The sequence below is a fragment of the Eurytemora carolleeae genome, unplaced genomic scaffold, assembly GCF_000591075.1.
Source record: "Eurytemora carolleeae unplaced genomic scaffold, Eaff_2.0 scaffold165, whole genome shotgun sequence".
In the NCBI taxonomy this organism is placed as follows: domain Eukaryota; kingdom Metazoa; phylum Arthropoda; class Copepoda; order Calanoida; family Temoridae; genus Eurytemora; species Eurytemora carolleeae.
Window position 1 is genome coordinate 100,864 of NW_019396076.1, and position 104,383 is coordinate 205,246.

At 32.2% G+C, this 104,383-nt stretch overlaps 5 protein-coding genes and 1 long non-coding RNA gene across 13 annotated transcripts; 2 read left to right on the plus strand and 4 right to left on the minus strand.

The window, feature by feature from the left end:
• The first annotated feature begins 7,973 nt into the window (after window positions 1-7,973).
• On the plus strand, window positions 7,974-35,039 carry LOC111714668 (transmembrane protease serine 9). Of its 5 annotated transcripts, none has more exons than XM_023489821.1 (23): window positions 7,974-8,057; window positions 9,746-9,780; window positions 10,433-10,513; window positions 10,915-10,967; window positions 11,637-11,683; window positions 13,349-13,455; window positions 14,046-14,165; window positions 15,954-16,073; window positions 16,737-16,815; window positions 17,960-18,009; window positions 19,711-19,829; window positions 20,550-20,613; window positions 21,758-21,835; window positions 26,053-26,105; window positions 26,398-26,447; window positions 26,665-26,771; window positions 28,655-28,774; window positions 29,542-29,655; window positions 31,515-31,587; window positions 32,439-32,488; window positions 33,135-33,256; window positions 33,534-33,871; window positions 34,910-35,039. In XM_023489821.1, the coding sequence occupies exons 1-23, from the start codon at window positions 8,018-8,020 to the stop codon at window positions 34,996-34,998; spliced, it is 2,109 nt and encodes a 702-aa protein (XP_023345589.1). In that variant the 5' UTR covers window positions 7,974-8,017; the 3' UTR covers window positions 34,999-35,039. The 5 variants fall into 5 exon arrangements, with proteins under 5 accessions (XP_023345589.1, XP_023345604.1, XP_023345598.1 ...); XM_023489836.1 differs by having other exon boundaries at window positions 32,448-32,488; XM_023489830.1 differs by having other exon boundaries at window positions 20,553-20,613.
• Window positions 35,040-36,736: 1,697 nt separating this feature from the next.
• Window positions 36,737-46,165, plus strand: LOC111714608 (chymotrypsin-2). 4 transcript variants are annotated; one of them, XM_023489752.1, is made up of 12 exons: window positions 36,737-36,813; window positions 37,638-37,672; window positions 37,937-38,035; window positions 38,519-38,568; window positions 38,726-38,775; window positions 40,388-40,494; window positions 41,605-41,724; window positions 42,928-43,038; window positions 43,239-43,311; window positions 43,715-43,764; window positions 45,027-45,145; window positions 45,965-46,165. In XM_023489752.1, exons 1-12 carry the CDS (start codon window positions 36,792-36,794, stop codon window positions 46,113-46,115), a joined length of 987 nt encoding a protein of 328 aa, XP_023345520.1. In that variant the 5' UTR covers window positions 36,737-36,791; the 3' UTR covers window positions 46,116-46,165. The 4 variants fall into 4 exon arrangements, with proteins under 4 accessions (XP_023345520.1, XP_023345529.1, XP_023345541.1 ...); XM_023489761.1 differs by having other exon boundaries at window positions 36,778-36,813; window positions 37,616-37,672; XM_023489773.1 differs by having other exon boundaries at window positions 36,784-36,813; window positions 37,621-37,672.
• Window positions 46,166-60,977: 14,812 nt separating this feature from the next.
• LOC111714633 (uncharacterized) lies at window positions 60,978-68,651 on the minus strand. Its single transcript, XM_023489781.1, has 4 exons — window positions 67,952-68,651; window positions 64,327-64,403; window positions 62,767-62,888; window positions 60,978-61,494 (listed from the first exon to the last, which is right to left on the minus strand). Exons 1-4 carry the CDS (start codon window positions 68,553-68,555, stop codon window positions 61,173-61,175), a joined length of 1,125 nt encoding a protein of 374 aa, XP_023345549.1. The 5' UTR covers window positions 68,556-68,651; the 3' UTR covers window positions 60,978-61,172.
• A 306-nt stretch (window positions 68,652-68,957) lies between these two features.
• LOC111714640 (uncharacterized) lies at window positions 68,958-82,110 on the minus strand. The gene is made up of 14 exons (XM_023489794.1): window positions 81,953-82,110; window positions 81,114-81,214; window positions 81,019-81,059; window positions 79,173-79,285; window positions 78,913-78,963; window positions 75,952-76,039; window positions 75,593-75,662; window positions 75,362-75,412; window positions 74,287-74,383; window positions 73,164-73,242; window positions 72,672-72,715; window positions 72,001-72,108; window positions 71,249-71,334; window positions 68,958-69,251 (listed from the first exon to the last, which is right to left on the minus strand). The coding sequence occupies exons 1-13, from the start codon at window positions 82,021-82,023 to the stop codon at window positions 71,256-71,258; spliced, it is 993 nt and encodes a 330-aa protein (XP_023345562.1). The 5' UTR covers window positions 82,024-82,110; the 3' UTR covers window positions 68,958-69,251; window positions 71,249-71,255.
• Window positions 82,111-89,786: 7,676 nt separating this feature from the next.
• LOC111714650 (uncharacterized) lies at window positions 89,787-91,221 on the minus strand. Its single transcript, XR_002768028.1, has 3 exons — window positions 91,139-91,221; window positions 90,384-90,447; window positions 89,787-89,840 (listed from the first exon to the last, which is right to left on the minus strand). It is a non-coding gene; the product is annotated as an uncharacterized LOC111714650 (long non-coding RNA).
• A 6,697-nt stretch (window positions 91,222-97,918) lies between these two features.
• LOC111714505 (stromal membrane-associated protein 1) lies at window positions 97,919-104,374 on the minus strand. The gene is made up of 11 exons (XM_023489639.1): window positions 104,286-104,374; window positions 103,846-103,918; window positions 103,582-103,643; window positions 102,608-102,675; window positions 102,166-102,238; window positions 101,213-101,343; window positions 100,898-101,079; window positions 100,191-100,312; window positions 99,674-99,812; window positions 99,081-99,391; window positions 97,919-98,982 (listed from the first exon to the last, which is right to left on the minus strand). The coding sequence occupies exons 1-11, from the start codon at window positions 104,340-104,342 to the stop codon at window positions 98,809-98,811; spliced, it is 1,392 nt and encodes a 463-aa protein (XP_023345407.1). The 5' UTR covers window positions 104,343-104,374; the 3' UTR covers window positions 97,919-98,808.
• Between the last annotated feature and the right edge of the window lie 9 nt (window positions 104,375-104,383).

The window sequence follows — 104,383 nt, forward strand, 5'->3', positions numbered from 1 at the left end:
TTATAAAGAATTTCAGGATAAACTTGCCTTGTTTCATGCAGAACTAGTGTTTTGAAGCCAAACTTGTCTCAAGTGAGAAAAAAATGTTAGTTATAGTAAAACAGATGCCGAATTTAAAGAATTTAAACCCCGTCGCTAAACCGCCAAAAACCAGTTCAAATTTTGCGCCAACTCAAATCTCGGAACACTGAATACAATTTCAAGTGAAACCAACCTTGTTTGAGCCGCGTCTCAAATTTGAGTGCGGCTCAAATTCTTTAAATTTGGCCACAGCTCTTGCACATTTATTTTAAAATCTTAAAATTTTCTTATTACCAACCTCTTACAACAGAATTTAGTCTTTGAGACAAACTAATTTCAATATCTTTGCAACCTGATGGTGCTAAACTTTGATATTTCAAAAAATTTGATCTGACAAAATTTATAGTTTGAAATATCTACGATCTACGACATTAGGATGCAAAAATATAGGGATTAGAAAATCAGAGTTTGCGGAAAAGACATAATTCCTTTAGAAGTTTTGCAATGTCGACTTGTTTTTAATACCTTGCAACATTTGATATCAATAGACCTCTAAAGAGAGGTATTTGATTATACATAAACCAAGATATGTCAAGATACTGAAGAGAGGTATTAGATTATACATAAACCAAGATATGTCAAGATACTGAAGAGAGGTATTTGATTATACATAAACCAAGATATGTCAAGATACTGAAAAGAGGTATTAGATTATACATAAACCCAGATATGTACAAATACTGAAGAGAGGTATTAGATTATACATAAACCAAGATATGTCAAGATACTGAAGAGAGGTATTTGATTATACATAAATCAAGATATGTCAAGATACTGAAGAGAGGTATTTGATTATACATAAACCCAGATATGTCAAGATGCTGAAAAGAGGTATTAAATTATACATAAACCAAGATATGTCCAAATACTGAAGAGAGGTATTAGATTATACATAAACCAAGATATGTCAAGATACTGAAGAGAGGTATTTGATTATACATAAACCAAGATATGTTCAGATAACATAAACCAAGATATGTCAAGATACTGAAGAGAGGTATTTGATTATACGTAAACCAAGATATGTCAAGATACTTAAGAGTGAACACGTTTACACAATTGGGAACTGCAGAGTTTGGGGGCTGGCAAGGTGTACATACTATTTAGATATCAACTTGGAATTAAGGGCATCGACATAATTAGAATTCTAGTCCATAGATTTGTTAGGTTTGTCAGGGTAGGTTGACTCATTTTTTTGGATGACATATAAAGAAAATAGGAGAAAAAATAACAAGATGATTGGACCTAGAGTTTTACATTAACTCACAATATTGGAATTTCCGTAAATGAAATGTATGCGTGTATTAATACAATTTTAACATTTGAATAATATAGAAAGTACCAAAAAGTAAGTAAAAAAGACTATTTTTTGTGTAAAATTATGACTATTATTGCTTGGGAGGCTTCCTGTTATAATTCGTATAATAATTTAATTTTCTAATTAGAAGTTACAATCTCAAATTAAAAAATAGTAGTGTATTAGTGATATGTGTAATCAGATGTAAGTAATTAATCACTTTAAATAAAACAAAGTCATCATTGTCATCATGATATTATGTGTTGGTCTACAATTATCATCAACATTTGGAATATAAATTATAAACATGTTTATACATTATTATCAAAGTTTCAGGGAATAAAGCAGTTTGACCAAACAAATTAAATTTTATGTTTACAATTATTAGTTCGGAAATTGTTAAGCAATGCAAAAATGAGTGTTTGCTCCGAATATCTAGAAGGAAAAAAAACGTGATCAAGAAACATACGAGATCTGATCAATATTTGATCAAGAAACATACGATATCTGATCAATATTTGATCATGAAACATACGAGATCTGATCAATATGTTTCGCTAACATTTTTTATGGTACTTCTAGTTGTCTCTGCTCGTCAATTTTTCACTTTTTCTAATACCGGATACATTTGTGGTCAGGTTGACACCAACCAGAATATTGTTGTGATAGGTTGACACCAACCAGAATATTGTTGTGATATAAGGACTGTGGTCAGGTTGACACCAACCAGAATATTGTTGTGATATAAGGACTGTGGTCAGGTTGACACCAACCAGAATATTGTTGTGATATAAGGACTGTGGTCAGGTTGACACCAACCAGAATATTGTTGTGATATAAGGACTGTGGTCAGGTTGACACCAACCAGAATATTGTTGTGATGTAAGGACTGATCTCCCAAAGGTGGATTAGCTTCGTTGTCACAGCAAAGGAATATCTACAATATTAAATAGAAAAAATGGAGGCTCTGTACGCCAAAAAAGATAATTAAACCATGCAAAAAGCAAACAGAAATCTGAAACACGATTGAGAATGCATTTTTAAACGATTTTAGTTGTGATTTAATGTGGTTAAAAACGTAAAAATGAATATTTAAAAGATTATGACATATTTCGGCGGAAAAAGACCATAAAGACCCAGAAATGAATTTTTTTTTTAATTTCTAACATCAATTGCAAGGCTTCTATAAATATACTTGCCAGACAGTTTAATATGTGCTTTTATATTGTAAACAAACCTTCTGACATAGGACCAGGGAGATGAAATTGATCATGGATCTCAAATGTAAATCAAAACCAGTTAAATCATTAAAAGCCCGTCCTTTGCATTCAATACTTAATCTCCCTTTTCTATTGAATCCTCTTAGTGAAAACAATTTTGTATCAAACATTGGAAATTTTAGCGGATTAAATGTCCTTAGTTTAAACATTCAAAGCTTGTCATCAAAATTTGAGGAATTGAAAATATTTTGTGATAGAATAAAAAATTCAGGAGGTATTGTATCAGTTTTAGTTTTACAAGAAATATGGGATGTCTCTTTACCTAACTTGTTCTATATCAAAGATTTCGAACTATTTACAAATACACAAAAAACATCAAAAGCGGTAGGGGTTGCAATATATTGTAAAAAAAAACTTGAATCCAAAATTGATACCTGGCTTAGTTAGACAAAATACTTTCACTTTTAAGTCGATTGCAATAGAAATACAACTTATAAACGTCTCAGTTATAATTGGATCTGATTACTGATCTAACAAATATTTCAGTATCAATAATGCATCAAATCACTTTAAACCATTATTTCTTAGAGATTTGCAATAACAGCAATTGTAAATCCTATATTTTCTCAGACACTAACATAGATCTTCTTAAGCAAAACAATGATGTCAATGAGTATAATATGCATATATTATCTTCAAGCTTTTTCCCTTTAAACTTCTCGGCCTCACAATTTGTAAATATACAAAGTTTTGTACTTCTAGACCATATTATAACCAATGATAATCCAAAAGATGCATTTTCCTAAATATCCAATCGATTTCAGACCAAAATTCAATATTTCTGCCAATTATTCTTGATTTAAAACACAACGAAAATTCATTTCAAAATCTCAAAAGGAACATGAATGATGATAAACTACAGAGATAGCGGCAACAGAATTTAATTTAACATTTTTCATGAATTTTGAAAAACATTTTCCTTTACAAAAAATAAAAATACCCCTAAACCAATTCATGACAACTACTTTCATTGAGAGCGCAAAAACTATTATTATATACTTGTGAGCTGAACAAAAGGAAAAGTTACTCGAAGCGGGATGTACTTAGGCAGAGGATAGGTAATTCGAAGAATGACAAATCCAAAGGCAATTAGGTTAGGGAAACACTCTCTTCTACCAGACACACATAGATGAGAACTTCTTGAAAATGTTTATTCGGTAACGAAGTTTCCTACAAAATACAAATTGTTATTGGCGTACATGCATGTAAATAATAATTGTTAATAAATGGGTATTGTTGTGAATCGAACAATTGGTTTAGAAACATGTACCATTGAGAATTGAACAAAGATTTAAAAGGTATAGGAATTCTAGGTTTTGTAGGTTTAGGAAACTCTAGGTTTAGCAGGTTTAGCATTCATATTTTATTACTGTTGCGTATCGATAAATAAAGGGTTTAGAAAGGCACTGTTGTATACCAATAATAATTGTTAATAAAATGTAACTATTTGATTGACGAACAAATGTGAATAATAATTGTTAATAAATGTAACTATTTTATTACAACTAATTAAATGTTTATTGAAACTGATAAATAGGAATTTTAAAGGAAAGGTTCTGTTGTGAATCGACCAAGAAATATTTTAAGGTACCGATGGGAATTAATAAATGAAATATTTTAAATGGGTACTATTGTGAATCAAACATGGACTTACGATCTAGAAAACTGTGGTACGGCGAAAAGTTGTTTGTACTGAAGTCTAAAGCAATTTAATTCTTCTGAAATGAATATTTATTTGGTTAAAATAAGTTCACTGTTTATATGTAAATGATTCACTGAAAATTGTGTTTAAATAGGTTCTTTTTAATGCACTTTAAGTTTTACTAGATCCATGAGGTTATTTATGTAAAATCCTTGGCAAGGTTTGGTTTGGCGGATGGCCGGAGTACGGAGTATTCAACGGAGATACAATCTGTCGGAGACGACCTTTGAAACAGGGTTACATTAGGGATATGGTTCACAATACTATTTTTCAGCAAACTAAAAAGCCTGAATTCATGAAGATAAGATCAAGTTAAGTACATATTAATTAGACCTTAAGTCTAATTAAATGATATGTGGTGGTGTTTGAAATGTTTATTGATAAAAACTTGACTGAATATATGGAGCATTATTCATTATTATTAATTGCTGTAGGGGGATTTGGGGAGCTGCTCAACTGCTGGCGTTGATGAATATTTAGAACACTGAGCTGTAAGGAGCAGAACTGTTGAAGGCTGCTTCTGTAGGGAGCTGCTAGGAGCTGGTATAGATGAATCCTAGAACCCTGAGCTTCTCTGGTGCAGAACTGTTGAAGGCTGCTTCTGTAGGGAGCTGCTAGGAGCTGGTATAGATGAATTCTAGAACCCTGAGCTTCTCTGGTGCAGAACTGTTGAAAGCTGCTTCTGTAGGGAGCTGCTAAAAACTCATTAAAATGGAATCAGGGATTTGTATAGCTGATTTCAGAGTATCAATAAAATCCCCTTTTTGATAGTACAGAGTTGGTTTGGAACTCCGGAGCTGCTCAAGGGTTGGCTACAACTGATCATATAATCTTTTCAAGATTCCAAAGTTAGATTTTAAGGCGTCGTAGTCTTAACCTTGAGCCTATACTTAAAAATACACACAGTGCTTACAGGATGTTCACAAAAAATACAAACATATAAATACATTTTAACTATTCATAAAAGCACAAATATCAATTCTTAAAGAATCTGTTACATTCGTTTGTGATTTTTACAAAAAAAGGAGTTTTAGTTTATGTGAACACCCAACAGAGTTTCCATATACAGAAATAATTGATTCCAACCATGTTCTAACATTCTTTGTTAAAAATACGTACTTTGAACTCCATTACAATGCAGAAACATTTATAATAAAAAGATGAGATAAGCCAAGAAGGTCTATTTTAGTTAATTAATAGGTTGCCAAAAACCAAATCCTAAGAAGATGTGGGAAAGATTAAAAAACATTACAAAGATGGGAAACAAGCCTAACCAGAGTTCAATGAAAATTGATTTTATTAAGAAGAAAACTTAATAATCTCAGATCAAGTTTTAATTGCTAATAAGTTCAATAAATATTTTTCATCTATTGGCCAATGTAAAGCAGAAGCTATTCCTAAAATAGGAAAAGATTTTTCAGAATTTCTTCCACCTCCCTTCATGCATTCCTTTGCTTATTTTCCAACTGATCCAGTAGAAATAATGGAAGAATTAGAAATGTCCAGAACTATTCCTATTTATAAAAAAGATAAAAAAGACGACTTATCTAATTTTTGTCCAATTGGATTAATCAATGAATTTTCTAAAAATATTTGAAAAATTCATTTCTCAACAATAATAACTTTTTAAAAACAATTCGATTTGGTTTTTTGCCAGGACATAATGTTATGCAAGCAATTACTAAGCTTTTAAACTATATTTTCTGCGCACTAAATAATAATAAATCTGTTTTACTTGTCATGTTAGATATTTCTAAAGCTTACAACTGTATTGATTACAAGATACTTCTAAAAAAGCTTGAAAACGCAGGAATCAGGGGCAACACATTACAATCTTAGTTACGCGGCAGGGGGCAAAAAATCGATATAAATGGTACCATCTCGAAATATTAGAGATGGGTTTTGTTCAAAGATCAAGTCTAAGCTGTTTGCTGTTTATTATCTATGTAAATGACTTTTCCCAATCTAACAAACTTTTCAGTGTAGCCTTTGCCTACGACACAAATGTGGGATCAAAATTTAAAAACTTGAATACTCTAGCAGACACAATAAAGAATTAGAAAAAGTAACATGTCTAATAAACTTACTATTAACTTTGAGAAAACTGATGCCATTTTATTTTCAAATTCTCTAAATGGAAAAACTTCTGTCCTAATATTTTCTTTAAACTAGGAGAAACTACACGAAAAATTGGACGCATAAAAGAAACTGATTCAGTTAGATTCTTGGGAATATTGCTGGTTACTAAATTGAACTTCAATGACTATTTTAATGAAATATACAAGCGGCTAACTTTTCACCTTATGCTATGAAAAAAAAATAAAAAACTTCTGAAGCTTTAACACTATGAAACTTCTTTATTACTCCTTTTTTCACTCTCATTTAAAATTTAGTTCAACATTTTTAATGCTAAATTCAGACAAAAATATTAAGATAGAATCATTGCAAAAGAAAGCTATTTGTCTATTGTTGGGGTTACCTAGAATAAGTCACACAGCGGGAGCTTTTTGGGATTTGAACATACTCCCTTTCAGAAAATTAGGAATTTTTAATGTAATAAAATTTTTATTTCAATTTAAAGAAAACATTTAAAAAAAATTTCAAATCATCAAAAATATCAAAAACGCAAATCTTAGAAACAGAAATGATTTTCATATTCCTAGAGTAAAATCTATTAAAATTGGACTGCTTCATCCTCACAATTTCCCTAAAATATGGAATGAAAATAATAAAAAACACTTTTTAAAGCTTTCAAATATAAATATTTTTCGAATTTTAAATAGAATTTAATTGAAGATTTTCATAAGCAGAACAAATGTATAAATTCTAACACATGCTATGTTTGCAAAAGAATCGAAGAAAGCAAAGACGATTTTACAAAGAACAGACTGAAAAAATTAAAAAGAGTAAAAGATATAATCAAACATAACGGATGTAAAAAATTGGCACGAATTAAAAAGATGCTTAAAAATGTTAGTTCATCGTGGAAAAATACTAACAATCCACCATTCATTTAAATATAGTTTAAACATTAAATATGTAACTTTCCTTTTCCTTTCCTTTTCCTTTTATTTATATTTTTTATATTTTTTTAGAATGGGGGGAAATACTCCCACGACCTCTATTTTTGGAGGTTTTCAAATATTTTTAATGTTTTTTATTTTTCATAAATAAATGATTACTTACTTTAAAAAAACCTCCATGAATTCTAAGTAAACTGTAAAGGATGGATAACTCTAGTTTCATGTTCCATCTATTGTTCTATATGTGCAGTATGTATTCTTCTCTTGCGTATATAATTACATATAAATACATATATATATATATATGTATATGTTTGCATATTTATATACATATACAAAAATATACAGTGCGGCTTATAAAACTGTGGAATGAGAAGACGACATTTTTGCAGTCTTTTATGTAATTGATTTAAAGCAATTAGTTTTAACAGTAGCTTGTACAATGTACAGTGTACAAATACACTATTTCATGTTCTTTGCACAGTTCAGCAGCAACCTTGAATCTAACGGTCGTCTTCCCATTCTACAGTTATATGGGTCTGCACTGCATAGTTCATTGTTATTAATATGTATCTATATTTTGCAGATATAAATGTAAATAATGTGATGAAACTAAATTAAAGAATTCCACAAAATGAGGTCAATACGACCAACGGAGCTATTTTTCGTCGTAGGTAAGTAAAACATATTTTTTGAGACTCCAACATTTTATCAGTCATTTTTTTCACTAAAACCTTGTTTTTTTGTTAGGAAAGAATAATAGAGTTGATTGTTTAACAGTTTAGAATTCATTCATTTTTCTTGAAAAGTAGTACAAAGTTATTTAGAACTTATTAATAAATCTTTACTCGACAACCCCCATACCCGCCCAACAAAACAAAAAATAATAATCAAACAGTTCAGAAAAACAAAATTTTTATCTTGCTCCTAACAAATGTTTTCAAATTTTAACGAAACTATGTCAGTCCTTTGACAAAATAAAATTGCGTCAAACCTTTTTATTAAAGAAAAAAATCTTTAGAATCTTTAAAATCAAATTTAATTTAGAATTCTTTTCTTCGAATTTTGATTGTTGATTTTTTAGTTTTATCTTGGCTTAATTAAGTTTAAAAATGTTCTTACTTTTAACTAGATTATATCTAAAGGTTTACGGTTAATTTTATCTTCGAGTTATTGTGAGTTTTGTAATGATTCATGTCTTTTTTAGATAACTGGGATTTTAGGGCGCTTCGCGTCCATCTTCTATTTCAACTTTTAATTGTGGCTTTATCACTGAGCATCTTTGCGGATTTCATAACATTCTTTCGCCCATTTTCAAAATTTTACAAAAATAAAAAACTTTTAAACACAAATTTTTAAAATTTTGATCATTCATAAACCTTCTCTGGGGTCCCACACAAAATTTGGGCCCGATTGGTTCAGCCGTTTTGACGTTTAATGGATACAAACAAAAAATCAGACAGACAGACAAGCTAAATTTATATATAGATTTCTTATTACATATTCAAACATGCGTAATCCCACATGAATTATTATGCTTGTAATGTTAACTGGATATATATTTTTATTAATATTTAACACCTTGTAGGTCTATCTTAAAAGGAAACTTAATGGTTACTGAAAACAAATCTCCTTACCATAGGATATCAAATTGTTAAAAATATTAAAAATTTAAATTTCATAAAATTTTATGTAATTTTGTGAAATTTTATGTATTTTATTTATGCATTTTATATAACTTTATGTAAGTTTTCATTGGATGTTATCAAAACTTTTTATTACAAGATAATACCAACCGATATTTTAATAAAATGTAATCATGTTTTTATCCTGTCCTTCGTTTTGGTATTAGTGAACACTTCCTTTAGCGTCATCACCAGGGCACTTAACCTCGCCCTTTTACCTAAAGTTATATTTTTATATTTTTTCTTTTAAAAATTAAGAATTATTATTATTATTATTTTCATCCCTTTTCATCAACATTACCGACCTATGATTCCCCCAACAAAGGGACAATTAGGTGAAAAATTCGCGCATTTTCATCTCAAAAGATAATAAAGTTGTGTACAAATACTTTTTGGGAAGTTAAAAATTTACTGAACCACTGGTTCCCTCGACCAAGTTTGCCTACAAAACATCCAGAGCACAGCAAAATTGGTCGAGGGAACCACTTTTAAACTTAAATTCCCTGTATATTAGTTGTAAATAATTATCATTATTATTATCTTTATTATTATTATTATTATCATTATTATTATTATTATTATTATTATCATTATTTTCATTATTATTATTATTATGTATATTATTATTATTATTATTATTATCATCATTATTTTCATTTTAATTATTATTGTTTCAGGATTTATTTGTGAAACTGGTTTAGTCTGGACCCAGGTATACAGGGTGTCAAAACAAGGGTGATTGGGGTTTTTAGCTCAAAGTACATAAATTTCTTTCCTGATGGAAGTATCTTTTCCAACAATTATTATTCGAACCCTTGTTTCTGTCAAAATGAGAGTCTAAATTACAGGTTGTTCTCCTAATGATGAAAACAAAAGCTAAAATGATCAGTGAATTATTTTTGTTCAAAAGTTTTATCACTACTACACAAAATTAGCAGATTTTTTTGGTTTAAGGGGCTAAAAGCATATTTTCAAGTGATCCTACATGCAAAGATGGCAATGCCCAATTTACAACGGTATCCTTGAAACTTTTATCTGATCAATAATGTGGAAGAAACAAGGTTTAAAAGTACTTGTTAATTCTGATCATTTCTTCATGTTTTCCTGCAGCATAAATGCGCAAGTCATTTTTGTAAAAAAAAACACCATTGATTATAATTGGTCTTCAAAGTTTATATATAATTTCAGACAAAGCTTTTTTGTGAATGTATATTTATATAGTTTATAGACAAATTTGGTAATTCAGTACATCAAGATGAGAACAAGACCTTATCGCTCTTTTTAGAGATACCTGTTGTAGTTGAATCCAAAGAATTGATTTTTTTGATTAAATTTATATTTCTGAATTAACAAAGCATCTGTAGGAGTGTGGCAGGATTCAGTCAACGGAAAAGAATAAGATTGTCGGAGGAACAGATACAGCTGAAGGAGAGTTCCCATGGATGGTAAGAGAAACATTTAGAGGATGGGTCAATATTTTTATTTTTTTGGGATATATGCCCCTTAAGATTCTAAGAAAAGAAAATGATGAAAAATTTATTGAAATGGCAAGCGGAGAACATTTTAAATAAAAAATAAAAATGAAAGTAACTTGTTAAACTGAAAACGATCATAACCCAGAAAACCATGAACTAATCTGCCTTATATTATAATTGGGGATTTCTGAAGAACCATGGGAATGTTCTTTGCTTTGTTTATAAGGTCTAAGTTAAATATTAAATAAGTTGAATCTTATTAAAAAAACTTTGCTTCCAAGCAAAGCTGAGTTCCAAACTATTGTTACATAAAATAGTGAATAGTTTAAAATCTTCTTTTTAATTTGAATCTATGCTCCCTACTGTTTAAGACAATGCTTGAAGTACATAATACATTTTTATGCGGAGGAACCATATTAGACAGGTAGATAATAAACTCATATACACAATTATAAACATTTCAGAGCGCTTCGCGCACATATTCTATTTCAATTGTGTCTCTATCTGTAAGCATCTTCTCTTTGTATATTATAAAGCAATAACAAAAAAGTTCGCGGATTTAATAATATTATTTTGTGGATTTTTAAAACTTTTACAAAAATCGTAAAAATTTGTAAATTTACATAAACATTCACTGGGGTCATGTCAGTTGCCTCAAAAATATTGGGCCCGATCGTTTCGGCTGTTTTGACGTTTATAAGATACAAACGGACAAACAAACCAGAACATAGCAATTATTTTGGGGATGATTGTGGGGCCGGATCAAAATATCAGGCGTGTACCGGCGTAACGCAGACGGCTAAATAGGGACAGTTCAGGTCCAAATATTGTAAGTTTGTGGTTTGGTATAGTCGGACCGGTTCTCATTTTAAATGAAAAGTGACGTGATGTAGTGTTTGTGAGCAGAATATGTAAAACCTTCCAACAAAAACTTCTTGTATTTTTAATCCGACTCCAATTTTCTAATACCAAATCGTTGCAACCAAGAGTCGTAGATCTAGGAATCCTGAAATATCAAAGGTTGACAACATTATGGTGCGAAGAAGATTTGAGTTTTTGGCAAAGACAATCCAAACATGCTTTCTTTCTATAGGACACATATTCTAACAGCTGCTCATTGTTTAATATTGAAAGATGGAGGTGAGTAGATACACTTTAAAAATTTGTTCTAAATTATTACTGAGAGGGAATGCCGCTGCAATTTCAAGATATCTTCCATGTGATAAATATTTTCTGGAAATCACAGATTTTCTGTCGTTTTTTCCTCTGTCAGACAAAGAATGTTCGGGATTTATGAGAAATTTGTGTGGAAGAAAGACTTCCACAGTGGACGGTTGGAAGGGAGGAAGGCCAACCACAACAATTTCTCGTCCGAGCCACATTCTCCTCATTTTCTCGTCACCTCGAAATCCTCGTCCTTTCAATATTATTTTTTAAAGTGTCTAATCCTTCCAGATAAAACTATTATTTAAGAATCAAGCCACGTTAGGGCATAAATGAAATATAAAATTTTTGTAAATCGAAAAAGAAAGTTTCAATTAAATTAAAGATTTCAAGTTTAATGTCTTTAAAAATGTTCACCTTTTTTACGCGCATTTTCAGATATTCCTGTAGAATGCCACAAATAATTCCAAGTTTATAGAACTTCAATCTTTTTTTTTAACTATAGTGAAAACCATAAACTTTTCCGGGTGGTTCAATGGGGAAAATTATAGGCAGAGGTATGCCGAATATTTTGCTATTTATATTATATCACGAAGGTTAGCCATCACGGAGACAGAAGAGATTTAAGTTTTACCTAAATAAAGTTTGACATCATTCTGATGGGTTTGAAGATTCCAACATGATATAATCATTGCAATGCTTTAGTCAATCCATATTTTACGACCTAACGTCGCCAGAATTTTAAAAAATAGTTTTATCTTCAAGAATTGGAAACTTTTTAGCACAAAATAATCGAAGGACGAGGATTCCGAGGTGGCTCGAACGAGAAAATGAGGATAAAGTGGCTCGGACGAGAAATTGTTGTGGCTGGCCTTCCTCCCCTCACTGATGTTAGAGGCTTAAGTTGTGAATTTAACATTAAGCTTCTTAAATGGAGCTAGGGTCATTTGAAATTGCATCAAAATTCCCTTTTAAGGGATTGTTAATTAATTTTAAAGATGGTATAAGCACAATTATAAATTACTAGCCTTAGAGGGCGCTTCGCGCCCATCTTCTAAATTAATTGTGAACATGTTCTCTTCGGAGACATCGAAAAACAAAACAAAAATAATTCGCGGATTTTCACAAAAAATTTCGTGGATTTTCAAAATGTTAAAAAATTAATGAAGATCGAATTTTGATGGAGACAAATATTTGAAATTTTGATCATTCATAAACCTTCCCTGGGGTCCCTAGATGTCCCATAAAAAATTTGGGCCCGATCGGTTCAGCCGTTTTGACGTTTATTGGATACAAACAGAAAGACAGACAAACAGACAAACAGACAAGCCAAATTTATATATAGATGAATTGATTCTAAAATTTATATTACGAAAGGAGTTGAGTCTTTGACACAAACTCGGATTGTCTAATACCTATATCTCTGCAACCAAATGTCGTAGACCTTAGATATTTCAAACTATGAATTATGTTGCATCAAATTATCTTAGTTTGAAATATAAAAAGTCTACAACATCAGGTTCCATAGATATAAGGATCAGAAAGTTTGAGTTTGTGGCAAATACTCAATTCCTTTCCATTCCAACTTAATAGAATTTGATTTCATAAAAAGTATTTTATTGAATTTAAAAAAGTATTTAGAAATTATCCCTGCCCAATATCTATCAGTTCATACTGGAAGACATTTTCTTTTAAACGGAGGAATTCAAACTATTGTCAAAAAAATAAATGTTCACAATGCATATGATGTAAGTGTAAATATTATTCTTACAAATTCTAAAAAAGGAAATGAATTTTTGCCACAAATTCTAATTTTGTAATCCTTATATCTTTGCAACTCAATATCGGAGACCTTATATATTTTAATTAGATCAAATAGTAAAAGTTTGAAATATATTACAATATTAAACAAATTATAAATATTTACACAATTAGGTAGCAAACATAGAGATTAGAAAATTTTTGTGTTTGTGTCAAAAACTCAGTTCCTTTCATTTAATTTCATTCCTCTTTGCTACTATCCTGTATTGGTCATACCCTAGATACATGGAACATAAAATAAAAAAATTGGCGTTAATGGCTAATTGCGGTAATGTACAATGTTTGATCTCAATACACAAGTTCACCTCAGCAAACAAATCCCCTTCGTACAATTTAAAAATATTTTTCTCTTTACAATGGCAGATTTCTAAAAACATTTATTATACGTTCATTAGATACAAACAGAACAAACAAACAAACAAACAATAATAGAGAAGTTGATTTTTAATTATCGAGAAATATTTCCAAACAATTATGAATTGCTTCTACCAGGTTCCAAAACCTAACTTTATGCTAGATGCAAACCAATGTGAATGACATTGCAATCCTGGAGCTTACAGTCCCTTTAAATTTCACTGATACAACGGCACCAATCTGTCTACCCAAACCATCCTTAGAACTAGAATATAATACCTTGGTTAGTTTATTTACATTCTAAAACTTGTTCTGTGAGATTTTTTTATCCAGGTAGTTGAAATTGTTTGTAATTTTTGTATCCAAGTAGTTGGAATTGTTTGTAATTATTGTATCCATATAGTTAGTAAAAATTGTATCCAGTTAGTATCCAGGTTGTTGGAATTGTTTGTAATTATTGTATCCAGAGATGAGATTTTAAAATCTTAAACCCGAGTAAAACACAAACTTGGGCTTAGATAGAACCCAAGTCAGGATTGATTCTGATTCGACCAATGAGAGACCAACCATCTTGGGTTTTTCTTTCTTTAAGGCTCGAGTCTTCAGCAGCTGATGATCGTGAATTTCGTAAAATCTTTATTATATGTACATTTAAAATCTCGGGAATCATTTTTGGTGTCAAAATTTATTAAATATATAAAAATAAACATACTATGAAAATTATGTCTCTACATAAAGTTTTTATTTCCGAAATTTACATCTCCTTGGTCAAATCAGAACCAATTCTGACTTGGGTTCTATCTAAGCCCGAGTTTGAGTTTTACTCGGGTTTAATTTTTTAAAATCTCATCTCTGGTTGTTAGAATTGTTTGTAATTATTGTATCCATGAAGTTGGAATTGTTTGTAATTAATGTATCCATGAAGTTGTAATTGTTTGATGAATATTGTATCCAGATAGATGGAATTGTTTGAAGAATATTGTATCCAGGCAGTTGGAATTGTTTGATGAATATTGTATCCAGATAGATGGAATTGTTTGATGAATATTGTATCCAGGTAGATGGAATTGTTTGATGAATATTGTATCCAGATAGATGGAGTTGTTTGATGAATATTGCAACCAGATAGATGGAGTTGTTTGATGAATATTACATCCAGATAGATGGAGTTGTTTGATGAATATTATATCCAGATAGATGGAATTGTTGGATGGATATCGTATCCAGGTAATTGAAATTGTTCGATGAATATTGTATCAAGGTAGTTGGAATTTTTTGATGAATATTGTATCCAGGTAGTTGGAATTGTTGGATGAATATATTGTATCCAGGTAGTTGGAATTGTTTGATGAATATTGTATCCAGATAGATGGAGTTGTTTGATGAATATTGTATCCAGATAGATGGAATTGTTTGATGGATATTGTTTCCAGATAGATGGAATTGTTTGGTGAATATTGTATCCAGATTGATGGAATTGTTTGATGAATATTGTATCCAGGTAGTTGGAATTGTTTGATGAATATTGTATCCAGATTGATGGAATTGTTTGGTGAATATTGTATCCAGGTAGTTGGAATTGTTTGATGAATATTGTATCCAGATTGATGGAATTGTTTGGTGAATATTGTATTTAGATAGATGGAGTTGTTTGATGAATCCAGGTAGTTGGAATTGTTTGATGAATATTGTATCCAGATTGATGGAATTGTTTGGTGATTATTGTATTTAGATAGATGGAGTTGCTTGATGAATATTGTATCCAGATAGATGGAATTGTTTGATGGATATTGTTTTCAGATAGATGGAATTGTTTGGTGAATATTGTATCCAGATTGATAGAATTGTTTGATGGATATTTAATTCAGATAGATGGAATTGTTTGTAATTATTGTATTCAGGTAGTTGGAATTGTTTGATGAATATTGTATCCAGATAGATGGAATTGTTTGATGAATATTGTATCCAGATTGATGGAATTGTTTGATGAATATTGTATCCAGATAGATGGAGTTGTTTGATGAATATTGTATCCAGATAGATGGAGTTGTTTGATGGATATTGTATCCAGGTAGTTGCGGCTGGTTGGGGCCGGCTTCAAGATAATGGGAATATTAGTACTTCTTTGCAAAAAGTGAATTTAAATATATTTTCTCAAAAAGCATGCATCAATATGTATGAGGGATATAAGGTAAATTTTAACTTAAATCTGGTTTGATTTTTATATTTTGAATAACAAAGTTTTGAAGCTTTTCATTTAATGTGACTGTAGTTGTAGTTTCAGAAGAACCTGATTTACATAGTCAATTCAGAACTATAACTCATTTTTGCTCATACGAGTGTTGAAATGGTACCGTTGTAAATCCGACATGCCAATCTTTGACTAATGACTTTCAATTATGCCTACAGCCCCTTTAAGTTGTCTCTCAACTGTCATGTTTGTTTAGTGGACGACTCACAAGCTTGATCTAGAAACTTATCTGTGAAATGTTTCTTCTAGGCCGTGTTGGGTATCCAGAACCCTGTTCTAGAAACTAATCTGTGAAATGTTTCTTCTAAGACGTGTTGGGTATCCAGAACCCTGATCTAGAAACTAATCTGTGAAATGTTTCTTCTAGGACGTGTTGGGTATCCATAACTCTGTTCTAGAAACTAATCTGTGAAATGTTTCTTCTAAGACGTGTTGGGTATCCAGAACCCTGATCTAGAAACTAATCTGTGAAATGTTTCTTCTAGGACGTGTTGGGTATCCATAACTCTGTTCTAGAAACTTATCTGTGAAATGTTTCTTCGGGGCCGTATTGGGTATCCAGAACCCTGTTCTAGAAACTTATCTGTGAAATGTTTCTTCTAGGCCGTGTTGGGTATCCAGAACCCTGTTCTAAAAACTAATCTGTGCACCTTAAACACTGATGGACGGGATGCCTGCCAAGGTAAAGGGTTACCTACAAAGGATTAGACTAAACAGACGACTTTACGTTTTTTCAATATTTTTCTTTTAATCTTGGTTTTCTGCATGTTCATGTCATTGCTAGGTGTCAAATTACAGTCTAAAGATTGTCATATTAAAATAGTTCTTGGTCGTCACTAGTATTATCCTTTGTGAGTAACTCAGTAGAGTACCCAGTAGATTAACCTGCAGTAGAGTAACCCAGTAGAGTAACCCAGTAGAGTAACCTGCAGTAGAGTAACCCAGTAGAGTAACCCAGCAGAGTAACCCAGTAAATTAACCTGCAGTAGAGTAACCCAGTAGATTAACCTGCAGTAGAGTAACCCAGTAGAGTAACCCAGTAGAGTAACCCAGCGGAGTAACCCAGTAGATTAACCTGCAGTAGAGTAACCTGCAGTAGAGTAACTTGCAGTAGAGTAACCTGCAGTAGAGTAACTAGATCTGCAAAAGACTCCACGTTAACCGTTTAATAGTTAATGTTAAACCCAAGGGGGACGGTTATATCAAGTTCTCTTTTCGAACCTATAATGTAGAATTTAAAGTTGAACAGAAATATTTATAATTCAACTATGGTCAAATATACTCTCTTTAAATGCGTGTAAATCCACGAAATTAAGCCCTTTAAGCAATATTATGAATAGAATCGTCTCATAATGACTCTGCTTCTCTTTAACATTTTTTTCGTAATGTTGAAATTAAAAAAATTCCTGCTTGGTATTTTCCCAAGGGCAATTTCCCAAGGACGATTTCTCAAGTGACAATTTCCCAAGCGGCACTTCCCAAATGTTAGGGTTAGGTCGTCTGGGGCATCGCAGGCTGCCATGGGGGCTAAACGTAGCGGCTAGGATGGGCTATGGGGCCAAGCGCTGCCGCTAGAACAGGATTGCAACCGATTGCTGTGGCTAGGGAATACTTCGGAATCGGATTCGGAAGTAGCCACTTGGGAAAAATCCTTTGGGAAAGTACCTTACATCGAAACATAATGATTTTCTCTTATGATAATGTATATTGTATGAAGTGTATAGGGTTGAAGTTTCAAACTTTAGATCTTAACTCACAGTTTCAAATATAAAAACTCAGGTTTCAAAGATATAAAGGATTCAAACATTAGAACTCATATTGTGTAGGAGACTCTGGGGGTCCTCTTCTGTTGGAGCAAAATGGAAAATATGTTCAGGTTTGTCAATTGTATATGTACAGTGTACACTTATGTACAGTATCTATATATATATATTCAGGTTTGTCAATTGTATGTACAGTATCTATATATATTCAGGTTTGTCAAGTATATGTACAGTATCTATATATATATATTCGAGTTTGTCAATTGTATATGTACAGTGTACACTTATGTACAGTATCTATATATAAATATTCAGGTTTGTCAAGTATATGTACAGTATCTATATATATATATATTTAGGTTTGTCAAGTATATGTACAGTATATATATATATATATTCAGGTTTGTCAATTGTATATGTACAGTATCTATATATATATATATATTCAGGTTTGTCAATTGTATATGTACAGTATCTATATATATATATATATTCAGGTTTGTCAATTGTATATGTACAGTATCTATATATATATATTCAGGTTTGTCAATTGTATATGTACAGTATCTATATATTTTTATATATATTCAGGTTTGTCAATTGTATATGTACAGTATCTATATATATATATATATATATATACAGGTTTGTCAAGTAAATGTACAATGTGCATTTTACTTATATAAAAACCAAGCTTGCAGGGGGGCTTGGCGCCCATTTTCTAACAAAAATTTTAGTTCTTAACTCTTGCTTTTCAAGCTTATATTTTTAAAACAATTAGAGTATCCATACCCAACCAGTACAAGGGGCTAAGGGTAAGACGATAAAGACGATCTGATTTTAAAATTTGACGGTTCCGAGGTTAAATTAAATCTTCTGTCTTGAGTATGGCTTATTCAATGATTAGACAAAAAAGGAACAAGCTTACAGTTGCAGGGAATCAAAAATATAATATATACAATATATATAACATAATTCTGTACAACAGTCTCTTAAATCATTCTTGACAATACGATCCATAAACATTCATATAAATCGTACTAAGTAAAAAAAAAACAAGAATCTACCTTTCCATCTTGAGCTCCAGGCCTTGTACCCTTGCAAGGATGGTAGACTTGATAATACGATCCCACATACTAGTCTGCAAAAGTCCACAAGTCAAGTCAAAACTAGACAAAATATACTAGACAAAACGCGCCAAAACTAGTTGAAAAAGTACGCAGCATTTAAACCCAAAACTGATTGTCTTCAACATAATCACAAAATTATACCTAAGCTGGGAAATATAAAGATGAAACTGATCACACTAGATTCTCAAACCAATCATACATATTCTGAAAATTAACCCGTGTCAAATATCAAGCAATCATACCATATTAGCCCGGTGTAACTCTCTCCATTCAACCAATTGGAGACGTCCACACAACTGGGCCCTGAACCTTCACATATAGCGAATGAATTATTGGTCCCTGGACTAAAACAAGGGGATATATATTATCACTCAACACTATATAATGTATGTATGTTAGCTTTTTAACCCTAAATCCTCATTTTTCATCATCTTCCAATAAAAACAATTTTTTTCAGTTTTTTCTCTTTAGGCTTGGTGATTTTAAATGTAGAAATGTTAAAAATTTTATCCAGGACAAACTTTTAAATTTTAACCGTCCATAAACCTTCCCAGAGGTTGTGTGAATTTCCACAAAAAAATAGGCCCGATTGGTTTAGCTATTATATTTAAAGTATTATTCTCAGTTAGGATGTTTGTATGTCCGATCCAAACTCAGGAATCGATGTGATGTTTAATGTTTCAGGTTGGAGTGACCTCCTGGGGAGTAGGATGTGCTAACCCTAAATATCCTGGAATCTGGACAAATGTTCCAAAATATGTTCCTTGGATTGAGCAAATCACCCGATTCAACCAAAATGACAGGTTAAAGGAAAGTGATGATATAAGAAGTGTGGCTAAACGCCTTAACGCCCCATCCTGATCAAAAGTGACGTTTAGCATTTCAGTTTTACAGTACATAGCTTTTACTACAGAGCGTCCCATATTATATTAGATTATCTCCAATCTTTAACGCCAAAGTACGCACATTATACTCGAAAATTCTAGCATTTACTGCAAAAAAAATTCTATTCGCCTTATTAAATTTTTCAAAATGATTGATTCTTCTTAAATTTTCTGATTTGTCCCCCAAATCGTAATTTAGACCCATTGACGCGGTCTAATTTGATGTGGGACACCCTGTATGTTAAGTACTGTTTTAAGGCAAAAACGGATTTTAATATATTGTTTGTATCAAACTTTTGAAAGCAAACAAATTTTCCTCGTCAAAGTGTTCTCACTCTGCAGAAAGGTGTTTGTGTATCCGTATCAAAGAAATGGATATTTCTAATTGATTCTAAACTCTAATTAGATTCTTAACAGATTTTTGAGTTGAAATTTTTATAAATTTTTTTTACAAATTCTATCAAAATTTTACAATTTTTGATCAAATCAATAATTTCGAAAAATCGAACAGAACGATAACATTTTTCAACAATGTAGTTTTAAAATGTATTTTTACAGTTCATATTATTTTTAAATAGCTCTATAATTCATGTTAATGTCAAACATTTTGAATATATCATCGTTATCACATATTTTAAGAAGATTGTCTCCTCCCCCCAGCGTATTCTTTCCACCTCAAAAAAAATCTCCATATATATTCCAGGTATGTTATCAGAAGAAACTCTAACATTATATTCGAATTATCGAACTTACCGAACAAAAATTTCGAAATTGCAAACACTTCGTTCGAAGTTATTGGATTTCTCGTATTGTTAGTAGTATATAAATATCCCTAACAGTCTGTTAATCATTTCATGCTAAATGTTTATAAATGTAAAATGCCTTTACTAAAAACTGTTTTTACAAGGTGTCTCTATTAAAATGGAAATTCAATGACGACTTTTATATCGTCTTCGATCCATGCGGCATTTTTTCGTTAACACAACTATTGAAGTGATCCGGCTTAAACATCTAATATTGAAAACGCCTGGTCTTAATATTTTCAAAATGTGGACTACCATTTTTGTATCTTCAAAATTGACGGAGATATTGCGGAAACGAACTAAGTTTTTGCAAACAAACTGAAATTTGCTAACCCCCATATCTATGCAACCTGATGGTAAACCTTTAATATTTCAAACTTAGGCTTTTTGATCTATCAGAATTCAGAGTTTGAAATATTAATTATCTACGAAATCGGGTTGCTAAGATATAGCGATTATACTGTACAAACAGAATGTGTGGCAAAAACTCAGTTCCTTTGTACAAATTTCAATTTTCTTTATAAATCAAAAGTGTCTAATATCTAATATCTTCGTTAATTTTTAAGTTACCAGAAAGGCAGACCACTTTATGGAAAGCTCGTCAGACAAACAGTCTCGTTTTTTACTTTCTTTGTCATGCATTAAACATCGTTTTATTATATTATTCTACTATGATGTGAGCCTAGTAGGTACAATGTCAATATATGGGGGGGTCGTCATTAAGACATTTTACTCTTAAATGCCGTTCTAGCCTTCAAATTGTACTCGGAATGTATTCGGTCCCTTTTCCTAAAACTCGAACACTTTTATCGTTTTTTAGGTTTATAAATCCTCAATTCTCTCATTGAAAATGTGCAATTTATCATATTCTGTTGTATAAAAAGTAAAAATAAAATCATAATTTAAATTTTTTTTTAAATCTTTGAAAAGGAGACAGAGCACATTTACGAAGGTTAAAACGGCATTTTAAAGAAAAAAAATGTTGTGTTCTGGAAACATATCCCCTCCTCGCCCCATAATTAGATTGTTCTTTTTGTTTTTTAGAATTGTGAAATTGCTACTTTTCGACAGCAACGAATAATTGGAGGATTAAAAGCTAATCCTGAAGAATTCCCATGGATGGTAAGTAACAGGATTCCTAGCAGGGGCTGTGAGGGATGCCCCTTCGCCCAAATAAATTCTGCATACGCCCTCGCGCTGTCTTCTACTGCATACTGATGATCATCGTTTTGAGGCCGGTTTTTTAAACATTTAAAGTTTCGAGGCCCGTTTTTAAGCATTTAAAGTTTCGAGGCCCGTTTTCAAACATTTAAAGTTATGCGGCCGGTTTTTAAACATTTAAAGTTTTGAAGCCTGTTTTTAAACATCTAAAGTTTTGAGGCCGGTTTTTAAACATTTAAAGTTTTGAAGCCTGTTTTCAAACATTTAAAGTTATGCGGCCGGTTTTTAAACATTTAAAGTTTTGAAGCCTGTTTTTAAACATCTAAAGTTTTGAGGCCGGTTTTTAAACATTTAAAGTTTTGAAGCCTGTTTTTAAACATCTAAAGTTTTGAGGCCCGTTTTTAAACATTTAAAGATTCGAGACCCGTTTTTAAACATTTAAAATTTCGAGGCCCGTTTTCAAAAATTTAACGTTATGAGGCCGGTTTTTAAACATTTAAAGTTTCGAGGTCCGTTTTTAAACATTTAAAGTTTCGAGGCCCGTTTTTAAACACTTAAAGTTTTGAGGCCCGTTTTTAAACATTTAAAGTTTCGAGGCCCGTTTTTAAACATTTAAAGTTTCGAGGCCCGTTTTCAAACATTTAAAGTTATGAGGCCGGTTTTTAAACATTTAAAGTTTCGAGGTCCGATTTTAAACATTTAAAGTTATGAGGCCCGTTATTAAACATTTAAAGTTTCGAGGCCCGTTTTTAAACATTTAAAGTTTTGAGGCCCGTTTTAAAACATTTAAAGTTTCGAGGCCCGTTTTTAAGCATTTAAAGTTTTGAGGCCCGTTTTTAAACATTTAAAGTTTCGAGGCCCGTTTTTAAACATTTAAAGTTTTGAGGCCCGTTTTTAAACATTTAAAGTTTCGAGGCCCGTTTTTAAACATTTAAAATTATGAGGCCCGTTTTAAAACATTTAAAGTTTCGAGGCCCTTTTTAAACATTTAAAGTTTTGAGGCCCGTTTTTAAACATTTAAAGTTTCGAGGCCCGTTTTTATGCATTTAAAGTTTTGAGGCCCGTTTTTTAACATTTAAAGTTTCGAGGCCCGTTTTTAAACATTTAAAGTTTTGAGGCCCGTTTTTAAACATTTAAAGTTTCGAGGCCCGTTTTTAAGAATTTAAAGTTTTGAGGCCCGTTTTTAAACATTTAAAGTTTCGAGGCCCGTTTTTAAGCATTTAAAGTTTTGAGGCCCGTTTTTAAACATTTAAAGTTTCGAGGCCCGTTTTTAAGCATTTAATGTTTTGAGGCCCGTTTTGAAACATTTAAAGTTTCAAGGCCTGTTTTTAAACATTTAAAGTTTCGAGGCCCGTTTTTAAACATTTAAAGTTTTGAGGCCCATTTTTAAAAGTTCAACATTTTCAGACTATTTAGAGGCTTCACAAAATCTGAATTGTGAATCCTGTACTGAAATTGCTTTTATTACATTTTGCAAAACTTTTATTCTGACCAAAGATATTAACTATGACGATTTTTCAAAACGATGAGATGATTTATGGCAATATCTTTAATCAGAGAACAAATTCGCATAATGTAATTAAAGCAAAGCATATTGAGAATACAATTTTGAAAATTAGTTGATAACTCACATTTTTGTGAAACAATTTTAAAGTAAAAAAGTGTCTCAAAACGGTCCATAAAACGATAAACTACTACTGCACATACACGTATCATGTTTTTAAAACTGAAAGCAATTCTTTTTGATGATAATTATTGAAATTTGAAATTTTACTTTTAAGAGCATAAAAAGACATATTATCAGTAGAAAGTAAAATTCGTTAACCAACTTAAATTCCTTGATTTTTTCTGTCAAATATTTAGAATTTTTTAAAGTAAACTATTTTTAGTCGATTAATCTATACGAATTTTTGGAAATGTTTAACTTTATAATACTTGTACTTTATATTGTACTTTATCTTGTACTTTATCTTGTACTTTATCTGTACTTTATCTTGTACTTTATCTTATACTTTATATTATACTTTATCTTGTACTTTATCTTATACTTTATCTTGTACTTTATCTTGTAATTTATCTTGTACTTTATATTGTACTTTATCTTGTACTGTATCTTGTACTTTATCTGTACTTTATCTTGTACTTTATCTTATACGTTATATTATACTTTATCTTGTACTTTATCTTATACTTTATCTTGTACTTTATCTTGTACTTTATCTTGTACTTTATCTTGTACTTTATCTTGTACTTTATCTTGTACTTTATCTTGTACTTTATCTTGTACTTTATCTTGTACTTTATCTTGTACTTTATCTTGTACTTTATCTTGTACTTTATCTTGTACTTTATCTTGTACTTTATCTTGTACTTTATCTTGTACTTTATCTTGTACTTTATCTTGTACTTTATCTTGTACTTTATCTTGTACTTTATCTTGTACTTTATCTTGTACTTTATCTTGTACTTTATCTTGTACTTTATCTTGTACTTTATCTTGTACTTTATCTTGTACTTTATCTTGTACTTTATCTTGTACTTTATCTTGTACTTTATCTTGTACTTTATCTTGTACTTTATCTTGTACTTTATCTTGTACTTTATCTTGTACTTTATCTTGTACTTTATCTTGTACTTTATCTTGTACTTTATCTTGTACTTTATCTTGTACTTTATCTTGTACTTTATCTTGTACTTTATCTTGTACTTTATCTTGTACTTTATCTTGTACTTTATCTTGTACTTTATCTTGTACTTTATCTTGTACTTTATCTTGTACTTTATCTTGTACTTTATCTTGTACTTTATCTTGTACTTTATCTTGTACTTTATCTTGTACTTTATCTTGTACTTTATCTTGTACTTTATCTTGTACTTTATCTTATACTTTATCTTGTACTTTATCTTGTACTTTATCGTAATTGTTTACTTATAATCTCATAAAGGTTTTTAATCCAAGTATTTATATTAAATATTAAACAGAAATTACAACTTAATATAAAATAGTCCAAGCATATCTTATAAGCCCCTGGACCAATTTGCCTCAAATTTTTATTAAGGTCACAATAATGTTCTAAATTGAGTGGGCTGACTTTCAGAGGGAAAACTTATTTATATCGGTATACTCAGTTTGATTTTCAAAAAGTTTTTTTTAAATTGTTTTTTATTAGAAGGGGAGAAGGCTTTCGACATTTTCTATCAGATTCAACTAAATTATCTTGTGCTCGCAATTTTAAATATTTGGCAGTTGTTGTTATAATGGATTTAAATCTTGTCATTTTAGGTTCTTATACTTGTTAAATCTTGTTATTTTAGGTTCTCATACTTGTTAAATCTTGTTAATTTAGGTTCTCATTCTTGTTAAATCTTGTTTTTTTAGGTTCTCATACTTGTTAAATCTTGTTATTTTAGGTTCACATTCTTGTTAAATCTTGTTAATTTAGGTTCTCATTCTTGTTAAATCTTGTCAGTTTAGGTTCTCATTCTTGTTAAATCTTGTCATTTTAGATTCTCATTCTTGTAAAATCTTGTTATTTTAGGTTCTCATTCTTGTTAAATCTTGTTATTTTAGGTTCTCATTCTTGTAAAATCTTGTAATTTTAGGTTCTCATTCTTGTTAAATCTTGTTATTTTAGGTTCTCATTCTTGTAAAATCTTGTTATTTTAGTTTCTCATTCTTGTTAAATCTTGTTAGTTTAGGTTCTCATTCTTGTTAAATCTTGTTATTTTAGGTTCTTATTCTTGTTAAACCTTGTTAATTTAGGTTCTCATTCTTGTTAAATCTTGTCAGTTTAGGTTCTCATTCTTGTTAAATCTTGTTATTTTAGGTTCTCATTCTTGTTAAATCTTGTTATTTTAGGTTCTCATTCTTGTTAAATCTTGTTATTTTGATTCTCAATCTTGTTAAATCTTGTCAGTTTAAGTTCTCATTCTTGTTAAATCTTGTCATTTTAGGTTCTCATTCTTGTAAAATCTTGTTAATTTAGGTTTTCATTCTTGTTAAATCTTGTTAATTTAGGTTTTCATTCTTGTTAAATCTTGTTATTTTAGGTTCTCTTTCTTGTTAAATCTTGTTATTTTAGGTTCTCATTCTTGTAAAATCTTGTTATTTTAGGTTCTCATTCTTGTAAAATCTTGTTATTTTAGGTTCTCATTCTTGTTAAATCTTGTTATTTTAGGTTCTCACTCTTGTTAAAGATTTCTATCCGTGTGGGGGAACTATAATTTCAAGGTATTCACGCATTTTCCTCTTTAAAGGGACTGTATGCGTCATTTCAAGTAACCAGGCAAAGATGCCAGTGCCCGATTCATAACGGTACTCTTCTAATGTGGAATATTTTTCTAGACCTTTGAAAATAGTTTAATAGATAATTCACAAATAATTAGTTTTCAAAATTATGAATATAGATTCAATTAATCATTGTCAATCGGACATTATCATCTTTACCCGGGGGGGGGGGGTAACTTTAAATTATGCTTCCTGTATCTTCAAATTTTTTTTTATATAAAACACTACTTTTCAGAACATTTATTCTTACAGCCGGACACTGCATATTTAATGAAAAATCAAAAGGTAAAGAACATAGAATTTATTTAGATTTAAAACTTGGTGAAAACTATTTGCATTTAACAGGATCAAATTATTAAATATCGTCTTCGTATCCCGCAGTTTTATGGGTCTCACTGTAACTAAATGTTTGTTAAGAATTTTCCGCGGAAATGATTGCAGCTAAGATAGCGTTTACATTTTCTTATATTTTGAATGAATGGAAAATTTTCAATATTTTTAGTAAAATATGATGTGGGAGATGTTGTTGTGAATGCCAGACGATTTTATACATTTGTTGGTGGTGAACAATTCAAAGTCAAGAACATTTTTCTCCACAACCTCTTTAATGTAAGCTTAGTTCATTTTTAACAGTTTATCTATTAATTATATCTTTGCAATCTGCAGTCTTTTTGCCCTACAACTCTCATTGTTATCACCGTAAAAATGTTTAACTTGTAATAAATAGAAATTTTAAAGATTTTTGTAAACCTTTTTTCAATGGATTGGGTAGGGCTAAGGCGGTCTGTGTTAAAAAAATCTAAAATAGCCCATAACTGTTTTCTGACCAAAGCTAGCTACAGATCTAATAACTTTATTTTTGAAAAGTCCTTTCAAAATGGATGTAGAAACATGTGTCACACTTTGATTTTTGATTCAAACAAAACAAAAATATTTTTTACATTTTTTTTACCTTTTTTGACATTTTTTTCAACTTTAAAAGTTATCGGTCTAATTCTTTTTTCCATGAGCTGGCCTTGAAAAATTGGGCTATGATCATGCATTTCAAATCTATTCTCTCAGGCCTTTTTCCCAGGCTATACATAGATACAGACCCCCCCCCCNAACCAATGGGCAAGATCTCATAGGCTTTAATGTCAACACGGACGCAAGCTCTCTAACTATCAATGCCAAACCAATGGGCAAGATCTCATAGGCTTTAATGTCAACACGGACGCAAGCTCTCTAACTATCAATGCCAAACCAATGGGCAAGATCTCATAGGCTTTAATGTCAACACGGACACAAGCTCTCTAACTATCAATGCCAAACCAATGGGCAAGATCTCATAGGCTTCAATGTCAACACGGACACAAACACACAAACTATCAATGCCAAGCACAGGCACGATCACATAGGCTTCAATGTAGACAAGAACACAAGCACAAAACATATCAATGCCAAACAGATAGGCACAATCATATAGGCTTCAATGTCAACAGGGACACAAGCCCGTAAACAAACTATCAATGCCAAACCAATGGGCACGATCTCCGTATCTCGTTCCTTTAGACGAGGAACGAATTAATCTCTCACTGTAATCAAAGCCCAGTATATTCCAACTAATGTGTATTTATATATCTATGTTACAGATTAAGTTTAATATACGTATTTACAAGATTAGCGCGGATATATATAAGCGTAGTTAAGCCAGTCACTGACGTAGTTATAATTTGATCGCATTACAAGTTTTGCGTAGTTAATGATAAGCACATTTAGATTTACAGACAATGTACAACGTAATATATCTAGAGGTATCTTCAGGCTAACAAATATGGAGATTGCTGTATTTATTACATTCCCATATATTTTTGCAACCCAACCTGATGTGATTATAGACCTTCAAATAGTTTAATTAAACTGGACACTTGCCACAAACTCTAATTTTCTATTCAATTTATTTTTGCAACCGGATGTCATAGACCGTCGCCTTTGTCACATCAAATAGTTAAACGGAACTTTGAGTTTTTCCCATAAACTCTGATTTTTTATCTCTAAAATCTTTTCAACCTGACGTCGCGACATAGACCTTTGATATTTCAAACAATAAGTTTTGTCGGATAAAAATGTCTAAGTTTGACAAATCAAAGGTTTACACCATGCAGTAGTTTGCGAAGATTAAGGAATCAGAAAATTTGAGTTTTTGGACAAAATTGAGGTACTTATATATAGGTATATATATATTTAAGTACCTTTATAGGTATATATATAATCCCAAGTACAGTTTACAGAAATGTTACTCTTCTAGACGTTACTTGATTTTTACCAATTAAGTAAGGTTCTTATACATTGATTTAACGAGCATACATTTGTTGGATAAACCGCGCTGGGTCGACTTCATTCTGGGTTCAGTATGCCAATAATTTCTTAACAAAGACGACCTTAAAGTTTTCACTTTGTTCCCATGTTTATCGGTACACCCTGTACATATCTTTAATAGTCTCCTACTTAAGCCTGTAACGAACGAATATGATATTGCGCTACTGGAGCTGACCAAGCCGATGGAGTTCTCCCAGAGTATAGAACCGGTTTGTCTCCCGTCAGCTGATCATAAAATACCTCTTGATGGAGAGGTAATATTTCTTTGGAATCGTAGGGATGGTATTGTTTGGATTATTTTTTTAATTATTTATTATTTTTTACTATTATAAGGCTCCATGCAAAAAGACTCTGAATTTTCTTTTTAATTTGACCCATCATTTTTATAAATCGTGTTGAGATTTGTTTTGATGAATTTTTGCATGATCAAAAATGCCTTTAAACGAACCTCAGCTCAGTACTTTGGAGTCAAAACAAAATCTTCATCCGAAACCGAGTATTTTTAATTTCTTTTTTACCCTAGAAAATAGTTACTAGTTATTGGATGTGCAATTTAAGCCACGAGTAATGGCTTGACAAAAGAATTGAGTCTTTGCCACAAACTTTGATTTCCTTATCTCTATTTCTTTGTGACTCAATGTCGTAGCCCTTAGATATTTCAAACTATGAATTCTTCTGAGTTGGTGTAATGGGTCGATTACACCTACTCTTCTGGATCAAATAATCAAAGGTTTGCACCATCAGGTTGCATAGATATTGGGATCCGAAGATTTGAGTTTGTGGCAAAAATTCAATTCTTTTAAGCAGTTTACATTTTTATGGGATGACAATTTATCTTATTTCTAAAATACGATAACTAATAATATGCTTTTAATTGAAAATGTTGTTTTCTGCATGAAGATCATTAACATTGTCAAACCTTAAACCTAACCACATTTGTATCACACACAAAAAGGGGTGAAATCCCCCCCCCCCCCCCCCCCCCCCCGAATACATATTGGGTTTTAATCATTTTTTTCAGTTTATGGCAGCAGGCTGGGGTATGATAAATATAACAACCAAGAAGAAAGATTCTTTTTTACAAAAAGTAAATTTGACCATATACCCCCTTCAAGACTGTATCAATTTATATAAGGTAATTCAACAAATTTCAATTTGATAGTTTTGAAAGTAAGTGTGCACTGTGCAGACTCAACATGTTTCTGATTAATGGAAATTCTACACTCTTAAAGGGACTGTCAGCCTAATTTCAAGTGATCTTTCATTTAAATAGGGATATCCCCGATTCACAATTTGAACTTTGGAATGAAAACTCTATGTACGCTATGTACGCTAGGGTGCTGTGTGAACTTAACGCGGATAACGTCACATGTATTCCTGGAAAATCTAGAATATTCTACAGTGAAATCCTTAATAACGAATACATCGATAGAATTCATCATATGTCGTATTCTTCACTTTCTGATAATGGAATGTTGTAGATATTTAGATTTTAAATTAAATGATTATATGGAACTCTTTAAAACCTTCCTGTATTCCTGTGGCTATTTATTTATTTTCGCAAATACTGAAATTTACGTAATAAAGTCTAAAACTCATTGAACAATTGTCAAGACGACATTTGATAAATTCTTCCGATGTATTCGTTATTAAGGGTTTCACTGTATGTTCAACGCGATTTCCAAAAATTCGAATATGAATAAATTTCAAATTCTGCCACATCTATGAAAGTAACTATACGCTTATATGCCATAAAAACTAAACAGCTTGCAAACAAAATGTTCAACAATTATTCTGTAGATAAATAAGGAAAAGTCTGTCACTATCCTTGATCAGTCAAAGGTTTCTAGGCCGGTACCGTTGTGTCGAGTCGGGGATGCCCCTCGTTTAATGGAAGTTCGCTTGAAATTTCGATTATAGTCCCTTGAAAGGTACTTCTGGCGTAATTTCAAGATACCATCCATTTAAAGAATCATTTCCTTTCAGTAAAAAATATTCAATAAACTGCTGTTAAATTTTTATGATATTTTTCCTGAACCTTTAGGCATATGCATACATTGTACACGTACTGTACACATGCAAGAAAAATATCTTTGGATGAAAAGTCCTGTTTTGGGACTACAGTAATAACCCTAAAACTATGTAATAGAAAGACGACTTTTAGACTCAAGTTATAGCTTTAAATAGTCCAATGAGCATGAAACACAGCAGTTGTGCAGTGCAAACAGACCAATTTCACTTAATAAGTGAATTATATGTTACTTGTGAAACTATTTGCTTTGGATATACACCAAATACACTTAATTAGTGCTTTAATGTCGTTTCGAACCTTAACCCACAAATGTTCTGGTTTTGAATTTGTTTAATGTTAAATACAAAATATGTAAAAATTAGTTCGTTAAATATATCTGAACACTTCCTTAGTGTATCAATCCCACAATATATCAAACCAGCGGCCAGAGCGCTGCCAAGGTTACTAAAAGTTACTCCCGCGATTTACTCGCAATTGAACGATTTTACCGGGAAACTAAATTTTTGCTATTAATGTCGACCCACTCAACTTAGAATCTAAAAAGCTAAGAACATTTCCGTGGACCTTCCGAGTTCCCCAGTCAAAATGTGAGGCAAATCGGTCCATGGGTTTCTGAATTGTGATCGGAACAAACAAACAGACAAACAGAGATTACAACTTTATTCATATAGATTATAGTAATCTCTTTTTATATGTTTTTTTGTCTGTTTGGATGTTCGACCATAACACAGGAACCCCTGGACCGATTGGGTTCAAATTTCGTTTGGGAACCTCGGTAGAACCACGGGATACACGGGAATATTCCTGGTTTAAAAGTTCTAAGTTGATAAATTCTAATAAAACTTTTATAGTGAAATTTCCGACAAAGCTGGGTTCCCAATCTAGTACTTTATAATAATATTTGTTTTCAATTAAAAGCTCTTTTGATCAAAAAATAACAAAATATTTTAATGTTGTCCTAGAATGAGAATACTATCAAGAAGGTTACACCTCAGCATTTATGTACCTTGAGAAAAGGAAAAGATGTGTGTCGAGGTAAAATAGAAACGAACAGAAAATAATTTTGTACACATTGTATTCCCCCAACTTAGCTGTCCCTCGGGACATTTAAGTAAAATAACATTCCGCTCTGTAAAGTTTTTGTGAAATACTGTGCGCATTTTCATCTCAAAAGACGATAAAGTTGTGTAGAATTACTTATACGGGAAGTTCAGAATGTTACTTAACCACGAGACAAATTGGTCTTGGGAACCCTTGATCGAGTAAAATTCTCTAAACTTCCCTGAACAATAGTTGTAAATTATCTTTATTTTGAGGCATCTCCTTTATTTAAGTTTATTTTCAAAAAAATGCAGATTAAGCAGTGCACCCTGTGTAGTATTTTACGTCATAAGTATACAAAAGTTGGTTGACTGTTGCTCAAGGGTATGAATGTTATGCCATCTACAAATAATATTGCGTTTACATGTTTACATTTAAATGCTATTTCTAATTTGCTAATGCACAAATCAAGGGTTCATGAAAAAATTATGCTGAAGGACAAAAAATGTAATTAGATTTAAGGATGTATATAAAAGACAGGAATTGAGTCTTTGCAACAAACTGTGATTTTCTAATTCCTAAATCTTTGCAACCAAATGTCGTAGGCCTTAGATATTTCATACTGTAAATTCCATTGAATCAAATGATTTAAGTTTGAAATATATCAAAGGTTTACATCAACAGGTTGCAAAGATATTGAGACTTGGAATTTTTAGTTTGTGGCAAAGACTCAATTTCAGATCAGGCTTTCACGTAAAAATTAAGCAGTACTATCTTTCAGAGATGTCTATTTTCATTGATTTAAGTGCAATAAAAAAATCATAAAAATATATTAAAAAGTTTAGGTGATTCAGGTGGTCCATTGTTTTTGAGAGAAAATGGAATTTATATTCAGGTTTATACTTTTATCATCAAGATTTAATGTAAAATAATTCTTTATTCAAATCACTAGAAAAATTGAAAATTTAAAGGAATAAAAACATTGAAGAATGAAAGGATTACTTGGTACAAACTCTAATTTTCTCATAATTATAACTTTGCAACCTGATTTTGTAGAATTTAGACCTTTGATTTTTATAAACTATAAATTCTGTGAGATTAAGAACATAAAATGCAAAGATATAAGGCCAAAAATTTTGAAATTTGAAAAATTTACTTTCAGGGTTAATTTAAAGTTTGTCTCGTCGAATAATCAAACGGTCGACATTACTCTTATAGGGTTTAACACATTTTTTTTACCCCCCCCCCCCTATTTTTCCTTAGCTAAATTAATACAGAAAAGGACCCTTGCAAAGATGGCAATGCCTGATTTACAACGGTACCCTTGAAAGCTTTATATCTGACAAAGTTTGTTTCTTTAACATGTTTATTTTCATTCGCAGCTTCTCTGTTAAAGTGACTCGCGCATTTCTTGTTTATAAGATGTAATGGAGAAACTCACATTTTTTGAGTTAGAAAAAAGTTAGGATTGTCATATTTGCATGAAGGATCACTTAAATTTACGCTTACAGTCCCTTTAATCTTGTAAAAACTATTTTTAGATTGGTATATCGTCCTGGGGCACTGAATGTGCAAATTCCAAATATCCAGCAGTTTTCATAAATGTTCATTCGTTTAGTTCTTGGATTGAAAATATTGTAACTAACGATACAACTACAATTAGGTATTTATTTCAGTAATTTGATAAACAAAACAAACAAACCTTCAAAAATCGTACAGTGAGAGCCAGAAAACTGTGAAATACTGCAGTGTATTTAATGTTATTACAAAGCAAATAGATTTACTAGATATTAAATCACTTATTTCAAGTGAAATGGGTCTGATCCACTTCACAGCTGCTGAGGCTTTTGTTCATTGAAGTATTTAAAGTCAGAACTTGATTCCAAAAGTCGTCTTCCTATTCTAGAGTTTTCTGGATCTCACTGTAATTACTTTTGCAGTGGTAGCACAACGTTAGTTACTTCCAGTTCAACATTATCAAACATATCTACAACAACAACATCAATGTCACCCTCTGGATTTTCTTCACATTTGCCCACCAGATCTACGTCAAGCTCCACTACACGATCAACATCAAGAATAACACCAAGATCAACTACTACATCAACTAATAAATCAACTACAATTACAACATCGACAACCACAACAACAACCAAATCCACATCTACATCAAAGATAAGATCCACATCTAGACCAACATCTGGAGTAAATAATTCATCCTCAGCAGGATTGATGAGTTCTTCTAGTTCTGAAGGAACCACAAAAAAACCTACAACTGGTAAATAAATAGAACAAACAGATGGTTAATCTTTTTCGTTGGATATTTAGCTCACATAAATTTCACTAGAGGGGGAGTAATAATTTTACGTATTGTCCCGTTTTGCCTTATATTGTCCTCTATACGTACTGTACAGCCTGCTGTAGCAGGTTCAAAGTCGGTTCTGTACTTGAAATGAACCGGAGTTTACAGTGAGCTAAGTCTAGAATTTCTTTAGCCTGTTTTCCCTCTTTACTGAATATCCTATTCAAAAGTTTCGCCCTCAGATTATGGTCACAAGTTTAATCTGAGCTCCAGATTTATAAAAGAGATTTAACGTTTAGTTAAAGACTTAAATCTTAAATCATAACCCTCTAAATCAATTCAAATTAGATATCTTTTTTGTCTCAAGCATAACATATCATTAGTTGGTATGTACTTAAATACAGCCATAACTTGTATAATTATCAAAAAATTAGATGATCTGTGTTATTATTCGTAGCTTAACGTACGGGTTTAAACTCGGGTTTAGGACGAAAGGAATTGAGTCTTTGCCACAAATTCAGTTTTTGTAAAATCTATATCTTTGCAACCTTATGATGTAAAACTTTGATATTTCAAACATTATTTGATCTAATAGCATTCATAGTTTGAAATATTAAAGGTCTACGACATTGGGTTGCAACAATATTGAAGTTAGAAAATCAGAGTTTGTAGCAAAAACTCTATTCCTTTCTTTACAAAATCTCACTTTTTAACAAGGACAAAATAAACTTTAAACCTAGTACAATTTATAATAAAAAAGGGAATATCCCTTCAGTTAGAATTCAATTGACCTGAGTAACATGTCTAAGTAAAAAAGAGAAGACTCTAAAGTCGTCTTTGATCGTTGATAAACCACCGAATGAGAAAATAACAAAACCTTTTTAGATTCACTCTTTGACATTTATCGAACATGTAGTCGTCTCTATATATAGTAATTTATCTTCCAAGTCCATGGGGATAATTTTCGTTCTGTAAAATTATTTTTATCATGATTTTAACTCTAATATTTTGAAGGTAAACAATCTGATTTTACTGGATCCTCGGAACAGTTAAGTTATTTCTCCTCAATCTGTACTCTTGTGATTTTTATTTTGATCAAATAAAATACTATTCACATGGATTTTATAATAAATGATAAAAAGAATAGAAATGCTATAGCTTCAGATTAGAAAGAGAAAGTGAGCCTTTATCCAATTTTATTATAAACTAGCTAAAGTGCCCGGCGTTGTCCGTGGAATAAAAAAATTAATTTTGAAAAAAATTATTTTTAGATAAAATTTCTATACCCTATGTTACCCCTAAGGCATTCGTGGGTTCCCAAAAAAAATTCAGCCAATCGGGCCATTCCTTTGGCCAGCCATAGCATATTTATATATGTATAACATATTTATAAATATGAGCCAAGAGTTTTATTTATATAGGCAAATGTGGGATCCTGGAAATTTGACCCAACTCCATTTAGAATTTTTAAACATACACGTGGTTCTATTGAGATTTGAGTTACCCAACTAAAATTTTATTCAAATTGGTAAAGGGGTTATTGAGTTATGATCGGACAAACAAACATGCTAAATTAAATACTAGCTTGGGAACCCAGCTTTGCATGGGTTCTGTTCTTTCAAATTTGCATCGCTGAAGTTAAACCTAATCCTGTGCTTTATTTGATCTAATCAAAGTTTTATTAGAAGCTAGAAAGTTTTCTTAAACTGTTTTCAAGTTTTCTGAAATTCGATCAATTTATTTTTGAGATGTCGTCAAAGTTTTATGAAATACTATCAAGGTTTTCTAACATAATATCAAAGTTTTATGAAATGCTATTAAAATTTTATAGAACACAATCAAAGTTTTCTGAAATTCTATAAAAACATTTTTGTGATTCCATCAAAGTTTTCTAAAATGCAATCAAGTTTTCTGCACTACTATCAAGGTTTCTGCAACGGTAGTTTTTTTATGTCAATATTGGGCTAGAGCAGCTCTTCTTAAATCTTTTGAATGACAGGTTTAAACTGCTCTATATATAAATAAGCTGAAAACTTTAGGATGGTGGATATTGAGATAAATGCTTATAAGATCATCTCTTTTTCTTAATATCGAGACTAGCCTAATCTTGTCCTTGTATCCTGAAAAGTGTATAAAATTCAACCAATCAGAGTCGCATATATAAAGCCTATAAATTTAAAATTTTTGTGCGCCATTTAAGATTAATATTCAGAAATGGGAGGGACTCGCTAATTTTTAAAAAACCGGTTTTTAAGAAGACAATCAAAAGTGTCTCCATTGGATACTCAGATTAAGTAATCGGAATTAAGGATATCTCATTTTAAAGATTTCAGCCCTGGTTCTTCTTTAATTCTTTATTTAGATGGTGATACTGGATAGATATGTTACTGTTTAACTACAGTATACAGTTTAACTGAAATAGACATAAGATATTATAACATTATTAAGAACAATTTTTTTATGATTTAAAAAATGCTTACATGAGAATTCAAGTAGATTCCACATTTACTGCCATATGAGATGGTTAAGTCCCCTACTGGAACCTATTCAGGCATATTCTTTCACATGCACACGGTCAGGAGTGCGCTTAACAAGGATATGTATATATTTTATATAGTAAAAAATGGAAATAGATCGCTTGTCTTGGTCTTTTCTGATCGGTTGGTTTTGCGAAAAGTGAAACTTCCAGTTCAAACCCCCATTAATCACTTTTGTGGCATTGAAGAAAAAGTTTTTAAAAAGATTCTGAACGTCGTGTATTTGTTAAAAAACTGCATGGTGTTAATGCTCATCAGAAATTGACGAACAAGTGTTTTCAGCAGTACAGTATTCTCATATTTCTCAGCATTGTTTAATGCAGTTTTAACAAAACTGTTAATGTATCAAGTAATAAAACATGCTTTACTTTAATCTCTTAGGTTTTAAGCTGATTTTTTAAAATCATTTTCTCGCATTTGTCATTTGAAAAATACATTTTTCACCAGAAAATAAATATATTAAAATAAACAGGATCTCCTTCGATAAAATAAAGTTTTGTTAATTATTAAAATTATCTGATCCATCCCTTTAAAGTTATCAAGTTGTAAGAGATTCAGAAGCTCTTTTTGCTTTTTCCCCAGTTCTTTCCATATCCGATTGCCAAAAGATTTTGTTAAGTTCAAATATTTTTTATTTTGGGGATGCAAATTGATAAAATAGTGACAAATTTCTAAACTTAAGCTAGTTTAACTGCTTCTGTTGACCTACCTCTATCTCACATAGATCCAGACTGCGGTTAAAAGTTGCATCTAGTCCTGGTCGACATTGAAGTGTCGCAACGCCTTGGCTTTTTCTTTGAATCACATGTGATATATTCATAAACTCTCACCTCAAGAACGACGGGGGACTCCCCCCTTGAAAATAAACCAGAAAAATACAGAAGAATACTACAGTTAAACCCTAAATGAGCAATACATTGAAAGAATTTATCAAATGTCGTCTTGACATTTTTTCAGTAGGTTTTATACAATTTTACGTAAATCTCAGTATTTGCGAAAATAATAAATAGCCATGAATATGCGGGAACAGGTTTAATGAGCTCCATTTAATCATTTAATTAAAAACTAAATATCTGCAACATTCTATTATCAGAAAGTGAAGAATACGACATTTGATGAATTCTTTCGATGAATGGCTTATTTAGGGTTAAACTGTAAGATTTGTTGGCTTCAAGAAAATCAGATTAGTTGACTGCATGTGTAAGCGATCATGTGTCAAACATTGTCAATATATTCACAGGTAATTGGTCAGGAGGGAGGGGGGGAGGGCAGATCTTCAGGGCTTGGAGTAAAATCCCAATTCAAAAAATGGCAGACCACCATTGAAATGGCACTGCTAGCGCTATTCTGTAATTATTATTTCATAAAAAATATTGTTATTATCAGGTTACCTATAGTTGAATGCTACAAACTATTTCTTAGGTCAAAGAAGACCTGAAAGCCATCAATCAATTTACATTATTCCAGGTTAATTAGAGTTTTACTTCATATTCTTTGAATTTAGAAAAGTGTATTACCTCCGAAATGTGGATTAAGTGTTGGTTCCAATTTTAACAAAATTGTTGGAGGAGTTGACGCAGTTCCAGGAGAATTCCCTTGGATGGTAAACAAGCATTATTTAATTCTTTACAGTCGTCGTCGTATACATCAAAACAATGAAGACGACTTTTAATTTGATTTTTTTTTTAACAGCTTGGATACACCGAAACATGGAAACACAAAGAATTTGTCAATTAAGCGCTTCTCAATATTTACTTGTAAACTTGTAATTTCAAAAAAGCTTGTTAGAAATCAAAACTTAAAATGAAATGTCGTCTTCATGGTATTCAGGGGCGTAGTCAGGAATTTGTCCAGGAGGGGGCTTACATTTTTTTTATTCCAGGTGGAGGGGGGCTCAGCAACCGTTGAGGTCTTAAAAAAAACCTGAAATCAATAGATATCGGTGGTCCAGGGGGATGTGGCTGAAATTGATACCTACACTGAAAAAGCTGTAATCTGTAGATATTTCGTCTGCCAGAGTTTAGGTTTTGTTTCTTTATGTTTTGGTTGCATTAAACCTTAAATTATATTTAACTCTATTTATCAGGTTATGGTTAAAATAGAGAAGGGTGTTTGTGGGGGCACAATCATTTCAAGGTTAAACTATTATTTGTTTATAATTTTTAAAAATTATATTTTGAAAAAGAATTGGTTTTAGAAAACAATGTTGTTAAAATAAGGTATGGAAGGGGTATCAATTTTAACATTTTGGGATAAAATCAAAATTTTGATTTATTATTAATTTAATTTTTAGGAAACATATCCTAAGTGCAGCTCACTGTTTCGTTGATAAAGATAATCACGGTTGGATTTTATAATTTTACTCTTTTATGACACAGAATTCACAGATAGACAATTAGACATGAAAGTTTTTTCTTTAAAGGTACTGTCAGATAGACAATTAGACATGAAAGTTTTTTCTTTAAAGGGACTGTCAGATAGACAATTAGACATGAAAGTTTTTTCTTTAAAGGGACTGTCAGCGTAATTTCAACTGACTTTCCATTTAAAGAGGGACATTCCCAATTCACAACATTACCCAATGAACATATGACTGATCATCGATTAAATGTTGTTTTAAAAACCCCCAAAACCTGGAGTGTACGCTAGAGTACTTTATGAACTCTATATTTTCCAGGAATGAATGTAAAGTCAGTCACGTTGAGTTCATAAAGTACTTTAGCGTACACTCTAGGTTTCGGGGTTTTTTACAACATTTAATCGATGATCAGTCATATGTTTATTGGGTAAATGTCCTCCGCGGTTATCAAGATTCGAATGTGAATATTAATATTCTGCGATTTCTATAAAGTAAATAATAATATTCCTTAAATTTAAAACAAATTGTAAACAAGTGTTCAACAATTACTTCAGCGTTTTTGAAAATAAATAAAGAAAAGTCATCTTCGATCAGTCAAAGGTTTACAGGGTTACGTTGTCAGGGGCGGATACAGGGGGTGGGGTGGCAGAACCTTTGCACCCCCCTGAGATTTCAGAATAGCTTAAATATCACTTAAGGGACAGAAAACCTCGTGCAAATCAGGAAAGTCAAAAAAATTTAGACTTCGGCATGTCTTTTTGTTCCTAAATCTGGATTTTTTTTGTTCCGAAATAAATCTAGTAATCCCCCTCACTTAAACCGTGTATCCACCCCTGAACGTTGTGAATCAGGATCCCCGTCTCTGAATGGAAGGTCACTTGAAATATCATAAAACAAACTCCAAAAACTGCATTTTGCACGTAACACATATCATGCGTTTTCTTTTTCTCTATTTTTTATATTTTTTTATATTTTTAATATTCTTTTTTATAAAAATGTTCAACTTTTTTTTTAAGATTACATTATCATTATACCCTGAAAAAAAACATTTAATCATTCCTTCCTTTCATACTGTTCTTTATTCTAGCAATTTGATTTATATTTCTAAAAGTTCCAAATATTAGCCACTAATAAAGGTTTTATCTATAACTAAAATCGTTTGGTCCTTCCAAATTGTTTTTGTATCTCCAATCAATAGCAAAAATTAAAATGTAAGGCAATTAAAAAATGAACTGCACATGAGCAATGGTTTATTGCAGGTTTTTTAGTGAGCATTTTTGTTAGATCTAATTAAATATTTTGAGCAGTTGAGAGCATAATGACTAAAAATAATCTAAGAACTTATAAATTTGTGTAATCTGTGGACTAAATCTTTTATTTAAACTTTTTTAAATTGTTATACTTACAAAATTAGTTTTATTTCATTTAAATTTTAAGAGAAATGATTACTTGCATCACACTCTAAATTCTTTGATATCTGGGAGCTATGAATTTGTTTATAGAATCAAAAAGTCAATATTTTAATGCACCAATTGATATAAAAATTAGAGTTTGAGGCGAGTAGTCAGTTCCTTTTTCTTTAAATAGTCATTTTAGAAATGCGGCATCCCACTGATGTTCTTATCTACGTTGAAAGATTTCAACGAACTTTTGGAGGAAAAGCTGAAAAAGTGACAAAGATTATCATCAGAAAAGACTATAATGTAAGAATCAACGACAATAAAATGTCCACAAATACTTGGTATAAATCAAGGTACTAATGCAAGGGAAGTTATTTCAGAGGTGTACGCATTTTTTGTACTGCAGTGTACTGTCTTTGGGCGGAAAAGTAAACCTAAGACGGATGTCACATGGAATCCATTTTCACAAAAATAATCAATGAAATATTCTGGTCTTAGGAAACTATTATGTGAATTATCAAAGTTATCAAGATTAGATGCTCTTAACAAACTCGGATACTAAACGAACACTGATGCACCTATTCTTGTTTACAAATTCCGTCCAGAGAGAACTGGTTTCAATATGTACGCAGAGTATACGCGACCGCAATTAACTTTCCTTGCATTAGTACCTTGGTATGAATTAATAAATACCGCGTGCAATAAGCGCGGTAACTTAAATTTTCACTAAATCCTTGAGCAAAGTTTCAAAAACTGCATAAGTGGACAAAAATATATAATTATCATGTTAAATATCAATTTCTTTGTTTTTGATCAAGGAAACGGATCCGTAAAACTTTCACATTACTTTTTAAAATTTTCGAATTTTTAAAAGTTTTTGAAATTTTGACAGCGATTTTTAGCTAAAATGTGAGATTAGTGCTCATGGCACCTATTGTGTAATGGGAGAAGTTATCGTGCGCGTTTTTAAAATTGTAATCTGTGTTCACCATTTTCTTCAGATATTAAATTTCTTTATCATAATGTATTGAATTCATAATCAAAATTTGAGCCGCGGCTTAAATGTAAACCGCGACTCAAATTCTTTAAATTCGGCCTCCGGTTATTGTTTTAATTTAAAATTAAATATTTCTGCTGTATATTTTGTTTAACATGTTTTGGAATAGTTATTATTAACTATTAGTTTATAATTTCCTGTTTACGGTACTGATTCTTTTCTTCCATTTATTATGTTTCTTAAAATATTTAAATAATTCCGTATTTATTTTGTTTTTTTACTACAGTCTTTCAGCATTTTTTAAACTGGCATGTGAGGTTAAATTGTTTCAGTCGTTCTGACGTTTCTTGGAAACTAACAAACAAACCAAACATCAGACAAACAGACAAACCAAATATAAATATATTTTTAACTAGGTAGAAACTAGCGAGAATGATATAGCTGTATTAGAGCTTGTTAATCCTTTGGTCTTCACTAAAACCCTTGGGCCCATATGTCTTCCAGATACATCCTTCATCCTACAGCCTGGAGAACAGGTTGGGAATATCTTTCATCCTGCAGCACGGAGAACAGGTTTGGAATATCCTTCATCCTAGAGTCTGGAGAGCAGGTTTGGAATATCCTTCATTCTACAGCCTGGAGAACAGGCTGGGAATATCCTTCATCCTACAATCGACAGGTTGGAAATATCATTCATCCTACAATCTGGAGAACAGGTTTGATATATCCTTCATCCTACAATCTGGAGAACAGGTTTGATATATCCTTCATACTACAGCCTGGAGAACAGGTTTGATATATCCTTCATCCTACATTCTGGAGAACAGGTTTGATATATCCTTCATCCTACATTCTGGAGAACAGGTTTGATATATCCTTCATTCTACAGCCTGGAGAACAGGTTAGGAGTATTCTTCATCCTACATTCTGGAGAACAGGTTTGATATATCCTTCATCCTACAGCCTGGAGAACAGGTTTGATATATCCTTCATCCTACAGCCTGGAGAACAGGTTTGATATATCCTTCATACTACAGCCTGGAGAACAGGTTTGATATATCCTTCATTCTACAACCTGGAGAACAGATTTGATATATCCTTCATCCTACATTCTGGAGAACAGGTTTGATATATCCTTCATCCAAACAATCTGGAGAACAGCTTTGATATATCCTTCATCCTACATCCTGGAGAACAGGTTTGATATATCCTTCATCCTACAGCCTGGAGAACATGTTTAGAACATCCTTCATTCTGCAGCCTGGAGAACAGGTTTGAAATATCCTCCATCCTACAGCCTGGAGAACAGGTTTGGAATATCCTTCATTCTACAGCCTGGAGAACAGGTTTAGAACATCCTTCATTCTACAGCCTGGAGAACAGGTTTGGAATATCCTTCATCCTACAGTCTGGAAAACAGGTTTGGAATATCATTCATTCTACAGCCTGGAGAACAGGTTTGGAATATCCTTCATCCTACAGCCTGGAGAACAGGTTTGAAATATCCTCCATCCTACAGCCTGGAGAACAGGTTTAGAACATCCTTCATTCTACAGCCTGGAGGACAGGTTTGGAATATCATTCATTCTACAGTCTGGAAAACAGGTTTGAAATATCCTCCATCCTACAGCCTGGAGAACAGGTTTGGAATATCCTTCATTCTACAGCCTGGAGAACAGGTTTGGAATATCATTCATTCTACAGCCTGAAAAAGTTTAAGGTTAACATATTTTTTTTAGGTTTTGGCAACGGGATGGGGTCAAGAGAAATATGAAGAGAATCTGAGCAAAAACCTCAAAAAAGTGAATTTAAACATTTTTGCTTTGAAAAGGTGTGTTGAGAAATACAAGGCAAGTAAAATTAACATTTTGATCTATTTAGTTTAATATTTTAAACGTTTTCCGACTTTTTTTGAGTAAACTAGAAACTGGAGTAGCTCATAGGGCGCAAAGTCTTTCCAGTAAAGCCGCACTTATTAAACAAATGTGTAGTTTGGAGGGATGTCCGTCTGTCCGAAAAATAATGCTTAATTAATTATTAATTATTTCAGGGTTTTTCTGAGAAGATAATTGGACCCGGAAATATTTGCACTTTGAATAAGGATGGCCGGGATGCTTGCTTAGGTTTGCAAAGGACGTAGTGCCTATTTGGCCTTGGCTTTTTTTTTCAATTATATTTTTTAAAGTACGCCAGGGGGTGTCAAATAAGTATTTTAATTTTTTTTTTTGAGGCCTAAAATCTCCACTTGATTTATAATTGAATTTATTTTTTCTATTTATTTTCGGAAAAAATATTATTTTTTTGGGGAGGATAAAGAAATAATCAACATAATTTTATAGGATTAGAAAAAGAACAAAAACTCGATCCATAGCTTGATTCTAATTGATCTTTATAAGTCTTGAAAGCTTTCATCATTTAATTCACAAAAGTTACCGAGAAACATCAACGTGTACGCTTGAAAGCTTTATATATCTATTTATATATATCTATAATCTATTTATATAATATAGTTTTTTTTCTTTCTAGGAGACTCAGGGGGACCAATGTCTATATTAAAAAATGGACAATTTTTACAGGTTAATATTTACATGTTTAATAAAAATGGGAAATGAATTAAATTTTATCCGTTAAACATAATAAAATTAAAAATTTTAAAATATAGTCTTCAAATCTAAATTTGCTACATAGATATGTATAATTGTGTTAAAATAGAAAACGGAGTATAAGAATATTTTCATTTGAAATAAATGTAATATTTTCTATATTAAATATAGTTAAAGGGACTATAAAGGAAAAATGAAAGGGAGTATATGATGAAACCTGAGATTTTCAGGCGTTGAATGATAAATAAAAGAATTCTATCTGATGTTCCTGTCTCGAGAAATTGATATAAAACTGTGTCAAAATTATACGAAAATTCATATTTATGCATTTTTGTATAAAAGTTGTAGTATTAAACAGATCATATTAAAAAAATACGAAACCAATCTCTAAATGATTATATCCCACAGGAGCCTGAGAATCCCAGGTTTGCTCCTATTATAATTTTTTAATTTTGATTTTTCATTTTGAATAGATGTAATTGATTATAGTATTGTACACATAGTCCATATAGTCCGTATTACGTCACAATAACTTCAGCCAATAACAGTGCAGTATTGTTGTCACGTGGTACAGACGGAAATCACGTGGCCAGTATACTGCACTGCCATTGGCTGAAGTAGTGGTGAGTAATACGGACTTTATGGATTAAATGTAATAATATTATCAATTATATCTATTCAAAATGCAAAATAAAAATTAAATACTTATAACAGGAGCAAACCTGAGATTCTCAGGTTTCTGTTGGAAATAGTCTTTATCAATCTACCAATCCGACCACTCTTTTAATTGATTAATAGGGAGATCGGTTGTGTACACCTGAGGTAAGCTTTACCTCTTCGTTTTATTACTCTATGCAAAAAGGTATCGCAACGAGACTCGCGCAGGATTAAAAGGTCGATTCTGTACAGGGAAGATCTGGACGTGTCTGACGTCACTGACTATCTGTTTATCGGAAGACAGTTCTAGAATCCGTACCCTATCGTCTGTGTCACCAGGTTATGACGTAGGCAGCGGACAGAAGCTAGAACAACTAGAATTGCATGACTACCTTACCATGTTCCAGTTCCCATGGTTCAGATATACAAATGAGAATATCTACCTCATCGTTGTCCGGACAAAGGTTTAAAGGGTACCGTTGTGAATCGAACATGATCTCTCTAAATGGAAGGTCACTTGAGATTACGCTTACAGTCCCTTTAAACTACTACTTGATATTTAGTAAATTTGGTCCCAGGTCGGGATAACATCCTGGGGATATAAATGTGCTGAACCTGATTATCCCGGAGTTTGGACCAACCTCCCTCATTTCATTCCTTGGATAGAGGATGTCCTCCAGTATACAGAGGATGGCAGGTATAGTGATAACCAGAAAACTCTGAAATAGGAAGACGACTTTTAGAAAGTTATAACTTTAAAAAGTCCAATAAGAAAGAGACACGCCAATTGTGAGGTGGAAACAGACCAATTTCACTAAAATAGAAATTTAATAAGTTACTAGTAAGTATTTGCTTTGTAACAACATCAAATACACTGAAGTATTCATATAGTTTCGTCTTCCTATTCAGTTTTTTCTGGTTATCACTGTATATAAACTTTAAAAAAGAACTGATCACTATTCTGAGACGCCAACCTTCTTTCTATGAAACCAGCTGCCGTATGGCTGACAAACTATGGATTCTGCTAGATCAAAGAGACAAGTTTCAAATATCCAACAGGTTGCAAAGTTATAGAGATCAAATTACACTTAAAAGCGCAATTTCAAGTGACCCTTAATAGAAAGATGGGCATGCCCGATTTACAAGGGAATACTTGAAACCTTTATCTGATCAAGATCCATTTCTTGTTTAAGCAAGAAATGCCAGAGTCAATAAAAATTAAAAAGAACATTTTTAAGAAACTGAAACATATTTAATTCATACTTGATCATACAAAGCTTTAAGAGTACCATTGTAAATCGGGCATTGCCATCTTTGTGAAGGGTCACTTGAAATTACGCTTACAGTCACAATAAAGACTGCTTATAGTGCTCATCTCTGCTTTCCTTGTTCCCATTCTATTACCTAGGAACTGTAGTTGTAAATTAGCTGACAGCACTGAGCCTGATATTCTATTATCTAGGAACTGTAGTTGTATAGTAGCTGACAGCACTGAGCCTGATATTCTATTATCTAGGAACTGTAGTTGTAAAGTAGCTGACAGCACTGAGCCTGATATTCAGAGGGTTGGGAGTACAGCAGGGTCCACGTTTATCACCACCAGTTATGCATACAACTTTCAATGCATTATTATAGGATTTATACTTTTTAGTTTTTATATTCATTGATTAAAGGAACTGAGCTATTGCCACAAACTCAAATTTTCTATGTCCTATGTCTTTACAACTTGATGGTGTAAACCTTTGATATGTCAAACTAAGATTATTTTATCTAATAGAATTCATAGTTTGATATATCACAGGTTTATGACATAGGATGGCAAAGATATATCGATTATAAATCAGAGTTTGTGTCAAAGACTCAATTCCTTGTCTTCTTTATCTGTCTGTATCAAGGAGTATTGAATACTATCAAGCAGGAATCAGCAGATGATTAAATACATGTTTTGGAAAAGAAAATCTTTGTCTGTCGTCTTTTTTAATGTGGTTCATTTACTTTAAAACATTTAATTTAAAAAAATAACTTGTTGCCAACTTTTTTTAGTTCCACGGCATTTCATTTGTGCTGCAATTTGTGCTGCAAAAAATTTCCAAGTTATTCATTACTCAGCCTACTTTTTTTTAGAAAGTATTCCATGTATTTAATCATATGTTGTGTATATAGTATATTTTACTCCCTGGTCTGTATGTCATTTAATTGATTGTGATATAATTCAATTAACATCATATTTTTAGAAAACACTTATAAGTATGGTTGTTCTCTATTCAATAAAGGTTATCAAATATTCTTTATTGACAAGTTGGATAATCTTATCTAGAGAGAAAATATAAAAGGAATTGAGTTTTAGCGACAAACTTAAATTTTCTAATTTCTAAATCTTCGCAAACTATGAATGATATTTTAAACTATGAGTTCTGTTAGACCGAATAATCTAAGTTTGAAATATAAAAGGTTTACACTACCTGAGTCTAAAACTAAAGAACGAAAAGTGTTGACTTAAATTTTAAGTTCATGGTTAAATGCCACTTCTGACTTAATTTAAACCTGAACTTTAACCATGAGGTTAAATATTTAACCCTGTGGTTAAATGTTTAACTCGCCGAAATCGAGGAGTTAAAATTTAAACACAGGGTTAAACTCTTGAAATCCCGCAATCCCTATTTGTCAAATAATCATCATTCAGCGGTAAGCGGCATTCAACTAATTACGACATATTTAAAAGTATAAACCTTGATTTAATAAATTTCACGTTTTAGATTAATTAATGTTTGCACGTAAACCCAAAATACGGTTGTAACTAGATATATGTTTTGTTCTCCGTCACGTAAATAACTTGAAATTTAAAAAAACAGCTGATTACCGATAGAATTACGTTAATAATTCTTTAAATCCTTTTCTCTGATTGGTTCAGATTTTTCCCGGGAAATTCAAATTTAAAATTGAGAAAGTTTAATATTTAAATAGCTATTCATTATTTTACAGAACTTTTAACCTCGAACTTAAAATTCGCGCATTCTTTAGTTTTAGACTCAGGTTGAAAAGACATAGGAATTAGAAAATTTGAGTTTGTGACAATTTTGAGTTTCATCCAGATATCCTCATAAAATTTTTTATATATATCAAAAGAAATGTTTTTTTAATGACCCCGAAAAAAAGTTTTTTTTACGATTTGTTTTTTTAAAGAATTTGTCAATCCTTATTAAACCATTTGAAACTAGCTTTGTAAAAAACCTAATCAAGAGGGTTTCAAGATGTTTTAATTTGACTCCATCTCGAATAAATTAAAAAAATTTCTAATTAATGATTATTTTTTTATTTCAATTGTTTTGACTTTTAGATTTTGCATTTTGTTTTCAGATAATTAGGGTTGTCGGTTCTTAGTATAAAAATATGGATAAACGCTAAAATTATGTGAGTTAAAGAAGACAAATTTAACACATCAATTTCACAAGAAGGGGATCATTCATTTGGCAAAGACAATATTTTTTCAAAGTTTTGCAGAATAGCTTTTCCAAAGATTTAAAAAAGAAACATCTTTTTCCTCTTAGAGTAAAACGATTTTTTATGTTACTTAAAATAAATTCATTTTTTTACAGATCTTTGTAGTTAATGTCAAAAGAATGACAGTGATAACCAGAAAACCCTGGAATAGGAAGACGACTTTTAAAATTAAAATATGACTTTAGATAGTCCAATTAGCACGGGAAACAGAAATTTTGTAAACAGACCCATTTCACTTGATTTATGATTTAATAAGTGTCTAGTAAAATTATTTGCTTTATAACAACATCAAATACACTTCCATATTGCTAAAAAGTCGTCTTTCTATTTAGGAGTTTTCTGGTTATGACTGTATAATGAAGGATATAAAACAAGGTGAAAGCATTTATTTGATGGAGTTTGTAAATGCCAGAAATGAGTGGAAAATGCAAATCAAACCCAACTAAAACCAATAATTTGATAAACATCATGATATTTTTCAAGGGGGGGGGGTAAAAAAAGTGCGCCACATTTAAAAACATTTACCTCCCCCCCCCTCCCTACAGAATCCTTATTTACGCCCCTGAGTAAGACATAAAAGATACTGAAAGATATCAAAAATTAGCAACAGAAATTTAAAAATATTGAGAAAGTATTATGTTAAGATGTATTGATAATTTAAAGAAAACACATCATAATTAGAAATATTGACAAGAAAGAACTATAACATAGAAAATATCAAGAACTTTTAAAAAAAGAATTAATAAATATTTTAAGAAAAGAAAGATTGATAAATATGATTAACTATTATATAAAAGAAAGATTGATTGCTAGAAATTTGATAATTTTGTTATATTATATAGTTGGATGAGTGAGCCCCCCTAGCTGCCATTAGAATGGATAGAACGGGCAATAAATTCTACAAAATGGCCAATTAGATCAAGAGTACAAAGGGATTCAGAGACTTCATGCAAATTGCTTTTCTTTCAGAAATATACATTACTGATTTATTCTTGAGCAGAAATATACATTTCTGATTTATTCTTGAGCAGAAATATACATTACTGATTTATTCTTGAGCAGAAATATACATTACTGATTTATTCTTGAGCAGAAATATACATTACTGATTTATTCTCGAGAAGAAATATACATTACTGATTTATTTTTGAGCAGCAATATACATTACTGATTTATTCTTGAGCAGAAATATACATTACTGAATTTTTCTTGAGCAGAAATATACATTACTGCTTTATTCTTGAGCGGAAATATACATTACTGCTTTATTCTTGAGCAGAAATATACATTTCTGATTTAATCTTGAGCAGAAATATACATTACTGCTTTATTTTTGAGCAGAAATATACATTACTAATTTATTCTTGACAGAAATATACATTACTGCTTTATTCTTGAGCAGAAAATAATTTTACCCTTTTTTGTCTAATACTCAAACACAGTTAGAAAAACAGAAAGAAAAACGAAATTTAAATTAAGACATAAAGATAGTTGATAGACTAAATCAATTAACAATATAAAACAAATGTTTACAGTTTATTTGATCTAGCTTGGTTCAGCTTATCCTATAAATATTCCATTAAAAGATAAACAGAATTGAAATTAATAAAATCTTTCATTTTTCAACTTAAAATTCAAGTTTTACATTCTGCTTAGAAAATGTATCTGAAGGAATTGTAAATGTAATAAATATCCCGAATACACTGGACGGCATTCTAATAAATAAAACATAATACTCGGCATTAAGTCGTCTTCCTTGAACATAGATTTACGAGGCCTGATTAGAGAGAAACTGGGGCACTAGGGGGGAATATACATACAAACTTTAAAGAGACATTACGCCTAATTCTATATGACCCTTTCTGTTTAGTTAATAGCAATCTCTCTAAAGCTTTGTTGGATCCAAGATGAATGAGAAATCCATTTTTTTACTTTGACAGTTGATATTTTTCCATTTTGGTTTCTCTGTAAAATTGACAGAGGCAGATTTCTTCTACACAAACAATACAGAAAATTGTCTAGAGTAATTGTGCAGTGTAAAGAGACCTATTTCACTTAGTTAGTGATTTACTACCTTACTAGTAGACCTATTTGCTTTGTAACTACATCAAATGTACTTCAGTGTCACCTTAATATCGTCTTTCTATTTCACAGTTTTCTGGCTATCAGGAAAAGGTATTGAAGAATAGAGAGGGAAAGAAGAAGAAAGGAACGTCAGGGGGGGGGGGCAACCAAGCACACAAAGGTTATAATGTGTTATGTTTTATTATGTTAAATTATAATTATGTTGTTATTTCCAATTTCTTAATATGTGATAAAAACTGGCAAGTCAGATGAAGTTTTATTGTTTTAAATTAATTCATATTTATTGACTCTCAGCTGGATACTTTTGCATTGTTCATACTGAGATCAACACGTAATCTTAATCTTTTCTTTTATCTGCAGATTAATTTAATCTTTTATAAATACCCTGAGCTGCAAACTTTTGAATGGGATATCCTTAATCCCGATTGGTTAATCATTCTGGAGATTAAATTCATGAGGAGAACAAGCAATATTTAATCTCGAGATTAATAAAAAGAGTGGATCAAACATGAATCCTGATATCCACCATTCTAAAGTTCCCAGCTCTGGAGGAATAACTAAAATTAAGAGAATAAGCATTGATCCTCGAATCAAAAGCGCCCACCGTGGATATTGAGTTCAAGCTATTGGGATTATGAGTTCCCGGCTAGCTCTGATTAGATCTGTATAATATATATCTTTCTTTTTTTAAATATGTCCAATCAGTAACCAATCCCTTTAAATAAGAAGTCGTGTAAAATGTGTTTTTCTATTCTATTCTATTCTATTCTATTCTATTCTATCAAGTTTACTGTTTTCAAACATACAGGGTATCGAATAAAAGTAAAAAATTTTAATTATCTAATATAGAGACGCCGGCTGTACTCTGTCACCATGTTACCATATAAAGATGGTAAGAAATGAAGGACATCTAAAGCCTGAAAACTGATGTGAGTAAATCTACATAGTATAGGAAAAAATGTATTTACAAGTAAAAATTGAATAAATAAAAATGATACTAATAAATCATGGAAAGCTGGAGCTCTCAGACGGACTCTTCTCCTTTTATTCGCCTCGTACGACAAGTTAATCTTCCGTCTTCAGACTCCTCGTGAACACTGACTCCACTTCAGTTTTAGCCCAGGCTGATCTTATTTCTCCTTCTAAGCCGTGGTTCATGCCTATTGGCTTCAATTCAAACTAGGATCTGGGGCAACGGTGGCTTTGGTTTTCCATATGTTCAAACATGCGTTCAAAGCATGTTTTCTGGGTTGGCATTTTCTAACGACAAATATTTCTCCACTTTGGCGACTCATCATCCGCCCCACTTTCTGTCAGACCTATAGCTATATACAAAAGAGCTAATACGTTGTCTTGTTTATGGGCCGGACTTGCAATCTGAGCTTAGCTCTGGGTCCGTATGAGGAATGAAGGGGTTACATCAATGAAACTATCCACTCTGACTTTAGCTCCGGGTTTGTATGAGAACTGAAGGGGTTACATCTATGGAACTGTCCCTATTACGAGCTAACACTGGTTACATCTTAGCTCCGGGTCCGTTTGAGGACTAAAGGGGTGACAGTGTTAATTTTATCGGATTGATGATTGATTATAATTAATTTTTATTGTAATGGAATTAATTCCAATGTATACATATTTATATATGTTTAAAGTAGCAATCTCTGTTTGTTTGTTTGTATGTCCGATCATAACTCAGGAACCCTCTAACAAATTTGCCTCAAATTTTGATTGGGGAACTCTAAACACCAGGGAAATGTTTGATTTCAAAGGTCTAAGAGGAATAGGTTGACTTGGCTTCCAAGCAAAGCTGGACTCCCAAGCTAATATAATAATTGTTTTAATAATAATTTAATTTAATTTAATAATAATAATAATAATGTTTCATAATATGTCTGTATTCGGATGAAAGATTCAGAAATATAATTTGAAAAAACTAGTATTTGGTGTTTGAGGGTGTGTGTGTGTGTGTGAAGGGATTAGTTTGAATGAAAGTAACAAACAATGTGAAGTTTGTAGATTGGTTGACAGAGTTGACATATAGACTGGACAGTTACTACAGTTCTTCTTTTGTTACTCTGTCAGTAGGTTTCAATACCAGGAGACTAAGATCTAACCAACTTCGGAGACAAGTTCGGACGGATTTATTTATATTATATATAATATATCTATAAAATCAGTGACACAAAAAATGTACATATATTAATATTAATATACAGAGCGTCCAATATCATATTGAATTATCTCCAAGCTTTAACAACAAAATACGCACATGATACTTAAAAAACCTAGTTTTTGTAAAAACGAAAAAATTTCCTTTAACTCAAACGTTAAATCAAAACTACAGGAGCCACATAGTTACAAAGTCACACTTGGAATAGATTTGACCTTCTTTTGTGGAATAGCAAAAAACTATGATTTTAAAAATAACATTTAACCAAATAGATTCTAGTACAATAGATGGCAACGTAGAATTTGTACACAATCAGTACAGCTGTATTCTGACGTAACAAGTGTCAAATTCAGTTTTTTTGTCCAATAAAATTATTGATAAAGTGAAAATTATGGAATAAAGAGTGCTTATCTTACGATAAAATAAGTGCAATTTTGTGTTCTTTATTTTCTGTTTTACACTTTTTTATTTAATCTTGGAAAACATGTCAACTAATGTGATAAAATTTCGTTTTCTTGTTATATTTGACACTTGTGACGTCGCGGTCCATTTCTCTGTTGCCACCTATTGTACTTGAAAATCTATTTGCATTTAACGTGGAAAAACAACGATTTTTCAATGTAAACAGACATATTTCACTTGAAAAATTTTGGTTGTAATTGCTACTTTCGCTGGTAAATCTATGTGTTTTACAACAACACTCGCTGAGAACCCAGCTTTGCCTGGAAACCATACTATCCATATAAAACATAACCCACTCAGCCAAGAATTTTTAAATCAAACTAAGAACATTCCCGTGGTTCTCTCCAGTTCCCCAATCAAAATTTTAGGCAAATCGGTCAAGGGGTTCATGAGTTATGATGTAAGTTTGAAACAAGAAACTACATATTAATAGACGTTCCCGTCAAATTTGCAAGGATTTTTCTGAACAAGCATCCAAACTTGGTTCACGGCAGAAGTGTTACAGTAAACTTAGAGAGGTTTGTTAAGATGTCCCTAATGAGGCTTGTAACGATGTTCCAGGGAAACAATGTACTCAAGTTCCTGTTCAAGATTGTAAACCAGCTACAAGAAAAGAATGTACCTCTGTTCCAGGACAAAAATACTGTTGTTGTTAAACAGCAGTGCAGTAAGGTACAGCATAGTAACCAACAATGTACCCGAGCAGAAATTCAATGATGTACAGACTGATGTAGTTGTCACCGTACCTAGACCTTCCTGTACAAAAGTATCTGATAAGGTTCATACGAGTTCTACAACAAAGATACATATTCATGAAGGCTACATGTTTGTTGACAGGAAGAAAGTTCGACAGCTGTCTCTCTATTGGATGACTGAAGCTGATGAGAAATCAACAGGAGAGAGTAGAAGCCGTTTATCAAACAGGTTAGCAGAAGTTTGACAGATGTCTCTCTACTGGATGTCTGAAGCTGATGATCGATCAACAGGAGAGAGAAGAGGTTTATTCAAGATATTTAAAGTATCCAGCAGGAAAGCAAAATGGATACTAGACAAGAATAGACGTATAGAAGAAACAAAGAGGCTATGAGAACAGGGAGTTTGCTGCAAAATAAGAAGTTTAAATGATGAAAATAGGGATAGATAACCCCTATTGTTCAGTACTCACCATAACCCCCCCCCCCCATTTGTAATAAATATAGTAATAATAGATATGTATCTGGATTGACACAGACTAACACATTAGTTCTCGTGTAGAGAGGAAAGAGTTTGTGAGCGAGTTGTATCTAGATTGATACAGACTTAAGAATACAGAGAGAGTTGTATCTAGATTGATACATACTTAAAAATACATAGAGAGTTGTATCTAGATTGATACAGACTAACATACTAGTTCTCCTGTAGAGAGTAAAGAGTTTGTGAGCGAGTTGTATCTGGATTGATACAGACTAACATATTAGTTCTGGTGTAGAGAGTAAAGAGTTTTTGAGCGAGCTGTATTGATTGATACATACTTAAAAATACAGAGTGAGTTGTATCTGGATTGATACAGACTAAAGTATTATTGGAGTAAGGCATTTGTTACACACCTAAACCAGAATTATGATATCTGCAGACTATACTTCAACCCAACCTTCTTTATTATTGGTTCAATAGTCTTCTGTTTCTTACTTTATTCCAGGGATGAACTAAAGAAAAATAAATGGAATGGAAATGGTACTGCCACGACTTGAGAAAGCCAGTACTAGTACTGGTCCGACTTGAAAAAGCCAGTCCATCCAATGGTTTGCAGGGAGTAATGAAAATCATGTTATCTTAGAGCAAAAAGTAACGCTATGGAGTCAAATAATTGAAAGATAACTATTTTCATAATTAATCTTCAGCTTTTACAGGCATTTTCATTTGCCCTAAAATTTAAATAATTTTCGGCTTTTCGTACAAGTAAATATTTTCAGTAATAAATTGTTGGAGTCTAATATTTGTCCAGAGTGGGATGGGGCTTGACCTTTTTTTGGCATTACAGTGTTTACTTTTCCCGGGGGGGGGGGGGGCTTAATCCCTGCTGAAGGGGGCTTAATCCCAATAGCCCCCCACTTCTTTACGCCTGTTCCTACGACTGCCGTGCTCTTTTTTCTTTATTAGATTTTGCATATATTTTGTTATATTTTCTTTTCAAATCTTAAATTTTTTTTCCCAATCTCAAGATAAGAAATTTTGCGTGAAACAATGTATTTTTTCCAACGTGCAAAAATTTATTTTCCAAATTAGGTATTATGATCTAATTGAAAAAACTAAATGATTTGATTAATGTGCAGTGTTTCAATTGCTAAGATAATAAATAGGATTTCACCTCAATAACTAACTTGTATTTTTTTGTAGACCTTGACATGTAAGTTTTAGAACTAAAAAGCACTTATTTTAAGCTTTATTTATTAATATTTAATATTGTATTTAATATTTATATTAGAGAGATTTGCATTATGATTGATATCCCCCCAATGAAAAATTCGTTGCAAAACCCGAGGACATTTATTTTCTTTTATCGAGGTTTCGTGATTTTATGGAATATAATTTGTTACCACTACAAGCATACAATAAGCAAATACAGGGTTACCAAAACCCACAAAAGTTAAAACTTTAGAAACGACTGTACGGAATTTATTGAAACTCTAGATTTGTTGTCAATCCATTTTATTTACATTTTATTTACTCTAAAATAATAATATACAAGACACAAACTCTTTTTTCAAATCGTCACATTTAAAAAGTTTTAGACCGTCTTTAAAGTCTTATCCTCTGTATGTTTGAGGGAATATCTGAAAAATAAAAAGTGTCAATTGTTGAACTGTTTCAGTCTTCGTTATTGACAAGTGCAAAGTTTATTCATATTTTGACGTCGTGGGCACTTAATTTTTAAAATATTTAAACTAAAATTGTGGAAAAATTTTAGATTCTTATTTTAAAACAGATTTTCAAAAATATTCTTTTTTAACTGGAGTTTTCAGTGTATAAGATAATATATGTTTCAAGATAAAATTATCAATAGATTCTCTCTCGGGAAATCATGTGAACTGACAGTATTATGATGAAGCCACATTATAACTAGAAAAGTTACCGGCAGAAAACAATACAATCATTAGGGGCTTTAAAGTGAGAGTTCACGAAAGATGAAATGGATATGCTGATATCGAACTTAATTCGATCTTGATCACTACCAATTTTACTTCTATCTCTTGGTTCTATAAGGAGAAAATGTTTAAAAACTTCTAACACCCAAGAGCGTAGCGTCCATACAAATTCACTTAGATGCATTTTATCATATATCATATATTGGGTTGACCGCAAAGAATAAAACTGAATGACTTTGAATAATCCTTTATATTTATCTTTATTTAGCTAAAAAAAAAATTAATTCTCTCCATTTTCCGTAGCTCCCTTACCTTTAGGGGNCCAATACCCCCCCTGGCTAATTTTATACTGTTTTAATAAAACGGTGGAAAAAGAAATACAAAACTGACGTTTTTCGTTTGTATAGCTAGAAACTAAAATAAAAAATTACTGTCCTTTCTTCGACCAAAATAAACCTTTTTAACGAAAAAGAAAAAACTAAATTCCCGGGATAAAGTGAAAAAAATACGTTATAAAATTAAAAATGTTTTTAATAAACCAGAATTATGTTTTTTCTCTTAAACAATTATCATCATAAATTATTAAAACAAAACTTGATGTTTATGAGATAATGAGCACAATAACTGACTCTCCAGTGGGAGGCTGCGTGTAAAACAGCCCCTGGCTATCAATGCCTCCCCGTCTCAAGTTTATAAATATGTTTTAAAATATGATATTTTCTATGTTTTTGGCTTGGGACAAATATATATATTTGATTTGATTTGATATTTGATTAGTTTGTGCAGGCAGAGATCTTTAGAAGAGGAATAGACGTGCGAAATTTATTATTAATTATCTCTATGTGCAGGGGCGTATTCAGGAATTTGTCCTGGCCGGGCTAATTTTTTCTTTCTTTCCAGTGGGGCCTCAGCACTGGTTGGGACCTAAAAACCCCCTGAAAGCCATAAATTTCACCGGTGGGGGGGGGGGGCTAGTTAGGCCAAATAGCTCCCCCATGAATACGCCTCTGTCCAAATAGATTATCAAGCACAATAGGTAGCATCAGAGAAATGGACCAATTATACACGACGTCACAAGTGTCAAATATAACAAGACTAAATAATATAGTGTAAAAAAAGAAAATAAAGGACACATGAAATTGCACTTATTTTACTGTAAGATAAGCACTTTATTTTAAAATTATCTCTATTATTAATAATTTTGTCGTACACACAAACTAAGTTGACACTTGTGACGTAAGAATACAGCTGTACTGAGAGTGTACAAATTCTACGTTGCCATCTATTGTACTTATAGAATCTATTTGCCTCTGTTTAAGTTATATTTTGAATTTTCCGTTGGATGGGAAAATGAGGGAACTGCACGGAACCTTGATTTTTCTATTTCTCCATTTTCCAACATTTGTTGATTCCAATAGCACAAGAAGGAGATGCACATGTCCTAACATATTCCTTATTTGAATCCGTTAGTTATCTTTGCGCTTCTTTTCGTTTCCATTTCTGATATGTGTTTTTATAATTACCAGACATATCAATGTCGATTTCGTCAAGAATTAGAAAATTTTTTATTTGATAAATCGGAATCTACTAAATTCTTAATGAATGCACAAATATGGCAGACCACATTTTTGAAATGGCAGGACTAGGGCTATTTTGGGATTATTTTTTCTTGAAAAGTAATTCTAAAATTAGGTTTCCAAATGAATTATCTAGTTTTTCAGTCAATGTGGATACTTTAAAAATGATTTTGACATTTGTGCACGCGCACATAAATATGTCTTCAAGAATTTTTTCTTCTTCAATATCTCTAAATAAGTTTTTTCTTCTGAAGTATAGCGTTTATTAGGAAAATACACAAAATATGCAATACAATACAACAAAAACAAAGACACTATATTAATATGAAACAAATATTTTTACAAAAAATATTTTATACGATAGGATATTAATAAAACAGTATTAGGTATTTGTATAAAGAAGCCTGCAAGGATTTACATTTGTATGTGATAAATTTTGTTAAACATAGAAAATTGGCCTTGAAAGGGGCAAAGTAAATTGATATGCATGCATTACAAGTAAAAGCAAAGAATATACACAGAGAATAATCAGGTCAGGTCGTCTTCAATTCACGATTTATAAAAACATACGGGGCATGTACTTAGGTATTATTATTATCGTATTTCAGGCCGAATAGGAACAATCTGCATTGATTGAATGATATCATAATCTTGCGACATGATTTTTTATCAAGTAGAAGATGAAGCTAAAAAAAGTTAGACAAACATTGACGCCAAGAGGAAAAGCCTGGACAATATTGTATCATAACGCACATTCAAGCAATTACATTTTTAGACGAGCATCGTACAAGAACTTATATAGGTTCAGCACAAGAGAGAATATTATTAGTTACAAAATGTACAAAGTTACAAAACAAAAATGTATCTTAAACTGGACTTGTCTGTCTCGGGTTAAACTAATAATGCACCATCCTAAAGACTACTATAAAAGTTTCCCACCCAGAAATTTAATTTTCCCCTTATTAAAGGGACTGTAATCGTAATTTCAAGTGATTTCAAGCGGGAAATTAAGTGCCAAGAAACAGCTCGAGTATAAGTAGTGTAAATATACTAGCACGGATCGTGTACATTGTACAGTGTACACTGTAACCTAGAGTCTCCCTGAGCCCGAAATTTAAAAGAGTATCGTTGAACAAAACTCTCAAGTTTCCTTTTTGGGGTATTACCATTTTGTAGATTTTGATTTAAGAGATTTGACAAAAATGGAGAATATGGAGAATCTAAATAAATAATATTTCATAGCAAAAATATTGATAACCACAAAACTGCCTAACCCCATTCGTAAAACCCGGGTTTTAAAACTGGTTTTAATAACGATACCCTGTCTTCAGTTTTGGGCTCTGAGCCCAAAACTTAAGAAAGGGTATTGTTATGAAAACCAGTTTTGAAACCCGGGTTTCATTAATGGGGTTAGGCAGTTTTGTGGATATCAATATTTTGTTATGAAATATTATTTCATTTAATTTCTTCACTCAATCTTCAGCTGTACACATAAGGATATCTACCTCATCGTTGTCCGGCAAAAGGTTTAAAGGGTACCGTTGTGAATCGAACATGATCTCTCTATACATGGAAGGTCACTTGAAATTACGCTTACAAAACAATTTTGTTTCCATTGTAAACCCACATATTTGAAAAATTTCTATGCGGGGGGGGGGGGTATACCCCCCCCACTCCATCCCCGTGGGGGAAGTTAAGAAGGGATTATCCTCCAGATTGGGACCAGTTTCCAACTTACAGAAACTTTTTTTTTAATATTTCTACATTTTCTTCAGAATGTACTTGATCGAGGTGTAAAATAGTCAGAGCGGATTGTTTATCCTCTTATTGTGGATTATTTCTTATAAGGACCACTTCTGAAATCTTCAGAACCGATTCAAAATATTTTATTGTGAAAAAGAAGATTATATTTCTGATAATGTACAGAAAATATTTTTCCTCATCGTCATACTTTGAAAATCGTCAATTTCTTCACTAAAAAAAATCTTTTTTGAAGTATGATTGTGATTCTGCTTGTTTCGCCGTTTTTTATATGGAGTTATTTGGCAAAACTTAAAAAAAAGCCAATATATTACAATATAATTTACTTGCCTAGTAATAGTTTTGTCCAATAATGATTATTTTTATCCAGAATTAATTTGGTTTTTTTCCGTAAAAATTCTATAAATACAATTCTCGCTTAAAAGCTGATCAAGAGAAATAGATCGAGCAGACTTTAAAAATATAAAGAAGCTGAGTTTTTGCTAAAAATTCAAATCTTTTAAAACATTTATCTTTGCAATTTTATGTCGTAGACCTTAGATATTTCAAACTATGAATTCTGATAGATTAAATTATACAATTTTTTAAATATTGAAGGTGTAGACCATAAGGTTCCAAAGACAAAGGTATTAGAAAATTTGAGTTTGTGCCAAAAACTCAATTCCTTTGATCATAATCTTCTGAAAATCATTAGGTTTATATTTAAACATATAGATACAGAGCTGTCAGACTTTAACATCCCTTGTTTTAATTGAGAGTAGAGACCACACAGGTAAAAAATTAAGTCAATTAATTATTAAATTTTGAATTGGATAAAACTTTAATTGTAGAAATAATTTAAGATCCCCGGGACATCCATTCTTTTGTGTTTTTTTTGTTATCCCAGAATATACACCCTCTATTCTCCAATATTTATTTCTTCCACCTTGAATTCTTCGGTATTCCCTCCACCCTGTATTCTCCAGTATTCCCTCCACCCTGTATTCTCCATTATTCCCTCCACCCTGTATTCTACAGTATTTCATCCACCCTGTATTCCTCAGCATTCCCTCCACCCTGTATTCTTCAGTATTCACTCCATCCTGTATTCTCCAGTATTCCCTCCACCCTGTATTTTCCAGTATTCCGTCCACCCTGTATTCTTCAGTATTCACTCCATCCTGTATTCTTCAGTATTCCCTCCACCCTGTATTCTCCAGTATTCCCTCTACCCTGTATTCCTCAGTATTCCCTCCACCCTGTATTCCTCAGTATTCCCTCCACCCTGTATTCTCCAGTATTCCCTCCACCCTGTATTCTTCAGTATTCCCTCCACCCTGTATTCTCCAGTATTCTCTCCACCCTGTAGTCCTCAGTATTCCTTCCACCCATGTATTCTCCTGTATTCCCTCCACCCTATATTCTCCAGTATTCCCTTTACCCTATATTCTCCAGTATTCCCTCCACCCTATATTCTGCAGTATTCCCTCCACCCTGTATTCTCCTGTATTCCCTCCACCCTGTATTCTCCATTATTCCCTCCACACTGTATTCTACAGTATTCCCTCCACCCTGTATTCTCCTGTATTCCCTCCACCATGTATTCTCCTGTATTCCCTCAACCCATGTATTCTCCTGTATTCACTCCACCCTATATTCTCCAGTATTCCCTTAACCCTATATTCTCCAGTATTCCCTCCACCCTATATTCTGCAGTATTCCCTCCACCCTGTATTCTCCTGTATTCCCTCCACCCTGTATTCTACAGTATTCCCTCTATCCTGTATACTCCACTATTCCCTCCACCCTGTATTCTGCAGTATTCCCTCCACCCTGTATTCTCCTGTATTCCCTCCACCCTTTCTACAGTATTCCCTCTATCCTGTATACTCCACTATTCCCTCCACCCTGTATTCTCCTGTATTCCCTCCACCCTGTATTCTACAGTATTCCCTCACCCTGTATTCCTCAGTATTCCCTCCACCCTGTATTCTCCAGTATTCCCTCCACCCTGTATTCTTCAGTATTCCCTCAACACTATATTCCTCAGTATTCCCTCAATGTCTACCCTGTCTCTCCAATGTTGAAGGATCGTTTGAAAAGTTGAAAGCACAAGTTTTCATTTCGATCCATATTTGCTTGATCCTCTGAACCTCCCTTGGCAGAATATGTGTTAAAGAAGAATAATCCTCGTCGTTTTTTCTTTTTCCCAACCTCAGGTCCCTGTACAGGAGCAGAGGAGGATAGAAGGACTTCTTCTTCCTTCTCCTCCTCATCCTCTGCGTTCTGTTCGTCTTCCTCTCCTTCACATTTTCTTGTTTTTCTTTTCTCCTCTGGTCCAATGTAGATACCAGAGAATGAATCGATGGAGAGTGGAGAGGGCGGCCTAAATAAAACTTGTTTTAATTGTTAGTGGAAAGGAATTGAGTTTTTACCTTAGATATTTCCATTTTTCAACTAGGAATTTTGTTAGTTCAAAAAATCTAAGTTTGAAGGATTTTTGCACCATCAGGTTGCAACATAAAGGGATTAAAAAGTTAGAGTTTATGGCAAAGACTCCATTCCTTAGAAAGACCAGTCATATAAAGATTGCCATTAACGATTTACAACGGTACCTTATAAGCCTTTAAATTTTCGATTTATTCAGCAAATAAGAACATGAAAATGGCAGAAATTAATCCCATTATCGGATTTTTACCATCGATTACTGGTTTACGAAGTACCGTTGTGAATTGTGCAGACCATACTACAACTAAGAAAAAAGGTGACAAACAAGAAAAAGGATAATACACTAATATCAAAGAGAATAGAATATATATTAGAGGGGAATTTACTAGAAAAAAATGTAAAACGACCATTTTGTTGTACTGTTTCCATACTGCAGGTGTACTTCACATATTTGTGCTATATAACCTTTTGGGCCCTGGAATATCATTTTATAGAAAATCTAAAATTAATATGAAAAGAAAACCAAATTATGAAATAGGCTTGTTTCATAATTGACCAATGATCATTTCACATAGACTCTATGCCTTTCACTTTACAAACGTTGATTTTCCGTTATAACTATAATTCATTTTATAAAGTTTATTTAACAGCTTTAAAAAATTCGCAATTGAAATGGATAGTCTAGGGAACAAACTGCATTAATGTACTCTACTGCAGATAATTTGTGAACATTTACATGATTTGTACACGTTGAACTCCCTTTCAGGCTGAAAGGGACTGGCAAAATTCATACCAAGGGATTTTTCTAAATTCCACTCTAATATATATTCTATTCTCGTTGACTAATACAAACTTTACAACTTTACTCCCAACCTAGAGATAGATAAATAGATAGATAAAAAATCATCTTGTATTTCTCTTCTCTCCTCATAATATCTTATTTGAACTTTATATTCATACAGCCAATGCAACTCTTGGCTTTTCACTGGTCAAACCAAATAGTAATTTATAGTAAATCAACAATTTTATCTTTTAATTGGTCAACAATTAATTTCCGCTCTACATTCATGGCTCCAACAAACAAAACAGCATTTGAAAATATAAACTGAGCCTTAGTTATACCAAGAGAGGTCTATAACGTATTCTTGATGTTGTTACAAAACAATAGAATATGTTATCATTTTTTTCAAATCAGAAAATATTGAGTAACCTGTAACTGTCTTTAATATCATCGTTCTCAGTGATATCTCCGTTCAGATACTCCAAGTCATATTCATCTAGGGTTCTAGAGGGTCCTAGATACACTCCAGATATACCGTCATAGTTCTCCATCTAGATATAGATATAATATACTCCAGTATAATCCAGATATACCATAGTTCTCCATCTAGATATAGACAGTATACTCCAGATACACCGTCATAGTTCTCCATCTAGATATAGATATAATATACTCCAGTATACTCCAGATATACCGTCATAGTTCTCCATCTAGATATAGATATAATATACTCCAGTATACTCCAGATATACCATAGTTCTCCATCTAGATATAGATATAATATACTCCAGATACACCGTCATAGTTCTCCATCTAGATATAAATATAATATACTCCAGAATACTCCAGATATACCATAGTTCTCCATCTAGATTATAGATATAATATAAATTAAAATATACTCCAGTATACTCTAGATACACGAGTCACGGAAGTTTGTAGTAAAATTTTGACTCCACTGGCGACCTGAGGGAATTCATTTTCACTGGAGGGGTTTAGAAAAGTACTTTTTACAATTTCAAACTTTACGCAGGGTTATTTACATTCCACTGGAGGAATTCAGATATCTTTCCAATGGGGGTTTATAATTCCACTAGAGGGATTCAAATATCTTTCCAGGGGGTTTATAATTCCAGTGGAGGGATTCAGATATCCTTCCTATGGGTTTATAATTCCATTGGAGGGATTCAGATATCTTTCCTGGAGTTTATGATTCCACTGGAAGTTTTTAGCTAAATAGGTTGGCAGAGGGACGCTATTTAACCCCCAGAAGTGTCCTGCCCTTTCACAAGTTGTGGGAGCACTGAGTTTTAATTTACATTACTCCCAGAGTGTACTGTACGCAATTTGAGTACATTTGAGTCCCCTTGGGGTTCCAACTGAATACCCTTGCCCCTGAATATAATTAAGTTTTCTCTACATTAAGTATTAATATTGCATCCTAACTCTATCCCTGGATTATATGTGTACTGTTTAGTACAATTGAACATACACCAAGGAGTATAGAATAGAAGGGAGATACAACTGACGTGGCCCGCCTACTTTATGATTATGCATGCTTTGCAGACGGGTACTCCATTTGAATAAGAAATATTCAGAATAGGTTATAGTATACGCGGTAATTGTACATCAGACAAATATTCAAACGAAGTACCGTCCGCAAAGCATGAATAATCATATAGTAGGGCGGGCCGCGTCAGTTGTAACTCCCTTCTATTCCATACTCCTTGGCATACACTTAATTAATCGTACAGAATGAAAACAACAAATAGGATGTCGTCTTTTCAAGATTTAAGGGTTTTTCGTTTACAATAACCCTAAGGCAGAGCCCCATAAGAGTTAGGCGCAGTCGGCGTCGAACAGGCTCTCTCTCGTAGAGTTACAAGACAGAGAGAGGTCCTGTTCTACGCCGAATGCGCGTAACTCCTTTGAAAAATGAAAAAATATGATAAAAGGAAATTAAAAAAGAAAAGTTTGTCTAATTATTACCTTTATATCAATGGGAAGAGTAACTGATTCCACCAACGTGTTTTTTGTCAAGGAGGCATCTTCTCCTATTTTCTCTTCTAAAACAAAATCTGTATAAAAACCAGACCGTTTAAATATATCTATATACATAAAATTGTAATCTCTGTTTGTCTGTCCGATCATAACTCATGAACCCTTGGACCGAGTTGCCTCAAATTTTGATTGGGCAACTCGGGAGTACTACTTGGTGTTTAGATTCTAAGTTGAGTTGCTAGACTTATATTTGAGAAAATAGCTAAAATCCTAATTCACGACAAAGCGCAGATAAACGGTGGAACTATGTGTGTATGTTCGTTCTTTTCGTACTTTTTCTTTTATTAGTTCGTTATTGGTCAGTTGAAATAACGTAATGAATTGGCCCATCAAATTTTCTACTCAAATAATCATTTTGAACATACGGCCTCATTCATTTCCGGTTGCTAACGGTCAAACTATCCATCTAACAATTTTTTAAAAATTAAATAAAAAATATATATTTTATTTTAAGTTAGACAAGGCATAAAAATTTACAAAATTGTGAGTTTGCTATTTTCAATTAAAAAAAATCGCAAGACGACTGACGAACACGGGCAATACCAGGAACTTCTGTCAGCAATTTTTTTAATAAATCATATTGGAAATATTTATCTGTAGATGTAATGCTAGGTATTTATGTTACTCAACCTTTCATCTTACATATATATATCTACAAGTACAGCAGCCATCGTAAATCAAATTCCATTCCTCATACACCACCCTTCAGTTATACACTTCACACCACCCTTCAGTTATACACTTCACACCACCCTTCAGTTTTACACTTCACACCACCCTTCAGTTATACACTTCATACCACCCTTCAGTTATACACTTCACACCACCCTTCAGTTATGCACTTCACACCACCCTTCAGTTATACACTTCATACCACCCTTCAGTTATACACTTCATACCACCCTTCAGTTATACACTTCACACCACCCTTCAGTTATACACTTCATACTACCCTTCAGTTATACACTTCATACAACCCTTCAGTTATACACTTCACACCACCCTTCAGTTATACACTTCACACCACCATTCAGTTATACACTTTATACCACCCTTCAGTTATACACTTCACACCACCCTTCAGTTATACACTTCACACCACCCTTCAGTTATACACTCCATACCACCCTTCAGTTATACACTTCATACCACCCTTCAGTTATACGCTTCACACCACCCTTCATTTATACACTTCATACCACCCTTCAGTTATATACACTTCATACCACCCTTCAGTTATTACACTTCACACCACCCTTCAGTTATACACTTCATACCACCCTTCAGTTATACACTTCATACCACCCTTCAGTTATACACTTCATACTACCCTTCAGTTATACACTTCACACCACCCTTCAGTTATACACTTCACACCACCCTTCAGTTACACACTTCACACCACCCTTCAGTTATATCGCTCGCTTGTCTTTTGTGCTACACTCTTCAGTATAGCAGTTTTCTCAAACATTTTATTTTACTAATTCTACTTCAAGTTATGATAAATATTAAAACTATATGGTCTTGAAGTCTGGTGAAGCTATTTGAGAAGAAATATTTTAACTAATATAGATAAGTTGACGAAGTTAAAGTGACACTCACTGATACAGAGTAACTTTTATCAATTTGATAACAACCTTTATTTGAGAATAAGTAACAATATGCCTGATTATTCAAATTTTCTTATTTAAAATCGAGCTAATATATAAGACTGTCTTATGATACTTTAATTGCAAAAATAGAATAAAAAATGTCCAGTAATAGCCTCCCCAATTTTTTCAAATCACACTTTATCATCAGTTTTTTGGAAATTTAAAATTTGGAAACCATTAAAAAAAATGAAAATTGAATTAGTTAGAGCACAAAACCCGCCAAGCACATGAAAAAAGTTTAAAAGCAGTTTTTGAACTGTTGTTCGGCCTTGTACCGCTTATTCAATTATTATATTTTTGAAATGGGTTTCAAATCTTAATTTAGCATACATTTATTAGGTCTGAATACACAAACCGCTGGTGGGCGGTCAGTGGGCTCATGCAATACCAAAATTGATGATGCCATTAAATTAACACAGCTTATTACTTAAAAGAAAACAGAGGCGCAACTAGATGTTTTAAATGGGTTGGGGCAGGCTTACTTAAAAGATATTAATGGGCCAGGGGTTAGATTACCCCCCTACCCCTCCTTCATGAAGGGGGGGTGGAGGGTTAATGGGTCAGAACAGCAGGAATAATACTTATCAAAAACTTGTTACTTTATAAGTAAATTTTCCTTTCTGATTCTAATTAAAGTATACATATATTGGCTTCAGGTCCTAGTAAGAGTATTCACCTTTAGGAATATTAGTAGATATTATATTACTAATAATATATTTAGAATAACATGCATCTAATTTAAAAGTATATTGGAGGTATATCAATATATATACTTAGCTTGTCTGAGGGGCGTGCGTTTCTTTGTGTTTGTTTCCAATAAATGAAAAATCAGCTGAACCGATCGAGCCCAATATTTTTGAGGCAACTCACATGACCCCGGCCAAGAAAGGTTTATTACCGGTCAAAGTTTAAACTTTTGCCCCCGGAAAAAAACGTTAAAATTTATTGTTTTTAAAAATTTGCCAATTAAAAAAAAAGAAAATTGGGAAAGGTTGAGAACAATTTAAAATAGCACCTTTCAGAGCTTAAAGCAAAAATTGTCGATATAATAAAATTTGATAAAATAATGTATTTTATATAATGGTACGTGTTACCCGTGAAGGATTAGAGCAAAACGATTAGACGAAATTCTTGAAATTAATTATCTGAAAGTTGAATCCAATATTTTATTTAAAAAAATTAGGACAGGCTCACAATCTTATTTTTGAAGAATCTTGCGTCATAAAGAGACTTTTGAAGTAAATTCAAGTCTTTCAAGTGACCCGTCATCTTTTATTAAATGCCTGATTCACAACGGTACCTTTAAAACCTTTATTTTAGTAGCAATTAGGAAGACGTCATCTTTTTTTCCTCTTGAAACTGTCGTCGCTGCGACATCCGAAAGTCATTCTTTTTAATAAACTACAAATGAAAATGATTATTTTTAAAAATAAAACAAGGACATATCCACCATTTTAGTTCCAGGCAAAAATATTTAATTGATACCGTTGTGATTGAGGCAGGTAACTCTTAAAATGGAAAGACACTTGAGAATACATCAGCTGCAGTCTCTTTAATATAGTTCCAGACTCACCTGAATCATCAGCAGTCCCTTTAATATAGTTCCAGACTCACCTGATTCATCAGCAGTTCCTTTAATATAGTTCCAGACTCACCTGAATCATCAGCAGTTCCTTTAATATAGTTCCAGACTCATCTGAATCATCAGCAGTTCCTTTAATATAGTTCCAGACTCATCTGAATCATCAGCAGTTCCTTTAATATAGTTCCAGACTCACCTGATTCATCAGCAGTTCCTTTAATATAGTTCCAGACTCACCTGAATCATCAGCAGTCTCTTTAATATAGTTCCAGACTCACCTGAATCATCAGCAGTCTCTTTAATATAGCTCCAGACTCACCTGAATGATCCTTCATACTAAAGATGCACTCCCCCGGTAGTGCCCGAAAGGACCAGGATTTCTTTCGAACACATTTTTTGATGAAAAGTCCGACCCCGTTCTCCTCTGCCATGGTTCCTGAAACCTCATGTTCCAGGTCCTTGGTTCCTGAAAATCCTTGCAGCTTGAGACTAAAAGTTTCCTTAAGATCTCTGCTCTGGGTTGAGTTAAACACACGGTCCAGGATACCCGTCTGCTCGACCGAACTTTGACTCATTTTCCGCGAAATCTTTGAACTCGATTTTTTCCCAGCTTTTCCAGCCTCAACAAGTTCAATACTGCCTTTATTCTTACTCTCTTTAATGAACTCTAATTTTGTGTTGGATGGATCTTTTTTTGATTGATGAGTTAACGTTGTTAGTTTTTCTGAACCCGACTCTGACAGGTTGCTGTTCCGTTCAGTTTCAATCTCGTTCTCCTCCTTTCTGTTGGTTGGTTCGGATATCCCGGAGCTAGACTGAATAGCCGAATCTTCGTCCTCACTTTCACACTCAATGGCAGGGTTCACTAGGACGGATATTACATTCTGTTCCCAGTTTTCACCTTTATACCTCTCACTGTCCATGAGGCTGTAGAGTTGAAGAGTGATGGCTGGAGAGGAGAGAGGGAGAGAGAACCAGATGTTTTCTTGGAGAAAGAGAACTAGAGAACTAGAGAACTAGAGAAGCCTCCTCGTCTCTTCTCTTCTCTTTCTAGATCCTTGTTTAAACCTAACCTCACCATATTACAGGATTATAAAACTAATTATAATTGTTATGTACATTGTACATGCGTTTGCACATGTCTTTACATGTGACTAACGAAGATGCGTACTATTAGGTACATTAAAAGAAATTCCAGGTACTCAGTATTCCTTTCTTTTAAAATTTGATATTGAGAGGTATAAAATGCATAAAATAGAAGTAAAAAATGTTAACAAGCATAATGAACATGTAAACAAACATTTTTAAATTCTAATATATTTTGTTTAGAAGATCGTATACCTGACGAATCTCCCTTTATGTTTACCCAGCAATAGTTTGCGAAGCATTAAACCTTTATTAATCAAATATTTACCCCGAGAGGGGGGGGGAGGGGTAATTGTGTTATAAAGTGAGAAGGATTTTCAGGAGATTAATCGTATAATTAACAAGAACCCGTTCTATGAACTCATTTAATTAAATTAAAGATTAGATGTTTTATAAATATATTTATTTTTTTCAAGAAAAATTATTTTTTTTTCTTCAAAGAATCTTTTTCTTCTTCGGACCAATCACAGGATCTGAAAAAGGCTTTATGTAACTCCGTCTTTACTCTTAATTCACTCCGTCTTAACTTTTAATATATAGTTCGACCCTGGCCGCAGTACTGGATAAACAATGTTTTTTTCCTTGTATTTCACAGATTTTACAAAAAAGAATATTCAGACACAGTTCAGATGAGTGATGTTTTAAATATGAAAAATCTTTGGTTTCATTTATTTTTAAAATGGAGAAAATGGATTTAATATTTTTAATTAATCTTTGTCAGGTTTAATGGTTTAATTTAAACTTTTCAATTCTTTCTCATCCTTGTCTGTAATATTTTATTCATCTAATCGTAAGTCCAGGCCCGTAGCTAGAAATTTTTCAAGGGGGGGCGCCAATATTAAAAAAACTAAGATATGGATAATGAAGGGGCGCGGCGCAGGCGAAAAAAATTGTTTTTGACCTGAAAACCGCAAAAGGGTTAAAATTAATGACTCCACACTAAAAAACTGGATTTTTATCTTATTACACATTTTAAAGTATATAAAGACCGATATTTAGCCTGTATTGCATTATGTTTTTCTTTCCCGTAAGTGCTATTGAGAAGCTATTGCATCAAAACAAACAAAAAACTGGAAGTAAATTGATGTCATAATCATACTGATTAATCATTAAACTCTGATCAGAATATATATTAAGTACAGATTTGAGTTAAACTTTAAGTAAATGTATTTTAACTACAGGGAAAGTGGCATCAAGGATGTAAATGTCTGTAAAACTTTAAGAAAAGCTCAAGCATGAAAATCTTCAGATATCCCAGAACTAAAATTGGAATTTGAGAAAAAATCTCCTGAAAGCTTGAGGCAGAGTACAAACTGCAACTTCTCCTAAACCTGGCTATATTATATATAGTTTCATTTTGTCTCCATATTGTTACTTATTGCATTAAGATAGTTTATTAAAATTGTTAATCTAATAAAAGATGGGAAAAATATAAGTTTCTTAAAATACAAATGATTATTTTAAACCCTATAATTTTATAAGACCGGATAGAAATAAAAATTTCCGGATAATGTATTTCTTAATTTGAAGACAAAGTAATCCTAAACACATAGAACCGGTAAAACAAAAAATAGATTTTTTTCTTCCAATTTGCTCCCCTTTTTTCTTTCTTTCTTACATTTTTCGTTTCCTTCTTTAAATTTTTTTCTTTTTTGTCTCAGATAATGTGCCACCCCTAGCTACGGGCCTGCGTACGTCAATTATACTGTAATATTTTTAGTCCTTTTGTACTATTTTTTTGTATTATTTGTTTAATCAATTTGTATAATTACAGAATGAGTCCCTTAAACAAAGAAATTCCATGTCAAAGTTTTTCTTGTCAATTTGTTCATTGAGAAACAATTTATAAATTCACTCATGTTCAGGGCTATGGAAAAGATCTTAAGAGACAATTTTGAAGTTGTTTGATAAATTAAATTCTTATTTTTGAGTTGAATTTCATACCTTTCATTTTATTGGGACACCCTGTAACCTTAGTTTCATTTTATTGGGACAACCTGTCCCTTATTTACATTTTATTGGGAGACCCTGTCCCTTTTTTACATTTTATTGGGAGACCCTGTGTACCTTATTTACATTTTATTGGGATACCCTGTACCTTATTTTCATTTTATTGGGAGATCATGTACCTTATTTTCATTTTATTGGGAAATCATGTACCTTATTTTCATTTTATTGGGAGACCCTGTACCTTATTTTCATTTTATTGGGATACCCTGTACCTTATTTTCATTTTATTGGGACACCCTGTACCTTATTTTCATTTTATTGGGACACCCTGTACATTATTTTCATTTTATTGGGACACCCTGTACCTTATTTTCATTTTTTTTGGGAGACCATATACCTTATTTCAGTTTATTGGGCCACCCTGTACCTTATTTTCATTTTATTGGGACACCCTGTCCCTTATTTACATTTTATTGTGAGACCCTGCCCCTTATTTACATTTTATTGGGACACCCTGTACCTTATTTTCATTTTATCTTGGTGTTCTGTCTTCTTCCTCCTTCTTTTTCTCTTAGCTCCTTGGCTTTCTCTACGCTCAAACCTCGGCTAAATAAAGGAATCAGGACTTTGTCAAAAACTAGGATTTTCTATCCCTCTATCTTTGCAACCACATGGTTTGAACCTTTGATATTTTAAACTATGAAATCTGTTAGATCAAATGAAGTTTTGAATATCAACGGTTTACAACATCAGGTTGCAAAGATATAGAGATTTAAATGAAAAAGAAAATTCAATTTTGTTTGAATTTTCTTCCACAAAATTAACTTAGAAAATTTAAAACTTTGTTAGTTTCTTAAATCTATACAACTATTAAAGTTATTCATCAAATATTTAGTGTCCCAACGGCTTGGGCGTTGGTTATAAACACACTAAGTCACACTTTTTTGTGTCCTAGTTTGTTTCTATCTAAAAACTTTAAAGGATTAATTGGCAAAATACTGCTGATTTTTTTACGTGAGAGCTTCACATCTTGGTTTGCCGTGAACGAAGGAGAAAAAATTTATTTTAGATCGAATTCCTACAAATTCAGGAATAGAAATCAGCTGGAATTTTCCTCCGAAAAAAATCAGAAGTGAATAAAAAAATGTTTAGTAATATGAATAAAGTAAGAATATACACCCCTGTTAAAAGTTTAACTTTAACAAATTTTAAAGAAAATATCAACTTTAAAATAGTTTTCCTATTTATTAAAAATAGTGAAGCAACTTATACCTTGCAAGCCCCTTTTCTCCCAAGGCGGTATTCAACGGGTCCACGAAAAGAAATGCAACTTTCTCATAATTCTTGTCCGTAAAATCATTTGTGACGATATTATTTCTCCTAAATTATCGATATTAATCTTAATAATTATAGTTTTTAACACTCCTGAAATCCGATCTTTTGTGTGTCTATTGTTAATCTTGAACACTTGATCTATTTATGACAATCACGGAGTGTCAAGGGATTTAACTTAATCCGTAGATCAGGATAAGATGAAGATCAACGCTTGATCCCGAGATTCACAATACAAAATTTCTCACTTCTCTGGCTTTATAATTAAAATTATAGACTTTTGATAAAATGTAAAAGAGAAAGAACCGGATTTAGTTTAAAAGATATTTCTCTAAAAGTTAGAACTTTTGTGTTGTGAATCATGCATTCATATCTAAAAGTGCCAATACTGGAATTGGATATCGAGATAAAGCGTTCAAGTCCTCCGCACTAAAGCCGAAATTCGCAAAAATGTTCCACTGAAGAAAACAAGATTTTAAAGCTATAATTCACAAACATGTTCCACTACAGAAAACAAGCTTTTAAAGCAATAAATCACAAACACCCCTTTCCAGAGTAAAATAGGAATTTCTTCATCATTGTTTTTGTTTTCTTATTGAATTCTAAAATACCTAGTAACGTCCTTAATTGTGGATTTTCTGATTGCCCAGGCACCCTGTATATACATTTAACAAATACAGAAATAAAATCACAAATGTTAATTCTCAAATCATCATAGCAAGCTTTTAATTGTTTTAGGAATAAATAAAAAGGAATTAGAATTAATGCGTAAAAACTGTTACAATGTATTCAGTATTCACATCCTTTTTAGAAAAGGAATTGAGTCTTTGCCACAAAATATGATTTTCTAATCCCAATATCTCTGAAACCCAATGTCGTAAACCTTTGATATTTCAACCTTATATTTTTTGAAATGTTAATGGTTTACAAAGATACAGGGATTAGAAAATCAGAGTTTGCGGCAAAGACTCAATTCCTTTACAAAGCGTTTTAGTATTATATTGTCAAAAGGTTAAAATGTATAGGACACTTTTTCATATTTAATAATAATTTTGTACATTATCTAAAATATTCGGACAAAAAAAGATAGCGTAAAACGTTGCCTGGCCATTGGAGTCAAAGTTACAGTTGGTTATTGTTCCCCCTCCACTCCATCTACATCCAAACCCACTCCACTTATTCCTGGACAATATAACATTCCCCGGACAGTATATATTACATTTCCTGGACAATGTATAACATTTCCTGGACAATATATATAACACTTCCTGGACAATATATATAACATTTCCTGGCCAATATATATAACATTTCCTGGAAAATATATATAGCATTTCCTGGACAGTATATATAACATTTCCTGGACAATATATATCACATTTCCTGGACAATATATATAACATTTCCTGGACAATATATATAACATTTCTTGGACAACATATATAACATTTCCTGGACAGTATATATAACATTTCTTGGACAATATATATAACAATTCCTGGACAATATATATAACATTCCCTGGACAGTATATATAACATTTCCTGGACAATATATATAACATTTCCTGGACAATATATATAACATTTCCTGGACAATATATACAACATTTCCTGGACAATATATATAACATTTCCTGGACAATATATAACATTTCCTGGAAAATATATAACATTTCCTGGACAATATATATAACATTTCCTGGACAATATATATAACATTTCCTGGACAATATATATAACATTTCCTGGACAATATACATAACATTTCCTGGACAGTATATATAACATTTCCAGGAAAATATATAACATTTTCCTGGACAATATATATAACATTTCCTGGACAATATATATAACATTTCCTGGACAATATATAACATTTCCTGGACAATATATGTAGTGAATGCCATACTCCCTGATTGGTTCTCGAACACGTATCTATCCTTGTAAAATTCAGTTTCACATAAAAGAAAGGATGAATATTTAAATGAATGAATGCATCTGCTAAAAGATGAATGAATGGCTAAATGAATAAAAGAAAGGATGAATAAAAGAATGAATGTTTTAATATATAAATTAAACCAAAAGATGATGAATAAATGCAAAATAAATGAATTAATAAAAGAAAGGATGAATATATTAATGAATAAATGCAATTGCTAAATGATAAATGATTGGCTAAATGATTAAAAGATAGAATGCAAATTTTGATTAAAGAAAGGATCACCTGCTTAATGATGAATTGTTGAGATTAACCCTTGACTGTTCGTGAAGAACAAATACTCCACAGCCACCTGGATTATCAACTTGTACACAGGATTCAACTGAACATACAAATATTCAAATAACAGAAATCGGAACTTTTTAATCGTCGGATTAAGTTAATTCCTCCTGAAAAGGGTTAAAGATCAATAAATGAACGTTAGGAAGATCAAACCTAATCGATTTAAACTTTAAATGGACTTCAAAACGATATCCTTTAATCATGAGATATCCTTGATTTCTCTCTGAAAACTATTTTACAGTTACAGTTACTCAAGAAAAGTGACTTGTGGTTTTATGCAGCATAGCAAGGATGAAGAATCATTTAAAATTACGTACACAGTCTCTTAGAAAATATATCTCTCATCTTGTTTGATACATTTACTATTTTCCTCTTAAAGCCATCAGGGGTAAGATCCCAAATATAAGATTATTATATTTATTATAAGATAATTTGTTGGAAGTAGTTTTCAGAGGAAAACATTAGTGAATTATGTAGGATCCCTGGGATACATCATTTAAATATTAATACAGCAATGTCCACTCTTATATACACTATTAATGGTTAATTGTTTTCATTCAAATTTTTGAGTACACAGGTAACATTCTGTAAAAAGTTGCTATTAAATACAGTGAAACCCTTAATAACGAATACATCGAAAGAATTCATCAAATGTTGTATTCTTAACTTTCTGATAATGGAATGTTACAGATATTTAGTTTTTTAATTAAATGATTATATGGAACTCTTTAAAACTGTTCCCGCATACACAGCTATTTATTTATTTTCGCAAATACTGAAATTTACGTAATATAGTATAAAACTCATTGAAAAATTGTCGAGACGACATTTGATAAATTCTTCCGATGTATTCCTTATTAAGAGTTTCACTGTAGAAAATGGTGCAACTTTAAATTTAAAAATAAATCAATAGCCTAAACCTTTAAAACTAGCTATTGGGGTTGGGTTGTTTGGTGGATTTTCAAATAAAAACTTCAATGAATTTTTATTTGATATCTTATTTTAGAACTAAATTTACCTGTTATAGTTGCTCCGTTGGTAGCATACACAGCACCATATCCTCCACACCCTAGTGTAATATTTAAAGTATAGGTGACTCATGCTAAAAACCTCCCCCAGCCTCACACCTTTATCTCTTTGTTCTTTTAATGAATGCATAAATATAATATAAATATGAATATAAATAAACTCCTTTCACTAGTATTTTATTTTGAGTAATCATGCTTTAAGAATGAATTCAAAGACGAACCTAATATTTGTGATTTGGAAAGAAAAATATCAGCTTTGTTTCTCCCCCACACACCAGAGTTATCAGTATTCTAGGCTCATTTTTATCATCTTATTCGTCATTTAAAGAAAAAGGGATTTTCCAATTTTAAAACCCATTTTTCTCTTAAGGAAAGATACAAATATGGTTTTTTAAGTTTAAGAGACGATATGGTCTTAAAAAATAATGATAACTTGAGAATAATTTTGATAATTTTTCAAGATTGCATTTATTATTGAATATTAGCACCAAATCAATCTTATAAGTTAATTTTCTATCACAATATCGTTCTTGGTATGAATATTTAGTATTTTCTGAGAAAATAAAAATGAAAAACCTTCCTTGATTGTTGACTCCAATATCTTTACTGTAGACTGATCACCAATAATCCCTCGAACCTCCAAACCAGAACCTTCTAGCATACTGTTTCTAAAATAGTTAGGAAGGAATAAAGGAAATGTGATAGTATTATGTATTATGAACCATTCCTCTTCAAATGCTTACAAAAATGTTAAAGTAAAAGAAATTATTATGTAAGTTTCATTCATTTAAAAATAAAAAATTTATATTTTTTTATCTGAACTTAATTGAATTTATTAAGTAAAAAGTTGTGCAAGCAGTCCAGGGAGAAAATTCCCATTTGTTACATTATATCAAATACTAGATTATCAAATACTAGATTATCAAATACTAGATTATCAAATACTAGATTATCAAATGATTGCGCTTTTAGTGGGGTGGGGTGGAGAGTGTGTGACACCAGTTCTCGTTAGATCACTGAAGTTAAGCACGCTTGTTCACAGCCAGTAACTGGATTGGTATCCAGACTGGTGTTCACGGGTTCGATTCCCGTACTCCACTCAAACCTCCGGTTTCAAAAACATCTGAAGCTGACATCTGGTTAAGCAGTTATGACCACCTGACGGATGTAGGAGGACAGAGGGGCAGCTGTCAACAACTCTCGCAGCGAAAAGGTGCGTGCTTTCTACTCAACAAGAAAGAAGCTTCAAGTGGGATTGATCCAAGTGGATGATGATGAAGAGAGGAATGGTGGACAAGCAGGGAGAGTCTATGGTTGCCAGCTATAGGTACCTGGGGGTATCCAATCCGGGCTTACAGATGTTAGGGAGCAATGAGTGTGATGTTTCCTATCAGTACGGCACCCGGGCCTCATTCCAGTATATCAGAAGGATTCCTGCACTCTATATTCTCAGGCCTAAGAAGAATCTTAGGCAGCTGGAATCTTGTCAACCCTCTTTTCAGAATGAATGAAGCGTGGATGGATGAATGTGCTGCCAGATTACAACCCCTGGTAGATCAATATAAAAACCCAGACAACACCAAACTTTCGCAATAGAAAAAATTCCGAGCTTTGATCGTTACAACCCAATCATGTCCTGGGGACAAAAAAATCTCTTTTAAAAAATGATTCCGCTTTTTACCTTTTCCTTCTGTTATGTTGAAAGGTATATTTAACGATTTAGCTGAAGAGTTTCTTTAAAGGGACTGTAAGTGTAATTTCAAGTGACTTTCCAGTTATAGAGAAGCATGTCCGATTCACAACGGTATCCTTTAAACCTTTGTCCGGACTACGGTGAGTTAGATACCCTCATTTGTACAGCTGAAGATTGAGTGCCGGAAGAGGAGACTCCATGCTAGTGTACACTGTACTGTACATGCTAGTGTACACTGTACTGTACATGCTAGTGTACACTCGCGCGGTTTCTTGGCACTTATTTTCCCGCTCTATAAACAAGAATATCTATGAAATCCTTTATCAAACAAAAGTTTATAAATGGAAGGTCACTTTAAATAACGCTTCCAGTACAGTCCCTTTAACGGTATTTTTTAAACATGTAAATATCAAATATCAAAAGCAACTTTATTCCACATGAGATTAAACAACATTATCCTACATTTTTATTCAAGATTAAGATTGAGCTAATTTTTGAGTGGCAGAAGTAAAGATTTGTAATATAATGTAAAAATTTACCAATATTATTAAAAAAATACACTCATTTGTCTTTTTTATTTGTCAAATATTATATTAAGTGTAAATATGGACATGTAACACCTCTTCAAAAAAATTTACTCATTAATAATGTTACTGATACCTTTTTGCTTCTTTCATGCTTGTGCATAAAATCAATGCTAAAGAAGAGCTATGAGGTCACATCCTTGCCACAAAATCTGATTTTCTACTCACTATAACTTTGCAACCCAATGTAGTAGACCTTAGATATTTCAAGCTAGGAGTGCTGTTAGATCTCATAATCTCAGTTTAAAATTCCGTTTGCCTTCTCCTTCTGTTTAGTTCGTAGTATAATAAATACTTTATAGATTTTTACCGAATTTTTTATAATTGTTTTCAACAAAATGTCTAAAATTCAAATGCCTTTTTTATCTGTATACTTGCTTGAATGTCTGTTTGTTTGTTTGTATCCAATAAACATCAAAACGACTGAACCGGTCGGGCCCATATTTTGAGTGGAACTTCGCATGACCCCAGGGAAGGTTTATGTATGCTCAGAGTTACAAAAAGTTGTATTCAAAGCTTTATATTTAAGTGAAATTAAAAAAACTTGGCTTTTAGGGCGCTTCGCGCCCATCTTCTATTTCAACATTTAATTGTGGCTTTATCTGTGAGCATCTACTCTTTGTACAGTATAAAACAAAAACTAAAAAAAATTTGCGGATTTCATAATATTATTTAGCGCATTTTCAAAATTTTGCAAACATAAAAAACTTCTTACACAAATTTTTAAAATTTTGATCATTCATAAACTTTCCATGGGGTCACGTGAGGTCCCACACAAAATTTGGGCATGATCGGTTCAGCTGTTTTGACGTTTATTGGATACAAAGAAACAACAAACCGCGAACTTTTTTTGTTTTGTTTTATGCTGTACTGTACAAAGGGAAGATGCTCACTGATCGAGTCACAATTAAAAGTTAAAATAGAGGATTACCCCTAATTCGTTTTAAAAAAACAGACATCAATACACTTCCTATAGGCTCAGGTTAGTTCCTCATTCCAAAATATTTGTATTTTTAAACTATGTAAATAATTCTTTTATGTAATTTTTGTATTGTCGACAGGCATAATAAAATCTGATCTATTGATGATCTCACTTGATATTTAAATCTGATATATTGATGATCTTACTTGATATTCAAATCTTATCTATTGAGGATCTTACTTGATATTCAAATCTGATCTATTGATGATCTTACTTGATATTTAAATCTGATCTATTGATGATCTCACTTGATATTTAAATCTGATCTATTGATGATCTTACTTGATATTTAAATCGCTGTTGAGGGCATAAACACAACAGGAAGTGTTTTGTCTAAAAAATATAATTATTCATCTTTCAAACTTAACATGTACCTTAATTTTTCATTTTTTATTTTTTTAAAAGGTTAAAAGCAAAAGACTGATTAGTTTGTTCCACGAACAAAAAAAATATCAATAAAAGAAAATCAAACGTAAAGGAAAAATTCTGATGACTAGGAGAAACTATTTTTAAAATGTCACAATTAAACTTAAAAACTCGACCTGTTAGGGTAGGGTGCCTTGTCAGAGCCAGGATTGTTACAAGATATATTACAGTTCTCTATATATACTGATCCACAGGATATAAACTCCAGGCTTTTTCCATTGATAAACCCCTGGAGCAGGTTTAAACCATTTTCACATATTTATTAATGGAATTGTAGACGAAATTACAAGTGACCCTGTATTTATGGAGTGGCCTGACTTATTCACTGTCGACAACTTTCTTTTTCTCTTCTAATCACATAGGTTTAAAAGATGCGTGGTCCAAACCCAGTACAAGGATTGCCTGGTTATAGTGTTTACAATTGTACCAGCCCGTCTACTGTACCAAGTATGTTGTTGACTCAGCGTGTTTTATGCAAGATAAGGGGAGAGGGACTATAGTTGTTGACTTTAAAAGTCAATATGATAAAATAAAAGGAGATCTACATGGATATTTCTAACATTTATTTAATAAAACGGATGTTTTGAAATATTTTCCCAAGTGGCATTAAAATTGGTTGGTTTAGAAATTAATAAAGAAACTATAGACGAATATCAATTGGAGGTGTTTGTAGAACTTCATGATGGTGGTGCAGATCATCAATCTTGACGGCAGGCTTACTCACAACTAGGCTTAGTCTAAGGGAGAGAGATTGCGGACTTATCCTGTATACAGGATAATGGAAGGAAGTCTGGTTCCGCCCGGATCTCTGGAACATTGCGGAGCGAACTATTGTTACCTTCTCCTGTGGGGCGCGGAGCTAGGTGTAAGCAGTGTCTTCTGTTGTTGGTTCTGTATCTGAATCATCATCATGGAGGAGCCAGGGTTGAGACGGAGTTGTTAATGTCTTGAGTGTTCATGGCTGACTGCCGGGGCTGGGATCTGTATAAGGGGGGGGGGGGGAGAAGAAGCGGGGTTTGACATGTGTGCACTACGTGGAGGAAATAGATCTTGAGTACGCAAACATCTAGAGAAAAGGCTACGGCAATTTGAGTCGGAAAAATCGTCTTCCTTATATTTCGAATTAATTTTAACAATAGTGCTTTAATGCTCAAATCCGCAAGTCCCTTTCAGCATGAACTGCAATTAAAATGCCAAGATAGAACAAGAGGAATAACTTAATAAGTTTTCCTTAGACAAAGGTTTAAAGGAAACTGTTCACGGGCAGCCGTAGTACATTAGAATTTCCGAGCCGGGTCAACCTTTTCGGTACCAGTTTTTACTGTACCTAGCTCTATGGACAGGACTAGCTGGTGCAACAAGGTTGACGCGGTCAGACTTTGTATAGACTTTATATAGATTGAATTTTCTTTTACTAAAGAGGCAGATTTGCGTGTGTTGTGAATCGGGCAGTCTATAAACGGGGGGTCACTTGAAATAACATCTACTGTTCCTTTAAAAGATTTCGTTTCTTTTGTGGAAATTCATGGAAAAATAGATTAAAATTACAAATAATTGCAAAATGTGTGCATGGTATAAATAGAAGCATAAAAACATTTTTTTAAGAATCTAGAAAATCACTCTTGAGTTTGTTTTAATCTTAAAAGTAAACATGCACACTAAATTACACATTTAAATTTAAAAATGTTACAAATAGTTTTTTTTCAGAAAGAAACTTTGATTCTCTAAATCTTATATCTTTGCAACCCAACGTCGTAGACGTTAACTTTTCAAACTATGTAGTCTGTTTTAAATTAAATAATCAAAGTTTTAAATATCAAAGGATTACACCATCAGATTGCAAAGATAATGAGATTAGAAAAATGAGTTTTTTGCAAAAACTCTACCTTCAACTTAGCATGCAGAGATTTAAAAAAAAGATTATAAATCCAGACTCATCCCATGGTTGTTTAAATGATTTACCTCAGATTGGATTTTTAAATTTTTTATTGATACACTGCAATCTGAAAAAAATACGTATGAAGATTTTGCTTTTTTGATAAAATGTTTTAAATTACTTTTAAATGTGATATTTGCTAGTTCTAGTTGCTTATTCTTCTCCAGCTCAGTCTCTCCATCTATATCAACCTCACAATCCTGTAGGTAAACAACTCCAGACCTATACAGAGTAGATACTAGATACACTACTCCAGACCTATACAGAGTAGATACTAGATACACTACTCCAGACCTATGTAATTATTGTCCCACCAAGATGTAAAGTTTGTTTTAAGGGAAACAGCATTTGAAATGTTTTTTTGGTATTTCAATAAATATTTGAATTTAACGAAAAGCACCCGAAATATTTCTTAACAGTATCTGTTCAGTGTGTACTGTTCATGGATATAATTAATGTTAAATACCATTCATGGAATTTTATTCTATAATATGTGATATTTGCCGTTTTCTAGAAATGTCAAATATTAGTGAATTAGTTTCATTTATTTAAAATTTGTAAAATGCTTTACATTAAAGATGTCCCTTCATAGATAGAGTGGAATGCATTAAACACAATGGTACCTTTAAATCCTTAATCTTATCAATAATATGGAAGATAATGCTGTGTTGATATCTTGAAATGTGTTCAATTCTGTTGTTTTCTCCATTGTTTCTGGAGCAAAAACTGTATGCGAAATTCACTTTTGTTAGAATCCATAAATGAAAATAAACAGTTTTAAACCAATACATGGATTATTAATTCATATTTAATTAAACAATATTTTTTTTCAGGGTACTGATGTAGGTCGTACATGCCACTCCATTGAGGGTTATTATTGAAATTATGCTTTCAAAAATTTCGGTTAAAAAGCCCATAAAGGTTTTAAGAAAAAAAAGTAAAAGTAAAAAATTAAATTACCTGGAGAATCTTGTTAGCCCTGCGGAGCTTTTTATCACGTCTACAGTCACAAATTTAGGTTTTTCGCACATTTTCCTTATTCTAGGAGAGAAATTAACTCTATATTCTCATTTTCCTGATTCTCGGGGAGAAATTAACTTTATATTCTCATTTTCCTGATTCTAAATAAATAAATAAATACAGGAATGTTTTGGAATTTCAAAATAAAATTTACCAATCTATTAACATTTTTAATAGAATTCTGATTTCTGCATCTTTTCTTCGAACTGATTTTTAAAGAAAATCACAAAAGAAGCTTGATTAACAAAAAACAAAGTCTGCAATGTCTAAACTCTTATATTGAATTTCACAATTCTAATTTTTATAATTCATATTTTCTTAAAATAAGTTATTTGAATTTTTAACAAAAAAAGATGTTTTATTAGAAATCGAAACCCAGAATTCTCTGTTGAAGATTAAATATGTGCTAGTTATTGATTTTTATAGTTTCAATGTCAACTCTAGACTATAGACTGCTACACTACAGCTTTCAAAACCAAGCCTCAGTATTTTATAGAGTCCAGAGGTATATAAATAGTTTACGGAAACTAATCAAAGTAGTAGTAGTAGTAGGTTATAGACAGTAGACAGAAGACAAAGATAAGTTGTATGAACAACTACTGCTGGTTCAACTTTGTGACGTCGTAGCTCCCCAGGATACATTTAAACCGACTACGGTTCCGATGGCAAAGATGTAGGGTAAATAATTCTAGACTTTTGATGTTCGACATCAGCGTGACGAAGACAAAATTTGAGCCGCGCCTATAGTTTTGATTTTACGCAGAAGTATACGAAAATCAAAACATTGGTTTCGTCTCACTAGCTCTTCAGTAGGAGTAGTTATGATTGATAACATATACTTCAGTTTGACGTGTGATTTACTTTAGTTTCACGTGGAAAGTGCTTGTTTTCCTTTTTATTATGACATATCAGGACACAGGGATTTATTCATCGTCAAAAATCAACATTAAGATTCTTTTTTATTGTCTAGATATCCTTGAAATCTATCTTTTCACAGGCATTCCAAACATATCCAACAAATAAATGTTTTCTTGAGTATCTAAGTCTGCTGAAATTTTGTAAATATTTCTTTTTAACTTGTCTTTCTATTTTTGTTTTTGTTTTACTCAAGATTGATTAAAAGATGTTTTGCGTTGCGCCGTTGTCTTAGGACTTGAGTCTTTGTCACAAACTCAAATTTTCTAATCCTTATATCTTAGCAACTTGATGGTGCAAACCTTTGATATTTCAAACTTAGATTATTTGATCTACCAGAATTCATAGTTTGAAATATCGAAGGTCTACGGCATTGGGTTGCAAAGATATAGGGGTTAGAAAATTTGAGTTTGTGGCAAAGACTTAATTCCTTTAAGTACTTCTTAAGAAAAACCGATCTCTAGAATATTTATCGAATATTTCTGAGATCTGGCTTTTCCTGTTAATTCCATGAAATATCTTTGAGATTTATCTTTTCTTAGACATTCCATAAGTTATCCTTGATATCTATATTTCCATTGACATTTAATAACTATCCTTGAAATCTATCCTTTCTTAACCATTCCTTAATATTCTTGAGATCTATTTTTTCTTAGACATTCCATTAATATCCTTGAGATCAATCTTTTCTTAGAATGCATGCCATAAATATCCTTGGGATTAATCTTTTCCTAAACATTCCATAAATATCCTTGGGATTAATCTTTTCCTAAACATTCCATACACATCCTTGAGATTTATCTTTTCTTAGATATTCCATAAATATCTTTGAGATTTATCTTTTCTTAGATATTCCATAAATATCCTTGAGATCTATCTTTTCTTATAAATTCCATAAATATCCTTGAGATCTATCTTTTCATAGATATTCCATAAATATCTTTGAGATCTATCTTTTCTTAGATATTCCATAAAAATCCTTGAGATCTATCTTTTCTTATAAATTCCATAAATATCCTCGAGATCTATCTTTTCTTATAAATTCCATATATATTCTTGAGATCTATCTTTTCTTAGATATTCCATAAATATCTTTGAGATCTATCTTTTCTTAGACAATCCATAAATATCCTTGAGATCTATCTTTTCTTATACAATCCATAAATATCCTCGAGATCTATCTTTTCTTATAAATTCCATAAATATCCTTGAGATCTATCTTTTCTTAGATATTCCATAAATATCTTTGAGATCTATCTTTTCTTAGACAATCCATAAATATCCTTGAGATCCATCTTTTCTTATAAATTCCATAAATATCCTTGAGATCTATGGTTTAATAGACATTTCATAAATATCCTCGAGAAATATATTTCCTTTGACATTCCATAAATATCCTCGAGATCTATCTTTTCTTAAAAATTCCATAAATATCCTTGAGAAACTAGCTTGAGGTTACTAAAAGTTACTCTCGCCTTTAACCCGCACTTGAACGATTTTACTTGGAAACTGAATTTTCGCTATTTAAGTCCACCCACTCAACTTAGAATCTCAAACCAGGCTAAGAACATTCCCATGGAGTTCCAAAGTTCCCCGGTCAAAATATAAGGCAAGTCGGTCCAGTGGTTCCTGTGTTATTACCGGACAAACAAATATTCAAACAGAGATTACAACTTTATATACAGGGTGTCCCACGAAACATGACAGTTGGTAAACAATTTGGAATGTCTTCTTCCCTATACTGCATTTTTGCATTTTTTTTCGATAAAAAAATCTTTTAATAAAATTTATTTTACTTTGAAATCAATTAAATATTCTTTTAATTCTCTTTGGTATTAAACAACTAAAGTAATTATGGAAGAAGACATTTTAAATTATTCACCAACTTTCATGTTTCGTGGAACACCCTGTATAAAGATTACATAAATATACTTGAGATCTATAAATATTCTTATTTTTTGGCACCGATCATTGTATATTTATTTTCTTAGGAAGAAAGTTTGAGAAATGGCTAAATTAAATAAATATTTTCCAGATTTCTCAAAATATTTTTTTCGTATTCCAAACCCTCGTCAGCTTAAGATACGTAGAAAATCTTTTTCTTTGTCTTGAACACATTAATAAGAATATCCAGATTAAAATTTGAATTTTATTTACTATTTTTTATGTAATCCATAGTTAAATTATTTCAATTCCGAGTTTTTACAAAAACATGATTTGTTTTGTTTAATACTGAGAGTGGTACAAAAAAGAGTAGTCGTTGCTTTTATCAATACAATGAAGACGACTTGTCTAGCTAAGTTTTGATTTCTAACTTTATTAAATTTTTTTAATTACAGGTTTACAAGTAAACAAAAAGAAGTGGTGCATTGACAGATTAATGTCTGAATAATAAAGATCACCTTTAAAAAAAATTTTCTTAAAAATATTTAAAGAAGTTTGAACCCATCTTTCCTGCACTGAAGACACCCCTGAGAATCTTCTAATAAATCAGTCAATTTAAAATTGAAGTAATTTGTTCAGTTTGGTTCTCCTGCCTCCCCTCACCCTACCCTCTACACTCTACCCTGCAGAGTCTAGTATTCAAAAGCAGAGGAAAAACAGGGAAATAAATCCTAAACCATCATTTTGATTAATTTAGCAGACAATTCTTACATAGCAGACCATATATACAGTATCTACACATAGCAGACCATATATCCAGTATCTACACATAGCAGACCTCATATCCAGTATCCATACATAGTAATCTGTATATCTTATATCCATTAATAAAAGCAGACAATATATCCAATATCAATTCATTTCAGACCATATATCAAGTATCCAAACAAAGCAGACTAGACCATATATACATACATGCATAGCAGACTACATTTCCAGTATCCATTCAGAATTGCAGACTTTATATCTAATATCCTAACATAGCAGACTATATATCCAGTATTTATTCATAGCAGACTATATATCCAGTAACCATGCATAGCAGACTTTATATCCAGTATCCATATATAGCAGACTATATATCCAGTATCCATATATAGCAGACTATATATCCAGTATTTAAACATAGCAGATATTTCTAGTATCCATTCATAATAGCAGACTGTATATCCAGTATCCATGACATAGCAGACTATATATCCAGTAACAATACATAGCAGACTATATATATCCAGTATCCATATATAGCAGACTATATATCCAGTATCCATATATAGCGGACTATATATCCAGTATTTAAACATAACAGATATTTCTAGTATCCATTCATAATAGCAGACTGTATATCCAGTATCCTTGACATAGCAGACTATATATCCAGTAACAATACATAGCAGACTATATATATCCAGTATCCATATATAGCAGACTATATATCCAGTATTGATATATAGCAGAATATATATTCAGTATTTAAACAAAGCAGACTATATTTCCAGTGTATGTTCCTAATAGCAGACTAAATATCCAGTATCCATGACATAGCAGACTATATATCCAGTATACATACAAAAAGGAAACGCTAAGAATTCATTGCTTCCAGCAAGGGATGAGCTGATTTTGGATTGAATGTATTGTATACAGCTAGGGATGAGCGGATTATAGAATGAATATATTGAATACAGCTAGGGATGAGCGGATTATAGAAAGAATGCATTGAATACCGCCTAGGGATGAGCTGATTTTGGATTGAATGTATTGTATACGGCTAGGGATGAGCGGATTATATAATGAATGTATTGAATACAGCTAGGGATGAGCGGACTATAGAATGAATGTATTAAATACAGATAGGGATGAGCGGATTATAGAATGAATGTATTGAATGCAGCTAGGGATGAGCGGATTATAGAATGAATGTATTGAATACAGCTAGGGATGAGCTGATTTTGGATTGAATGTATTGTATACAGATAGGGATGAATGGATTATAGAAAGAATGTATTGAATAGTCAGGGATGAGCTGATTATAGAATAAATATATTGAATACAGCTGAGATGAGCTGATTATTGAATGAATGTATTGAATTCAGCTAGAGATGAGCGGATTATAGAATGAATTTATTGAATACAGCTAGGGATGAGCGGATTATAGAATGAATGTGTTGAATACAGCTAGGGATGAGTGGATTATTGAATGAATGTATTGAATACAGATATGGATGAGCGGATTATTGAATGAATGTATTGAATATAGCTAGGGATGCGCGGGTTTGACAGGTTTTGGAATTATGAGTATACACGGGTAACCCTGGAGTGAGGTGTCCGACTAGAAGTCGTAAATCCTTCAGTTCAGAATTACTCCGATTAGTCAACACTTGTAATGCAGGAGGAGCAAGACAAGGCACTAAATACTGAGGAGGAGGAGGAGGAGGAGTTTATTTGAACAATATTAAAAAATTATAAAAGTAAGATGTTACAAATATGCAATCAACTAAAAATGAGGCCTAATTAAATCCTACAGTTAATAAACATTGATCAGGGAGGAAAACTAGAGATTTCTAGATACAGGGGTGTATATTTTGAAGAAAACAATTAATAAATAAACATTGATTAGGGAGGAAGACTGTCGATTTCTAGGTGCAGGGGAGTATATTTTCTCCAAAAACAATTTATAAATATATTTTTGGGTAAAAAGTATCAAAAAGAATAAAAAAATACACTTATGTCTAGATGTTTGTTTATATTTGTTCAATTTTGGATTAATGGCACTATCATCTGTAAAAATCAAAGATAATATATACTACAGTGATAACCAGAAAACTCTGAAATAGTAAGACGACTTTACAGCAATACTTTTAATGGTGTTACAAAGCAAATAATTTTAATAGACACTTATTAGATCACTAATTAAGTGAAATGGGTCTGTTTAAACTGTACAACTGCTGCGTATCATGCTTATTGGACCATTTAAAGTCATATCTTCAGTCTGAAAGTCGTCTTCATATTTCAGAGTTTTCTGGTTATCACTGTGCATATATATATATATATACACTTTAAATTATCTTTGGTATAATTCAGACGATTTTTCGTTAATCCCTAGCTACTGTAATTCCCCGAGATCATCCCTAGATGCTTTAATTCAAGAATATCTGATCAACCTATTTTAATCCAACAATTAGATTACAGTGATTCTAATCTAAATATAAGCATGCCTGATTCACAACAGTACCCTGCAAACCTTTTTCTGTTTAATATTGTAGATAATACATAGTCGTTTCTTAGCTTGACAAATACTTGATCATCACAACTTTCTCCATTGTTCATAAAGTTACTTTTATAAAGAAAACGGCGTTTGAAAATAATCAATTTATAGAAAGAATTGTTAATCGGACAGACTCCTCTTTAAATGTAGTGTCACTTGAAATTATGAAAACAGTCCCTTTAAATATATCAAATTATGAAACAGTCCCTTTAAATATATCAAATTCCATGAAACCGTCTGAAAGGTTGCGCGAATATTTAAACCAAAAAATGTCATAAATATTTCCCTTTAGAAATTACAAAATAACGAAGGAAAAAAACGTTGATTTCTCAATAAATCGTGAAATTTGGTTAAATTAGTACTGTCATCGACATATTTTTCAACATGATTTTAGTCTGTTTTTTGATAAAGTAATAAAAGCTGCTACAAGTCAATGGTGGTGTAATGTTCTGTGAAGTGTACTGCCCAGTTCAGAGAAAAAATAAACGAAGATAATTCTACGACCACGACATACCGATAAACACGGTTCACTGAAATAAGCATACGAGTTACCCAATCAAAATTTGAGGCAAATCGGTCAAGGGGTTCACGAGTTGTGATCGGGAAAACATACAAGCAGAAAAATAGAAATTACTGCTTTTAATACGATGAGATATTTTGGACGATTTCGAGTCGTCTTTTTTACAACAATTTATACTTGGAAAATGAATTTATTAAACTAATAGTTAAATTGTGTTCTTCTAAAAAGCTCCTTTCTTCATTTATCTTGATATTTAGGATCCAAGAGCTAGAAGAATATTGAGCTGAGCAAACTTGTGCTGTGCTGTCTCCCTCTCTCAGTTTTAATTGCCCATTCCACTGAATTTATGGCACTCGGAGACCCATGCAAATGGGACTTTCTGGGAGAAGAGATGCCGTAACTTTGATCCAGAGTCCCCTCTTGTCTCATATTTCTCCGGCGCTGCCAGAATTATCAAATCTTTTCTCTGGAATAATCTTCAAACTTCTTCTTCTAAACTTATACAGGGTGTCACAACAGAATTTTTTTTTAGAATATTCTTAGTACGGAAAGTACCAATTCCAACATGAACTGGGTGTCTAAACATAGTATGCACTGTTTCCTCGTCGCTGCGCAAACGCATATTGAACAAGCTGTGGGACATCATTCAATAACATATTATTCTAAACACTGAGAGAAAATACAAGAACTAATTTATTCATACAAAGTATTTAACACAAAAAAATGTTTTTTTTTTACCATTTTAATATAAAAAGTAAAAAAGTACAAAACAGGTTTCAATCCTTACAAAAACTGTATTTTTGTAGACTGTAGACTGTAAATATCGAGGACAAAAAGTTACAAAAACATTAAACATAATAAAACTCAAAATCATGAACTGGGTTGGGGGGTCGGGCCTTCTTCTAGGAGCTGGACATGTTTTTCCAGGATAGTTTCATGTCCTTGAAACAGGAAGTAGGCATGGAATCTCTGGTTCTAATACGCAATTAATCTTTTATATTTATGCACTAGAATATTTTATTTTCTAACACAACTTTTAAGTGATCAATTAAGAAGTTTCCCTGTGAATCATAAAATTCTTAAAAGTATTTTATAAAAGTTGAAATATTAAGATTAAGTGCGTATTCCTGAAACATGTGCTGATACCAGTATTGATCATCAGCCCACATTTTATCATAAGGAATCTAAACAAAAAAAATGTTATGATGGAAGAAATATAATGTTTAGATTAAAGGGACTATAAGCTTAATTTCAAGGTACTCAATGCAAAGATAACAATTCCCGATTCACAACGGTACGCCTTAAAGCTTTGTCTGATCAAGTACAGGGTGTCCCACGAAACATGACAGTTGGTAGATAAAAATTAGATATGGATGTTTTTAATTTGGAAAATTTTGAAAATGTTCAATGAGCATTTCTACTGCAGGAAAACATATTGGAATAATCAGAAATAAATACTTTCAAACCTCAAGAAACGACAATATTGATCAGATACAGAATTCAATGGTACCGTTGTGAATCGGGCATTGCTTTCTTTGACTGGTGGGTCACCTGAAATAACGCTTACACTCTATTTAAGTGACAAAACTTTGCCAAATACATGATCTATACTATTCTGGGCCAGCGTACATATAATTATATATCCATGGTTGCACCCCAGGACGTAACCCTATAATTATATATTTATTTATCTATATAAAATGATGAAAAGTTTAAATGTTATTAACCTGATCTTCTTTAAACCATTGAGGTCTCATCTCCTCTGTCTCTTGCATAGTTCCGGAAAATTCTCTTTAAAAAACAGGTTTATATAGGTTTAAAACAGGGGTATATAGGTTTAAAAACACGGAAATAAATGTTAAAAAAACAAGGAAATAAATGTAAACAAGGAAATAAATGTTTAAAAACAGGTTTATATATGATTAAAAACAGGTCTTTATATGTTTAAAAACACGGAAATAAATGTTTAAAAACAAGGAAATAAATGTTTAAAAACAAGGAAATAAATGTAAACAAGGAAATAAATGTTTAAAAACAGGTTTATATATGATTAAAAACAGGTCTATATATGTTTAAAAACAGGTCTATATATGTTTAAAAACAGGTCTATATATGTTTAAAAACAGGTCTATATGATAAAAAGTATTTATATGATTAAGTATATATGTTTAATACAGGGGTATTTAAAAACAGGTCTATATATGATTAAAAACAGGTTTTTATATGATTAAAAACAGGTCTACATTTGTTTAAAATTGGTCTATCTATGATTAAAAACAGGTCTATGTATGTTTAAAAACAGGTCTATAATATGAATAAAAACAGGGTTATATATATTAAAAACAGGGTTATATATATTAAAAACAGATTTGTATATTTAAAAACAGGAATATTTATTTTAAACCCTTGCAAAAAGAGAGTTATCGAAGCTTTGAAATTAAATTAAATTAAGAAGGAAAATGAGAGGGAAAAAATTAATTACCTTGTTTGGAAAACATGTACTTCAAGTAGAACAGGATCTTTCTATTTTTTCAGATAATACAATAAATACCCCCGTCCCCTAACACCCCCGTCCCCTAACACCCCCTTAATTAAAGGAAACACTCCATTTAATGCAAAGTATAAGGTCCTTAACAGTTAACTGTGCTTTGAAGTGGCCCTCCACATTGAGGCATGTCCGATTTTTCCCTCTTTCTCTTCTGCTACATCAATGCGCTTTTATATAGAGAACATAAATTTGAAATAATCAATTTTCAGACAGAAAAAAGGAATATTTTGGAAGTAAGTAGTTAAACCAGATTTGATATTTATTTTAGCAAAGATTAGTCTATTATGTAGGACTTGCTTCTCCTATGCAGGTTGAAGAGTTAGTGAATTTCTCAAGAATCCTATTTTTTCCCGTATTTAATATTACAATTTCGAGGATTACTAGTTCTGATTTAAAGAGAAAACCCATCCTCTACAATATCTCCATTATCTTCACTCAAAAAAGGTTTAAAGTGTACCATTGTGGATGTAAAATAACACTCAATAAATAAAAGATTAATTCCTTTTAAAACCAACACTGTAAATGTGCTTAATCCAAAAAGTTCCAGGTTGAGAATAAATTATTTAAAATTTGTAATAAAAAATTAAGATCTAATGACGTCACCATAGGGTCGGAGGTGGGAGGGAACCCCCGGCCGCCATGAGCCTCCGCTATGCAGTACGAGTCTCCGCCATGCAGAAAGAGCAGCCACTATGCGGTAAACGAGTCTGGTAAACGAGCCTGGTTTAGGAGCTTAAGCAATACCTATTTTGAAATTTATATCAGATTAAGATAAATAAAACCGACATTGAAAAGTAATCTGAATCTAAAAACATTTCCAAAAAAGGTATTTCTTATTGCCTAAATCAAACATTGAAACAAAATAAGCAAAGTTCAATTCAGAGATGAATTTCCTATTAGCCTTATTTCTGCGTAAGAAATTTTTTATTATAAAAAATAGATCGTATCGTATCAACCACTTTATGAGTCTATATAAGTTACAGTTCAGAAAATTCAATAGATAACTCTAATATTTAGTAAAATTCTTGTGCCACTGTGTCAAAAATAATGAAAAATATTTTATTACAAGTAAAAACCAAGAGTTATAACTAATAAAGAAGCTGTGCTACATAGCGGAGGCTCGTGCTGCAAAGCAGTGCAAAGGCTTGTGCTGCATAGCAAATCTGGGAGGCTCCTGTTTGCATAGCGGAGGCTCATGGCGGCCTGAGGTTCCCTCCTTAGTCGGAGAGATGTATACTCAGACTCTGAATACAAAATATCAAATTCTGGAAATTATAATTATTCTTTCTTATAACAGAGGCTCTAACCAACAGAGAAATAACAAAATGTTAGACCTAATATTAAATGTTCAAAGATACAGATAGATTTCAAAACACTCAAGGAAATTACAACATAAACAGATCGCAATTATTTTGAACATCGTCATCAAGAATAAATATGATTCATCATGATTAAAACATGAATGTAAAACTGATGATATTTCAATAATCATTCTTTGTATTATTAGAACAAATTACAACCTACTGACGTGTGTAGCCCGAAAGGAGTATTCATATCCTTTCAATCAGAATTACGGAAAGTAAATTTGTAAAAAAGAACAGCAGGTGTTTAAGCAAAGTTTTGGATGGGTAAGGGATTGTTCATTAAATCAACTTAAGTAATCGGTATCAATACTTGTAAATTGTGTCAACAATTTCTATTTCTTGAAACCTTTTTAATACTTTGATAAAAACTTGGCGATTTTAGTTTTTTTCAAAATTATTAACAAAAAACTTATGTGTTTAAGGTAGCATTTTTTACTATTTCCAAAATTAATTATTAAAAAACAATCACTAGTCCATCGTCATTTTGTGATTTGTTTCTCAAGCTCTTGGTTCATAAAATCGGTTAAATCTTAAAAAAAATCTTATCAACTCTGATATTCATCAATTTCTGAGTTCAGTCCCATTAAAAAGGCAGAATTAAATATAAAACATCTTTACTAAAACTATTCAAATATCTAACCGCGACATCTAAGGTTAAAAAAATTTAAATTCAAGCATTAAAAAAACAAGCTAAAATAATAATAAAAATAAAAATAATAATAAAATAATAACAACGGATTCCTACCTTTAGCCCACACTCCTCCTCCACCTCCCTATATCATGACCTAACCCTGATCGGACAACAGAAATTAAGGCCCGGAGACAATTAACACATGTACACTAAACAGAGTATCCCAAAAGACATGAGAAATACAGTGACGACGATATATCGTCTCTGATCCACGTGGGATTTATCGTGATCAAAATAATAGCATTTTTTTTACTTTAATATTTCCCCCTAGCTTTCAATTTCTTACATTTGTAAAATCAAAATATCTACTTTTATATCCAATATTTTGGTCAATGTTTTTCAACGCGGAGACCTTATTTTAGAAAGCTCCAAAAACGTACAATCTATAAACGATACGCTGGACACTTCTAGGGAATGAAAAATCAAAGACGATCTTAATGTCTTGTTCAAATTATCATGTTTATAGGGACTACCTGTGGTATGTAAGACAAAAGATTAGCTGTTTTTTTGTTTGGTTTTTTACTTTCATCAGAGTCAAAAGAAGAATATACAAAGAGATGATGGAAAATAAAGAAGTGAATGTGTTCAGTCTATTTTATATATTCAGCAAAAATATCAATTTTAAGTGGTGTCAATTCTCAATGCATTTTTATCTGGATTCTGTACCTCATAAATCGGCTTTAGTAGACAGATCAATTAAGTGGCATAATTTACACTGTCAGTCACAGGTTTGTGTTCCTTAGAAAATCTTGCATACCTTTTATCTTAAAGGGAGTGACCGGCTATGTAAGGTAATTGAACTGAGTATGCAGTATTGTCGAAAACTTCTTTAGGATTCATTTGAGACATATTTCACTTTTTAAAGATCACATTTTAACGTTTGCAAAATTTAAATTGAGAAAGCCGGATTTATTGACAGAGAGCTAAAAAATAATAATAATAGTAATAATAATAATAATAATGTATAACAATCAAAATCTGAAGAAAACACACTTTAAGGAGTGTTGAAAGGGGGTAAAAGCTTACGGCGTAAAATAAGCGCTTTTGATCGCTACTAATCCTACTCCTATCTGTTGCGTCTATAAGGAGAAAATTGTTGAAAAAACGACTCATACCGAAGAACGTCCATACAAATTCGGAAAGTTGCAACATTCAACTCGGACCGTAAAATAATCAATTTAATTCCAAAAAAATCATTCAGATATTACAAACAATAGTCATCCATTATTTTTCGAGGCATTCGTATATATTTAATATTTCATAATATTTTTGCTTTTGTATTTTTAAATAATATTTCGCTGACGCTGGATTTTCGAACATTCCTGGAAAATATGAAAATGTCGTCGTCATTATCAAAATTCCTCAAAACAAGAATAAAAGTTTTCAAAAGTAACTCTCAGATCATGAAAAACAAAAAAAAATTATGAAATGTTAACTTTATACGAATGCGTCAAAAAAAATTATTGAAAACTATTGTTTGTAATATCTATAAATGATTTGTTTGGAATCAAATTGATTATTTTACAATCCGAGTGAATTTTGTAACTTTCTGAATTTGTATGGACGCTACGTTCTTCGGTATGATTAGTTTTAAACAATTTTTTCCTTATAGACGCAACAGATAGAAATAAGATTTGTAGCAATCAAAAGCGATTAATCTTCTTCGTAAGCCTATACCCTAATTTTTGGAGAACACTCCCTGTAAGGACTAATAATCATGTAATTATAATTATCGGGAGATCAAGGACTAAAAATATTTAGAGAAACATATCGGGTTAAATTCCTAGCTGCAGCGGCGGGTATGGTTTCTCCTTTTTCCACCTTACCTCCGAACCCGTTCCATTTATCCTGAACCAGAGTTTTCTCTCTAACCTTTAATACAGCCTAAGTCCCTACACCAGGGATGGTATTCTATGAATTTACTAGGTTGCCGAACTGCCTACCGCCGGTTCAAATTTGAATCACCGATTCAAATCCTTAATCTTTAACTTTGAATCGGCGCGGTGGTTCAAATTTGAACCGGTAATAGCTTTAGATCAACGACGTAGCTCAAATTCATTAAATTCGGCCCCAGTTTGTCACATTGCTGATTTCAAAATTATAAAGCATCAGTTTGTCAAAACTCAAAATCTTTGTGAACTCTGCATTTTTATTCTTAGCACAACTTGGCACAACTTGGTTGATTTGTAAGGAGGGAAGGGTATATTTTTTTATAATTAAAATGTAGCTGCCTTTGCCTGGTTACAAGAAACAAGGCAAAGGCCAAAAAAACATTGCATTTTAGAATCTTAAAATTTGGAATTTTTTTAAAACAAAATAATGTAATTATTACCCTTTCCTCGGGTTTTTCCCCCTAAATTTCCCTTTTTCCATTGTGGGGTGGGGGGTGGGTCAGTATCCTACTCTTTTGAGAAGCTCGGAGAGGGGGACCAACCTCACATTTTGTAGAGTCTATTCTTTTATTCACCAGTTTTTGCTTGTGTTGCAGAAAAAAACCCAATTTTATTTTTTATTTTTAAGAACACAACGATAATCAAGGCATTTTGTTAGATTAAAACTATTTGAACGAGGCAATTTCGGGAAATCAGGATTTTGTAGAGACGAGGCTGTTTTAAATTCCAATTTATAAACAAATTAAGAATGCAAATGGACAAAGTTTTCAGACTGAATGCTTTCTCCTAATCCGAGGATAAGCTGATACTTCAAATAAGGTGATGGTCTGGAGAAGGGGGGGGGGGGTAAGCTATATCTCTATGTAAACATAAAATCAAGATGATATTGGCAGGAAATGAAAAATGGAGCTGTCCGTTATAAAGAAAACGGACGCAGTCAGCTGTTTCCGAAAAACGAAAAGTCTGAAAAGGCAAATTAAAAAGTTCAAGACGTAATAATATAATAAAGGAATTGTTAAAAGTTTTTTTTACCGACTTCAGATTTTGAAGGAAAATAAATGATATTTTACTCAGTGGCGCAACTAGGTTTTCGCCCCCACCCCCCCCGCGTCACTTGGCTCCAACACGATCATGTTTGTGAACCATCTTTTATCTGCAAGTTTTGTCAATTAAGAAAAAAATCCAAAATTTTTCGTTGGCGCTTTGCGCATCATTTCTAATAGAATTTCTAACTATTTTCTCGTTTTCGATTTAAAGAAAGCCAGTCATTCTAAATTTATCCCCTCAAAAAAATCTGTATATATTTTAATTCTAATGAGAATTACAAAAAATTTCAAAGGGATTATAGTGGACTATTAGGACTTGTGCAGACTATAGGAGGAAAACAGGGATAAGCCCCTTACTGGCAAACTAGGACAGAGGGACTATCATGATTTGGACAGACGAAATATAGTCAAGTACTGTCAGGAACTACTTATGAGGACTGCACAAACCTACGAATAAGGGACTTATATAGTTCTTACAGTGGACATAAATGACCGGTGGATGAATAATAAAAAACTGCTGTAGACTGTAATAGGGGACTTTATATACAGTAAATATGACTAAGCCAGTGACTACAGGCACTAAGAAATACATGAGAAGACATTAAAGAACAGAATTTTTATGGTACTTCGCGCACATATTTAATTGATTTACTCATTTCGTTCATTTTAAATCTGTTGGATGTATATTTTTTTAAATACAAGAACAGTTATGGATATAATAAGAATTTGGTATGTTTTTGAGTACAAAGTCAACGCTTCAACAATTAAAAAATGCTATTTTTTACTTCAAATACTGAAAACAGCGATTTGTTTGAAAATTTTCTCGAAAGGGGGGGCCGTTACCCCCTGCCCGGCCCCTCAAAATTAAATTTCCCCCCTCCATCAAAAAAGTTCTAGATGCGCCACTGATTTTTCTCTACTTCAAAAAAATATTTTTATTATAACCGAGAGGGAAATTGCCGCAAAATTAATTTCCGTTGCAACTTGCAAGTTGAACACAATGCAACCGTATTTCAAATATACTCGTAAATATTAGATTTAGTTATTTAAAAAAAAAATAGATTTCGACACCGTTATTTTTTTCCGTTTAAAGGCATTGGTTAAATGCTTGAGCCATTGGGTTGATCATTGAATCCCTCGAGGGTTTTGATTTTAATTGATTCATGTTTTTTTCTGCGAGTGCATTATACGATTACCATTAAAAAATAAATGACAAAAATAAAGATCAGTCCGATTGAATCCAATGGCATTATAAGCACATTAGCTTGTTGGCTCTAATCTTCCTTTTACCCTGGGAAAAGTTGGGCGCTCAGACTAGGTAAAAAATCTAGCGAACTCTACAGCATTACGTAGACTACGAGGACCAGGAGAAAACTCTTCCCTTGCCAAAACCTCTTTTCTTCATCCCCAGTAGAACCTCTCCATCTTTCCGCAAAAAGACTAGCGTTAGAACCTTTTTTGAAGCCATCTGAAAAGTTTTAAAGTAAAATAGGATAAATTCACATGGAATGATTTGGTTCTAAATATAAAACGGGAAAGTAAAGGAACCCCGAGACAGCATGTGATGCCAATTCTTTAGAATTTTTTATTTAGAATAAAAATACCAAAATGCTGCCTAAAATTCAATGCTGAACTAAAACCAAATAAACAAAAACATTATGAGAAAAAAAATCTTAAAGGGCCTGAAAACTCCGGCGTGTACGAAATAATTACATTTTGACTTACAGTACGATAAACTCTGATATATTTTGTCAACGTTAAAACTAAATACATTGTTTACAAACATATTACAATATATCACACTGATCGGATGACAGGGGTGCAGTACGCTGAATGTTCCGAGATAAGGTAAGAGGTACATGTCAAAATATAAAAACATGATTCATTCAGATTCATCAAGACAAATATACATAGAATTTGGTTGCCGATGCTTTCCGAATAATTCCGGAAATTTCTTCTCCTATCCAAAAACTTTTAAGATGGATAAGAGCTTCAAAAACTGGAAACCATACATATTCATAATCAAGTGCAGTTAAACAGAGGGGAGATAAAAACTTTTGAATGTACGGAATGAGTTAATTATCTTTTGACGAGTTTAAGCCATTGGAACATCCTTAGTCGACTATTTTCTTCAATGAAAATTTGAAGATTCGACTAAGAGGACGAAATTAATTACATTTCGACCAAACGGAAGGTTGGAATATCATTAACATCTAATGAGTTAATCTTTTCAAAAAATGTTCTTTCATTCCATATTATTCAAAGCTTTGGGGGAACATCACATTAGAACTGGTTTTATCAATATAATTAATGAAATAATGCCACGGATAAGGTTGGACAAGATCTCCGAGTAGGTCATAAAACTGTTCTCCTCAAAGTTACCCTGAGACTGAACCTATTAGGACTCTACGGAGATTTCCAAACAATACATAATTAAATAATCATCAAAAACCCCATGAATAAAATTTTTAAGAAGTAACCATTACATTCATTCGATAAAGAAAGAAACTCCAATTAATAATCTAAAATAAATATTTATGAGGTAAAAACATGAAAAAAGGAACCCAAAGTATTGAACTAGGATTTGTTAGCAAGAATTCAATAACTCCTTCTACTGCCAGAGAGACGGAGAGAGACCGGTAGAGTAAGGTTGAAGAGATGGAGAAGACGACATGTTGGTTTGGAAACCCGGAGATAACCCTAGGTTCGGCTGAACCTGTACCGGAGCAGGTGGGAACCTACCCGGGGTTGTCTGCATACCCATCCCACTCAGCTGGTTGCTCATCTAGACAACCAATCAATCAATCAAATCGTCAGTTCGTTTATGTTAAATAACTTTGATCTCTTTTAAATTAATTTACTTTTAAGATTATACTAACGAACCTGATAAACATTCTGTGGCAAGGTAGTTATCATCTTAGTTTGACCGGCAGGTGCTGTTTGTGATCCCAGGTCCAGGAAAGGGTTGACCTGCGCACTCTGATTGTTATTGAACAGCTGTTGCTGGTTTCCGAACTGCTGTGGTGGAGCCCCACTCTGAAACCCTGATTGGACTGTGTTGGGGAAAAATGCGGGAAACTGAGCACCTTGACCTTGATTCTGTGACGCAAGTTGTCCAAAATTGTTGCCATACTGTCCTGGATTTTGTCCAAATTGTCCAGGATTCCCAAGTTGAACGGCAGCTGAGGGATTTCCTAAGAAAAATTTAGTCATGTAATGTTTCAAAATCATCTTGCTTTAATACCTATGCCATATAATAGGACATCTCATTCTTTGACCAAGTTTAATCTAAAAATCTTTAAAAAAAAGTAAAATTTGTATTTAAGAGTAAAATCGAATCTTATGATATTATTAATTTTTTTAATTTTATTCTAAAAAAGTTACAAATTTGGTCATAAAATCCCATCAAATAGCTCGCCAGTGATTTTTTTATATTTTAAAAGCAGAGATGTTAGCCTGGAGATCATGAATGCTACCTTGATTAATCAGGTTTTGTTGTTGAGGAAAGGAAGGTTTGTTGTTAGCACTGCTGTTGCTGAACAAGGCAAGGATTGAAGAGTTAGACATCTTAGATGCATCAACAACACTAGCACCAGTTTCTCCAGGGGTTGATATCTTCAAACAAGAATATATAATAATGAGTTTTGTTGAATCAATCCACCCAAAATTTTGCACACTAAATTTTGTTATCAGCTTAGCGTTAAAAATGTTTTTTTGATAAAAATAACGAAGAACCTATTATTTAAAAATAACTAATAAGATGAATTGACAGAATTTTTTTATTTAATCATTTGACATTATACCGTATACTAAAATGGAAAAGCAATTTGATGTTAATAAAAATCCAAACCACAAAAAAATAGACAGAAGACGTTAATTAAAATTTGTATTGATATTAAAACATTTTTTGTTTTTGTTTGACTCTCTCCAGATCTATCGAATAACCGTAAATAAAATGACATAAATATCTAAAAATGAAGTGTTGGTGTTCACCTGATTGAAGAAGTCCGCCTCTAAACCCTGAGAGCTAGGTTGACCAGCTGAAGAAGGATTAGGTTTAGATGTAACACTAGGTGTCGCGGACACAAATCCAGAGAATCCAAATAAATCATCCTCTACAATAACATGGAGAATTAAAATTAATAAAATAAATAATTAAACCAATAAATAGTTAATTCAATTAAAGCTTTCCCATAATTTCAAGGCAAAATTAACAATAAGATAAGAAGGTATGCAGGATGCAGTGTAGACCTGAGGTTAGACTTCATGACTAGTGAGAAGTAGTTGAACCAATCGAGTAGTAGTTTTACTATCATACTTAGATTAACGGCAACTGTTCATTAATTCCGACCTCAGAGTTGGGTACTTAAGAATTAGATACCATTTATCCCGATCGATAAAGATGGACACTTTTAATTTACTGTTAACCCACTCTTTTAAATAATTTTTTTAAAATCCCTACTAGATTCCGACCAATGAGAGTTCTCTCATAAAATGGCGCGTACAAGTTTGAAATTTTCGCGGATTATGATTGGCTTTTTCGGATTTTGCATACGCCACTCCATTGGTTGAATTTTACACACTTTTCAGGATAAAAACTCAAGACAAAATTAATCTTGAGATAAATAAAAAGAGAGAATCAAGCATTGACCTGAATATGCACATTTTATAGTTTATAGCGCAGAAACTGATATTTTTACCTAGATCTGCACTGGGAGCAGGATCTCCTAGGGAGAGTCCGAGAAGATCCGTGCTTAAACCATTCCCAGTAACTGGGGCAGCAGCAGAGGGTTTAGCAGCTGCTGTCGTAGGTTTTGAGGTCGGTATGGGGGCTGAGGGTGTTGACGGCTTTACAGCAATAGATTTCGAAACTACTGGACTACTAAATCAGGAATGAACTTTAAAATAGATTTTATTTTTTTCACCAGTGCGTAGGATCATTTTGGCTCTGCTGAAGCCAGATCTGCATTTAAAAAAATGAATCTTAAGCACTGGACTTATTTTGTTTGACTAACCTGATGTTGTTGTTGTTTATTCCATTAGTCACTGGCATCTTCTTTATATCCTTCTGTTTGCCCAACCTTTCCTGCTCTATCAATTGATCCCATCCTACAGGTAGATCTGGAGGCGCTGTAGATACCCACTCCTAATAATATTTTTACATTTATTATCAAGGCGTAATATTTTTATTATCTTTAGTAGTGAACATTATGAACATTAAAAACATAAATTGATGGGACGGTGACGTAATTTTATGCCCCCCCCCTTAAAGAGTTAAATGCAAGATTCGAAATTATATCTTTTGAACATTTGTCTGAGTCTCGATGAGATTGTTTCTGGCACAAATCAGCAAGTCATTTTGGCAAAGAAACCGCAATTGAAACTTTTAGATAGAAAGCAAGGATGAATCGAGAATTATAAGGTATCGTTGTAAATATCAGGCAACTAACTCTTTAAATGCACTTCAAATCTCGCTGACAGTCCCTTGATGTTACAGGAGAAAGCGTAAACACTTTTAGTATTCATAAATATATTTGAATATCGAGATATGTTCAGTTTTCCATCAAAAACTATAATTCAATGGTAAACAGGGAAATTGGCTAAACCCTGGCCAACCAAATCCCTTTTCCCTCATGGGGATGTATTATCATTATTGCGATAAATTTGTTGTCATATGTTCTATCTGATGTTAACTTCATGCAATAAATATTTGATTTGATTGTAACAAGAGCTATGTATAATCAACTATTAAATAGGAAAAATACACTAAATATCAACAATTTGTCATCGAACGCTTCATTCAAAAACTTACGTTAAAAGACAAAAGAAAACGAGGTTGAAAGTTAAACTAATGAACCACAAAGAAGGGATTCAGTCTTAAGTATAAGCCATCCCAAAACTTCAAAACAAACTCAAAAATCTAAATTTTAAAAATATGAAAACCCTAAGCAAACTCTCTTTTACAAACCTTAGCAATGAATTTCTTTTTCTCGTACTTGTTCCTGATGAAAGCCTCCATCCCAGCATCTGTAGTTGGGCGTCTATACATAAAAAAATAAAATTATCTAAACGTTTCTGAAAAAAAATCTAGGGGTGAATATTTCACACACAAAAATCCCCCCCCCCCAAAAAAAACGAATTAACAAAGACAAATCAACTTCTAACATAACATAAAAAAAATTGAATAAAGACTAATTTTGTGCAAGGCGGCTAATTTAGCATAGTTTGATTTTTTTTGAGTAAAATTTTTGTCTTTGGAAATCAATGCTTTTTTTGCCTTTTAAGCTTAAAAGAATACAAATCAAAGTTTCATCCCCACTAAAACAAAAATGAAAATTGCAAATGCAAATTGCCTGGACTCTGAAAAATCTTCGATTAAAAACCTGGACATTAAAAATTATTTAGTTTGCCTGTAGTCGTCAGGTACATTAGCTTCATAAACTGCTCTACCTCTACTGTTCCCCATCATCTGCATACTCTTAAAATATAAATAATAATCAGAAAATAGTTCAGCACAGAACTGAACTCGTTCAGTAAAGTATTTACAGCAATTGCTTAGGATCGAAGACACTTCCCCAAAAGTCGAAAATATTTTGGCAGCCTGTGGTGTTGTGTTGTGAATCTTGTGACCAGGAATTGATCTTCATGTTATGCAGATCTACGTATTAATTGAATTCCTCTGCAGATATAACTTCAATTAAGAAATCAACCATTTGTCTTCAGATTTTAAAGTGCCCACAAGGGATGTCGAGAGTGTTTAAGATCAACAATATCCACACAAAAGTTCCGATATTTGGATCTGCAACATTATGCAATGAGTCTTCTTGTTTCAAAACACAAATTTCCAGAGTTAACAGAAGAGAGATCATGGTTAATCTTCCCTGGCATCTAATCCAACAAACCAATTCTTAGCATAAAAATAATGGAAATATCAGTAATTTTTCAATTTTTTCCTTCGAATATCCGAATTTGTACAGTAAGGATCTATGATCAACATAAAATTGAAATGAAATGGTTCAAATCAAAAATTCGTAAGGGTAATTAAAGGGGTACATGGTTTTGAAAAAAAACCATTTTCCTCTGTTCACCTTCTGATAATATTGTCCCTCCCAGATGTTTTTTTCTCTGAATTTGGAGAAATAAATGAGTTTAAGGGAAACTAATGCATTTTTGGGGAATATCAAAGAAGGGTGAAAAACATAACATTTTATGTCCAATTTAAAATGTCTCCATAAGCATAACAAATCAAAGGGGGGGGGGGGGTTAATTTTTGACAGTTTATGTCCCTGTATTGTCTTTTTTATTTTATTGAAAACAGTAATCACGAGAAAACAAACATTTGCACAACAGAAGATTGTTGAGTTAAAAAATAAATTGGACTTACCGAAACCTGTTGCGGAGTCCAGGAATCAAGGTTTACAGACCTAACTTTAGAGATGTGAACTCCTAAACATAAGATAGAATAAGATAGGATCTGAACCCCCCCCGTCTTAGAGAGAGTCCAGACCGCCATCGGGGCTAACTCCCATATCAGTCAAAAAAACATTAAACGTTAAAATAAAAAATAAAAAAGTTTTAAACTTTCTGTCGGTATTTGAGTATTTAAGTCGGTTGAAGTTTCGTTGAATATATTCAAAATCTGTATTACCTAGATTTCGATGTATCCCGGCACACCGAATGCAGAGAAAGACCCCTAGGTTCCAAGCAGCCCATCTAGGCCCCTAAAAATAAATCTTTAAAGTTTTGACAAAATTAGCTCAAGAAATAGTTTAACATAAAGTAAGAAAATTTATGAAATCATGATTTTATTAAAATGATTTGTAAAAGTGTAAAAATATTCTAACTTAATTTTTATATAGATATTTTGTCAAGAATCATGATCTATAGGGTTACCCACAAAGAGTGAAACTTTAATGACCTTAAACTCAATAAAAACGATCTCGTGAAACTTTAATGACAACCCTAAACTCGATAAAAAAAACGATCTCAAGTGTAGTTGGCAGGTATATTTAAAAGTTATTTTGAAAGTTATATTAATCAAGTGCATCACAATCTACACAATACTTGTTATCGTCCTCTTTAATATACATTAGCATCACAATCTACACAATACTTGTTATCGTCCTCTTTAATATACATTAGCATCACAATCTACACAATACTTGTTATCGTCCTCTTTAATATAC

Bases quoted from the DNA above. Each gene is read 5' to 3' on its own strand.
- LOC111714668 (XM_023489821.1), top strand. From the start codon at position 8,018: ATGAGGTCAATACGACCAACGGAGCTATTTTTCGTCGTAG. The intron at 13,456-14,045 runs GTAAGTGTAAAT...ACTTTATGCTAG, and splicing joins ATGTTCACAATGCATATGAT to ATGCAAACCAATGTGAATGA. The intron at 26,448-26,664 runs GTAAAGAACATA...CAATATTTTTAG, and splicing joins ATTTAATGAAAAATCAAAAG to TAAAATATGATGTGGGAGAT.
- LOC111714608 (XM_023489752.1), top strand. From the start codon at position 36,792: ATGCTTTACTTTAATCTCTTAG. The intron at 36,814-37,637 runs GTTTTAAGCTGA...TGCATGTGTAAG, and splicing joins GCTTTACTTTAATCTCTTAG to CGATCATGTGTCAAACATTG. The intron at 38,776-40,387 runs GTTGGATTTTAT...TAGTCATTTTAG, and splicing joins CGTTGATAAAGATAATCACG to AAATGCGGCATCCCACTGAT.
- LOC111714633 (XM_023489781.1), bottom strand. From the start codon at position 68,555: ATGGACAGTGAGAGGTATAAAGGTGAAAACTGGGAACAGAATGTAATA. The intron at 64,404-67,951 runs GTGAGTCTGGAG...ATTTTGTTTTAG, and splicing joins TAGTATGAAGGATCATTCAG to AAGAGAAAATAGGAGAAGAT. The intron at 61,495-62,766 runs GTTACTCAATAT...AGTTTTATTTAG, and splicing joins GATATTAAAGACAGTTACAG to GCCGCCCTCTCCACTCTCCA.
- LOC111714640 (XM_023489794.1), bottom strand. From the start codon at position 82,023: ATGTGCGAAAAACCTAAATTTGTGACTGTAGACGTGATAAAAAGCTCC. The intron at 81,215-81,952 runs GTAATTTAATTT...TACTCTGTATAG, and splicing joins GGGCTAACAAGATTCTCCAG to GTCTGGAGTTGTTTACCTAC. The intron at 74,384-75,361 runs GTAAATTTAGTT...TTGTATGTTCAG, and splicing joins CAACGGAGCAACTATAACAG to TTGAATCCTGTGTACAAGTT.
- LOC111714505 (XM_023489639.1), bottom strand. From the start codon at position 104,342: ATGCTAATGTATATTAAAGAGGACGATAACAAGTATTGTGTAGATTGT. The intron at 103,644-103,845 runs GTAATACAGATT...TCTTATGTTTAG, and splicing joins CGGGATACATCGAAATCTAG to GAGTTCACATCTCTAAAGTT. The intron at 99,813-100,190 runs GTGAACACCAAC...TCTTGTTTGAAG, and splicing joins AGGCGGACTTCTTCAATCAG to ATATCAACCCCTGGAGAAAC.